General features: G+C 34.5%; 2 protein-coding genes, 1 non-coding gene and 1 pseudogene across 5 annotated transcripts in view; 2 read left to right on the plus strand and 2 right to left on the minus strand.

Moving 5' to 3' along the window:
- The window catches only part of ELK3 (ELK3, ETS transcription factor), a 36694-nt gene extending 23084 nt beyond the window's left edge, over positions 1 to 13610 (plus strand). For both annotated transcript variants that reach the window (XM_011365920.2, XM_023533981.1), the window contains 2 exons: positions 5403 to 5525; positions 10993 to 13610. In XM_011365920.2, coding sequence (XP_011364222.1) covers positions 5403 to 5525; positions 10993 to 11091 — 222 coding nt within the window. In that variant the 3' untranslated portion in view covers positions 11092 to 13610. The remainder of the gene's footprint in view (positions 1 to 5402; positions 5526 to 10992) is intronic.
- A 3129-nt stretch (positions 13611 to 16739) lies between these two features.
- CDK17 (cyclin dependent kinase 17) lies at positions 16740 to 96909 on the minus strand. 2 transcript variants are annotated; one of them, XM_011365922.2, is made up of 17 exons: positions 96307 to 96909; positions 55315 to 55461; positions 47733 to 47897; positions 43994 to 44127; positions 42089 to 42214; positions 33802 to 33858; positions 32657 to 32771; positions 31829 to 31923; positions 31388 to 31450; positions 29086 to 29209; positions 26255 to 26375; positions 23811 to 23908; positions 23207 to 23312; positions 21127 to 21169; positions 20032 to 20122; positions 18976 to 19053; positions 16740 to 18448 (listed from the first exon to the last, which is right to left on the minus strand). In XM_011365922.2, exons 2-17 carry the CDS (start codon positions 55430 to 55432, stop codon positions 18411 to 18413), a joined length of 1572 nt encoding a protein of 523 aa, XP_011364224.1. In that variant the 5' UTR covers positions 55433 to 55461; positions 96307 to 96909; the 3' UTR covers positions 16740 to 18410. The 2 variants fall into 2 exon arrangements, with proteins under 2 accessions (XP_011364224.1, XP_023389748.1); XM_023533980.1 differs by lacking the exon at positions 96307 to 96909 and having other exon boundaries at positions 16740 to 18801.
- LOC111743576 lies at positions 84542 to 84660 on the plus strand (annotated as a pseudogene).
- Positions 86003 to 86105, minus strand: LOC111743565. Its single transcript, XR_002781783.1, has one exon. It is a non-coding gene; the product is annotated as a U6 spliceosomal RNA (small nuclear RNA).
- Positions 96910 to 121149: the final 24240 nt, after the last annotated feature.

The raw sequence follows: 121149 nt of genomic DNA on the forward strand, positions 1-121149 counted from the left end.
AGATTCCTCATGGAGACAGCAGGCACTATGAGGAACTGAAAAATGGGAATACAAAAGCCAGCTGGGTATCAAGGAGTGATATACAGTTGGAGCTCGGCTGCCAAGGTCATATTGGACTGTAGCTAAAAAAGCAAGGATGTTATCTCTGATGGCATGAGCTACAGAAATTGAGACGGGGCAGGAGCCAGGATGTGAAACTCTCCTGGTTCCTAGCCAGGCGCCATGGAAGCCTGAGTGGTGCCAGCTGGAACTTCTGATCCTCTGCATCTTCCGCACCTTGTATCATCTGGGTCTCTTCCTTCCATTTGCCTCTTCCATTGATTCTCTCTCTCATCTGACGATGGAGAAGTGGTTCAGAATCGGAGGCTGGCACATTGCGTTTCCCTTCGCTTAAGCCGAGGCCTCTGTTAATCTTACGTGTGACGTTTAAGATGCTCAGCTCAGATCCGTGCAGGCCCCAGGGCATGGACTCGCCATCAGAGTCTGAGCATGCATGCCCCCGGCTGCTTTATTATTAGCCGCAGCCTTCGATTAGCACTAATTGAGCAGAGACAGCTTGCTGAGGACCGATGCTAAAACCTCCTTCCTGCATTTACTGTTTACTGGTGGATGTAACAACTTGGAGCCAAAATCGTAAGGTGGGAATTTAGAGTGAAACGGATGCGTGTGCTGAGGAGCAGTCAGGGCTCACTGTGTCCTGTCCCACCTCTGGGGTGGTCTCTCATCTCATGGTCCCTTTTGCCATTATCACAGAAGGAAAAAAGTTTGTTTTTCCTTCATCCCACTCTAACACTTCCCCTGCTCAGCCTGTGGGGAAGCAGTTGTCCTCTTAGGAGCGCTTTGCCGTGGAAGATGTCACTGGTAGACAGGTCGTGAGTGACCTGCCACTCCCACTGAAGTTTCCTGCTTCCTCCAGCTCAGGCCGCCTGGGGTGAACAAACCATAGTAGTGCCCCCTACCCCGCCCTACCCTGCCCAGGGGGCCTATCCTGTCGCCATCCTCCCCACTTCTGCCCTTATTTTTTCTCCTGCCACTTACTGTACCTACCCTAGACCCTTGTGGAATTCTCCATTTTGTCCCCCTTCCCTTAAGATCAGCATCCTCAGTGCTACACCAACTACTGGATGATTCCACTTCTCTTTTTAAAGTCCTCCAAACCACGTTTATTTGAATTCAGACAGTTCTAGGAGTTTCCAGGGATTCACTGACACCTTTATTTGTGGATTTTTTTTCACTCCAAAGTGGCATTACCATGAATTCTCTTGGCATCTATGAGAGAGTTAGACATGTTTGTTGCTACAACAAACTGTTAAATGGACCTCCTGATTTTCTCTCCTTCATTTCCAGAAGCCCTAATGACCTATCAGCATCTCAGATCCCCAAATCAAGTAATCTACAAATACTGCTTGTTATGAAGCTCATGTGTATCCTTTCTAGTCAGTTAACTAAAGAATGGCTACTATTTGTTAATTCATTTGGGAAATAATTATAGAACACCTCCCATTTGCTAGGCGCCTGGGGATACAGACATACGCGAGATCGACACACACAGTTCCTGCTCTCATGCGCTACACTTAACTGTCCAGTAGGTAAAGAATAAGGGGCAATATATAATTTAGGGTGGTGTGAAATTACAGAGGACCCTAAGAACTGGTACCAGGGGCCAGTGCTCCTATGAGAATCTAATGCCTGATGATCTGAGGTGGTGATGTTAGCGCTGGGGAGTGGCTGCCCGTACAGATGAGGCTTTGCTTGCCCCTCCAGCTGTGCAGCCCAGTTCCTAACAGGCCACGGCCCGGGGGGTTGGGAACCCCTGATATAGGGAATTTTGGGAGCATCTGATATCAGGTTATAGGGGAACCTAGAATTGCGGCTAAGGAGGTTGTACTTCCCGCGCCCCCCACCCCCCTTTCTGAAAGAACTTCTAGTGAATGTAATGTCTGCAAGTGACTGATTTGGTGGTGGAGCTCAGAATAGATTGGGAGAGAAGCCAGAGGCAGGTGGACTGCTTTAGGTGGCTATTGCCAAATGCCATCTGTCAGATGATGGGGCTTGGATGCATCAGAAAGAGAAATGAAGGGATAAATAAAAGTCAGTTCAAGGAAGTATCCACAGACCTTGCCTAGAGGCTATGGTGAGGGGAAGGCATTTTGCATCACGGTGACTGGGATGCTAGATTGTATCCTTTCTCTGACACTTGATACATACTGTATACTCAGTATTTGTTGAGTGGATAGATAAATGGTAGTACTACTGACAGAAATGGAGGAGTCATAAGAAACACTGGATTTAGAAAGAAGGTGGTAAATTCAAGTTTGAACATGTGGGGCATTCCACGTGGAGATGTCCAACAGGTGAGAGGCAAGGGCATACGTCTAGAGTTACGATCGATCGCTTGAGCTCATCAAGTATTTGGTAGCTGTGTCCTACAGGAGGAATAAAGATAAGCAGGATATCTGAAAGGCGGTATTAGTAGGATAATAAAAATATGCTAATTACCATAATACGAGGCAGAACATGCTAATAAAAAAGGTGATTAAAAAGCGTTATAAGGATTCAGAAGAAAAGAGAATGTCATCTGATTGAGGGGAGAGCAGGAAAGCCTCTGAAGCGGTGGTATTTTGATGGGCAGAGGGAGGCAAGGAGTAGGGAGGAGGAGAAGGAGGTCGGAAGGCATGATCTGGGTGGAGGACTACGAACAGAAGACACTCAGGTGTGGCTTGTCTTGACACCAGCTCACCAGGTTTACCTCAGATGTTTGAGTTTTGTAAGAGATTCACTATTAAGTGGGAGAGCTGAGCAGAGAGGATGAAAATGAGAGCCTGGTAGTTTTTTCCTCTTGGGCCTTCGGGCATCTCCTCCCCGAGCAGCTGATGGGATCAGGAACTCTGCCATTCAGAAGAGCCCAAGGAAGAGGAAGCATGCATTTTGTTTGTGGCTCCTTAAGCTCCAAGTCGTCAGGCTCAGCCCTCCCTGCCTGACTTCGGGAGCTTGTGGAGAAAGGCTCTGAGAGCTCACACTGTACTTGAGATAAGCCAGGGCAGGCTTTATAGGAACTTTCCTTAAAAGAGCAACCAAATAGTTTTTTCTTTAAGGCCACAGGATCTTTAGGGAGATCAGGGATGGAAGGGAGAGGAGTGAATTAAGTCATTTCATAATATTTATTTGCATATATTATAGATGATATTTCAAACATTAAGCATGAGAAAAACAGAAAGCTACTGTTTTCTGAATATACCTTGTATCCTTCAGAAAAACATATGTGCAAACACCTCAAATCCAGACATGGGTATAAATTTTAGACTATGAAAATATAAATGCTATACCTTGTATATTGTTCAAAGAATTAAAAAAGAATACGTATACATTTATGGCCGTGGATGAGAGAAAGACAGCTATGTTTTGTAGTTTAGAAGACTCATTGTCTCTATAGCTTTGAGACCTTTGTTGGTGGGTATATATGAGGAGGCTCTGAACACGTTGGTTATTAAATGTTAATGTGGCTTACTGTGGTTGGAACCCGGCTCCAGAGTAATATGCAAATATTAGTTCTCAGGTCACCTGAGCCTGTGGACTTGAGCCTAACAGGATGGAGAAAAGCCTTGAAGTACCAGCTGATGAAACTGGCTTGGCCGTTACAGAACGTCAAGCACTTTTCTATCTAGTGGTCCCCAGCCTTTCTGGCACCAGGGACCGGCGCTCCTCTGAGAGTCTAACGCCTGATGATCTGAGGTGGAGCTGAGGGTGGTGATGCCAGCACTGGGGAACGGCTGCAAATACAGACGAAGTTTCACTGGCTCACCCACCCACCACTCACTTTCTGCTGTGCGTGTCCCAGTTCCTAAGAGTCTGTGGGCCAGTACCGGTCTGTAGCCCATGGGTTGGGGACTGCTGCTGTGCAGTTGAGATTTTCTCCCATGAATAGGTGAAGTACATTAAGTGTGTCAGGTAGACCTTTAATTAATTTATAACAGTCTTTAACACTTGTTGAGCATGTGCTATGTGCCAGGCACATATTAAGAGCTTTACATAGGTCATCTTATTTAATCTTCCCAACAATCCTGTATGTAGGTATTTTTTCTCCTCACTTTAATGAGCAGGAAACTGAGGCATGGAGCAGATACCTAGCTAAGTAGTGGTTCCGAGGCCGGATCCCTGGTAGAGCCTGTGCTGCACCGGTAAGTCCTGACCATTAAGCCAGATGGCCTGGCACACCGGTGAAATTACCTTGGATTAGAACAAATGGAAAGTTAAAAATTAATCCAAAACATGTTGTTTATCCTACTAACCTCATTCATTCAATATGTAGGAAGTGCTGTGGAACCAAAGACTCAAATAATTTGGTATAAATTCGTTTACCTTTCAGCAGCTTCAGAGCTTGAGAACCTTGGGGTATTTGTCTCCATTCCACTAAGCAGAGCAGACCTTTCAGCTTCGGTTTAAGCCAAATGCTCTCGATAATTAACAAAGCTGCTTAGGCCAATTCTAGGAAAAAATAACACCGTAGCATCCAGCATGATGCAATCTGAAATGCTGGTGCCTCTGCTGTGGTTCTTCTTAAACGACGCACCTACCTACTGACATCACCAAACCACTGAGGGGCTCCTTCTAGTCACCAAAGGTGCAGAACCACCCTGGGCCAGAGAGTTTGCCTCCACCAAGGATAAAAGCCATGCAAGCTTACCAGCTGGGGAGGGTTGTTTCTCCTGCCCTCTAGCTGGCTTACAGGCCAAAACTCCTGCTGAGTGTGTGCAAGCAAATGCAGTCCTTGGCACTCTCCTGGGAAACCCAGCATTTTGGCTTTACACCCAAACTGACAAGAAAGGATTTTTTTTTCTTTCAAACCATTGCCAGGGAGATGAATTCGCATCAGCCCCACATCCGGAGTGAAATCTGGAAAACCCAATTCAGAGCTTTTGAAGAAGCTGCTACAGAGTTATTTTAGTAGCAAATCCTAAAGGGCCATTGATAGGGAAAGTGAAGCTTGGGAGGCCCTTTTAAATATGTGTTTGTAACCCAAGTAGTAGATGTCCACTAAAGAAAACTAAGAAAATATAGGGAAAATAATAATAATAAAGCCCCTTCACGGGGTCCTGTTTTGTTGTACACTAAGTCTCGTTTAAACGGGAGCGGGGAGCAAACTGGAGAAACCATCTGGGAAAAAATGGCCACAAACTGGAGCTTTCCACTAGAATGTTCACGGAAGGCAATTGGTCTATATCTCTCTTCTTTTTAAAATTGCTAATATAATTTCTTGCAGAAATAACAAGAGTCGTCAGGTTTTCCTAAGATGGTGAGGCTTCTTTCTTGGTTCATGGCTGATGCACCTAGCCACACTGCTAATCACTCCTGGAGTCAGGCGACATCTATGTCAAGAACTGTCTATGTGCTTTTTTTCCCAGACACCAAATGGACTGCTTCTGACCCCGAGTCCACTGCTGTCCAGCATACATTTCTGGAGCAGCCTTAGTCCAGTAGCTCCACTGAGTCCTGCCAGGCTGCAAGGGCCAAACACGCTGTTCCAGGTGAGCATTTGGAAAGAAACTTTTAAACACTGAACTTCTAAGGGATGTGTTCCCCAAAAATCCTGCAAAGGTAATAGTGAGTTCTGCCCCACATCCAGTTAAAATGTTAAGTTTCTAAAGGGTGTTTATGTTAATGGGGTTGTAGGCAAAAGGCAGCCTTCAAAGGCAGACAAAATTTTCACTGAAGCAGAAATGGAGTAGTCATGCTAGATTATCATAAATGGAACAATTTGTTCTTGAAATGTTTTGGAATTTTCATTGACTATGAAAACTGGAAATTTACTATGGAAAAGGCAAAACTTAAAAAATTGTACTTTATAAAATATCATTAAAGACTAAAATATTAAATATTACTCAACATTCAGTGATAACACTGAAAATTGAAAATAGTGAAGAGTTTTGCCATACTGTAACAGGAAAGGTATCTGCATAATTTCATGAATCATAATCAAGTTCTTCTTCTTGTTCCATAATAAAAAAGGAGTATCCAGGGCCCTTGGTTAGTAAGCTCCCTGTCCTAGGCGAGCACATTCATTATTCATTCACACACTAGAATCTCGAAGTAGTAGCATTACTTGCTATCATGTGGAAATCACTATTTCCTCTTTGAGACCCAAAGATTGCTATCTGTTTGAATATGTGAGTGTAGAATAGAAAGGATCCTAGGGACAGGAATGAAGCAAAGCTGGATAAAGTGCAAACTCCCTTCTTACCTAATTCTAGCCTCATCGGTCTCCTCCACCCTCCATCCCATACCTGACCGCTCTGTGGCTCTCTCCACGCTAGCTGTAGTTCTTTTGCTCCTGTTGCGTCTAGCCCTTACCACTTTGTATTACGATGGCTTGTTCCATTTGGCAATTTCCCCCACTACACTGTGGGCCCTCAAGAGGCTGGAACTGCGCCTTGATCACTGTGGTGTGCCACCAGCATCTAGCACATTGCCTAGTACATAGATGATGCTCAATAATTATTATTGACTGACTGAATCAGTGCCTAAGAATTTGTCGAGAGATGTCTTAGAAAGTAAGCATTAAAAAGATCGTGCTTTTTTGAGTTGGTCTGTTTGCTTATTGAGGTTAATTTAATATTTATCTCCTCTGTCCAAGGAGCTATATACATGGTTGGATTTAGGGTCTTGTTTTAAGAAAGGCGGAGCTAAGGAGGTTTTGATTGCTATCTTGCTTCTCTGGTTTCCTAGTAGGGTGGAGATAGGCTGTCATGATGTCACTATATCCCTGGAGTCATCAGGTTTCTCTTCCCGGCCTTTCTTCCCATCACAAGAAATTGAGCTACGGTCATGTGCAGCCAACATGTTGATTCTTAGCACTTTAACTCAGGCAGGGAAACAAAAACAGTGAGCAAATGTAGTATTAGGAAAGTTTTAGATCAGCAGTCTTTTGAAGGAGAGCTAAAAGACCTTATTTCCTGAAAGTCTCCAGACTAGAACAGCAGAATTCTAGTCTTCCAGCCCGAGCAGAGCAGAAAGGAGCTGTGTGATATGTACATATGCACAGTCAAGCCCCAATGCAGTGGGGACTGCACTACTACTCTAACCCTAGAATCTAACATAGGGCCTTTGTAGGGTCCAGTCTTCATTCTAACTTAATGGGAATAGTGGTTAAGAGCATGGCTCTTAAATAAGAGTATAAACTACACGCAAATAGGTTTTATAACTCAGTCGAAATGCATAAAATTCTATAAAAAAATTCTATAAAATTCCGAAGTGTCAGAAAAGAAACAAAAACCTAGAATATGCCAATAACCATTAAAGAAACAAATAGTAATTAAAGAGCACCTCACCCTGCAACCAACTCCTGCCAAAAATAAGTTGGGTGGTTTGGTACAGAAAGCACAGTTATCTTTCACAGGGTTTAAAAGCTGGCTTTACTGCTTATTAGCTATGACCTTTAGCCAATTAGAACTTATTTGAATTCTGTTTTCTCTTCTATAAAATGAGGATAACCAAACTTACCTTATAGGCTCTAGATATCAAAGGAAATGACAACCACTGGTAAATTGTAAGGCCTAGACATGCAACAGTTACTGAACTAGCTTGAAAATTACGAAAATATATTTACTTCTACAAATATTTATTGTACTTCTAACATGTACCAAGCTTTGTAGTTTGATATTTAGTGTTGAAGTTTAATATTTACCTCATCTAGACCAAATAGGAATTAAACTAGAAGACAGCCTAGGAGATCATTCTGACACATATCTCAAACAATGAAAATCTAGTTGTGAAAATCATGTATTAAAAGGATGCCTTTAATTATTCTTGTTCATTTGGGAGAACAGCTGCCATATTTCTTTTAGACCTGAAAGTTATCACAGCATATACCTTTATCTTATTTATCATCTTAATTACCAAGAATACAGAAATTAACTTTATTCTTTTTTTCGATTTTCAAAATTCATATTTTATGAATATGCTAAAACACACATCATGACAGTGATACTTCTCTACTTTTTTTCTGGCTTTATTGAAATATAATAATTAGTTGCTCATATTTACATTGTGCAGTTCAATGAGTTTTTTTTTTCAATTATAGTTGGCATACAATAATATACCAGTTTCAGTTGTACAGCACAGTGATCAGAGATCCACATAACTCGCAAAGCGATCAACCCACTAAATCTAGTACCTCTCTTCCCCCTTAAATATCTATTATATTATTAACCATCTTTCCCATGCTACACTCTACATTCTCTGTGACTATTCTGCAACTATCCATTTGTACCTCTTAATCCCTTTGCCCCTTTTCACTGTCCTCTCGACGCTCCTCCCATCTAGTAGCCCTCAAAATATTCTCTGTATCTATGAGTTTTTGTTTTTGTTGTTTATTTTGTTCTTTAGATTCCACATGTATGTGAAATCATGTGGTATCTGTCTATCTTATTTCATTCACCACAAAAACCTCTAGGTCCATCATGGCAGTATCTTTTTTCATCCCCTCCCTTTTAGTTTGTGTGTGTCTTTTAATCTGAGGTGAATATCTTGTAGGCAGCATATGTAGGGGTCTGGTTTTCTTATCCATTCGGCCACTCTATCTTTTGGTTGGAGCACTTAATTCTTGTCTATTTGAGGTACTTGTTGATAGGAATGCAGTTAATACCATTCTTTATTCATGTTTTTGATTCATGATTTTTGTTCTTAAAGAAGTCCCTCCAACATTTCCTGTAACACTGGGTTGGTGCTGATAAATTCCTTTAGTTTTTGTCCGGGAAGCTCTTTATCTGTCCTTCAACTCTAAATGATAGCTTTGCTGGATAAAATATTCTTGGTTGTAGATCATAGGTTTTCATCACATCGAATATTTTGTGGCAAGCCCTTCTGTCCTGCATAGTTTGAGAAATCAGCTGCCAGTCTTATGGGCGCTCCCTTGTAGGTAACTAACTGCTTTTCTCTTGCTGCTTTTAAGATTCTCTTTGTATTTAACCTTTGGCATTTTAATTATGATGTGTCTTGGTGTGGGCCTCTTTGGGTTCCTCTTTCTTGGGACTCTCTGAGCTTCCTGGGGTTTTATGTCTACTTCCATCACCAGGTTAGGGACGTTTTCCATCATTACTTCTTCAAATAGCTCTTCAACGTCTTGTTTTCTTTCTGGTAACCCTGTGACACGGATATTTTTACATTTAATAACGTCCTATAGGCTCCTTAAATTATTATTACAATCTTGGCTTTTTTCTAGCCATTCTGACTGAGTGTTCTTGGCTTTCCCATCCTCTATATAGGTCATTTGATCTTCTTCTTATTCACTCTGTTTATCCCATTTAGTATGTTTTTCATCTCAGATAATATGTTCTTCATTTCTGACTGGTTCCCTTTTATAACTTACAATTCCATTTTTGTTTTTTATCTCTTTGTTAAAGTTCTCACTGAATTCAACTACACTTCACCCAAGTTCACTGAGTATCTTTATAATCAGTGTTTTGAACTGTGCATCTGTTAGATTGCTTGACTCCATTATTCCTGGATCTCTGTTCTTTTCTCTCATATGGTTTCTGCTTGTCTTCCCATTTTGGCTGCCTTTCTGTGACTATTTCTATGTACTAAGCAAAGCTTGTAAGTCTCCCAGTCTTATTAATGCAGCTTTGTGTAGTAGGTGTCCAGTGGCACAGTCCTGGGAGGAGTTCAGCTGCAGGCCAAGTTTAGCTCCAGCCTGTGCCCCTCCAGAGCCACCTCGTAAGATTCAGCAAGTAATCCACAGATGCTGTGCTTATAATTACCTCAAGAAACCACACCAGAAACCGAGGCCAGCTGCCACCAGTGTGTCTTGGCATTGCTCAGCAATGAGCACTGGACTCGCGGAGCATACACCTGCATGTGGCTTGGGTGGGGCCATGAGTTGGGGGAGGCGGGGTTTCAGAAAATCCTTTGGGCCAAGCAACCTCTGTTATCCAGTTTAATGATGTCTCAGATATGGCGGCATTGTCTCCACACTCTGGGAGGGGTCAGGGCTCAACAGAGGAACAGTGGATACCACCAGCACTTCTACCTGGTAGAAAGCCTCACCTCTGGCCCTCACTCTGACAACTCAGTATCCCCCTGTAAGTCCCTGGTGCCCCCTGTGCAGCTGAACCGGCGCTGGTGCCCAGAGCAAGCAGGTCCATCACTGTGAAAGTACACTCGCGGACACAGCCCCTTTAAGAGGCGTCTGCAGTTACCGGCTGCTACTGCCACAGCTTCTGTCCCACTTAGCCACTGCTTGGGACTGGTCAGCCTTGTATCTTCGCCCCCTCTTACCTTCTACTGTTGCAGGTTGATTATTTCTCTCCCTAGTTGTAGTGCTTCTGTTCATCTAGATCCCAGGTGACTTTCCTTGCTGTTTGCTCTGTGTCTGTCACAACTTTGATTTGGTCGCAAGGAGGATAAACAAAACCTCTATCATTTACACCATTTTTTTCCCATCTCTTAACTTTATTCTTTAAGTTTTGTCATGTATGAGTGATCTCTCTATTAAGTTTGATATTATCATTTTACTTAGAGGGAATACTTTCTCAGCCCCCAAAGATATTCTTGCTTTTTAAATCTTTTAAGATAAAAACATCTCATTTTGATGGCCAATTTCAAAATACAGTATTAGAAATTACTGTAAAGGGTCAGCTGCCTGTGGTTTTCAAAATTAATTTCTTTTAATATTCAAAGCAAATCAGCATTCTAAATAGCTTGGAAACTTTTAAAACTAGTATTATATTTTAGTAAGATGTAAAATACATTTTTTTTTTCTCGTAGCCTATGCATAAAAAATCATTAGGGACATTTTCTGGGTTGTATCCTCTGCTGTATGTAATCTTGATTTCAATGTCATCTTTCAATTACTCATTCTGTAAAATAATTTACAACTTACAAATATCACAGGGGTGAAGACAGAACTGATTCACTATGGTCTAAGAATGTAAAGAACTTAAGTTCTTCGCAATGCATTTGCAATAATTATTTTAAAAATCTTTTGTCGCCCTACAGTTTCCAACACTGCTTAATGGCCACATGCCAGTGCCCATCCCCAGTCTGGACAGAGCTGCTTCTCCAGTACTGCTTTCTTCAAACTCTCAGAAGTCCTGATGACATCTGGCCACAATTAAAGACTCAATTAACTGATGAAACAAATATGGGCTAGTACCCATGGGCTAGTTTACCTGTGTCATGAGAAGGACTTTGTGAAACCCTCTGTTAATTTGGTTTGCACTTTTCATAACATGGATGGTCTAGATTTATGTTAGCATTTTTAAAACTTTTTTTATATTCAAGTATATATGAAAATCTGTTTTGCATTAAGTGAATTTGATTGTTTTTGTTTTTATATCCTTTTAGCTCTTAAGTGTTGAACACTGTTGACAGTGAAGAACTTTTCTTAATGGTTTTCAGTGTAACTAATAAGGATGTGAAGCTTTTTTTCTCTTTAATTCTACGTATGCTGAACTGTGCTTATATACACTATAACCAGCTGTGCCTTCCTTTGCATTTAGTTTAATGTAAATGATTTATATATTTTTTAGTATTGAGATGTTTGAAAGACAAAAATTAGTATCAAACAGCTTTCGTAGAATTTCATTATTTTTAACAAATAGGCAATATGAAAGCATATTCATATTCATTTTTTTTGCTTTCAATTATAATTGCCTTAGGATCTCTTTTGAACTGAAATTCAATAAATGTAATGTCCAAGTAATGTTTTTATAAGAAGAAACTAAGCCATATTTAGACAATAAACATTCATAAAAGAAAATGTTCTAAAGTGCATTTTTAAAAAAGTGAACTTTGAAAGGCTAGCCCTCTTAGCTGTTTACAATCTTTTAGATTCCTCCCAAACAACAACCCTGATGGAAAAGCTACGTCAAGTTTACTGAATCCATACCCCTGGAATATTTCCTAGGTTAGCATATACTTATTTCAAAGAAATAGCCCTGGGTTCTCCCCATTTTCTAAAGAGAATTATACTCCTTTGATACATTTCATGTATCATTACGAGTTAAGATGTTCTAAACTGCTAGAACTATAACATTTAAAAAGTCCTATGCTTTGGAAGAGGTTCACAGACTGGTGATAAATACAAACAAGTTTGTAACACCAGGCATCTTCATGTGTACAGGTATAGCCTTGCTTGTGGAAATCGAGATGTTATTACTAAGTTTATGGTGAGAATGAAGGAATTCTGATACAACAAATATAAAACCCCTCAGTAACCTCATCATTGTGGCACTGAACTGATTACATAACAATCTGGAACACTCAGCAGTAGATTCTTTTGTGTAGTGTATTTTAGAGCAGTGATAATAGAAACATTTTCGGTTCCTTCAAAAATCAGCCGGCATCACTCTAAGGTATTGTTCTGTACATTAGGTAGGAAAGTTCTAATGTAGCAGAACTGGAAAATGCCCAGCGCTCCTAATTCAAGGTCAGGTTAATGATCATCTTTAATTATAAGTAACAAACCAATTTAAAATGTGGCTGAATAATTATCTAAATTATGCATTAAATAGCAGGAATTATGAGAAGGGGTAAAAAAAAAAGCTTGTGAAAACATAAACATTCTTGGATTTCTAAAAAATCTAAAATTTTGTTATACTTAGAAATTTTGAGATTTCTGATTGGAACTGAGCATCTCTATGTGTGGGGATATATGCCTTTATCTGGAGAAAAAATCCAAACACTTTAGTATGCATCTCTGAATATAAAGTAATGGGGCTGATTCCAAAATTCACAAGCAGACACTACTGTCACTCCCTCTTGGGCTAAGGATAATTCTGTACTAAAATAGCAGGTCGAGCTGGTATTTACCAAACATAACACTTGAGAGTTAGAAGGGGCCTGGCTTCTGAGAATGTGTCCTACTGCTGTTTCCAGATAAGGACAACTGCAAAGGAGAAGCTGGGAGCTGCCTGAGGCCACGCAGCTCATTGAAGGTAGGACAGTGGTGCTCAGTCCAGTTCTGCTTCCCCATGCTTAATTACTGGTCTAAAACTTTGTGTTTGGTAGAAAAGATGGATAGAGCATTTTAAAAAATTGTTGGCTAAGAGAAGAACTATTGCAAGTACAGGAATGATTGTTAAAGAGTAACTAAACAGGAAGCTAATGTACAAGAATCTTAACCCAAAATATTTTAAAAGTTTAATGCTGATTGATTGGAAATGTTCAAGTGACTATATACCTGATTTTTGTAGTCCATTCCTCCAAATATTATGATTAACACATACTCCAGCAGCTCCATTTACTAGAAATGGAAAAATACCATAATGTTTGATGGACCAAAAAATCCACTGTAACACAAGCAGAGAACTGGAGGTATTGAAATATAACTGTTATAGCTCTGCCTCATTCTACATGTGTGGTGTTTGTTTTTTTAAGAACTATTTTAGTCAGAACATAGTTTCAAAGGACATATTAACTTTTTTCTTCCTTTTTATATGTCTGCTTGATCAGTGTTAAACTGCTATGGCTAAAGTTTTATAGAACTATAACCTAAACATTGGTCTCTTTGTACACATCTTTTCTGACTGCAAATCCTCATTCACTTTCATATATATGTATCATTTTTATTGTTATGTTATTTTTGTTCAATAAATGCTTTGTGATAAAATGTGTGAGGAAGCAAGTAGGTTGGTTTACTTCCACTTACTTGGGATAATCCAAGTTTCACTTTTCCAAAAGAGTCCAAGTTAGAAAATGAGTCTTGTCATCTAGTTTTAAATATGGTATAGCAAAACAAGCTATGCATAAATAATCTGCTTTAAAGAGATATTTAAGGAAACAAATATAATTGGAGGGAAAGGAATGGGTTTAAAAGTGCCCTTGATCTTTTAAGTCTTAAGTTCTATCAATGTTCTGTACTGAGATGGGGAAGGTGAGGAGAGGGGGAAAATTACCATTTATTCTTTTAGTCACAACTAATATCATACTCAATGGTGAAAGACTGAAAGCTTTCCCCTTAACATCAGGAACAAAATAAGGATACCCTCTGTTGCCACTTCTTTTCAACACAGCATTGAAAGTCCTAGCCAGGGCAATTAGGCAAAATAATAAATAAATCAAATTGGAAAAGAAAAAAATAAAACTATATTTATGATATGTCTTATATGTAGAAAACCCTAAAGAGTCCACAAAAAAAAAAAAACTGTTAGAGTTAATAAATTCAGCAAAATTACAGGATGCAAAATCAACACGTAAAAATCACTTTTATTTCTACACACTAGGAAGGAAAATTTTGAAAAAAAATTAAGAAAATAATTCCATCTACAATATCATCAAAAGGAACAAAAAACTTAAGGAATGAATTTAATTAAGGAGGCACTGAACACTGAAAACTATAAAACATTGCTGAAAGAAATTAGATATCCTGTGTTCATGGTTTGTTAAGATCACAATACTATCCAATGCAACCTACAGATTCAGTGTAATACTTATATGGAATTTCAACGGACCTGAATAGCCAAAACAACTCATGAAAGATCAAAGTTAGAGGACTCACACTTCTTGATTTCAAAACTTACACACTACGAGTAATCAAAACATGGTACACGGCAGAAGGACAGAGATGTAGACCAACAAAATAGAATCAAGAGCCCCAAAATAAACCCTCATATCTAAGGTCAATTGATTTTCAACGAGGGTGCCAAGACCTGTGGGAAAGGGCGGTTTTTTCAACACACACTGCTGTGAAAACTAGATATTCACATGCAAAAGAATGAAGTTGGACCCTCACTTTATATCATATATAAAAATTACCTCAAAATGGATCAAGGCCCGCAATGTAATCAGTAAAAGTATTAAAATTTTAAAATAGGAAGATATTCATGACCTTGGAGATTTGAGAATAGTTCCTTAAATGTGCCAACAAGAGCTGAAGCAACAAAAGAAAAAAACAGATACACTGGACTTCATTAAAATTAAAACTTTAGGATATCAAAATGATATCATCAAGAAAGTGAAAGACAACCCACAGACTGGAAGAAATTACATATCATATACCTCGAAAGGGACTATTATATAGAACATATATAAAAAAACTTACAACTCAACAACAAAAAGATATTACAACCCAATTTTAAAATGGGCAAAGAACTTGAATAGACATTTCTCCAAAGCAGATATAGAAATAGCCAATAAGCACATGAAAAGATGTTCAACATCCTTAGTCATTAGGGAAATAAAAATCAAAACCACAACGAGATAACGCTTCACACCTGTTAGAATAAACATAATAATAAAGGAAAACAAGTTCTAGTGATGATGAAGAGAAACTGCAACGCTTATACATTACCACTGTGAATGTAAAATACTGCAGTCGCTATGGAAAACAGTTTAGCGGAATGCACTTAGCATTAATGTCCTGACTAGGCAGAGAGCCAAAGGAGAGAAAGAGCATTAGGGAGATCGTTTTATAAACTATATAAATGTCTAACCAATGTACTGTATACTTGAAACTTATTAAAAAAAAGTTAAACACAGAATTACTAAATGACCCAACAACTCTACTCCTAGGTATTTAAACCCAAAGAATTGAAAACAAGGACTCAAACAGATGCTGTACATCACTGTTCACAGCAGCATTCTTCATAGTAACTAAAAAGTGGAAACAATCCAGTTTCCATCAGCAGATGAATGGATAAACAAAATGCTGTCTGTATATTCATATCACAGAATACTATTCAGCCATAAAAAAAAAATGAAGTTCTAATACATGCTACAACATGGATGAACCTTGAAAACATTACGCTAAGTGAAACAGGCCAGACACAAAAGGACAAATATGATATGATTCCACTTATATAAAGTATCTAGAATAGGCAAATTCAGAGACAAAAGATGTATGTGAAGTTCCCAGGGAGTGGGTGGAATGGGGGGGTTATTTCTAAACGGGTACAGAATTTCTGTTAGGAGTGACGAAAAGTTTTGGAGATCGTGGTAACTGCTGTACAACACTGTGAATCTAATGCCACTGAATCGTATATTTACAATGGGTAAAAATGGCAAATTTTATGTTACATATATTTTACCAAAATTAAAAAAAAAATAGCACACATACACACACATACACACACAACCCCTCATGAATTGTCTTAGGTCCAAAAGATAAATTCTTTTAACATGTTAACAAGTCAACTTCAAACATAAGTTGATAAAGCACCAAATAGAAAGCAGCCAGTTCTCTACACCTGGAATGAACATATTCAGTATGTTAACAACATCACTTGGAATGAAAACAAAAGTCATCCTGTCTTACCTTTATGAACCTTGTCAGTTTAAGATGAATCATAAGTGTTCAAGGTTCAAAATTTCTGAGTTTCAATTCTCTTCATTGCAAAGTTTCCAGGATCTGAATGGTGCTCAAGTATCAAAAAACAAAAACAAAAACAAAAACAAAAACCAGATTCCTTAATAAAAATGAAGAAACATTCCTGGACTTCCTACGAAGAATTTTATATAACTACTGGATATATTTATCTTTTATATATGAGAATCAAACATGAATAACTGTGAAATTTGCAAATCAAATATATAACCCATGAGACAAAAACTACAACATGTTATAATTGAGAGTGCTATCCTATAAAAGTACAGTAGAGATTACTAAATGAATGACCAACACAAATATAAATTAAGTATTACTGGCACAGTGAGACTTATCTTAGGAAATGAGACCCATAAAAGAAAATGATCCCAAAGCTGCACAGCCTTCATCCCCCAGAAAGAACTGACTCAACAAAACCACATTTTAACAACATGAAGATTTTGTTATTATAAATTTCAAAACAAAATGGAGGAATTTCCACTTAATATTTATAATCTTCAAAGTAATACATGTCTGTCAGTTAGAAATAACAGCAGTTTGTTAGGCTACAGAGTTTAACATAAAACTAATTTACAAGTGTGAAAAGCAGTAGTGGTCCAATATTCACCATTACACATGAATCTGTTTCTTCCAGAAATTTTTAAAAAATTAAAATTTCAGTATCATGAAATATTAAAATAACACCCCAAACATGCCACGATCACTATTCACAAATAAAGTTAAAATGAAATATACAAAAATTCACTTAATACTGTTAAATAACAATAAGCTACAAGATTTCCTGAACAGAAATGGTAGGACCCCTGAATGTTTTACAGTGAATGACAGGAAAAAAATTAAGTTATGACTATTTTCATGATATATAAGTCAAGAATTTACATGACCATCTCAAAATATACCAATTAAGATTTGTAGTTTGTAAGATGCACTAAACAAATAGCCTTAAAAGTTAACACAAATGCTTAAAACACTGTTACCAACACCAAGGTATGTTTATGATGTTCAAAGAGATGCATAATTAAAACTGTAATTTTTACTATATCTGGTAAACACAATGCTTTAAAACAATCCTCTAAGTTCTCACTTCTTTCATTTGTATTTCTCATGGCTCATTTCAAAGACAGCTTTCAGCTGATTCCAAGTGAATGTTATTGACACACAGCCCCCAAATGAAATGAATTGTTCCTCAATGACACAGCATCTTTTCTAAGAAAATAACTGTATTTAAAAAACAATAACAAAAACAAGACCTCCCATGTTTGATTGGACTTGTACAGTTTTAACTAAATTAAAGCACAATGTAAAATAACTAAGTGTATTAGTATACGAATATCCAATAATATGCAGTAAATATCTCTAAAATGAGGAAAGGTAAAAATAAATAATTTTGGTGCTTTAATTTACTAGTCTCTAATGTGAGATCCCCAAAATGTCAGGTAATTCACTTGCTTGAATCAACTTCTGAATCACATGCTTTCCTAAACATAATGTGCTTATCAATTTTTTAGCTACTCTATTCGCCAATGTTCAATAAAAAATTATATAGATTATAGAGCACGAACTTAGAGTGTTCAAGGTGGCTCACTGTTAAGCAAAGCTAAATTTACATTCCAGGAAACACTGCAGTTTAATTTTAAAAACATACAAACAAAAAATGCAGCAGTAAAACAATTCATGAGGAGAAACAGATGCATTCACATATAATAAAGCCACTGCAACTTCTTCAGGCATTCAACTGTTGTGTTAAATAAACAGACAGTAGTTATTTAGCAGCAATGATTCCGCAATAAATAATGCACTGTGTTTCTCAGTTCTGCACAAAAATTGCAGCTACAGTTACATCAATAGCTGTAACCTACTGGCTCTAATGGCAGAGAAGACCTTAAAATCAACTGTACAAAAAAATTGTCACACTGTGACAACAAATATAAAAAAACAATCTGTAGGTCTGAAATAAAAAGACTCCACTGTGAAGAGGACAGTGTAGACAAACGGAGATTCCAAGTCCACCAAAAGAAATATTTGCCTTCAGATCTGAGTCCTTGATTGGTAAGAAAGGCTGGGGGCTGGGCTTGAAACCATGTTATCAGACTTAAAAGAGCATGCTCTGTCTTCTGTTCTTCCCATGTCCTAAAATATAAAGTCATTTTATGAGGCAGTTCAAGGTTCAGTTTTATCCCACATACAGTATTTGTTGACTCTAGGAAGCTAATGTTCCCACCAGCAAAAGCTAATATTCCATGGTAGGAGTGATCAGCACTGTCTTAAATGCCCCTTTTGTTGATAGGGTCAGTCTACAGCTTCTATGCTTCGAAGTGATGAACCTGATGACTAGGGAAGCACAAGATGTGTCTTCTGCCTCAGGTACCAGGGATGGCGTGTGCAGTGATCAAGCCAGGCCACTTGTAAAAGGTCTTTGTGTCATCTGCAGTTTTCAGGATCCCTGACTTGACTGAGTCAGATTTCTCTGAAGAATTACTGAGCTGCCCACATCATACAGAAAAGTGAGTACGTGCAATGTTAAACATACACAGTTGTGGAATGCACTGTACATTGGTTTTTACATCAATAATTTTACTGATCAATTTATAAACCAAAAACTTGGTTCCACACAAAACTTCATGATCGACACGTGAAATGGTTTATGACAAACACACCTGTCTCTGGATAAGACGAATTTCGAAAACCCGGGTCCTTTTGCAACTGAATCTCTTTCAAACTGAATATTGATACACCTAAAATGCACAGACAAAAATTATCAGGTCTAATATTATTAAAACAAATATAATCCAAATATAGATGGAAGTTTAAAAATATATATTGATTCAATATGAAACATTTATACACTTACAAGGTTATAGCCCTGCTGACATATATTCCCCTTTGTCCCAATATTTTAAGAAAACCAAACAAAATAATCTCACTTCAGAACCCCTCCCCATCCAAATTCTGCTTTAATCATGCTTCGAGTATGTGTTTCTCTGAGCAGAATATACATTGTCTATTTCTAGGACTTACTGGAGTTGGGAGACCTAATCAAAATGTATTACTTGGTTTTTATCCTCTCTGTCCTTTTTCTTCCTCCTTGTGATGCATGAAAATATCAGGCATGAAGATATCAGGTCCTCAAACTATCTTCAGATTTTTAGAGAAGAATAAGGAATAAGTTTCTACATAACTGTCTAGCTCAAACTATACAACTCGATATTAATAATGAAAAGTAAATATCATCTTAAAAAAACACCTGTACTTCATTGTTCTCATTTCCAATCTCTGCCACCATCTTTATATCCTGAAAAGGAAATCTACTTTCTTAAGAAAACAAACATGTTTTGGTTGTATTTCATTGTTCTTTGCCTGAAATCCACTTTTAACAATTCTGAAATCAAAGCTATCCAGATTGGGATTAATGACAATGTCTATCATTATATGGCATCCTCCAACTTAAAGTCCAATAAGATTAATGACCCATGCCTAACTGCTAATGATTTCTTACAGAGCAGTGCCAATGTGCTCGTGTTTAAAGAAATAAATTAAACATAGGCAAACAAGACATACACCTCCCTTCAAAGAATTCAGATATAATTACAAGGCTAGAATTTTAGGCTTAAAAACCAATAGCAATCTCTTCCTAAACCCCTAATTTATTCCAGTTTCCAGCCCTAAACAAATGAAAATAAAGAAAGGGGAGAACGCTTTAGAATTTCTCTTACTTTCAGGTAAAGCATGTATCCTTGGTCCTAGACTTCGAAAGTACACATGTTTCATGGCTTCTTCTGCTGAAACCCTTTTCTTAGATTCATACTGTGGAAAAACAAAGAACTGCTTTATTAACTTTTTCTCTAAATACTGTAAAATACCGTAAATACTGGGGAGTTAGTACTACTTTTATTTTGCTTAATAAAATGACTATTTTTTAAAGAATCAATTGGGAGGTACTCTAGATACGCTAATATTTGAGCTGCTATTGAGATTATGCAGTAATGATTATATCTCAGTTCCAAATTTCCAAGATAAAGTTGGATCTTAAAAATTTAGATTTTTCTGTATTTTCTAAAGTGATGAAAAATTAAAATATCTGACCTTTAGTGTTACTTTTCTTCATGAACACCAATGGATCATTGGAAAATATACCCAATACCTTTATGACAGACATTATTAAATTATCTATTCAATACCCATTTCTCTTTTTTCTTTGATGAAATAAGCTAGACGAATTTAAGGTGTCCCTGCTTCCAACATCATGAATCACGACTGCTCTAAGTTTGGGAAAATTATGACAATTATGACAATCTTGCTTCTCAATTCCTAGCCTCTCTTACAATTAATATTCTGGTTTACAAGACTTAGGAAAAAGCCTTGCAGGGGTTTCTGGAAAAGACTGCTTTCCAGATACAAGAAGGCTAATGTAGCGGACACAACCCTTATCCTCTATTTCTTCCTGTTTGAATAAAGATATGAATGGTATTTGGAGGTGCAACAGCCTGTATGGCAGTAGTATAAGGAAAAGAAAGAACGTAAGAGAACACGGACTGCAGAGAGCATGGCCTTGACATAGTTGATCTATGCAAGAAGCTGATTACCTCCAAATGTTCTAGGTTACAATGAAAACCCACCAGACACATTAAGAGAAACTGTTTTTTGTTGTTTTTTTTTACGTAAGCATATGCCTTTAAGCATGCTAGACGCTACAGTAATCTTATCATAAAAAAATTTTTGAAGGAGGTATTACTGATCCCATTTTACAGATGAAGAAACTGAGGCTTAGAAAATTAACCCATTTAACAATTACAAAAGATGTAACTTACCTGAAGAAATTTTGTTATCAACTCAATTCCTTCAGAGTCTAACCTAAAAACAAGAAGACACAAATGGTAATTTATTCTCTTTTATTTTAGCTAATAGTAACTTTTCAAATAAAACTATTTCCAACTGTTTTAATCTGTGAGATTCAAGTTCTCTAAATTAGCCTATCTTGGTGCTTTCAGAGACTCAAATCTATTTTATCCTTATAAGACTTATCTTGCCACTTGTTTAAGAAGAAATCATAAATAACTAGGCTTCAATTCGAATTTTCAATATTCAAGAATAAATCAGATGATTAAAAACTATAGAATTTTTTAAAAATCACCATTCTGTCTCAAAACAAAGTAAGCTCTATTTATTGGGAAAGTTTAAGTAAACTGCATCAATTTTCATAGTGCTCCATTTAAGGCAAGAGTACAAAAGCATCATTTTCCTATTATACAAGTGAAAACAAGGAGACAAATGACCCGAAAATGTATCACTGTGGTTAAGATAAACAGATGAGTCCATTCAACATCTTTATATCCTGAAAAGGAAATCTGACCTTTTTTACAGGGTAGTGTGTTGAGAACGGGGTACTAGAAGGTATAAAGTTCAATTTAAATATGCTTTAATAACTTCATAAAACTTATTTAAAAAGAGCTACAAAATCAATGATATAGTCGACAAAGATAGATAATTATAGTGATGAAATTAATATATCAGGGAGTAGAGGGCTTAGGGATTATCTTAATGGGATAATCTCCTGATCAGCAATCACGAGTACTATTTTGCTGCCTTTCACTGGCAAAAACACAATTACGAATAAAGATTATATTCCCAGCCGAGTGCTCTTAGTGGGTACTGTGGGTACTTTGGATGCTGTGGACTATACATTCTCCAGACTCTTTCAATCCTTTGTAGTTTGCCATTCTGACAAATATCCAGAGCTCCTTGGATATTTGGATGCTGTGGACTATACATTCTCCAGACTCTTTCAATCCTTTGTAGTTTGCCATTCTGACAAATATCCAGAGCTCCTTTTGTAGCTAGGTGCTAAGGTTATGGAGAATCTGCTTTAAAGAAGAGCTTCGACCTTGTATACACCTGACATTACAATGGCAAGCAATATATAAACGACAAAAACAGAATTTATGCTGCTTGGGAAAGATACGTACACTCAAAAAGTCCAGCACATATTATTCTTCTCAAGCAAGTCTACTTAGAATGTTATTAGCTGCTATGGTAACAATATTAACATCAATTCACATAAATACTTTAAAAATATTTTTGGTGTCAGAACTGTATTGTTATTCTTCCATAGCTGCAGAATAAATGAAACTACAGTGAGTGTGTTATGTTGTAAGCAACGTGAATGGCTTTTGAGTAAAACAGACATTGGCCTTATTTGGTATCTTGGTGTCTTTTTTTACTTTTTTTAAGATAGAAAAATAAAGTCAAAGAGGTAAGTTATTATCTATGTTATTTACTAAAATGTACTATATTCTATAAGTCAAATTTTAATGGGAGTCTTAGATGAATCTGGGGGTAGGTCTGAGAAGAAATTTTAATTGAATGGTCAACATTTAGGACATGAGGGGTCAGAGTTTACATTTTCAAATACAAATTATGACTGAACTTTGACTAAAATACTGTTGGGTCAACATTTGTTAGAGTCAAAATTTTACTTATAACACTTTCTTAGTTTTTTTTTAAGTAAATATGCTCAGGTTTTTTAAAGTAAATATGGAAAAATTGCATCATGATCTTCGTGGTACTGAATAAGGTGTTAATTAACATCTTTCTGGAAAAGAAAACAATCTACATAAACTCTACAATTCTAATACATATGTTCTATATTCATGTCGTATACAGCTAAATTCTATGATTTACATACTTGGGTAATTTTTGGTCCCTGAATTATAAAATTATAAAATCTGATACAAGGAAGAATTCAATTAAATGAGATACTAAAATATTTAAGAACTGTATATGTGTATTACATATTTTGTCCTGAATCCTTACTGTGGCCAATGCTTCATGAGACTGAAAAGAATCATGTGGGTTTTCCCGGCTTTTACTTAGATGAAAAAAAAAAAATACCTGGGTGCATGGTTAATTAGAGGCTGAGGTTTATATTTTGGAAAGTTGTAGTTCTTGAACTCATCATTTGAAGAAACACCTGGCCAAGTTTCCTGAGATGGAGTTCCTAATTAAAAAAGATTACATATATATAAAAATATGTAAAAATGTAAATATATGCAAATATATAAGTAGGCAGAACTAAGAAAATAATTTAAAGAACAATTTATATTTAATAGATAATGTGACTTTCAACTAAAACCGAAATGACAGAAATAGAAAACATATATGAACTTTTTTTTGGACTATGCAATGATGCCATAAAAATGATGATGCCTAATTGACACCTAAGCTAGAAATATTTCCTAATAAAATGCTAAAGGTCAATTTTCAATAATATTTCTCTTCTCTCTCCTTCTATAAAATCTTTATGGCAAAGGTGAAATTCAGTAAGTGAAAAGTTACCTAGAAGAATCTCTCTTTATCATAATTATGTTAATTATAGTTCTTATAATATTTATATTAGTCTCTGTATCAAATTTTTAAATATATTTTTTTAAAGATAGTCTTATCTAGCTAGTCAATCGCAGGAAACAAATCACTGGGAAAAGATTTCTTCTGTTACCTAGCAGTCGGAAAATTAAGTGCAGTTCATCTTCCACAGTTGATCCTGGAAATAGAGGTCTTCCAGAAGCCATTTCAAAGAAAATGCAACCAACACCCCTTTAAAATATATCATAAAAAATGATAAGTAATTCATTTACATATTATGACACACAAGAATCTTTTCCTTAAGATCACCTCTCTGGAGAATTTTGTCCTAGCATTTATTCTACTTGTCTCAATTTCAAAATTGCTAACCCACTTAAAATCCCACTTAAAATGTCCAGCTCTCCTCTGATCCTTGAAGAATAACACTAATAATAGCTGATAGTGATTTAATGCTTATGGTGTGTTCGGTAGTGGATAGTAAGGATAGGGAGAGGCAAACGATTCAAGATGTTTTTATGTAAGAAGCAGAGACAGAACACAGTGCAGGATGGAGAGTGTGTGAGTGTATTTGTATATGAGAAGGAAGAAAAATGGATGGAGGCTCAGCGAATGGATACTGTCTTCTTAGTATCTGTGTGAATACACATAAGTTTAAGACAGTCCTTCCAGTAAAGAACTCACAATCTAACAATTGTATATGAAATTTAATTTTATATATTAAAATGTTATATGGAATGAAAATGATGGAGCCACGATGGAAAACAGTATGGTAGTTTCTCAAAAAAACTGAAAACAGAATTACCAGATTATCTAGCAATTCCACTCCTAAGTATATACCCAAGCCTCAAAGAGGTATTTGTACATCCGTGTCCAAAGCAGCATTATTCACAATAGCCGAAAGGTGGAAACAACACAATGGATGAATGGATAAATAAAATGTAGCATACATATACAATGAATATTCAGCCTTGAAAGTGATGAAAATTCTGATACACGAAAAAGTCAAATATCTACAACATGGGTGAACTTGAAGACATTTAGGATAAGTGAAATATGCCAGTCACAGGAGGACAAATATTGTATGATTCCACTGATATGAGGTACTTAGAAAAGTCAAATTCATAGAAAAAGAAAGTGGAATGGTGGTTGCAGGGGCTGGAGGGAGGAGGATGTGGGGAGTTGTTTAATAGGTACATAACAGTTTCAGTTTTGCAAGATGAAAAAGTTCTGGAGATGGATGGTGGTGTGGGATATACAACAATATGAATGTACTTAATCCCAGAGAACTGTACACTTAAAAATGGATTAAAATGAATTGTTATGTAAATTTTACAGTTTAGAAAGTAAGTTTTTAAAAAGAAAAAATGTTATGCAGAACAAAATTAAATATAATTGTTCATTCCAAGACAACAGAAGGAAGTATATGACATCACTACATGAAGATTATACGCAATTAAATGCAACCGCAGTTCAGAGGAAAGAATTGCCACCAGAGGCTAGGTTATATTCAGGAAGGATTTATGAAAATCTGTGTTTTGAAAGTTCCTAGGTACAGGCCCCAGTTAGAGAAAGAGTAGGCATTTCAGATGGGTAGACTGGTATGTACATAGGAGAAAAGGTAGAAAAGCCCAGGTTATTTTTTTCTTTTTACTATTACAGTTGACATTCAATATTATTTTATATTAGTTTCCAGTGTACAACATAGTGGTTAGACATTTATATAATTTATGAAGTGATCCCCCCATCTGGCACAATACATAGCTATTACAATATTATTGACAGTATTCCTATGCTGTACTTTACATACCCCCTTGACTATTTTATAACGTTTAATTTGTACTTCTTAATCCCTTTATACCTGTCTTACCAAACCCCCCAACTCCCCTCCCATCTGGCAACCATCAGTTTCTTCTTTGTACCTATGAGCCCAGGTTATTTTGAGATTTAGTGAGTAGCCTATTTGGCTGAAAAGGAACAACTGTGTAGAAAAATAGTCTGAAGTAAGTTGAAAAAGGTAGTTTAGAGACATTGTATGGAGATCATTAAGTATCAGATTGAAGAATTGTACCTCATGCTACAGGTAATGAAGGGGGAAGGAGCAAAAGTGTTGAGTGAAGGAGTGTCACGATCAAAGTGATATGTGAGGAAGATGGCTATGATATTTTATTATTTTTAGATCGACTTAAAGCTAACAGATTTTGGTGAATATTAAATAATAAAAACAATTTTGTTTTAAATTATGTACCAGACCCTCTTCTAAGTGCTTTAGATTAGCTCATTTGGTTTTAACATTATCCACAGAACAGCCATTTAAAATAATTATTATTACTATTCCCATTTCCTTAAATGAGGAAACTAAGACACAGGCTTGTACTTTGAATAAAGTTATTATACAGTTATAAGTGGTAGAACTGGTATGTAAACCTAGGTGACCTTACATGCCAGAACTTAGTCACTGCTTATATTGTGGCTCTTTAGAATAGTATCTCCTTAAAAGTCAAATATCTATCAATATGCCCTTTTAATGGCTATATTCTTTCAAAATTACAAATGGCAATAACATCTGCATATATTTACCACATGTCAATCTGTGTTGAGTACTCTGAGGAACCGAGAAGCACATCAGGTGGCCGATACCACAATGTGACAACTTCATTTGAGTAGGTCTTTGTGGGAACTGACTTGGCTCTGGCTAGTCCTTCAGAGGGAAAAGAAAACAAGAAATAGCTACAATGAATTTCTCAGCCCATATCCTCACCATGACTCCAGTCACAAGGATGCCTGAGGTAGCTACTCTGTAGCTTCTTGAATCTTAAAAAAATTATTTTTGAATTTTTTAAAAGTATACATAGTCTTGGGTCAACAAACCCTTATATAAACTAAATAACAGTAATTTCACAATCAGAGATTATGTTTACTTTATGAGTGTGACTGTTCCTAGTACAGTGTCTCGGTTAATCTAAACTTTAGATTTTTCTTGCCAAAATTATTTCCTAGCAGAACTTAAGTTAATGCAAAAGAAGCCAATGATATTGAGCTGAACAATTTTACTTCTTACAGCCGTAGGTTTCTGTTGCCTTTTAACTTTCCAGTTTTTATTTACTATATCAATTTTTATCAAAAAGATGAAGCCATTGGTCCAAGATTCTCTTTTTTTCTGTCTCTGAAATCTATTTTTTTAATAATTAAAAAAATGTTTTCAATTACAGTTGACATACAATATTATATCAGTTTCAGGTATACAACACAGTGGTTAGACACTTACCTAACCTACAAGTGATTATCTGATAAGTCTAGTACCCATCTGATACCATACATAGTTATTTGATCCTGGTGAGTTTGACAATTTCCTTGTAGAAGTCTATTTAGAGAAATTTTCCTTAGAATAAATTACATTGCTGTTCTGTACTTATTTAAAATTTTAAGTAATATGTATAATTTTAAAATAAGATGGACCTTACTGGCTTTAGATATTATTGTTGTAAATGATGTAAAACACATGCCATTCCTTTGCCAATTTAATATGGAATTTACTGATTATCTAGAAATAAAGGTGTGAGTTCACAACATTATCTCTTGGGCCACTGGCATGAAAGAGTTGTTTTTACTACCTCTAAGCCTTAAAATACTGAAGAAGCAATTTTAAAAACTACCTGAAGAAATATAAATTTATTTTAACATATAGTTTATTTCAAACAACAAGGCATGACTCATTTTTGGGGCTATGATTTCTGCTATGTATAACTTTATATAGCTTATTAAAATTATACTTAAAAATATCATAAAAGGATAATTCAATACTCTGTTAAACTAGATAAAGTTATTCAAATGAAACTAGAAATTAAAATAACAGTATCACTCGTACTACTTTTGTTTAGTATAATGGCTAAAGGATACAACTGGAGCAATGTTGACACTATTTTATTTAATTTCAAGTTTTACTCTACCATCCCAACTTGGTAAAATAACAAATTATTTTCCTACCAACTCTGGTAATTTGCAAGATGAAGAGATTTTTCTGATCTCTCTTCCTGATATCAATAGTGGGTTATATGGGAGCAAAGACAGGGCCACAAGTTCACTTATTCTAAACCAAGGATGGCATCAAAACAATTGCCAGTTATAGTGTCCTCAGTACTTTACTCTCCTACTCCTGAGAGAATTATGAAGCAGAATGCTTGTGCAAACAAGCTCATGGTTCACAATTAGAATTTCAGTATTGGCAGGAAATGAAATAATCTCTTCCAAACCATACTAATTAAATGTGATGTGACATTATTATATAAGCCATTTTCTATTACTGATGAAAATGTCTAAATTGTACTTCCTAGACCCGAATTTCATCGATTACAGGAAAAAGAGTAGAATTTTCATAGAGATCAAGAACAATTTACAATAAAATACTCAAAGTTACCTGACCCTCCCTTACTTGCAATCATAAGTATATTTACTACTATTCAACCAATAAAAAAAATAACTAAAAGCAACAGAGACAAAGTTGTTTGTACTAGCTCATGGAACAATGAGAATTTCTTGTTGGCCTATAAGAAGATAAGATTTGCTTGGCTTGCAAGCATAATTTTAAGCATTTACGGCATTCCCCTGCGACCCCCAAAGTAACTTTTGGTGGCCCTTGCCATTCTCTTTTTGAATTTTTAATAGTCAAGCAGGGTTTCTCTGTCTTTGCCATTCATTTTGGGATTAAGAAATAAGGACGGTAAATGCAGCTTGACGAGAGAGAGGGAGAGATAGAAAGAGAGAGAGAGAGGGAAAGAGAGGGACAGGGAGAGGGAGAGAATAACAATTATAAAGAAAATAACAGCATAAACTATGCCCAAGAAACTGTACAATTTATATAATCATATGCAAATAACTTGTAATTTCTTGTTTAAACACGTGTGACCTAGCAACCTACCTTCCAAACAAATGATAAAGTATTAAATAAGTAAAAATACATGAATTTCCAGAACAAGTTCACCACTTAATAACAGTGAAGTTTTAAGCCATTACTAAAAGAACACAATGACTACTAAGTATTTTGGTGTCACTGCCTTGATTTATACACTAAGGCACCAGAAGTTTTCCCCCTTATTGTTTTTGGATCATCAGTGCAAGTATTAACAACACAGTGAAAAAGGCAAATAACATTTAGTATAATTCTGATAGTATATTATACCTTTGGAGACCTCCTGAAAGTATCTTAGGGGTTTATGGATTATACCTGAGAACGGTGCCTTTTAGCATTTACTAACATATCTCACCCACCAAAGTTTTGTCAAATATCTTATTTCATGCGCTGTACAGAAAATTTCCACACCCGCATAAAAGCAATTACACAGTGTCAACGGTTTTTCTTTTAAACTTAACGACCCAGAACTATTTATAAATATCTCTCATACATTCCATACCAAAATCTGCTAGCTTTAATTCTCCTTTTTCATTAATGAGGAGGTTCTGTGGTTTCAAGTCTCGGTGCAACACTTTTCTTCTGTGGCAATATGCCAAACCACGTAGAATTTGGTATAAAAACAGCTACAGAAACAAATAAATAGAAGTCAGTCTTATAGGTAATGAGGTATACTTTGGTATAAGCATAGGTTATGATAAACAGAAAAGCCACTGGCCTAGAATAGTAAAAAAAAAAAAAAAAAAAAAAAAAAAGGAACCACATAGGTATAAAGCCCTTTCCTTGTATAATTGTTTCCTATTTGAAACATCTACCTATTTTTTTTAATGAAAATAAAATGAAATAAAACTTTGTCTTAGTAGCAATAGTTCACTTGTTATAGAAAATGACTTAAAATAAACATATCCTCATAAACTTACAGGTTTATCAACAAGGCTTACAGTTTGATTATTAAATTCTGGCAAAACAACCAACTAACCTCAACCCCCAACACTCCCTCCAAAAAAATAAAAATAAAAAACCTGATCTGGGATAGTGTCTTTAAGGTATAAAAATTGGTGGTTTTATGAAAATGCTGAGATGTCGAATGGAATGGGGCTGCATAGCTCCAGCAAATTATGTGATATAAAAATAACCCAAACCAGCTTCTATCATCCACCTCCTGGGTACTTTACTTTCAGCACCTCCTACTCAGCCTTCAAAATCTGCTATGATTCAAAAAAGGGAATTAGCACTGTAGAGCTCTGAATGACTTTGAAAGAAGCAATTCCTGTAAGGCTAATGGCAGACTTTTTGTTGATTTTGTTGAAAAAGGGGATGTGCAAAACAGAAGGTTTTTGGTTCTCTAGAGTTAGCAAAAAAAGCCTCAAATACAGAGGACTGAAGAATGTATCTGTGGTTTACATGTAGATGAAAAACAGAGCATCAGAACATTGAGAATACGCCAAGGCAGCAGGTGAACAGGCCTAAAGAAATTCTAAGCAGCAATTTCTACACTATACATTTATGTGTTTTAAAAACTTTAAAATTATTATTTCCATGTATTCCTGTTACTTTTTGTTTAGAAAAATACAAGTACAGAGTTAAATTTGCTATTTAAACAAATAACACTTTACACCTTAACCAACCAAATAGACCTAACTTAAAATATATAAACTTCTCAAATTTTTGTCAAATTATGATAAACTTATTTTTTTCCAAGTTATTGCTAATATTAAAGCAGGAAAAACAAAATAAAAACCACAAACAGAAATACACGCAATGAGATTCACAACTTGTAAAACAAAATGTAAAATATGATGAAAACAATTCTCATAGAATATATATGTAAATTCACTTAAAGTCCTATTCTAAAATTCTTAGCAATGTGTTATCCATGTGTTTTGAAATGTCTTTTAGTAAAAGAAATTGGTTCTCCTTTATGTCCGCCAAAATTACTAGTTTTTAAAAAAATCTAAGGTTAAAGTTACTACCTACAGAATTCGAACTGTCTCAAACACACAGCTGGGACAGCCTATTTCCAGAATAGTTTCTCACAAACTGTTGACTAAGTTTGGATAAATAAATCTTTGCTAAATTTGGAGTATAGCACTTAAGTCAAAGAAATCTACTATAAGAATACAATTGTATCAAATGTTTTTACTTGATTTTACTTTTATCTTACTTTTGGGTTTCATCTGGTACTGATTATTATGCCAAACTTTTCTGGCATTATATGCATCTTTAGATATACAGATAAGAAAATGTGACAATTACCTTACTTTTCTTCCTGACAATACAGACTGGTATCTCCAGCCTAGTATTCATAATACTTGTATAATTCCTGGCCTTACTCATTATATTAGTAACTTGAAAACTAGTTGGTGTTTTATAACTAAATACTATTTTAAATATGTTAGGGGAGTTTGCCATTTAAAGAAGGTCTTTTGCAGAATGCACTAATTATTTCTATTTGTTTTAAACATTTAGATTTTGATGTAATAGGCTTGTTGGTTTTTTTACGGCAAATTACACCTGTAAATGTATTCTATGTCTAAGAGATTCTGTGTTATAATCAGTGTGACAGGAAACATCGAGAGTATTTTTTAAGGTTTTTAAAATAAAGCAGGTTCTATAGAAAGGTCTGATCCTTAGACCTGTGGTGAGTAAACAGAAGTTCTGAGTAAATTTGTTCAGAGGACAATGACCTATTTAAAATGCCAAACAGAAAATTCTGAAGCAGAACAGTTACGAGGATGGTATATTTCATTAAGGTAGTTTGTCTCTGCTTTAGACAAAATTTAAAATGACACATTAAAACATACCTTTACGTTGTGCATACTCATAATGTTTCCACAATCATCCATGTACTGTTTTAGGTCTTTATCCTGAAAAAATACAGCACTTTACTATGTAATACAGTTTTCAGAGGGCATGGCTGATTTACTTAAATACTATTAATAAATACTATTAATTTTTAAAAATAAGGTATTTAATTAAATTAGGTGTGGTACATTCAATAGCTTTCCTCTAAAAGCTATTTGAAACAATAATTTACCAAGGGGATTTGTTGTAGAAATTTTAACAGAATCAAATTTTTTTCTTTTCATTTATGTTTCCTCTAAAAGGAAAGCTATTGAATGCATCTAATTTAATTAAATACCAACAACTAAGCAATAATGTCCCTGGGGCTGTTAAAAAAAATCCAATGTGTTAATTGTTTTATTAAAGCAAAAATAAATACTAAATTTTTATTAAATGCTTACCAGATACTCAAAGACCAGAGTCAAAGATTTATCTGTGTGAACGATGTCATGTAAGGTAACTATATTTGCATGTTTTAGATCCTTTAATAGTGAAACTGCAAAACAGAAAAGAAAGTCAATTATTTGGTCTGTGGTAGCCAGTCTTTATAAAAACCCGAAATTGACTGAGTTTAAGACTCTCTTAAGTTTGAAACAATAATTTACCAAGGGGATTTGTTGTAGAAATTTTAACAGAATCAAATTTTTTTCTTTTCATTTATGTTTCTGGGTTTGATATTTTTAATACTTAAAATTGTCCCCAATAGTATAATATCCTCCATATTATCTTTTTTTTCTCCTCAAATGTTAATGTATTGAGACTTCTAGGATTAATTTAGATATGAAGTGCAAGGTACCTTTTTTCCTCTAAATTGCTCATCAGTTGCCTCAAACCATTTTCTGGATTATCTATCGTTTTTTAAAAAATTGATATCAAGATAGAAATATATTTACATTCTGTATATACTAATTCACACTTAGCTTTTCCCATGTGCCACTATATTACATTTCTCAATGTCACATATTTGTCTATGACAATGATTTTTAATGACTTCATAGTTTTTCACTGTAAGCTATACAATAATATAATTAACTAACTTCTTTCTGTTGAATATTTTGGTTTTGGAAATTAGCTTTTTTAGGGCCTAAATTTATCTTCCAGTCATCTATTATTTCTATACCTGAGCTCTTTTTACTTACAAATAAATGAACTCTTATCATGCAGCTTGGTTTTAAAATGTTCTACATCAATTTCATAATACATTTTATTCACAAAAGATCAAATTATACCTTCTCTAATAGCTGTGCAGGGTGCACCTTCTTCGTGTTCCAACCGGATCTCTTTTAATGCCACCAAATTCTCTGTCAATTTACTTCTTCCTTTATATACTGTTGCATATGTACCCTATATATTTTTGAAAGACACAACAAAAGTATCATGAGAGTCTATCTATACCACCTACACAATAAAGAGCCCTAACTAAATTTCTAATTTCTAAGCATATGTTAAATTCCACCTTGCAAGGAAAACACGATAGTCTGGTTTTCTTTTCTTATACCTAAGAGGACTTTCAGTTCCATAAGCACAGCTTCCATACTTATAACCCTACAGAGTGCCTCAAAAGTATGAAAATATAGGAGAATATTTAATTTACTTTCTGTACTTTGTATCAGATAAACAACTAGATCAACAGCTTTAGAATCAAAGGTACTTTACCTGCAATGGTATGTGGAAATTGAGAAAACTAACTAAACATAGTAACTGAAAATTGAAATTGTAACTAACATTGTTAAACTATAAAAATGTTACTAGTTTTCGGACTTTTCAGTTTTTAAACATTAACTCTCCTTTAAATATATATATTCAGGAGATATCATCCATCTTTGCCAGGATAGCCCTCAAACTCTCTTAAGGAGTCCCTACTAACTAATTCTTTTTTCTGTTGCATCTCTCATTCTGGGAGGGAGATCATTTCAAAATCAGTCAGTAGTAGCAGCAAGTTCAAGAAAACCAAGGTCTAATTAACCAAGAATTTCCTTCTGTGACGTTATCTTTAACTTAAAGAGAGTATTTTGATTTTTCACAGGTTTGAACTCATATAATTTCCAGTATGATAGTACAGACAGCAGACTGCCAGGAGGCTAACAAATAGACACCTATTTTCTTACCAAGAAAGCTCAATATTCTGTGATTCAATAAAGACTATAAAGCTATAAAAAAATAATCATTTCCTCTCAAATTGATGGGATAATTTCAAGGACTTAAAGTTTTTTCCTTCTAACATTCTGTTACCTTTTCAGAACAAGATATAAACTTTCAGACAATAGTGCTTACATTTTTTTTTCCAGGTTAGCAAAAACTGTAGACTAATAGAGAAGTTTAGATGATGAACAAGAAAAAAAAATCTTACATTTTTAAATAAGTATTTACTTACCTCTCCAAGCTTTTCCAATTTGATGTAGGTTTCCATTTTCCCAAACCCAATTTCTGACTGAAAGCAAACAATTATAAATTTAATATTCTTAAAATTTCAATTAATCTCTTCCTCAATTTCTAAAACCTTCCTGCTATAAAGCGTATCTTGGAATAGAAAAAATTGATTATAATTAAATTGTTGAACATCTGTCAAGTTTTAACATATACCTACTGTTGGAACATTCAAAGGTTCAAAAACATCAAAGTTCATAATTAAAATTGTCAACCTACCTTTTATCTAATCCATATAAATTAGTTAACACTCTGCTATTAAAAAAATTGTTTTATTTTAAAACACTGAGATTTTAAGATGCCAAAAGCATTTTAATACTGAAGAATTTTATAAAAGATAACATGTTTTTTCTTTTTAACAAAACTACAAAATAAATTATTTTCCCACAAATTTTCTTTAACTAATCTCTGAGTTCTCTAAGAATGCATGCCTTCAAGCAACAACAAAATACTATTTGCTTCAGGTTTTCCAACCAAAATATAACAAAAAAGTCAACTGCAAATCATAACTCTATTATGGACTAGGAAATGGCTGACACAGAAGAAGCAATCAATTTAGGCCCAAATCTGTACCTCCCCACCAAAGAAAACTTTAAAAGTGGAGTTCTCAAAACCATTGCTTTTGAACCTTGAACTTGGTTGCCTATTTTGTATGGCGTCAATAAGTGAAGTAAATGGAATGCACCCAAATATGTAATGAAAACTAATATTTAAAAACTAAAAACGAAAAAAAACCTAACAGAAGATATAGGAAAACAGAAAAAATAAAGATGGAAATTTAGGGATTGAGAGAGCAAAAACAGAAAAAAGTTAACAAGCAGAAGAGGAAAATAAGAATTTTTCTAAAATTACTTTCTAGTACCCTTTTGTAGATAGTGGAAAAGGCAATAGTAACGTAAAACAAGATTTGCTTCTCACTTAGAGTGGTGATAATACCCTTAAATAAATAGCTAGTGAAGGGAAATAATGTTCTTTTATATATAACCAGAGCTCTCAAACATGTATCAGTTATGCTGGATCATTAAATAGTGTGTTTTAATCAAATTCTGGAGGTTCAAATATACAATTTTTTCGGGAGGTGTTGAATAAAATTTGACATTTTGACTTAATACCACTCACCACACTCTGAATAGGAAAACCTGCCCAAAGTTGAATGGCCAAAAGTAGCAGAGACCTCTCAAAGGACCTGTTTTTGTCCTTTCGTTACAATGATATATATCATGTTAGAAAGTCATGAGGAAAATTGTACATCTGACAGTACTTAAATCAATTTTGGTAAACTAATAAAAACTTTGGTCACAGGTCATATTATTCAATGACTGAAAAACTGCTTCTTTATGCACTCTTTAAGACTTTTTTCTATATACGGTGTTTCAAAAGTTTTCATTAAAAAAAATGAAGTTTTGGAACCATCATACACCATATATCCACCATGTACTGTCTTGTACACAACTCAAGAAACTAAGACTTTGTTTTCTATTATCAATAACAATGCAGAAAAAAGTAAAACTACAATAGACAACACTTTCCAAAAATAAATGGAGTTTTAACTTTAATACATGAAATATGGCAAACAGCCCACCACCTAATACATAAAAGCCTGATTCTGAATAATCTTTTAGTTAAATGATTTTTATAGTCCATTTACACATGATCTTAAATAACTTACTAAAAAAAAGGGCTAACTGCCAAGATTACACAAACTACGACAGAATATGTTTATTTTCCTACATGTATCTCTGGAATTTAGGTGCTCAAATTCACAAATATGGAACTATTTCATTTTCACTATAAATTTTAAGTGTTGTGTTATATATTTTATGAAGGAAAAAAACTATATTGAGAATGGAAACTAGTATGAACATAACAATGAATGTTTTTTAAAAAAATAAAAATGCCATCAAGTATAACAATGAGAAGCACAAAGAAACATATGACTGCAAGCTAGAAACCTTTTCTGATCAGGAATTGGAATGTTATCTTATTCATTCTTTGACCTTAAGTGAATAAACTCTAGCACTCCCTTAAAACATCAAATACACTTTGGTCCAATGGTGGCTATGACAAAAACACTGAGGTCTGCTTTAAAGAATATGTAAGTAGACCACAAATTCAAGACTCTAAAGGTAAAAATGTTATAGATTTTACTGTTATTCTATAAAGTATATAAGGAATAAACTGTAAGATATGCATCAAAAATGACCATTACAAAAAGTCACCTTTCAGAGAATGAAATTTAATGAGTTCATTAAAATATGCTGAGCTTTTCCTGTAAGCTGGCTAAGGGGACCTCTGAAAATTGTTTGCTATTCATTTGGTCCAGAAAATCATGCAAATTGAGAGGTTCAAATCTTTATGTTCACTTTAAGAACACTCGTGAAACTACCCAGGCCATTGAGGGTATGCTTATCAGAAAAACCACAATGTGTCCAAAGGATGTCACTTTACAGAAGAAACGTGTGCCATTCCGTTGTTACAATGGTGGAGTTGGTAGGTGTGCCCAGGCCAAAGAGTGGCGCTGGAGGCAGGGTCTGTGGCCCAAAAAGAGTAGTGAATTTTCGCTGCATGTGATTAAAAATGCAGAAAGTAACACTGAACTTAAGTAAGGGTTTAGATGTGGATTCTCTGGTCATTGAGCACATCCAGATGAACAAAGCTCCCGAGATGTGGCACAGGACTTACAGAGCTCGTGGATGATTAACCCCTACCTCAGCTCTCCCTGCCACACTGAGATGATCCTCACTGACAAAGAGCAGATTGTTCCTAAATCGGAAGAGGCTGCATGGGAGAAAAAGATATCCCAGAAGAAACTGAAGAAACAAAAACTGATGGCCTGGTAGTAAATGCTAACGAAAGTTTAAAAAAAAAAAAAGCTAATTAAAATAAAATATGCTGAATCTATTTTTAAAAAAGGAAATAATTACTGTACTGTAATTATGAAGTTAAATTTAATAAATGATCTATAGAATAAACAGCATAACTGAATTCCACCCAGGTAGGTAGGCAGAGAATTCAGACAAAAGGTAGTTTTACTAGTAAATTGTCAGAAACTAATTCAAAGAGTAAAACCATAACTACTTCACCACCCATTTTAATAATTTTTAACCTTACTGATTTAATAATTACATCCAAATATTAGTGAATCTTTAAATGGAAGTTTTAGAAAATTTGGCTCATTTTTATCTGATGAACATGACAAGATTAACAATAGATATAATGACTAGCTTGTTGCTATGCTCTCCTATAGAAATTATTCAGAGGACAGAGTACAAAGCTTATTTATTCAACATCTGACCAAGGACAGTGCTAGGTACTAGGGATACAGTATAGAAGACAGATATGATTCCTGCTTTCATGAGTTGACAATCTAGATTGAATTCCACCTTAGATTATTTCAGAATAGTTTAAAAGTTTCATAAAAACAGAAATAACTAAAGGAATAAAATGCTAAGCTTTATATTTTAACATAATATAAACACCCCTTTAATTCTGCATTCTAAACAAATGAAGATAATTTTTTCTGATACTTCACTAATCTAAGAGGATACTTGACAACTTTTTGGCAGTCCCTAGCAAATTCCTGTTCAGATGGCTCTTATAGCATAAGTACATTAAAAAAATCCAAAATAAATTATGATTTAAAATAGCCTTCCTGTAATTCAGTGTAACTTATAAATGATACTGAACATCATGGGAGATTTCTTGATTACTTTGGCCCTGGCATCATAATCATTGTATGACAGCTGTAATGATGTATTAACATGCTGGCAGTGCAATTCTAACTGAGTTTCAAAACATGTAAAGTATGTGCAAAAGTTCTAAAAATGCCATTCTAAAAGTGAATGCGTATATAAGAAATGCTCAGGACAAAAGGAGATTTTTTTCAAACACCCATTTACCTCATGTGAGAATTACTGAGTTACTGTTATTGACAGAAATATGTTCTTAAGATATGTGGGGAGCAGAAAAGAGACTGAGAACCTCTCTTCTACTTGCTTATTTTGCCTTAGAAAAACTGCTGTGATGTACCATCATGATGATATTAGTTTAATCCTGTAAATAATATACCAAAGGTAAATTAATCTGTAGGCAGACTTTGAACCTCACTTCCACACCTACAAATAACCATGACAAAGTTATTTGAATAAATATATTATTATTTCTGAAAAGAGATCAGGACTTGATACCCTGTTTTCTCACCTAATTTTAGAAACAGGAAGGACCACATATGCTCTATACCAGTAAAGCCATGAATAAGGAATCCAATACTCATTGTTTAGGAGGAAGCAGATTCTTAAAATGTGTATAACCTGTAATTTCCATATAATGAGATAAGTTTTCATATATATGGGTTTTCAGTTTGAAATTGTACTTAACAATCTCACAAAACTTCTACTGGCTTTGCCATCATTATAATTGCAACAATGCTCGAAAGAATCTTGACTAACTGCATATGGGCTTTCCTTCTAGTTTGTGTATAAATATATTAAGAGAATATTCCACTTCTTATCAACTATCATGAACATAAATAGCACTTCACCAATTCAATCAATAACCAATACCTTTAACATGAGATATGATGACTAAATGTAATATGGTTTCCTAGTGGGATCCTGGGACAAGAAAGAACCTTAGTGAAAAACTAGGGACATTTGAATGAAGTGTGGAGTTAATAGTACTAATTTTGGTTCCTTAGTTGTGACAAATGTGCTCAAGTAATGTAAAATGTTAATAATAGGGGTAACTGGGTATGTGGTATATGGGAACTCTCTATAGTATCTTTAAATTTTTCTGTAAATCTAAAACTATTATAAAATTAAAGGTTTATTTAAATAAAAAGTCAATGGGAAGGATTCGGTTGAGAGAGGAAGACTGAATATACATAAGTATATTTGAGGGATAACAAATACTCTAAGCATCCTGAGGAGATGGGATAGGAAAAAGGATGATTCCTCAGAAGGAAAGAATAGAATGAGTACAGGCATAGGTAGATAAGCACATTTGTTATTCAGGAAATAAGGGAGTTCTGGTTAGTGCCTTATCTCTCCCTTATCATGTAGCAGAAGAGATTATCTGCTTAGAGTGTGAGGGGAAGAGTTAACCAGAAAAAGACAGTAGGGTAGCCAACAATACTGAGGGTCCATTTGAAGGTTGACAATCATAAAGTTATAGAAGAACCAGTTAGCCCTATTGTATGTCTTTCTCTACCAAAAATGAATTCTGTGACTTGTTTCTTAATTCCTACGCAAAGGATTTACGTTATTTTTACTACTCTTACTATACGACACTATTGAAAATAATGAAAACATAAAATTTTTTGCTTTTAGAAAGACAACTAAAATTTCATATTTTGAAAAACTATTTTTCAGACAAAATGTATATTATCTATAGAAACATAAGCCCTAACACATGTAAAGAATATTTTTCTTTTCCCATCTCCTTTCTATCCACTTCCTAACCAGCCCCTTCATACATAAACCTAGGGTATTGAAGAATAATATTCTAATATATTTCAAAAGAAACCCTGATGAATAATGAAAGGGATGCATTGACAGAAACCAAAACACAGCTGGTATGATTAATCTGAAATCTATAAGCCATTTCCAATCAAAAAACAAGGTAGGTAGCTAGGAACACCCAACCACAATAAAAACTTCAGTCACTTAGCATTCATTAGAGGGCACTGTTTAATTTCATGTAGACTGAAAAATATAGTTCTTACATGATAGCTTTAAGAATTACATGGTAATAATTAAATCATATGTTTAGTCCCAATCTGGACATTTAATAACTCCAAAATTTATCCTAAGTACCAATTTTTGATAAAAAGTGACAGCCAAAGGACACTTTTAACCAGTAATCAAATGACAAAGTTATTTGAATAAAAATGTCTTAGGCAGTGATGCAAAACCATGATGATGAGAAACCTATACCAAAATCAAATTGGCATTACACTTTTACCTTTCTGTATATAGGTGAATGTCAAATAACAATGTCCTCATATTGTATAGAGCATAAAGTAATTTTATTCTTTAGAATATATAACCCAAACCGGAAATTTTTGGTGGATAAAAACATTCCATGATATAATATATAAAAAGGAGATGTAGCAACTGCTAGCAACCCAGGAATCCTCATCGATTGTTCTTTCCTCAGATGCAAAGTCCAATTGGGTACCAGGTCCTGCCTGTCTTATCTCTACATGGTCCGTAGGATCCGTGTCCTACTTTCCATTTTCACATGACTGTACATCATCCCTCATTTTGAATAAATTCCTATTCATCTCCTTGTCTCTAGTCTCTCTTTCTACTTCATCATTTACACTTTTCCTAAAGCTATTGTTTAAAACAAAAATGTAATGTCAGTCTTTGTTTAAATAAATACATTTTAGGTCTTTCTATTACATGAAATAAAGTCCAGACTCCTTGGCCTGATATTTCAGGCTTTTTGGTCTGGATCCATCCTATCCTTTCAAACCCTACTACTCTTTAATATTATTCCACATTTACCATTCATATCAGTTACAATGACAACTACATTCATACCTTTGGGTTTTAATCCTGAAGTTTCCTCCGCTTAGAACTCTTCTACCTATTATCAACCTGACAAAGTCCTACCCATCTTCTAGAGCCTGTGATGTGCAAAGACATTTTACTTGCTATGTCTTTTGTTATCTCACAATACTCTATATGTACCTCTGCTATAGGACTATAACCATCCATATGAGACCCTCACATACACAATCACCTGAATTTATGTCAAGGTGATACTGCAACAGGGAAAGCTGCCCTGCCCTTTCAAAAAACAGTGCTGGGTTGATTATTACATGCTAGAAGATATCTGCAAGACATATAACTGACAGGTGTTTAGACAGAATGTATAAAGAATTCCCATAAATCAGCAAGAAAAAGGCAGAAAATCCAACAGAAAAGAGACAGTAGACCTGAGCCCTGAGCAGTTATTTCATAAAAGAGTCTATCTTAATGGCCAATAAACATAAATAAACATTTTTTAAAAAGTGTTCAACTTAGTCATTGGGAAAATGCAAAATAAAACCACAGTGAGATAACGCCAGAAAAGTTAAAAAGATTTTTTTAAAGGTACAATATCAACAATTGGCAAGTAGAGCAACTAGAACTATCATGTACTGGTAATGAAATGTGAATTGGTACAACCACTTTAGAAACTGTTTTGACATTATCTAGGAAAGCTGAACATATGCATATAATCTTATCCAACAATTCCAGTCCTAGGTATGCACCCAATAGAAATGCCTACATACATTAACCAAAACACATGTATAGAAATGGTGACAGAATATATAAATCTATCTGCTAATAGCCAAAAACTAAAAACAACCCAAATAAATGTCCATAAACAGAAGACTAGATAAAGTATAGTATACTTATACATGAAACACCATGTAATAAGAACAAATGAACTATAACTACATGAAACAACCTAGATAAAACATAAGCATAACATTGAGTAAAGAAGCCAACCACAAAAAGAATATATATTGTACATTTCTAAACATATTAGGATGCAGGTTGTATAATATATATAAAAACTTGAATACACATTATTATATATTTCTATTAAATGTATTTTAATAATTTATATATTCATAATTATAGAATTTTAAAAGTTTAAATAAAATCATCAGAAATAGAATATCTAAAGCATTTTAAAATTAAGAATATGCATGTAAATGAGAATTTTAAAAAGTCTTTTCAGATATTAAAACATACTATAAACATAATCAAAACAGTGGAAAACATATAGGTAAAACTAATCTTTGGCATTAGAAGGCAGAGATAACGGCTAAGTAAACAGAGAGGTGGCAGGAGAGAGTTTCTGGATTTCTGGAATTTTCTTTTATTGATCTAGGTACTAATTATATAGGTTTGTTAACTTCAAAACTTCACTGAGCTGTACAATTATGGATTATGTACTTTTCTGTATATCTAATATATATTCATATATATTAATATGTCTAGTACATATTCTGTACATCTACCATATAGCAATAAAACTTACCCAAAATAAAATAGAACACAGCTTAAATCTTATTCTAACATGCATCTTTAAACGTTTAAGAATGGGAAACAATAAAACCTAGAAGTAAATGTAATAAAATTTAGCTATTTAAAAATTAAATATAAAATGCTCACACCCAGAAAAATCAAACAAAGTGCATCTGATGGCATAGGCAAAGGAGACTAAAAACTTACTAAGGAAGCTCTACGAGACCTTCGGCTCATTGGTTGATCAAATGGTGGACTGTTTATCTGCAACTTTTCAAGATATCCGTCAGGTATTCTGATATCCGCAGGTAGCGATAACCGCTTATTTAAATCCTTAAAAAAAAAAATTTTTATAGATAACTACAAACAGAAAATATAAGGGCATTTGACTTTTGGATTCATGGGCTCCAATATATTTTTTCTTAGTGATAATGCAAACATGCTGACCTCTAAGCAAAGTAGACAACACAGGTTATTTCTGAACTCCTTTCATTGGTAAATTAGACACGGAATTTACCTTGACATGTCATATAGTAGGAATAAGCAAAACTACCACAAAATGTGATTTGCTTAAATTAACTAACCAAGGAGATATCATATGATTTTGTATGCAACACAGTAAGACAACTGAAATATTTTATTATTGCTAAGTCAATGGAAAGAAGTAAGTAAAAGGCATTTCCATTTCATTTAATTATAGAATTAGAACTGAAAGAAACCTGAAAGGAAATCTTGCTTAAATTATCAAACCAAGAAACAAATTCTATAAAAATCCCTTTTATAATATTAACTAAATCATGAAATAAAATTGAGAAGTATAGGAATTGTATAAACGGTTGAGAGATATATGACTTAAGTACAGAAATTATACCATGTTTTCAAATGGTAAGATTAAATAATGAAAAGATAATTGTTCTCCCGTATTAGTTTTATATTTTACATAACCCCAAACAAATCACAATAAGATTATTCTTGGAATGAAACATTTAAAATTTATCTAGAAGAATAAACAAATATACAAAAATATTCTAAAGCAAATTAGAGTGTGTGTAGGGGGCTGCTGAGAAAGAAGCCTTTCTGGATACTAAAATATAAAATAAAAGGAATATAATCAAGACTGTGTAACCTTTGGGGAAAGAAATAAATATAGCTCAATGGAAGAATGAGAAAGTCTAGATATAGATCTTAACAATAAAACTTTTAATCATATAATAAAGAAAATCATATATATGATAAAGAAAAACAGGAGTATTATTTTTACTGTTATTGTGATGTAAGTTTTACAGTGATATGAACAGATATCAAGTTGATCTTAAAAGATGAAAATGTTATTTAATCATTTAGGAAACATTGTTTTCCTTAACTGATTCAGAGGTAATCTTTTATCAGTGAAAATGTAATCAACCAATGGAACACATATCCTAATCATCATTATCTCAACTCAACAGCACTGGAAGAAGTTAACAACACTCTTATTTTAAAACATGCTCAATTTTTTTTGAGAAAACTATTTTAATCTATAGTATATACTGAAATAATAACATTCATAATCAACTTCTGTCCTCAAGGTTATAAATAACATTGACAAAGAAAAAGAAATAGGTCTTCATTCTCTCATATGGAGAAATAACTTGTGTGTACTACAGAGATTAGTTATAATGAACCACAAAGGAAGTGATACCCATGTTTATAACGTAAAGCAAAAAAAGAAATCTGGTGTTTTATGCATATGTTTTGAAATTTGAAATACTTATAAAATATAAAGCATATATTGAATCTCAAAAATATAATTAAAATCATATTTTCTAAAAAGACTTTGCTAATATCATCCTGCTTTCCAGAATTTTTGAAAATTTGTGTTTCCCTTACAGAGAACCTACATAGTGTTTTGCAAAATGTTAAATATAATTAACATATACTTGCCTTGAGGTAATAATTAGAAAAAGGAAATATTCACAAAGCTACTTTACATTAATGCAAAGAAACAATTTTCTTACAAGTTTCATTTGCCTTCATGAAAATTTTCAATAGGCATTTAGTCTGATATATACATGGTGTATCATACACATGCACACATACACATAGGGACATTTATAGTTTTTAAATGGTTACCTCCATTGAGATCCGTCTATGTATACGATTTCTAAGGCAAACACCTGTGGGTGATTGGACTTCATCAGATGATGTCCCAGAAGCTTGGTCACTCTCACCATCTGATCCCATTTTTAGATTTTCATGAACGATATCTGCATCAAAAATTAAAACATTTTATGAGAAATATATTATATTCTGTCACGTAATTTAATAACACTACAGATAAGATGTAGACAGCCAACGCATAAAAAAATTGGAACACAAAAAGTTCTGTACATTCTGGGTAGCAGAGGTGTGCAGTTAATAGATCAAAACATAAGTCATATGTCTTAAAACAGTAGTAAGAAATCTTTTTATATTCTCAATCATAAAAAAACTAAAAAAATAAACATTCAAGTTATTATCAAGATTGAATAATAAAATTATAGACTGGAAATAACAACAAGGATTAGTCAGTTCTTTCATTTTCCAGCTCTGGGAACTGAGACCTTGAAAGATTAAATGACTTTCAAAGGTCACACAGCTTAGAAGTAGAACTAAAACAAAAACCTGGTCATTTGCCTTCAATTAGTTTAGTATTCTTTCCATTAAATAATGTACCATTGGATCTACAGCCAAATGAGCTAGTTCTTTGAATATTTTTAAAAAACTTTAAAAACTGCTAATGTAGATACCTTTTCCCCCAGTGTTAAAATTAAAACAATAATAATTCAAAAATTATTCACTGAATCTGCTGGGGGCAAAAACATATTTAAAATACAATACAAGGTAGACTACGGTATTTTTTAAAAATAGGGATAAAAGTTAAATGGAAGTAGAGGGGAGGGAGATTAATTCCATCTGGGAATATGAAAAACAAACTTGTACACCTGCTTGTATATCTGCATTTGTCAATCATCCTCTAATTTATCTAGCAAGAGTAGCCCACTAGAAACAAATGCCAGATCTCAAACATATCTTTTGTCACTAGTCCTCTTTATACAATTATTCATTCTCCAAAAAGCATCATATTGTTTCATGTTGCAGTGCTTTAACATACTTTTTGTCTTATCCGTAAGAGATGTCTTTCCCCTACTTTATCAAACCTATTCTTCAAACCTATGCTCATGTGTCATCACTCAGTAAAGTGTTTTCTATTCTCAGACACAGATGATTACTGTGCCCACACCTACTGTACCTACTGCACTGAAGAGCATTTTTTGGTTCACATGATTTTATACTAAGTTTTGAGATCTTTGGGGATAGAATTTGGCTTATTCACTTTTGCATTCCCAGAACTTAACAAAGTCCTTGGTATTTAGTGCTCAACGAATATTCCAATGAATTGAATATTAACTAAAACTGAAGGAACAGACTAGATAAATGGGACTCCCCTACCCAAATGAAATGTGATATGCAATAATATATAAAACAAAAAATAGTATTTAAAACTATAAATTTGAACTTTCATAAACGTTTGCTTATAAAAATATGAGAACTGTTTAACAAAAATTAAACTCAAGGATCTCATCAAATCGGTCTTAGAATTCATACATTTCTATATTTTGTCTTATGTTGTTGAGAAAATTCTTATTTGCATTGATAAAGAGTTGCAAATGGCAATGGTTTTTAATAGATCAAAATATAATTTGAGAATATACTTCCAGTACAGAAATTTCTGGAGAAATTTTAAACTGATTATCCGAACAAAAAATTAACTTGGAAGTAAAAGTCGATGGATCAGAGACTGATTCCTGACCTGATACTGAACATCAAAGGCCAACTATTCTTTTCTGTCACACCTTTAAAGTGTGACAAAATCTAAAAATCTTTCTTTCTCAAGGAAATGCTGAATAAAAGATAATAATACTTTAAAATGTATAGCTGGGTTTGTAAGAATGTATGCATAATACCTAAGAAGCAAAGACAGGGAATTGAAAATCCAAAGCTGTTATGCATAAATAAATTGACTGTCACTTTCTTGAGAGGGGCTGCTGATCTCTGTTAAGAAAGTGCTTGGGTTTAGACGCCACTCTAGGATAAAAGATGAGTTGCAAGCGAGAGCTTCCTACAAAAAGGCACAAGACTCGCAAAGTGCTACATCCTGAGTAAAGGGCAGACTTAAAAAACGAATCTACTCTACTGCACCAGGACTACGAAATAGCACATTAACCTCAGACTATAAATAAATACTTGTGTACCCTCTGACTTAACCAAGAAAGTGCCCATGTCAAACAAACAAGTGCAGTTCCGACATGAATATCAGTTGGTATTTTCATTTCCATTAATAAGACAAAAGCGAAACAATGAAGGCTTATGTCAAAACTTCACTCTGTCACTGTGCTGAATCAAGTAATAGTTTTTGAGTATTAGAAGAATATTTACTTCTCAAATTGCTCAATTTTTGTGTTATATTAATTCACAATGTGACAGCTACAGACAAAATGCACTTTTAAATTTAATCTGCATTACTAACATTTTCGACATCGCTCTTTAGACCTAGGGTCAGCAAACATGACCTGTGTTTGTATGACTCCTGAACTAAAGGTGGTTTTTGGATTTTTAAAGTGTCACTTTAAAAAAAAAGAATATGCAACAGAGACCATAAGTGGCCCACCTGAAAAATTTACTATCTAGCCCTTTACAGAAAAAGTCTGTCAACTCCTGGTCTACACAACTACTAAAATAATAAATCAAGCCCTAATCTAAAGTGTTTTCCAATTTGTGTGGGGTAAATACTTCATGTCAACTTCAAACTACCAACACAACATCATTTAATATGCAGTTGGAAAGAAATGTGTACATTACATAATATTTTGACTATACAGATACAATAGAAATAAATAACCCCCAAAGCTCTGGTAATAATAAAGTATAATAAAATAATCAGAAAATAATTACGTTTAAGTATTCATTACCTTTGTTTTTAATTTAGCTTAATTGTAATTTTATATAAATTTTAATAATGGCTATGTTCAACCACCAACTTGCAAAATTCCTGAAAATTTAACAATTAAAACTCATGAACCAGTGTGAGCCAACTCCAACACACCATTCTGTAGAGTTACCCCCATAGGGATAAAGGCTACATACATTTCCCATAGATAAAATCCCACTGTAGATAAACTCATATTCCCCAAATTAACAAAACACATGAAGAAATAATCTACCATAGCAAGTGTAAACAGATAAAGCAAGTGGCAGAGTAAAACCCTTGGAAACTTCAGTAAATATAATTATGTTATAAGACTATAAAACAATTATGCTTAAAAAGTTATTTTAAAATCAAAACATAACAAATAAAACACCATCAAAAAAAGACCAGAGAAATACACAGAACTCTGCAGACATATATTTTCCCTGGATATTAAAATGGCATAGTGACATAACAACTTGGGTGATATTCATATTTAGTAACTATTGTACTGGGCCATCATATGGTGATAATCTGGAGTTACTAGGGTAGGACCCTAAATTAAGCACCATCTCAAGCTGCCATATCTTGAAACCTTGCATCCACCTCTTAAGGGTTTTGTGTTCTTCCTGGTCAACTGGTTTTTAAAGGTTACCCCTTTTGTAGTGTCAGCACTACTACCTCTCTAGAACCTTACATCTTTCTACTCTCTCTTATTCTCAACTTGATTTTTATCTTACAGGACAAATCAGATAATAAAAACTAGCCGACTTCCATACACCTAAAAACCTGGCAGCTATATATATGACCTATATACACTCAGAAAGTTGGGGGAAAAAAAAAAAAGACAAATAATTAAATTACCTAATCTGCTTCCATTTCTGGGCATCGGCATGAAGGAGCCAAGGCTTCCTCCAATAACACTATGTGGTCTCCGCAATGGGGGCTTCTTGAAGGACCCTGTGTACTGGTGGAGGAAGGAATGCATACTGTGAGAAGTTGGAGGCCTGCCATTCTTCACAATAGGCTCTGTGATTCACGGTATCCAAAAAGCATCCATTAACAGTCCAAGATCCAGGATCACATGAGAAGAATAAAGAAAGCAAAACAGAAAACAAAACAAAAGATTATAATAGAGACCATTACATTTAACCTCATTTCTTAACCTCATATCTATACAAAGTACTATAATTAAAATAATTTCTATGAAAAAATATTTATAGAAAATACTTTAATATTTGAAATTGGTCTAGTAACTTATTATCCATCTTATATAATCAAAACTGGTTAGCAATCACAAAACTAACAGCCCATAGATTTTTGATTCATTTGCTTATTTTAATATATCTCAAGATTGTTTCCATAGTCCTACATCTACTGACTGCCTCATACATGCCTTATGATTAGGCATGCTGTAGAATATAAAAAATATGGTCCTGGCTGAAAGGGACTTATATCCCTATTTGCTTGACATTCAAAAAGGTATGTCAGTTAGTAAATGAAACAGAAGTACTTAAGTATAGATCAATGCAGAGGTTCTGAAATTTATTACCCAAAATTTGAGATTTTTAATATCGTTTTTTAAATCACAGACCTAAAACCAAGCAGAAATTATTTAAAAATATAACAGGCTAGAACACATAAGAAAAATTTTCTTTCTAGGTTATCATATTCCATATCTGGACTCATAATAAAATATATAAGTATTCTGCCTATAGACATTTGTTTTAGCTGCTCTATAAAGCTATCCTAAGGAATATAGGTTTATAGTCCTGGACAATATAGCTAAAAAATATGGAGATCATAAGTACCTTAAATTATTCAGGGGATATCTGTTCTGTGCCTACTATTTGACAAGCACTACTACAGGCCTTGGGCGTCAGGAGGTGAACAAAACAAACAAGGCTCTACTCTTTGAGACTATAAAATTGAATGGAGGGAAAGACAGATAAGAAACTAATAAAAAAATATATATATCAGATGACAGGCAATATGTAAAAATTTAAAGATATATGATAGAAAACAAATGAGTAGCTTTTTGACACTGGCTATTGAGTAAAGTTCTCTCTGCAGAGGTATTTTTAACAGAGATATGAATACAAGAGCCAGTCATGAGAAGATGAGGGAGTGGTGGGTTATAAGATATTCCAGAGAGAAAAGCTACTGCAAAAGCTAACACATGGCAGAGTTTGTCTTGTTAAAGCAGTGGTCCTCAAACCTTAGCATGTTTCAGAAACACCTTTCAAGATTAAAACATAGATTGCTAGGCCCCACCCCTAGACTTCCTGATTTAGCAAGTCTGGCACAGAATCCAAATATTTGCATCTCTGACAGATCTAAGGTGATGCTGATGTTGCTGGGTACAGAGATCACACATCGAGAACCACAGTTTTAGAGGTACAGAAAGAAGGCAAGTGTAGCTGCAGTACATAATTTGGGGGGGAAGGTGTTATTGAGGTCAGAGATATAAGCAGGTTTGTACATTATCATAAAAGTTTGAATTTTATTCTGGGGCTGGAAGCAATTATGGCAGCTTTGAAGTATGTAGTAACATGATCTGACTCATATCTTAAAAATATCACTCTGAGAAGTAAGGGACAGTGGGAGGTAGGGATGACTATAAAGGGGTAGCATGAGGGATCTCTGTGACAATGGAATAGCTCTTTATTCTGATTACAGCAGTAGTTACACAAATCTACACATGTGATAAAATGACAGAACTATACTCACGCTTTATTCCAATGTTAATTTCCTGGGATTGACAATATTCTATAGCTACGGAAGACATAATCAAAGGGGGGAACTAAGAGGCGCAAGGTACCTCTCTGTACTATCTTTACAACTTCTTTTGAATCTATAATTATCATAAATAAAAAAAATTTTAAACATCACTCTGGTTGCTGTTGGAGAACAGATGATAGAGAATCAATGGAAGGAAAACAGAAGAAGACTATTACAGTACCCTAAGCAATTAAAAATGGTGGCCTGGACGAAAATGCTCTGAGAGAAGCAGGCAGATATAGGATACATTGCAAAAGCAGAGCCAAGAGGCCAGCAGACATGGCTGCAAAATTACTTTCACACATACTCTCCCACCCATATTAAAAACATCTATCCAAAGAATATTTTTAACTCCAGCAGACTGTTGAAAATATATAAAATATGATGTGTGAAAGGACAATTGGAATCACATATCAAATATATAAATGGCTATCATTAATAGTGAGTCTTAAAAGTTATTTCCATAGTAAATATACAGCAAGCTGGAATGGCAGAAGGGAGAAGGGGAAAACGGAAAGGTAAAGGAGAGAAAAGAATTAAGGATAATTCCTGGATTTTGAGCTTTAAATTGTTTAGGTTAACTGAGGAAAACGAGTAGAAGCAAATTTGGGAGAAAGAAAATCAAGAATTCTGGTTTGGTTATATTATGTTTGAGATTTCTACTAAACACTTATATGCAGAAGCCAAATAGGCATTTAAAATAGAATCTAGTGATCCAGATAGAAATCCTGACCAGAGATACAGATTTAGGTGTAGTCAGCATATACATAGTAGCTGAAATCACAGGTGTAGATGAGGTCACCAAAGGAGAGTATATAGAGAAGAGAATGGGGAGCATGAGAAAATCATAAAACGTTCTAACATTTCAAGATGTGACAGCAATTATCTAGAAAGTCCAATAAGATAATACTGTATTTTAAAAAATAATGGAAACTTTTAAGACATTATGTGAAATGAAATAAATCAGACACAAAAGGGCAAGTATTGTATGATTCCACTTACATTCACAGACAGGAAGTAGAATAGTGGTTACTAGGGGCTGAGGGGAGAGGATAATGAGTTATTGTTTACTGGGTACAGAGTTTCAGTTTGGAATGACGAAGAAGTTCTGGAGCTGGACAGTGGTGATGGTGGCACAACAATGCGAAAGTACTTAATGCCACTAAAATTGTATACTTCAAAATGGTTGCAATAATAAGTTATAGGTTATGTTTATTTTACAATATATTTTTTTAAAGTAATGGAAATCTATATGAAAAACTGTAGTAAATCTTATTCAATGAAGTAATTAGGTCCAACTAAGGATTTCCAATGATTTTTAACACAGAAGCATGGCAATCATGATTCCACTGAGAAATTTATCTGGCATCGTATTTATCTGGATCTTCTAATTCAGTGAACTACTATCATCAGGAACATGTGATTTTTTAGCCCACCCCATAGCCTTACTCATTTCTGGTTCCCAATCCTGCTCTTTTAAACACTATTATTAACTTGATCCTATACCAGACTCAACATACATCCAATGAAGTCTGTGCTTTCAACCACATCCTCTCATGGACCTTGCACTATTGGTAGGAGTTAGTACTACTTAACAATCCCCTGTGTGTCATCCACTACTGTTAAAAACTAACTGTGAATGCTATTACCTATCAGACCAGCAAGAGAAGGAAAAAACCTGGAAGAAAAAAGGCTGCTAATATCCATAAAACTAGTCTTGTTGACTCCAAATAACATGGTAAACTGACCTCATGCAGAGATGGAGGAATAAGGACAAACAACTGGAATATCTGGAAAGAGAGACCATTTCAATCTCTACCTTTTGGGGTTACTTCAGATCCTAAATAATTGTGAAGTGACATTTTGTTACATTTGTTTTATTATACCTCCTGAGAACATGAAGATGAAGTTGATTTTCTTGGGTGAAGAATTTTAGTTGTGTCAAAAGAAGTAACTTTTGTTGGAGCTGCATTGGAAGCCCCAAATACTATATGTATTACAAAACATTATTTTTACCTTTCTATAAGTAAAACTGAGATCTGTATCTCATATTTTAAGTTGTCACCTATCCTTCCTCATCAAATTCAATAATTTCAATACACCTTCTCATTACAAAAAAAAATTAAGTTCAAGGCTATTAAGAGACAAGATCCTGAAATATCATAACTTTCTGTGATGTCTAAAATAGTATTAAGACTTCTATCAAGAAAATCAAGATCTCTGAGGAAAAAGTATTTCTCAGATATGCTAAGTTTTATTGAGATGAAATTCACAGAGCATAACACTAAGCATTTTAAAGTGCACAACTCAGTGGCATTTGGTACATTTACAGTGTTGTGCAACCATCACTTTTATCTAGTTCCAAAATATTTTCATCACTACCAGAGAAGACCCTATACCCATTAAGCAGTCACTATCCATTCCTTCCTCTACTGAGTCTTTGAAAATCACTAATCTGATTTCTGTCATTATAGATTTACCTACTCTGGATTTTCACATTAATGGAATCACAGAATATGTGACCTTTTGGGTCTGGCTCCTTTCAGTTTTCAAGGTTCATTCACATTGTAGCATGTATCAGTACTTCACTCCTCTTTGTGGCTGAATAATCCATTATAGGAATATGTCACATTTTGTTTATATATTCATCTGTTGATGGACATTTGGGTTGTTTCCACCTTTTGGCCAATGTGAATAGCTCTGCTATGAATATAAACATTTATGTACAAAATTTTGTTTGAATACTTTTTTCAATTCTTTTGGGTATATGTCTTGGAATGGAATTGCTGGGTCATATGGTAATTTTATTATTTTCAACTTTTGAGAAATAATATAAATTAATTTTGACAGTTTTTTAAAAAAGTTAAATATTTAATGTCTTCTCAGTTACTAAAAAGATCTGATGTGCTCAGCATTTTTTTCCTTGAAGATACTTTAAAAACAAAATTTCTTACATTTTAATTAAAAATTTTTATAATTCATACAAAAATTTCATTTCATATTTAGGAAAACCTATATTGAGTTAAGGCCAATATGCTTAAATTAACCAAGCTTGCAAACTGTCAACTTATTTTTAACATACTAAGTATAAATTTGAGATTCCTCTTTCCCTGGGTTCAATCTACCTATCAATGTACAAAACACAGTAGACAGGCAATTTAATGTGAATTGTAATTATATTATACATTTATGACTGAGGTAAAGCCTTCAAAATATGACTCAATTATCAAAATGAGAAAGACAGTACATCAAATTCTATTTGGATGGAGGTACAGTATCTATGAGTGAGAGTATATATGCACATGTAACCAAATGCATCATACACATTATAGTTTTTTCAAGATGTTTAGAGTATTATCCCCATATGCATTAACTTCCCCATTCAACTGGTCCTAGAATATGCATGAGTCACTTGCCTATGTAAAACCCAAGGGTAACAAGATTGTGCTCATGAACGTGACTGAACAAGCCACAGCAGATCAAAAATTGGTTCAAAAGCAATTTACTTAGGGAAATTATATAGTATATTCTTTCTCCTCCCTAAGCTAGCATTGCCACTATATGACTGTTAGACAGATCTCTTGCTTCACAAACTGGTTATATCATCTGTGAAATCATTTGAAAAGTATAATCTACCACTTCTCATTCATTAAACCATGTTCAGATGTGGACTGTGCGTGTCACCTACCTTAGGGAGCTTTTCATGCTCTAAGACAAACTCCATTAAGAAAGAATATGTTAGAACCAGCTATCAGGCACTGATAGATGACCTAAAAGGTATAGTATCTTTGTCAAACCTGGAACTTATGTGCTATTACACGTAGGGAATCAGCCATAGCAGATTATAATTCAGAGAGCCTATGCTGCCAGCAATCTCCTCAACTCAAGAAGAATCAATGTCTAGTATGACATCATTTTTTAGTATTATTTCAAGTAACTCAGGTTAAGAGAAAGCCCAAAAGAGTTCCTATTTTCCTTCTTTACTACCTGTTAGAGTTACTTTATAATAAAAGAATTAAATAAATTACTTTATAATAAAAGAAAGTTTCAATAAAGTAAAACAATATGTGCTACTTGAAAAAATATTTTTCAACATTTCACCATTAGTTATAAATTAAGCAAGTTTTAAGAGTCAACACTAAAATATTCTGCAAAATATCCAATTAATCTAAAATATTAATTAGCTCTCCAAAAAGTATATACATTTTCTTTGACTCACATTCTTTCTTTTAAAAGGAGAGGTTTATCTTGCTGTCAAATACCCATTAGGAATGTAGCCCAGAAACCACACATCAAAATATATACTATGCTTATTTTACTCTTGAACATCATTGACAAATAGCTAGCAAGGCTCTTCAACCAAAGAACGAACACACTGTGTTTAATTAATACCAAGAATTCAAAGGGGAGGGGTCTGAAAGAGAATGAAGAATTATGCTCTTGGCAAGAAGAATAAAAGATATGATAAAATCATCTTTGAGATTTGACCCGAATGCAAAAGTTTCTCTCCTACATATAAATTATATTCAAATTATTTTAAAGTTTCTAAAGAAATCATCCATGTCTCCTCTTCTACATTACAAAAAGCCATATAACCTTGATAATAACCTTTCTGAGGAAAAGAGATAAACTAAATCTTGGGTAGAGTAAATTATTTACCCAGTCATACAACTAATAAGTGTTTAAGTATGTTAGTGTATCTAAATTCCAACCCATGAGTTTTAACTTAAAAGTCCAGAGCCCTTTCCACTATCCCACTGTCTCTCACAACAAGGGCATTTGCATTCAGCTGGACAGGGTAGGGGTATTCATGCATTCACCCACTGCCACAAATCCCTAACAGAAGAATTTCAGGCACAGACAAGGAAGGCTTGCCAAAGAATCTATACATCATGACACACTGGCAGCCATTCCTGTAAGCTTCTTTCTGGTTATTATTATGACATCCCTAGGGCTATTTCAGTTTTGAATATATAGTCTTATTCCATAAATTTCATCAGGATTTTGTATTTTGATCCATTCAATTTAACAAGCTCTTTTTATTTTACACCATCTGCGTGCTACTTCACATTGTAAAAAGTACTGTCAAATGTGTGAAACATTATATGCTTATCTTCTATAAGTGCTCTCAATACTATGAGATTTTGCAGTAAATATGAAATAAGAAAATAGTAAGATTCACTCATGTGAGAAAACTTGTCCTCTATATGGATTGTCAACATGCATATATATGATGTCATAAAACTGTGGTGAAGCCTCAAAAAGGAATTTCACAAATTTACTATGCACTTTTAAGCTGTATTAACTTACAAGTTATAAGAATAACACAACATTTAAATGTTAATTTTAAACAGTTACTTAACAACTAAGATAATTCTATACAAAGTATTCTTATTTAAGAGCCAGTGAAAATGGATAAATGGGATAAGAGAATTCATCAGGGTTAGAGACTACCGTATAGCAATACTGTTGAGTAAGAGTGGAACATTCCAGTAAGCAAGCAAGTTGTGTAGTCTTATGTTTCCTAAGAACGAACGACCCAGATGGAGAAATAAACAAAAGGAAGTTATTAGCACTAATCAGGAAAGTAAATTCACATTCTATTTATACTGTAATCAAAAGTAGGAAGCAACTTTTCTCCTTTCCCCATCTCCCAAATATTTACCATTATCTTTGCTGCTATTTTCTTCAATAGTCATTTGTTCAGCCAGTTCAGACAATGATTCATCAATAGTCTGGCTTCCTCGAAGCGTGAGGGATAGCCTTCTCTTAAATTTTTTCATCCTATCGATTGACTGTGACTTGAAAAATCCTGAAAGAACAGAACAGGATGAACACAAAATTAAAGGAATGAATACTTTACAGCTCAAGACAAATATTGTTCAGGGTTTACTAAGAATGTTCAAAACGGAAATATAATGAGGAATTCCCATTTCTGCCAAACATCACAAAATTCAACCCCCAAAAGATCCACTCACTCTGATTAATGCTAAGACAAGCAGGAATTTTATAACCTAAAGATTGATATGTTGGCATCAAAATTAAATTTAGAAAAGTAGGAAATTTTCCTAAAATGTGTTTTAAAAACCAATACAGTGAAAATATCAATACTATTTTGGTGTGTAGGCTCTATCATTATAAATAACCAATCGTTACATTGGAACCAGTGATATCTTTAGATATAACTGAGGGGATAGGAGAGGTAAAGAGGGTAGGGAAGAGAATAACGAATGATGTTTGACAATTTATTAAATAGGAATTTTATTTCTTAAGTTCTTATTTAGCCAATATATTGGATTTTTGTTTTGTTTTTCCCTTGGCCAGTTATCAGGAGTCTCTTCCTATTATAAAAATGCCAAGCTTTAGAAGGAAGAAATGAAAGCCAAATTAACTGGTATCAAATGCCTACTCCATACTAGACACTTTCATATCTCTTAATTCATTTAGCCTTCCTAACTCTGAAGATTAGACTACATATTCCATTTTCACAAATAAGCAAACAGGCTCAAAGATGTTCCCTGACTGAAGTCAAACAAACAAATTATAGAACTAAGATTTAAAACTAGGATTTACCTTTTTACCTTTCCCTCCACATTTTAATATCTCCAAAATCAGGACGTATCTCACAATTAATGAGATGTTGAAATATAATTGACAACCTTCTTTTATTTTAGTGGTACATACACCAATGGTATAATTCATAGTGGAGTCTTAGATATGATCAAATAAGGTATCTGCTACCAAAACAAATCCTCAATAATTTACCTATAACTTCTTTTCTAATTTACTATTTCTTACTTGTGATGAGCTAGTTTACCAGATTACCAAGCATACTATAACCATTAGCCCAACTAAGAGTCAGGGCCTTGTAACTCCTCTATGTTGAAATACATATTTTACCATATAGTTATGGATATCTATTTTGAATCTGTAAGTATTTTGCTTATTTTCTCATTCTAAGACTATTCTAAGCATCTGAGTGCTATGAACAAGTGAACTCTCCATAAGATATAGTTATGAATATTTTTTGTTTGCTCAAAGCCCGGGGGAAGGGTATCAAGTACAAATTTATAAGTGATGATAATATATTTACCAGCTCCATACTACATACTTATTTAAAAAACAAGATTACTATAACATAAATATAAAAACCACATACACATTAAAATAGCAAAATTTGTAACTACAGTCTAATAAGGACCCTTTCATCTACACGCTTAAAAACGAGAGCTATACTTTAGTGAGATATTTAAAAGCTCCTATCTCTTAACTTCGTTTGACCGTAACACCAAAAAAACAAACTGATGTTGCTGAATATTTTCTAATTTATCTTACAGTTGACTAATCCTCTTTTTAGCTACATTCGATCTGCAGTTAACCCTATCTATTGTGTTCTTAATTTCAGTTACTATATTTTTCAGTTCTAAAATTTCTATTTGATTCCAGTTCTCATGAAATTCTCCATTTTGTCATCTATTTTCATGAATAGGTCAGATACAGTATTTTAAACTGCTATCTGTAATCTGGAGTCTGCATAACCTATGGATAATCTACATAACTTGTTTTTATTGTTGATTTTTCTGTTAGGCTTTAGTATACCTAGTATTTTATTGAAAGCTATACATTGTATGAGAATGACTGCATAAAAAACATGGAAAAATACAGAGGTTCTGGATGAAGTTACCTTCTTCTAGAGAGGATTTACTTTTTACTGGCAAACAGAATAGGAACAGAGCACCTCAATCCAATCAGGGACTGAGCTAGCTTGAGACTTGATTTCAGATACTGTAAAGACTGGTCTACGTGTGGTTTGTTTCCACTCTTATGGTGTGGCCCTTCAAAGAATTTCAACTGCAAAAGTAGGAACAGAACAACAAGAAAATCAAACTATTGAAAGCTACACTCAACTTCTTGCTCTTCTCTTACACACTGCTCAGCTTTTATATCCTTATCCAAAATAGCCTACAAGTTGGAAAATGTCTCAAGAGGAAACCAAGCGCAGAATATGCCTACCTCCCTTCTCTTCTGAATCTTGACTCCTCAAGTCTTGACTGACTCAGAAACTGCACAATGCCTCCAAACTAATTTTTTTCACTAGCTTTCCAAGTAGTTCTCGGCAGAAGCCTCAGTCAGATACAAGTTGTTCCATCATAGGCGGAAATGGAGGTTTAGATAAGAATTGGAATATATGTATTTCGCTAAGCAAAGTGAATTTATAGAAGGCAGTCAGTCAACTGTAAGAGTTTATTCCAACTAAGAAACCTGTAACTGCAGCATTGTCCTAAATGCTAGGCTCTTTACTTCTCAGAGTCTGCCTTTATATAGATCTACCTTGACAGTAATCCATGCCATTTGTTTAAACATATTAGATATTTAAAGGGAACTGAGCTGTTTCCAATTTCATCTACCCTTTTGTTTCTGTAAGAATTCATACTAGACCCTTCCTTTGTAAGGCTCCAGAATTACTCTGTGCAGTAAAGAGATAACTCTTTAAGTTTGGAGGCTCAAACTCTGCACATTCCAAAGGACTAGCCAGGACCGCCTCCTGGGAGATAATCTCTGAGCTCTTGGAATATCCTGCCCTGATACCTCTCTATAGACCTGAGATCTTAGGCTACACCAGATGATTTGTTAACAACGTAACATAAGGTAAATGCCCGTTTTTGTATGCCTGGGGTTTTGGGCCACAGTGGGTCAGTCTGACCTTTGGGAAAAGGAAAGATAAGAGAAGCTGAGAAAGACTAGCTAAAAGCAATCATGTGGGTACTTCTATGCCTTTGTACTAACTCCCAATAAAAACCCTGGACACCGAGACTCAAGTAAGCCTCCCTGGTTGACACTTTACATACACTGTCATATAAGGTGGCTGGAAAAATGAAGCATTGTCCATGCAACTACACTAGAAGAGGATAACTGAAAACTCGCACATGGTTTTTCTTGCATTCCATCCTATACAACCTGTCCCCCTGCTGATTTTATCTCATCTTTTCACTATAATAAATTATAACCGTGAGTTTAACAGCTTTCCTCTAATCTGTATCCTTCTAGCAAATCATCAAGCCTAATGGTGGTCTTGGGAAACCCCAACAACTCTCCTTCAAGAAAATAATTAATTCACATAATAAAGTAACTCCATTTTGACCACTTCAAAAGTGGTCAGACCAAACTGCTTTGTGCTATAAATGCAAAATACACACTGGGCTTTAAAAACTTAGTATTTTAAAAGAATGTAAAAATAATTCATTGTTATATGGATAAAACGATTAAAAAACATTCTAGATACATTTAAGTAAAATCTATTATTAAATTAATTTCACTTTTTATATGCCTGCAAAATATTTTAAAATTAAATATAAAGAATTTGCAGTGTATTTCTATTGGACAATGCTGGTATAGAGCATCAAGTAGATCTCAGTGGTTTTAAGTGAGTATGAAAAAAGATCACATAAGTCTTAAACTTTTCTTCATACAACATTTGAACAGTACATTATAAGACATTCTATGCAATTATAACTCAAAACAGCATGCACTGTACTTATTGTGCATCAAGAGTGAAGAAAATTCTCGTCTATAAAATAGCAAACTACATGCATTTTCTATTGTCAGGAACAAGAAAGACATTTCTAACTCATATTACCTAGAAAGAAAAAAGCACTTCATTATAGAGCTAGGCTTTATCACAAAATTTTTAAATAAAACTATACCTTCAAAAAGGTTCTATATTTATCTTTCATGGCAGAATTGTAAACTCTTAAGTCATAATGATCAGTAAATAGATGTTAAAGAGTTTCATTGTCACAGCTTAGATTATTAAAGAAAAAATATCCCCAAATCAAACAGATTTCTTAACATTTCTATTTATATTTAAGTAGAATTATGCATGTCTACTTCCCTCATTAGCTGAGGATATAAACATATATGCTACAATAAAAACTTTTTGAGAAGTAAAAATTACTATTTACTATAGATTTAATGTAAATTAATCTTTACCGTATTGTAATAAAGCAGTACTAAATTTCTGATTTATTAAAATCAAAATCCTCAAGAATTTGATTGAAATATTTTATCTAGTTTAGCAAAAACTTTTATTTGCGATTGTTAAAATCTCTATACTATCATTTTCATAAACATTAAGATAGATTAATAATGCTGACAATATAATTTATGGATGCCAAATTTTTACTTTTATATTTAATTCATGCCAATGAAAAAGCTATTTTCACTTTAAAGTTAAACATACTGTAATTTAAAATAAGCCCTAAACAAAACTCCATAATTGTTGTTTTAATATTTTAAAGACTAAACTACATAGTAAATTATTATAAATGCTCAAATTTCAGCATAAATGTCACTCTTCAGAGGTCTCTTTCCTGATCCTGACCCTCTCTCTAGTCCTTTATCTTTTTTAACTCACACAACTTATATATACATATTTCATACATACTCATTCAAATATATATCTATGTATAATGCAAAACTTATGGTTTTCTAGTTGTCAAAAAACCTCCAGTTTTCTTTTTTCTTTTTTGTAGCTAGATCAAATTTAAAAAGGAAAAAGGGCAATAAATGATACTGAAAAGACAGCATAAAACTCTCCACATACATACATACGTATATATATACACACACGCACATACATATATATAGCTGAAAATGTTCAAAATCAGTTCCTAACCACAAATGCTTAAAAGAAAGTCATCTGGAGCTAAACTTGATCTGGAACTATCATACTGTACAATTAAGAAAATTTTTCATTTTTTTTTTTTTAAAATCCTGAAAATGTAACTATTCTATTTACTTACAGAATATAGATAATCATTCTGGAATGTCAACTGAGTTTGGCCCTAGGAATGTGAAGCACACACATACATATGCACACTTTTTCTTTTTTAAAGACAACAGCTGTAAAGCTGTAAACACTCGCAAACCAGATCCTCTACTATGAGTATTTACCTGTATAAATGGTGTCATATTGTGGCCCTTTTGGTACTTCCAATTTCTTATTTGGTACTTCCAATAAGAAATTTACCTTATAATTCGAAATTTTCTAATATTAGAATTTATTAGAGTATGTTTTTGAAATAGTCATAAAACAATTTCTTGTGTATAGCTGAAGTTGAAGAAAAAGCTAAAGATTGTTTTTTAAATGCCTAAATGACTTTTCTTCAGATGAAGAAGCAAACTTTACATGTATAACAAACTGAGTATTTTAAAGTGTAGATTAAAATCCACTACTGAAATGGTAGACTAGTACTTTTCCACTTAACAGTGCTGTTGTCAATCTTTTCGAAATACCAAGTAGAGCAATATGATATCACTATAAATATAGTTTTATTTCTTTATAACATTTTCTGCAGTGATAATGGCTTTAAATTAAATCTATTCTAAATGAAGTAAATTCATTAAGTGACCTGTAAGCAAATTTTTTATTATTTTTCCCACAAAATTAAATGACAAATATCTAACAATGCTCTTTAGGACACTTAAGCCACCCACACTTAATGAGGAATAACTATCATAAACAAATAATTTTCTTCACTAGAGACAAATTTCTTATTTGCATAAAACAGTTATTGTGCAAAATACTGACAGAACACTGAATTAAAATTTCAATCATGATTATAGGTATTTTTCCCCCCAAACACTTAAATATCTTAATCTTTTGTATTGATATCTAAGGGTGACTATTTTCCTTTGATAGTATAAATACTAAAACACACAAACCAGAAAAAAGAAACCTACCAAGGATTTTCCTCTTTTCATAAAAACCACATTAGAAAGATAATATAAGGCTATTATGACACTTGAGAAGGAAAATGTCATAGTAGAAAGCTACTGGGGTTGGTTCCTTCACCAAAAACAACCAGTAAACTGGAAAAAACGACCAGAATCAACTATCTCGGAACTCTGGAACCTGATGGCCACTTACAAACAACCAGGGGAGTGCTTGCTGAAGGTGAGAGGCCATTGATTTTGATAGGAGAACCACACGTACAAACCATTCAACAGTGCCCATTACTCAACTCTGTCCCAGCAATGGAGACAGCAACCTGCATTCTTAAGAGCAGCTGGCTGGTGCCGGGGCACACAGTGGGGAACACTGACATCAAAAAATTGGGAATAAGGGTTGCACATTTTAGTCAGTCTGGCAGATCTCTTGTGAGAATGGGACAGATGGAGACACTAGCCTTCCTTTAGGCTCTTTCGGACTATAGGGGTTTCCTGTGACAGCATCTATTGGGAGATATAGTGATAATAATGTTTTTTTGTTGTTGAGTCAGATATTTTTAAAAATATGTCAGGTCACGAGCTGACTACAAAAATAATGGAATATAAACTTCAGTGACCATACACAACCAGAAATACATATCTGCAAAAATAGTCTGGGAAAATCACAGATGGATGGCAATAGCCCTCAATCACCGTGAAACACCAATGGATTAGGAAAATCTGGTTTCCAGAGTTACCACATGACATCCAGGTCTCAAAAAAAATTACAAGGCACACAAATAAACAGGAAAGCATGGCCATTCACATGAAAAAAAGCATGACGGAAACCAATCCTGAAGAAGCTCAGAATATGAAATTAGTAGTCAAAGAGGTCAAATCAAGTGTCCTAAATATGCTGAAAGAACTAAAGAAAACCAAGAATAAAAAACTAAAGAAAATCAGGATAACAATGTGTGAAAAAAAAATGAGAATAGCAATAAAGAGACAAATTATAGAAAGAAACCAAACAGAAATTTCAGAACTAAAAAAGTGCAATAACTAAATGAAAAATTCACTAGATGATTCAACTAGATATTTAAGTAGGAAAAAAAAATCAGTGAACCTGAAAATATTAAAGTCAAAATTATCTAATCTGAGGAACAGAAAAAAAAATACAGAAAAATGAACACTGCTTGACAAACCTGTAGGACATCATCAAATGAACACACAATAGACACCATAGGAGTCTCAGAAAAGGAGACAAAAACTTTTTTTAAGAAATAATGGCTGACAAGAGCCAAATCTGATGAAAAACATGAATATACACATCTAAGAATCTCAACAAACTCCAAAAAGAATAAACTCAAAAGAGACTCATGCCAAGACACATTATATTCAAAGTGGCAAAACCCAAAGACCAAGAAAGAATCTTGAAAGCAGCAAGAGAGAAATGACTTGACACATACAAGAGACCTTCAATAATATTAACAGCTCGATGTCTCACTAGAAACCACAAAGATCAACAACACTGGGAATGATGTATTTAAAGCCTGAAAAGAGATGGGAAAAAAAAATCTGTTAACCAGGAATTCTATATGCAGCAAAAGAATGAAGGAGAAATTAAGACATTTCCAGATGAACAAAAGCCGATGAGGTTAATTACTGGTAGACTCGTCCTACAAGAAATTCTAAAGGGACAGCCTCAAGCTAAAATGAAAAGACATTAGACAGCAACTCAAAGCTGTAAGAAGAAATAACAGCAGTAGAGTTATGAAAAACAATATCATTGTACTTTTGGTTTGTAACTTCTTTTTTCTCCATCCTACACTATTTAAAGAGCAAATGCACACACATTAAAAATGATAAATTTATGTCAATGGTGTATAAAAAGATCATCTGTGACAATAACAATACAAGGAGAGAAGAATAAAGATAAATAGGATCAGGTGTTAGTATACTATTGAACTAAGTTGGTATTATTCAAAGTAGTTGTTAAGTTGAAGATGTTAATTGTAATTCCCAAGTAACCATTAAAATTAAATTAAAAATATTACAAAAAAGGAAAAAAGAAGGGAATCAGAATGGTATATTACAAAAAATATCAACTAAGTACAAAAAAGAGATAATAATGGAGGAACTGCAGAATAAGAAACAAATAAGACACAAAGAAAACAAGAGCTAAATGGAAAAAGCAAGCCCTTCCTTGGCAGTAATTACTTTAAATGTAAATGCGTTAAACTTCAATTAAAAGGCAGAGACTGACAAAACACAGTTTAAAAATGTTTTATCTATATGCTGTGTACAAAAGATTTTTTTAGATACAAAGACACAAAGAGATTGAAAAGTAAAAGGATAAAAGTATTCCATGCAAATAAAAAAAGAACTGGAATTACTATACTTTTGTAAGACCAAACAGACTAAAATAGTCCAAAAAAAGGTTACAGGAGACAAGAACAGTATATATTAATAAAAGAACAAGATATAACAATTATCATATAAATACCTAATTACAGAGCCTGAAAATATATTAATTAAAAACTAATAGAATTGAAAGGAGAAATATATAGTTCTACAATGATAACCGGAGACTTCAATACTCTGTTTTCAACACTGGATATAAGAACCAAACTGAAGACCAATAAAGAAACAGAGGACTTAAACAACACTATATACCTAGTGCCTAGTGCATTAGACAAAGCTCAGTAATCAAACATTATGGTACTTGCGTAAGGATAGACATATAAACCAATGGAATAGAACTAAGACCCCAAAAAGAAACCTTCATATCTATGGTCAACTGATTTTTGACAACAGTACCAAGACCATTTAATGGGGAAAAGATAATCTTTTTGACAAATGATGCTGGAAAAATTATGTATGTTCACATGAAAAAGAATAAAGTTGGACCCTTATCTTATGCCAAATACAAGAATTAACTCAAAAATAGATCCAAGTCCTAAATGTAAGAGCTAAAAATATAAAATACTTAGAACAGAACATGGAGGAAATACTTATGATGTATGTCAGATCTGTCAAAGATTTTTTAAATATGGCACCAAAAGTACAAATTAAGACTTCATTAAAATAAAAAACCTTTGGACATCTAGGGACAGTATCAAGAGAGTGAAAATATAATCCACAGAATGGGAGAAAATATTTGCAAATCATGTATCCAATAAGGGTTTAATGTCCAAAATATATAAAGAACTCATCAACAACAAAAAACTATTAAAAAATAAGTAATAGACCTGATTAGACATTGCAACAAAGAGGATACACAAATGGCCAATAAGAGCATGAAAAGATGCTTAACATAATTACTCATTAGAGAAACGCAAATCAAAACCACAATGATATACCACTTCACACCTACTAGAATGGCTATCATCCAAAAACAAAAAACAAAAACAAAAACAAAAAAACCCACCCAGAAAATAATAAGTGTTCATGAGGATGTGCACAAATTAAACACTGGTGCATTGCTGGTGGAAATTTAAAATATGCAGCTATTGTGGAAAACTGTCTAGGGGTTCTTCAAAAAGTTAAACATAGAATAACCATATGATCCTGCAATTCCACTCCTAAGGATATATACGCAAAAGAAATGAAAACAGACTAAAGCAGATATTTTCACACCAATGTTAACAATATCATTAATCATAATAGTATCAACAGAAAATGGATAAACAAAACTATTCTGCTGTAAAAAGGAAAAAAGTTCTGGATGAATCCTGAAAACATTATGATAAAGTAAAATTAGTCAGACACAAAAAAAGACAAATATTGTATGATTCTGCTCATATGAAAAATCTAGAATAGGCAAATTCATAGAGACAGAAAGCAGAACAGGTTACTGGGAGTAGGAAGAAGAGAGTAATGAGGAACTGTCGTCTAATGGGTACTGAGTTTTTGTTTAAGATGATGCAAAAGTTCTGGAAATAGTGGTGATTACACAACATTCTGAATGTATTTAATGTCATTAAATTTAATGCCACTAATGACACTTAAAATTTTTAAAATGGTAAATTTTGCTATATAATATTTACCACGATAAAAAAATTTTAATTATTTTGCCAGCAGACATTTATATCAGTTTTTCACTAAGCCTAAACACAGCTAATACCTTATTTTAGTAGAACTTCATTGAAAAAAACTGGCTATATAATTTTCGATGTGTACAGTCAACCTATACCAATTATTTTAGACACAGCCGAGTAAAATATTAGGACTACTGCTTATGATTCAAGATGTAGAAATCCCAAAATACTGTTTCTCCCATCTCAACAATAAGAATAAGCCAGATAGACTATAAAATCACCGTTTTTTAAACTCAGAGAGCTGAGATGCAAAGAAACATAAATGAACTTAATTCTAGAAGGAACAAGCAAGCCCTTTCCAGGAATGAACACATGGCTGGAGTCATGGTAAAAGGAGCGGTAAACTTACTATAGAAGGGAAAACTAGCCCAACTTTTAACCTACTTTTAAGGGGTACATGGGGGCTGGCAAGACAAATTAAAATCCTGAGCAGCCTCATTCACAAAGCAAATCTGCACTTTCTCAAAAGGAGTCTTGTATTGGAGCTGCACTGGGAGGAGTGAGGAAGTAGGGCTGCAAAATGCTGGGAAAAGGGCCTTCAACAAGTGCAAGGCCAAACCCACTACAGGAAAGAGTCACGGTACTAGGTGAATGCTTTCTTCAGAGGTGAGAAAAGCCAGGGGTGAGTTTAAAGAGAAAAGAAAATGTACCAGCTGCTCAAAATCCCAGCAGCTGGGCTGTGAAACAGAGACAGATCTCTTACAGTTTTACTAACCACTGACTGAGCTACAAAGCATGAAGAGATTTCCTGAGTCCTACAGGTGCTAAGATCTCAAACCCTAATAAAGGGAAAGTCCTGATTCTGCACTCAAAACATTCGATACCAGTAGTGAACTAAATATAATTAAAGCTATAACAAAGTCCTGACCCACATTAGACTGTTTTTCTATCAAGTATATTTCAGCTTTTCCCCCTCAACTATGTCATGGAGATCCATTTATGTAAATGAATGCAGTTATACAGCATCCTTTTAAATGGATGTTTGCTATTCCATTGTATGGCCGTACCATATAGCAGAAATGTTTTATGCTGTTTCAGTGTATAGAATATTAAGAAAGACATGTATTCAAGGGTAAGATTTAAGAAAATTAATACATTTCAATGTTTCATCAAAAAATTTAAGTGAAACTTTCTTTCCCCGTAAATGCAGGTAGGGGAAGAATGCTACTGCTATGATTTAAAATAATGAGTCCGTAATTTTATACACCAGTGCTATGCATCATCGAGCAAATGTCAACACAGTAAAAAAAAAAAAAAAAAAGAGCAAATAATACTTTAGTATCATGAAAATTACATTTTGACCTTGCAGGCTGCATGAAAGGGTTTCAGGATCACAATCAGCACTAAGATCTGAAAGGTTAGTTTCATAAACTTAATTCTAATTAAACTATTTAGCAAACCGAACATTAATAATTCAATAAGGTTAATATGGTCAGCTATTAATAATAGAAATATAAGCATATAATCAAGATTACCAATTGCTGAGCACAAGAAGAATAAGTTTAGTGGGAAAAAGTGAATTTAGGATTGAGCCTACTGGAACAAATTTTAATGAACCTGGAACTCAGAAAAATGTCAAAGTTTAAAGTGTGGATTTGAGAGTTACATTTATAAAGCTAACTGAAGCCGGGAAGAACATGTGTTAGTAAGAGAGAAGGTCAGAAACATGAGGAATGTCTAAAATTAATAAGTAAATAAAGGAGAAGTCATCAAAGCAGTTCCCAAAAGAACGGATAAACAAATCGTGACAAATGAAGGGATGTTAGAGACGATCTGGGCCAACCAATTCATTCTATGTTTAAGGAAAAAGAGTTTGAAGGGGTTCAAAAAATAAAATGATTGGCCAAGTTTCTGAAAGTGAGAGTCAAGTCTTAAACTTCTACCTTAGGGATTCCAATTCAGTTTTCCTTCATTTCCAGAGTTAGGCAGCAACTCTTTCCTCTTCTAACTACAGAAGAACTAAAGTCTAGCATCAGGGCCAGATCAAGGAAAAAACAACACATGTTATCGCCACGCCCCCAAGCCCTGCTCCTTTTGCAGTCTTTACTACCCCAGTAAATGGTAACTCTAGTCTATCACCCACTCACTCTGATTCTCTTCCCTTTTTTCGCACCCTACAATCACACCCCATTGAACACCAAAATCTATGGGCTCCTCTTTAAATTACTTCCAGAGTTTGACTGCTTCTTAACACCTGAACTGCTGAAATCCTGATCCAAGCCACATCATCTCTTTGCCTAGAATATTTAGAGCATCCTAAATGGTCTTCCTTCTGGGTTCTACTCAAACATCACTTCCATGGCCACTCTACATAAAACAGTGACAACTCCATACCCAGGTTACACTCTATCCTCCTTCCTGTTTTAATTTCCTCCCCAGCCTTACTGCTTGACATTCTAAATGTTGGTTTATTGTGGATTCCCTCCACCAGAATTTAATCTCCTTGAGAGCAGGGACTTAATGTTTTGTTCACTGTTATTATATTTAGTACGATCCAACTTTTAGTACAAAACCTGGCACTCAATAAGCACTCAAATACTTGAAGAAGGAAGGAAGAAAGGAAGGAAAATAATAGAGATCAGTCCACTTTTAAATGTAAGCTTATGTAAAGTTTAATTTGATTGGCTGAATTTATTAGAGGTTGTAAAGATCAAGATATCCTACAGGTACATAAAATGACAAGCCTACTCATTATTTCCTGGATTCAATAACAGTTTAGACAAAACCTAAACCAGTCGCCAACAAGCTTCTGAAAGGCTTATTAATGTATATATCTCAATACATGCACTGGTATAAACAACCTTCTGGCTTTCAGAAGATAATATTTTTCTGCTAAAAGTTATTTTAACTATTTTCTTTAAACATGTATTTCTGAATATTGTCTGTTGGGCTGTAAGATAAAATTTAAAATATTAAAATTTGATTTAAAAATCAAAATGTAGATACTTTCATCATGAATAATCACTAATTGATTTCCAGATGATAAATCCCCACAGAAAGGGCATTTGTTTGAAACAGCTGTTCAGTTTCAGTGAATTCAGAATGTCATCTATTAGAAATGTCATCTGATGCTTTTGATAATAATGGTCTTACTCAGAGCAGAACCAAGAAAACAATTGTAATCACTTGAGATAGTTGCTCATTTTGAAACACAAATGGTAATATACGAAAAGGAAAAGGCCCATTGAAACAGCAGCAAAGATTAGGAAGGAAAATGGTAACCCCAAAATTGAAGACTTCATTAATTTTTAGCTTTGTAAATGGAACAAATTCTCTTTTAATGTAATTATTTATTCCAGCTAAGTTTATTTTACCAAATTCTCTGATTTTAAAAAAATAATAATAAAAAAAGCTTTAAATTGTAAAGCCAGGAAAGAAAAACAACTGTTTCTAAACACCTACCCTGCCAATTATCTCCTATAGTTAAAGAATCAATCATCATCTCTAGTGACTAGTGAAACATTAGTTATCTAAAAATTTTAATTCCTTCAATGAAATTTTTTAAAAAAGGACAATTCAAATTATTCTATATATCTCAGCTAAGTGATACAAGCTCCTAATCCTGCATTTGCATGTAAGTACTATATTTCAAAGCAGAACTACAGGAAGGTTACAGTAGACTATTAATTATTCTGGGCTTCAAATTACTTGAAAACTAAAATTTTTAAACAATAAAAGCAGCGCTGGGAGTTTATAGATTTGTTTAGTACCTGACTTATGTTCTTTCTAGAGCATTCGACCTTATTTTACTTGGTCAAGAGTGAACTTGATAATGATAATATTAAGATAAGAGCTTCATATTCTTCTTGAGGAAGGTAGTTTATATGAAATGTTTCCCAAGCTTTAGAACGAGGGGAGGCGGGGAGGCATTCCACCAATTATCATAAGGTAATAATGCTTTATTTTTAAAATTTGAAAATAGTGGAATGGAAACTAATGAAAAGAAAACAAAACTGACCTAGGCATTTTTCAATTGCAAGGTCAGAAAAATTAACTACATTTATACCCCTGATTCATATAAAGACCAGACACTCAGAAGCCATTCTTAAGTCATTCTTTGCTTTTTTTCACTCTCTCAACTGCCATATCCAATTGGATTATCAAGTCCGATCATGGTGCTTTCACATCCCTTACATTTCTTAATCCCATCCTCTTCTAGCTCTACTGCTAGGCCTTAGTTTCAGCTATGATCTAAATCACTTCAATACGCCTCGTAATAAACAAGCCTGGTTCTTTCAGAAGATTAATAAAATAGACAAACCTCTGGCAATACTGGTCAAAAAAGAAAATAACATAAATGAACACTCTTTTTATAACAATGGTGGAAATAAATTAGGTACTATCTTATAGAGTTAAACACTGCATACTCTAGGATCCTGCAATTCTTATTCTAAGTACATATTTAACAGAAACTTTTAGCACATATTTACCCAAAGATATGAACAGATACACTCATAGCAACATAGCATAATACTGGAAACAACTCAAATGTCTACAGACAGGAAAATGGATAAATTATGGTAATTTTGCAGAACGGACAATTATACAATGGTAAAAAAGAATGAACTACAACCACGTGCAACAAGAATGAATATCAGTAAAATGATACTTAACCAAAAAACAAGTACAGAAGCCCACATTTAGTATACTTTTACAAAAATAAAAACATATCATTTAGGTAAACATATAAATGATAAAACATTTATGAAATGCAAAAGACTGAAATACAAAGTTCAGGAAGATAGCTACCACAGGGAGAGGTAAGAAGAACACATAGGAAGATGTACTGGCAATGTTTGAGAAATTGGATCACAGATATTAATTACTTTACTGATGTTTAAATACTTACACACTAGATAAGCAGATCATGCACAAACCAGAGAAGATAATGTGTTGAGCCAAGAGCTATATATATAGTAACAAAATTCTGTGCAAATTAGTAAAAAATGTCAATAAGTTTAGGGGGGAAAAAACTGTAGAAATGAAGAGAGACATAATTAAAGATTATGAGTGAATTAAGAAACTTAAGAGAGTAAGTGAAACCTCTTAATAATAAAAAGACACAGAGCTAGAGTCAAAAGGGCTGATTTTCCCCTCCCCTCTCCTCCTCTTCCCCCACTGCCCCGTCCTGCCATTAAGTAGCTATATAATTTCTGGCTAGTCATTTAACGGAGCTAAGTTTCTAAAACTGACTATAATCAGATGGATTTAACTTCTGAAACAAATGGCCTCTATTTAATGTTTTCAGGTATGAAATCTGGTCTCTCTTGGGAGATGTATCATTCTGTTCTTGGCTTCTCTTCTTTTCCTGGCCTGCTAACATTACCTATTGCTTGCCATTACACTATTTTGCCCACAAATAAGGCACAGAATTAATCATTCCAATAGATTCTCTTCATAGTTTATACTAATTATTACAACCACGTAGGCTGAACCACGTAGATGAACATTGCCAGTACATCTTCCTATGTGTTCTTCTTACCTCTCCCTGTGGAAGAATTGTTTTTATCTGACATGCGCTTGTTCAATAAATACTATTCCTACAAAAAAGCCATATTGATTGACACTAATTGTATAAGTTGGATTCGGTAGGTCGTGCTACAGTAACAAACACCAACAAATCCTGGTGGCTTAACATAACTAAGATTTTATTCTTCCATGCTATATATATATCCACTGAGGGTTGACTGGGGCTCTGCGTCAAGTCTTCAAGGACCTAGGCTAAAGTAGAAGCTACAATATGAAAGGGATAAAGAGTGTAGCAAAGCATCTACTAATTCTTAAAGCTTCCATCTAGGAGTACTGGAACATTACTTTTACTCACACTTCATTGGTTAAATCGAGTCATGTGGCCGTGACTGCTTTTAACTGGAATTCCTACCATATTCCCAAGAGGAGAGGCAGAATACATGAGCATAATTTTCACAATTTCACAATGGTGTAGCATTTGAAGATAAATATCAAATGAAATGTTAACATATTATGATATATTTAAAATTCAAGATTAAAAAGAATCAATCAACAGAATTAAATTTTAAAAGATTTAACAACATAAAAACCCAAACAGCAAATAAAGGTCAAATGCAAACAAAATCCCCATCAATATTCTGAAAGATTTAAAAAAATAATCTATATCCACAGTAAGTATAAAAAATTTTCAAGGAAATATGTATTTTTCCTTAAAATTCAGCATTGTAGAAGACATTTAAATTATCCATACTTAGTTGAATAGATCTTCCACTACTACGGATATAAAGTAAGAATAGAAAGCTGTCCCTTAAACTCTAATTTTTTAAAATAGTAACTATAAAATTGTTTGATTTACACTGAAGGGAAGGTAGCTTGCACTGTAGGGTATTATGATAGGAATGACATGGGTACTTATAAGGTGTACTATGGTGGAAGAAAGGGTCTGGAATTGTGATAGATGTAGGGTCAGAGTGACCACATTAAATAATGAAAAAGGAAGGATATTGCAATCAACATAACTAGAAGACTTAGAAACCCTCTGGTTGGCCCTGTATCTAGCATATACTTAGTAATAATGATGAAAGTGAAAGAGAAGCTTGAAGACTTAATTAAAAGTGAGACATTACAGGCAGAGGCCCAATAACCTGAGAGGCAATCATATGGACAGATTTGGATTCTTCCCTGGAACACAGTCATAGAAGAGTTGGTGAAGATGTGTTGGTGAGAATGAGGCATATTCAATTTACAAACTGAAATGAACAACTGAACTGGAAAAGCCCAATCTAGCTTCAGGTGTGACTTTTGGAAGAGTATCATATAATCTCTGATGCCACATTAACATTGGTTTAAACATGTCAGTATCTAAGGAGTTCAGGCCAAAAATTATCAAATAAAATCTTTTCCTTTATCAGATAATTTTTATGACTTCTGCCCTTTAAAACCAGTCTCAGGTTATTTCACCTATGCTGCATTTATAGCAATGGTCTAGGAAGATTTCAATAGGAAAAAAATAAGTAGAGGAGGGGAAGAATTATTTTTCTATTCTACAAAGAACAGTAGGTTAAGACTATTGCTCTTTTTAGTACAAAGGAAAACTAGAAAGATCCTATTTTGAATTCACCTGTATAAAGTAAAAAGAAAGTCAAGAGGTCACAATCTTTAGATGTGGCTATATGTTCCCATTCAATTTTGTGGTTAGAAGTTAGGAAGTGCCTGGAATTGTTCCCTCTTTCAAAGGTAGGAAATGAGAGGTTATCCTGAGGTCAGGATCTTCTGATGTGGCTCTTGATTTAAATTGTGTTAACTTGCTCTGCTCCAGGATGAAAGCAATTATGACCAGATCAATGTGCTCTGCAGCTGGTTAGTCAGCTGCTCCAGAATAGGCAGCCAGGAAAAAGCTTTGGGGCCCTCTCTGGGAATTGTGCCTCCTAAGATTGGTGTTCAGGCCAATCTTATAATTCTTAAAAGGTATTATCAGCTCCCTAAGAAATAAAATAAACAAATAGGAAATATCCCCTTTTAATTTTCCAAGGAAGCTATAATTATTGAAGTGTTTCACATTCTAGTCTAATATTCTCTAGAAAATAAAATATTTTGACCCACCAAACCACCATTTGACCCCTGTATATGAATAACCGTTATACTGGCTCAAGAGTCTGCCTTAGAAGCATCAGCTGACTGCTTGGAAGAGGAAATTTAAAAGAAATCCACTCTTTTTTAAAAGAAAAGGAGCAAACAAGGCTAGAAATGATCATTAAGAGGGTCCCAAAACCTAGGCAACTTACAAAGTCTTCTTAAAGGAAATGGCTTGAATACAAAATTTTATGACTGCTGCTACAAGGAGTACTACAACATCCATGCTAAAGTTTAAAAAAAATACATCAGTCTTACTACTAACTTTTAAAAGTTAGAATTAAAGAAAAATGTCTGATAGATGGTACATTCAATAAAAGTAAGAACTGGTGAATCAACTAACTCAGTACCAGTCCACTAAACAAGACCATGATTCAGGGAATCACAAAATGGAAAAAAAAAAAAAAAATTACACCTATGTACCCTTAAGCATTCTAACTTAAAACATTTAAATGTGCTTACTAATCTTTTGCTGTGAGGCAAAGGCCATGGGAGGAGTTCCTTACATAAAAACAGGTGTCAACACACTCTACAATTTCTCATGGATTTCTTTAAAAGTTAAAAGAAAAGTTGAAAACACCTGTAAAGCACTGAATGCCAAACTCTTCTAGATTTGTATGGCCTTTCCAGGCTTTTAGTTGTCTTCCTTACAACTAACTCAAGATTTTTTTTAGCCACCAGCCTTTATTGAGTCTTTCCAAAGTTTTTACAGAAATAATTCTTCTTATGCATTGACATTTTATTGGTTTAGGTAATATTTGTTTAAATTATGTAATTACAATAACAAATAAAGCTTGTATACAACAACTGGTAGGAAAAAAAATGTAAGGTCAAACTAAAGAAAAGCCGACTAGCTGTCAGTTAGTATTAAACATGCTGTGGCTATCAATCAATAGTCTTAGAGAGAGAATGAAGGTCACAAATTAATCACAACTTCATTATATCTTCACCTGCCTTCTTAAATTCTATATACAGAGGTCTCTGCAAACACGCAACTATCTATGTCTTCCAAAATATTTTAAACCAAATGTAACAGATTTCATAACTACAGTATAGGTGGATGATTTGAATTTTCCCTTCTACATGGAGTACTGATGAACTATAATAAAATTCCTATATGCAATTTTAACTAATATTCTTAAACTGGAAAACAGTTAAACAAGGAAGGAAAGAAGGAAGGAAGGAAGGAGGGAGGGAGGGAGGGAGGGAGGGAAGGAAGGAAATTTCGAGCCAAACTCAGGATTATAGTTAAACAAAAATATTTTTACACAATCTTCATATCAGCCAATCTCTGACTATAGTGATTTCTTTTTAAAAAATAAGGATAAATTCCATTATGAGAAAGCATTTCTTTACTTCATTCTTACAACAAATACTGTTTGAAATATGTGGTCTCAGCTAAGACTTATTTAAATAGAAATTAAAAATAAATATTTATTACATGATTTGATCTGATGCTAGAAAATCAATTTCTGTTTTTATCATACTTTGGGGAAAGGTTTATAGTAAGCTCCTAGGCACTTAAGTACATATTCATTTATATCACAGCTTTCATAACAAAAGGCTGAAAATTTGATTATAATGCAAGTATTAGGTGTGCAAACAATTAATAGCAAAGAACACCTAATGGCACTCACCAAGGCTATCCACAATTCAGTAGTAAGATACAGTAAAAATGGGCATAAATTCATTATTACTGAATCTCAGAATGCATTTACTCTAACTTTACTCACATACTGAAGGGGATGGGAAACCATTACAGTGAGTAAGTTCAATTTAATAGATTTTTTTTAAAGTGCCTAGAACATTCAAATGCTTCTCAAGGAGTCCAAATAGCCCACCCCCTTTGTGGTACTAACTGCTTCCAAAAAATATAAATTATTTTACCGAAGAGGAAACAAGACCTTTTTTTTTTGACATACAAATTTGATTTTTTTAATCTGGAAATTAAAAATGGCAGCATAAGTCTCTTGTTTTAAGCATATTGTTATAATTAAGCTTTTCCTGGAGCCCTAATGTGTATTTACCTTCTATGTACACATTTCACTAGCATTACTATTTCTCTGATATCCTCAGCAACACAAAAGGACAAAGGTTTCTATTCTTTTTTTTCTTTCTGTAAGCAAAAAGGATTAAATTTAATGATTTTCATTTATTGTTCAAAAGAGTCTTACTTCTCTACCCTAGAGTGCAATATTTATGGCTTACTATGTAAAGTCTGACACTGATTTTGACCCAATATTTAATTTACCAAAGACAACTTGAGATTCAAATAAATCAGTCTCAACATTAAAATATGAGCAATCTTCTGTTTGTAAAGTTAACCAGGCAATTCACAAGTTTATGTCTGTATACACTGGCAACCGCATCCTTCAAAAATGATTAGAAATATACAGACAATGACTAGGACCTACTGATATCAACAGACAATTTTTCTCTCAATAAGTGAGATTTAAGTTTAGGTACTTTCCCACCCATTAGTTTCTCTAGCAACATCATGTAAGAAGGCCAGATCTGTAATAAACTCAAGGGGGAAAAAAGTACCTCAAATAATGATTTATGTGAATTTAGGTAAAACGTATTTTAACTGCTAAAAGATCTGGCCTTTTATCAATTTTCTCCTCTTGTGCAAGCCAAAGTAATGAAATGTGCTTTAAATAACAATAACAAGGAAATGGAAAAAAGACAAAAGTAATCTTTCACATTATATAACTTTTCAGCAACCATTTTAAAATATAAGATCCGTGAGACTATTAGAAGTTAATATTATCAAGGAAATGATGTCTTTTCCCTTTTTACGTAATAGGAAAAGTAGTTAATAGTATTATATGCCAATCAGTTCTAGTACTTTACTTACATTAACCCTTTTAACCATCACAATAATCCTATATTGTTATTAAAATTATTCCCATTTTATATCTATAAACAAAGTCACTGAAGAGTTAAAAACTCACTCAAGGTTTCTAATAGTAAACAGAGGAGCCAGTTGGAACCCAAGTAGTTCAAGACCCTACCTAGTCCATGCTCTTAACTGCTACAACCCAGAACGGGGCTTACACATAGCTTCACTCAAATAGGAATTGGCCGAGTGCTTAGTAGTTTTTCTTTCTTCTTCTAAAAATCAGTGGTTGAAAAATAAGGCACAAATAATAAGCCTTCTTCCTTTCTTTATTCTACTTCGCTACTGAGACAGAATTGGGTACTCCATACACTACAATCGGTTCTCATACAAACCCTTTATATAGCATCTTCCTGTTTGTTTCTAATTAGCTTAAGCACAAGATTGTGAACACTTCTGGGGAAAAAAAGGATGTTTTGCTGTTTGTTTTTTAAAATCCCATTTCCTTGTGAAGAACCTAGCTCTAAAGAAGACCTAAGTAAGTGCTGGACAGAAGGAAATAAAGGGGGGTAATTTAAAAAAAAACCAAAAAGTCACTCTCTAGAGTAACTTATAAACTAGAGAGACCCAAATCTTATTGAGTTTAGGACATTTTGCAAATTTAATCAAGTAGTCGAAAATATATGCAACAAAACTGGAACATATCTCAGGTAGTGTTTTTTGCTAACCTCTATTAACAGTAAGATTTTATTAGCAACTATATATAATTTTAATTATCTTATTTGACTCCCAGGAAGGCCTTAAGAGTTGGTATCACTTTGCCATTTCACAAATGAAGAAACAGACTCAAAAATGTTAACAAATTTGCCTGAGATCATATAGCTATCAAGCCTTGCCATTTCTAATTGGTGGTGTCTAAGTGAGGAAAAAAAAAGAAAAAAAAAGAAAAAAAAAAGAAAGGAGGGAAGGGAACAACAGAAGAATCTACTACAGCTCCAAGGCTGTTCACAGTAGAACATACCCAGGAGTAGATTCGAAAATGGAATTCAGTGAGTTACTACAGCTTAATAGAAATAGCCCCTAAGAATACCCAAATGAAAGAGGAAGATCAAGTGCAGGATTAGGATCCAATTTCATTTTGCTCTAAAGCAGAGGTTCACCAGTGTGGGGAGGGGGGTCCTGAGGTCAAAACTATTTTTATAATAATACTAAGAAGTTATTTGCCTTTTTTACTTTTCTTTCATGTACCTACAGTGGAGTTTTCCAGAGACTACACTGCACAGAATACTACAATAGACTGGAATGAAAAAGTAGATTTGAGAATCCAGCTGTCTTTTAATTAAGCTAAACTTTACAGAAATTTGCAAATATGTAAAACAATGCCACTCATCTCACCGTATTTTTTGAAAATACTTGTAGTTATTTTTCATTTTAAAATTAACAAATTTAATTTTTAAGTAAAGAAATGTTTAAGACTATAAAGAGGTCCTCAGGCCAAAAAAGGCTGAAAAGCCACTACTCTAAAGCCATTCTCAAGCAATCTGCAAATCTAAAATCTGGTCCTCCAAATTGATTTACTCACTAGGATTAAGTGGCCTATATAAACGAAAAGCTCCTGAATTTACTATACTATACACTCCTTAGAGACAGAAACATTTTTTAAATCTTTGTGTCCCTCCCTAACTCCATCACATCACTCACGTCCAAAAATAATTTGTTATATCAAGCCAAATTATTTCTCATTGTATATTTCTAAATTAACACTACACTTCACCTCTAAATTACATAAAACATTCTACAGTACCACATCACCTCAAAATGAACTAAACAGGAATGTCAACCTACAAAATTGAGAAGATCAGACATCACCACATGGTGACACATGATGACTCTACTGCTGTAAAGATATTCTGTAAGGCTCAGTTAATCATTCACTCTTTTGACTTTCTCCTAACTGCAACAGTAAGAAATGTGGAAAGCATTTTAGGAACCTTATTTTAACAGGAAGAATTAAGTAGACAATATACATTTGTATATTTTAAAGGCCACATTCTTATAGCTACTATAAGAATGAAACTTCAATTTCCTTAAAAAATAGTAATCTAATCTGTATCATATGACACATTACCACCAAATAAAGGATTATGTATGGTCTTTTATGTGTTTTCAAAGTACAAATCTCACAAAATCTCCTTCTAAATATTCATGTAGGTTTCATTGAGAATGTCCTTAGCATACTTGGAACAATGTAAATATGGATTTTCTCTTCATGTTTAAAAAGAGAAAGTATGTAGACAACTTTCTAGCCTTTCACTCTAATAGACATCTGAAATGGACAACTGAATGTGCTATTTTGTCATTCTATAATGTTTGTCACAATAATTGTTTATCACATAAAAAAACAAGCTAACACTTTTTCAAAGCTTTCATAAATACAAATTTTATTGGATAGCGGCCAACTTTCCTAGCCAACAGTGTAAGACTCTTGGCAACATGTTAAAAATGCCAACACTCTTCAACTTTTTGATAAAGTTTTTATTTGGGGAAGGGAAGGGCTGTTTAAGGGGGAAAAATTACTTATAAAGTGGTCAGTTAGTTTTGAAGATATTGGAAATACCCCCACAAAAACGGTTCTTCCTAGGACTGAATCATTTACCACTTGACCTCAAAAATTTTAAACTATCACCACTGTCAGAAAAGCCTTCTTGTGATTTTGGAGGGAAAAAAAAACCTTAATCCTCTACCACATTACTTGCCAAATGGAAAATTAGAAACTGTTCACATACCAATCCTAACAGGGAAGGGGCATAACAATGAACCAATTAACAAGTACACTTAATTTACTTTTATAAGATCTTTAGTAGAGGCCAGGGTATAAGAGTCTATCAAAAGATTAAGAAAAAAATTTGTATCTGACTAAACTCAACTTTGTTTTTTTCCAATTTTTCAATTTTACTTCTAGGATTTTCTGTTCTACTAATTTTACTTATTTAGGAAACCTTGGCATATTAGAAAAAGGAAAATTAAAATACTAAATTAGATTAACACAAAATGAAAAAAAAAGGTCAAATGTGCATATCCACTACAAATGATAGACTTTAAAAAAAAGTTCAAAGAAAGGTTTCGTATGAAGAGAAAAATATTTAAAAATAATAATACACAAATTAACCAGAATTCTGACAAACAAGATACTATTCTGTGACCTGAATAGCTTCCTTATGTGGGATTAAATGGACTGTAGTTAAACCAAGATTGAGTAACATGGGCCTAGATTCGCTTCTTTGTTTCACTGTTGCTTACTACCTGCTCAGTGTTGATCCTCAAAAGCTGAGAGGTAATGTACTCTTACACTTAATTAATACCTGTGGTGAAATGTTAACTACATACAACTTTGGGACTGGTTGATAAAGGATTCACAGCACATAGGGTGTCCACCTGGTGTAGCAGAAATTGACAGAAAGCCTAACACAGGTTCAAATCCTGATTCCTTCATATAAGCATTGGGAGAGTGAGAGAAGTATGACATTGAGAAAGCCAACTTTGGTTTCCTCTTTAAAGAAGGGAAATAACTACCTCAAAAGGATGTGAGATCTAGATTAAAATGTACGTATTGTGCCTAGCACATCACATAGTAGGCATTCAACAATACATGTACTGTACATAAAATTGCAGGATACACACCACTGACCTCCTCAATCACAGTAAAAATGAGAGATTAAATAACTTTTATGGGGTAATGTGGGAGTAAGTTGGTAAAATTATTTCTAAGAAAATATTAATTTCAAACCACTACTCTGCAAACAGAATTTCCTACTATGTAATTCTTATGTGAAGAATGTTTTGACAGACTGAATAGTTCTGTGGAAAGCCTATGTTTCCATATTTTGTACATGCACACAAGAACTGCTGAGTGAAAATTTATCACTGAAGCCAGTAGGTCTTTCTCCACCTAGACATAGACGGCCTTTGTGCTCTGACCCAACTACTTTTCAGCCTCATCTCCAGAGATTACGTATGTCCTGGTTTTCTTCCAACCTCTTTAGATATTCCTTTGCAGATTTATTCAAACGCACACACACAAAACTTGAAAATGTATTTATAAAAAAATCTAATTCTTAGGTCCATCTACACAGATAATACATTCTCTTGGTGTGAGTGAGTTTGACAATAAATTTTTTCCCCTGAGGAATGAGGCTTAACTTTGACAATTAAGAGTCTGGATACTCAAGTAAGAAACTAGATACAGAAGTCTGTAGCTCAGAAAGGAGATAGAAAAGGATCAGAAATAGAAATTTAGGAGTTACTGCTTAGATTGAATACATGCACCTAGATGAGTTTGCCTAGGGAGGAAGCATAGAGTGAGAAGAAAAATACTTGGGCCTTAAGAGTTCTGGTGCTCAACAGCTATACTGGGTGGGTGGGTGTCCCTCTCTGTCTCTGTCTCTGTCTCTCTCATTCCTCAGGGGAAAAATTCAATGTCAAACCCCTCACATCAAGAGAATGTGTTGTCTTTGTAGATGGGCCTAAGAATTAGATTTTTTATAAATAATTTTCAAGTTTATTATGATTCTGAATGGGCACAAGAACTGAAACCATCTGCACCCAGAGTTTACAATCTACATTAACATCACCATTCAGATGTCTTCAACAACATGACTTTACTATTCCAGGAAACTCTTGCCCAGGCCGATAAGAGTTGCAAATAACTTCATTGTTCATTTCAGGAACTTCCCCAAAACCCCATATAAACCAACATCAGACTATTCAACTTTTCAATAAATAGCAGCAAATGATTGTGCACTTTCCAATACTCTGAAAATCTCTCCTCAAAACCCTTGCCAAACCTAAACTATTATATCATGATCATGATTAATTCTAATCAGCTCCTGCACTGAAATACCTGCCTTAAAGACTCCAAATCCTCAATAAATGTCCCAATTTTGCTCTCCCTTTCCACTTTGCTATTCTTTTCACCCATACACATACACACATTCTTCACCCAGCAGATCCTACCAACTCTGGAAAGGTGGTACTCTCTTTTACTACCATGAGCAATAAACTCACTAAGTTATTTTTGGTAGTATTTTCCAGGAGCTAATATTCCATACTACTAGTTCCCCAAATGTGTTAAAATTCAATTCAGCAACACTAATTTTATCACAAGTAGGATAAGGAAAATATCGATACCTTTATAAAAGGTTATAAGAAATAAGAAATCATCACCCCACATTAGGCAGCACCTGCTGACACTACTGGTTTCAGTTTCTTCAGGAGTTAAAACAGCTAATTGGCCCACTAATTAAAATTCTAAATAATACCAAGCAAAGAGCTTACTAATATCAGAAGGGTCATTAAACCAGTAAGGAGTTCTAAAGAAGACAGGAGATAAATTACAGACAGGTTTACAATCTAAGCGGGAAACCTGGAGAAGGAAAAAAAATGAATATATAAATAACCTACAACACTAATAATCAATAGAAAAAAAAATACTGCTAAATATATTCTAATTGAATAGTGAAAAAAAAAATTAAAGGAATTTTCATTACTGTGAAATTATTTTTAAACCATAATTTGGAATTAAGACACAATGAAATGCTGAATACATTTTCCAGAAAGTTGAGATTTCTTATCCACCACGAATAAATACATAAACATTTCTTTTCCCACAAATCATTTAAAGCACCCATAAAGCCACAGGCCTGCTTACACCAGAGGAATTTGAAAGAAAAGGTTAAACATTTAAAATGCCTCAATGATTGGGAAGGAGGATTCAAATTTTTAAGATTTAACTGTAAAAAAGGAAACCACAAGTACTGGAAGAAAATATAAAAGAATTCCTTTATAACCTTGGAGTGGTGAAGACTTTTCTAACTATATTTCAAAATACAGAAATGTAAAAGAATATATTATACCACCATATAAAAAGTAATATTTCTGCATAAAAAATAATCTAAATATATATTATAATATATATGACATAAATATTATAATATATACATATTACAAAGGGCCTATGAAGAACTTCTGAAACCAAGAAGAAAATGACCAACAATCTAATAGAAAAATAAACAAAGAACATGAGAGTTCACAGAAGGTGGGGAATAAAAGTACAAATGCCCATTAAATATATGAAAAAATACTTAACGTCATTCATAATGAGAGAAATAACAATAGTCTGAGTTATACCAGTTCTCATCTATCAAAGTGGAAGAATTCCAAAAGTCAGACAACACATTCAGCTGGTCAGGCTATAGGAAAACAAGCTTCTCACATTCAGGTTGCAATACAAAACAGCAATTTGGCTATATCTACAGACTTACAGAAGCATCTATCTTTTTTAAATAAATGTTTTATTTTATAATAGTTTTAGATTTACAGAAAAATTGCAAAGAGAGTACAGTTACCCTATACCACACTCCTAGTTGCTGCTATTAAGTATGGTATATTAGTATGATATGTTTGTCACAATCAATGAACCAAAACTGATTATAATAAACTAAAGTCCATTCTTTAGATTACTTTAGTTTTTACCTAATGCTCTTTTTCTCTTCCAGAATCCCATCCAGTATACCACGTTATAGTATAATTGTGTCTTCTTAGTCTCGTCTTAACTATCAGTTTCTCAGACTTCCTGTTTCAGATGACCTTGATGCTTTGGAGTACTGTTTACGATTTTGTAGAATATCCCTCAATTGGGATTTGTCTAATGTTCTTCTCATTATTAGACTAGAGTTATGGTTTCTTGGGAAGAAGACTGTACAGGTGACGTGACATTCTTATCACTTCATACTATCAACATGATTTATAACTATTAAAGTTAACTCTTAGACTGCTCAGGCTGCTATAATGGAATACCTTAGACTGGATAGCTTATGAACAACAGAAATTTATTCCTGGCAGTTCCAAAGGCTGGGAAGTCTAAGATGAAGGCCCCTGCAGATTCCATGTCTGGTGAGAGCCCACTTCCTAATTTGAAGACTGCTATCTTTTTTCACTGAGTCCTCACATGGCAGAAGGGAGGAGAGAGCTCTCTGGGGTCTCTTATAAGGACACCAATCCCATTCATGAGGGCTCACCCTCATGTAGAAGCACCTCCCAAAGGTTCCACCTCTAAATACTATCAGACTGGGGATTAGGTTTCAAATTTTGGAGGGAAATAAACATTTGTTCTATAGGGTCAATAATACATATTTATGTTTATAGTATTTTGAATATATTTACAGTCTTTCTAATGTATATAAAAAGTATATCAAATAGTATAATATTTATGGCAGTAAACGTTGGTTAGATGGCTAATGTAGTATTTGTCAGGTTTCTCTTATGTCAAATTACCCTTTCCCTATTTTTCCTCTCCTTAAAAGGAGAGTTATGTCACACCTCCTTGAAAGCTGCATATCTACATAAATTATTTGGAATTATTCTGCACAGAAGATTTGTCTATTCTCCCCATTTATTTATATCAGTATGGATTCATGGATATTATATTCAAATTATAATCCAACACTATTTTATTTTGTTGCTCAAATTATTCTAGTATGAGCCATTGGAAGCTCTTTCAGTTGTCTCCTCTGTCCCTTTTATATACCTCAGTCTGTTTTTTGAGTACTTCCTTACTTTCCAGCATTATAAGATGCTCCAGGTTCACCTTATACATTACTTCCTGTCCCAGTCCTGGACTCAGCCATTTCTTCAAGAAGCCCCAGTTCCTTTTATGGGATAATGGTATTAGAAACTAAGATCTGGGCACTAGGTGTGCTCACTGCTACTTGGAGTGTCATTTCTTCAAGGCCCTCTCGGCTGTCAAAGCAAGGAAATATGTGTGTAAAGAAACACTTACAGATTGACCTAAAGACCTTTATTCTTAGAATATAAATCACCCACTTCATGCAAGTACAAAATGTTATATGCATGTTACTCATTTGACAATGTTTAATAGCAAAAGGTAGGAAATAACCCAAGTGCCCACACAGGACTGAGTGACTAAACTATCTTGTATCCATGGAAGTACTTTTCAGCTATTAAAAATAAAGGAAGATATTTATCTAGATTTGGAAAAATCTCCAAAATAAAATATACATTTATTTGTTTATATCTGCAAAGAAAACACTGAAAGAATACAGAGAAGAAATGTCTGCCTATAAAAAGTATGGGAAGAAAAACAGGAAGGAGAGAGCAAAGGAGAAAATGAGACTTTTCTGTGCATCTCTCTCCACGTACTTCTGAGTTTTTAATCATATTACCTACTCAAAAATTAAATTAAATTTTTCTTTTTTTAAATTTTCTTTCCCCTCTTTAGTTCCCACCCCTCTCCACTCCTGACCTACAGATATTGCCATCTCCCCTTAAGAACTGGATCTCTGAAGGCGGGGCATCTCCTCCCATGCGCTCATGGCGCCCCCATGGCCTGGCACATCCCCTTAAGTTTAATTTTTAAAAAGAATTTAAAATGCCTACAAAAGTGGAAAGATTTGAAAGGTTCAAATTAAGAAAGGGGGGAGATAATCATTCTGAAGAGTAAATATTATGAGACAAGATAACACTAACTTAATAATTTTATGCATCAAAAATTCTTTGCAATCTTTAGTAAAACGAAAGTACTTTAAGTCAAACTTAGTTAACTTTAAAGTACTAAAATGCACTATAGAGTCTACGGCCATGCCACCCTGAACAAGCCGGATCCCATCTGATCTCGGAAGCTAGGCAGGGTCGGGCCTGGTTAGTACTTGGATGGGAGAGCACCTAGGAATCCCAGGTGCTGTAGACGTAAAAAATAAAAAATAAAAAGTAAGGGATTGTAAGCTGATAAGGTCCTTGCAATCTATGAGGTCAACCAAGGGTTGCCTCACTTAAAAAAATATTTAAAAAAAAGAGCTAGAAAAAAAATAAAATGCGCTATAGCTGCTAAAATTAGCCTATTTCTAAAACCTGTATAATAACTGAATTACTATTAAATTGATAGTGTTGTATGACCACCTGCATTATTTGCAGAGGCACAATATTTCTATTCTTGATTGGTATGATAACATTCACAGTTAAATAAAAAGATCTATTATTTCTATTTGCTATAATTTTACTAGTTTTAACTCTTATTTCCTCCAACAAAATGGTAAAAGTAATTTCTAATATATGAAAACATGCCCTTGTTGGAAGATAATGGCAGAAGGTTTGCAACTTTTCCAAGTGCTACTAAGAGACAGTAAAATAAGTTTCATGTCTCTGAGGTGAATCAAACCATTTTTTTTTTTAGCATTCCCAATGTAGGAAAGCAATCCTTTGAGGCCACTTCTGAAACAATCAACATATTACAAAAGGCTGCCCATTCGACACTCAATAACACATTTGTAGCTGTTCATAAAACTCTTCCAATGGCTTCACTGTATAAAAGATATTACGCCTTAAAATGTTCAAAAACTCAATTTCATAGGTGAATAAAATCCAAACTCCTTACTGGTATACCTTTCATTTTGATCTCATTTCCTACCACTACCACCACAAGCAACCTCTATTACTCTATTTCTACTACAGAGAAATATTTAATAGGCTGGTGGAGAATAAAAATCATTTTAAAGAATATAAATCTTTTTTCATACATCCTTTCTACATATTTCTCTCCTATCCTCGGAAGTGTTTCTCTTCTTCATTCCTCTTGTTTTAAAGGTAATTATCTTTAGCATCACCTCCTCTGAGAAATCTACCTGACTAAATGTCACTCCTTCCTTCTCTTCAGGACAACTATTAAGTCCACTTTTGGTGATGAATGAATACAAAAATGGATAAAACCTATCATAAGTTCCCTAATTTTTACATGGTACAACCCGAACAACGAGTAAATATAAGTTTACCCTGATTCCTGATTCAACTCTTAGAGATGTGCTGACATATCTAAAGTTGAACTTTTACAGTAAAGAGACCAGTTTTGAAGAAAAAAAAAAAAGACATCTATTTCTACCTTCCTGTATGCTTGTCATTTGCAAAAGAATAAAAACACATACTATCAAAATTATGGAGAGAAAAAAATTGAGTGTCTTGCCATACTAGATACTAAGGTATATTATAAAGTAGTGATAATTAAAATAAGCTAGAGCTAATATAATAAATGGATCACCAAAACAAATTCTCTCTTCATGAATTTGTGTGTTATCCATGTACAGAGGTCATGCTAATCTTTGTATTACAATTTTTTTGTATATGTGCTGCCAAAGCAAGCACAGATTATCTCAAATTAATATATATAGCCTATATATATATCAATTTGACATCAAATGAAAACATCGTGAAATAATAAAAACAAGAAGTTGTCAGGTTCAAAGAATGATAACAGTCTCCTCAGCAATTTGAGGGAAAAATACAGAGAAAGAAAAAAAAAAAAATCCCAGCAAAGAAATTCAAATACAAGCAACGACATCTTTCGACAAATTATCAAAAGCAAATGCCTTAAATACTAGTATCACTAAAAACAGATGTGGCACATTACTAGTGGCACTGGTACAAAAGACTTTACCAGAAAAGGTTCATAGGCTTTGATCTGGGAATTCCACTTCTGTAGATCTACTCTAAAGAAATGTAAAATGATGGTAGGAAGCATGGTATGTCAGATGCTAGAGTTTGTCGCAGCAAAATTTAAAGTAGCGTAAAGTGAAAAGTAATAAATAATTATCAACCGCTATGAAATGGTTAACTTTTTTTGATAGTTTGATGCAACCAATGAAAATGATAACCATAAGAATTATTTGGTACCATAAAAATAAAAACTTTTTACATTATAAAAAATATTAAATTCTATATATGAAAAAAAGACAAAAGGAATATTTAAAGATAATAACCATTGCTAGGGAATTTAGATTATGGTCTGTTTTCTACATTATCATATTCTTATATTTTAAAATAATTTTTAAAACATAATAATTGAGACTATACAGATAGAAAACAGTAAGATACTGGTAATAAACTATTAAGGTAATTAAATGAGAAGGCCATTAAAGTGAAGTTGTTCTAACTTGGTAACCTTCATAAGCAAACCAAAACCCTAAGCCAATGCACTTGAATCTGAGAAAATAAAACTTAAGAACAACCAATCACAAACAGCTAATTAAATTTTCCCAAATAAGGCAACTGCTTAAGCTATAGCCAATCAAATAATTTCCTTGCTTTGCTTCCACATCTTCTCTATAAACAACCCCCACCCCCACCCTGGCTCCTATTGGTGAACCACTCTTAACAATCTTTGGTTTGGCAATGACTGACTGAAATTGATGTATGCTCAAATAAACTTGAAATTTCTAATGTGCTTCAGTTTATCTTTCAACAAAACAAACTAAAAAAGCAGGACCAAAGCATTCACTAAAGGGATAAAAAATAAATAATTGGAACAGAAGACTTTTATATATAAACTTAAGAAAACTCCCCAAAACATAACAAAACAAAAAATTCAAAATTGAATAAAATGGGAGACAAAATAAGATGGAATGATGGAAAGTTTTCATTATTTACTTTTACTTTAAATTTAATTTATATGAGTGGTTCCTCCCCTTAACAGTATGCTTAGAACTACTGGTATACCTTTCATTTTGATCTCCATGGAGTAGTTCTAAAACCCAAGAATTGCCTAATTAAAATCTCAGAGATTCCAGTTCAGTTGTTCTGGGACAGAGCTTGAGATTTTAGATACACACACTTACACACACACTCACACACATCTACCTTTTTTTTTTTTTAATCACCAAGAGTACTTCTGAAGTTCAGGTTAAGGCCACTGACTAGAAGAATATAAGATAAAAAACGAAAATATAAGATAATGAGTAGTAAGCATTCAAGCAAATTTTATAACAAAAGATGAAATGAGAAACCAGTCTCTTCTTTTAGTGAATGTTATATGGACTATTATTCTGACTTCAGAAAACCTGAGTCATATACAAAAGTATTAAACAAGGAAAGCAAATACAGTCTCAACCGTTAAGATGTCAAACAAGTGGTACAACACAGATCTGAAGAAGGGGAACAGACAGGACAAACACAAGAAAAATTTGGTTGGCCCTATGTTGAAAAGCATATCAATGTGCTCATTAGGAAGATTATGATAGCTTTGTTTCTAATTGGTTATTAGAAGAAACAATGAATATCCAACATCATTTAGTCCACTAGTCTATACTATCCCTCTCCCTCCTTTATACCTAAAAGATGAAACATACAACCATCCATTAATAACACTAACTCACTAAAATGTTGACACTCAGATTCCATGAGAATGGGAAGCATATTAGAAAATCTAGGAAGTATGTATAGTTTTAAAGGCCAGAGAGATGATTTTAATTCAATTGTCCCCGTGAATCACTTATTTAGACATTCATCAACCTGAAGGAATCAATCAGCTTAACAATTTTAGTACCATTACCAACAGTTCTTCCCTTTACATTAAAGAGTACAAACAAAAATAATTGCTTACTCTGAGTGCTAAGTTCAAGGTACTCAGCAAAGTGCTTTATACATATCATTTCATTTAATTCCCACTTCATCTATTCTAGCATTTCAAAATTTTATAGAAGAAACTGACTCTGAAGAGTTTAATTAGCTCAAGAGCACATGGTTCTCATTTGTTACAGAAGTGGTCTTTATGGGGGGAAAATAAAAGTAACCAATCCTAAACTTTATACAATAGAAATGAGAGTTGCATATTTTTTTTGAAATCAATTGTACCTAAAAAGAAAAAAAAAAATGTCAACCATTTCTTCTTGGGGAAAAAAGGGATCAGGAGAAAATAGAAATGTAAATAATATTTGGAGAAGGTGGAAGGGCAAAAATCCATGCTCATGAATAAAAATTACTGCAACATGCAATGCTGACTCCACTGTTCCTGAAGTGGTAAAATGTGGGTAAATAAAATATAATCTTGAAAATTTAACTAATATAAATATTTTTTTATGTTTTAATACCATATAAGTCGAGAAATATGAAAAAAGCACCAAATTTCACAAATTATAAAAATTCATTTTTAAATGTCACATCTCAAATAAGATGTTATCAAGGCATATCTGATTTCTAAAATAAACCTAGTTCTTGTGATACACATACTATAACAGAGGTATAATTTAAAACTCAATTAAGAAACCTCAATAAAATGTCTTTAATTTTAAAAGGAAGCCATATAAAACAGTTTTTATTTAATTTCAGTAATCCCAATGAAAACAAAGCTCCTGGTCAACTGTATACATAAACTATCAAGGTAAGAGGAATGCGCTGTTTCACCCATTTGAGTGTAATTCTGTACTTCAGTAAATGCATTTAAGCCTAGTACAATAGAGCTAAAGAGATGGATTTCATTAAGGATAAAATTTTATCACTTAAACCAAATTTGACTCTTGATATTGACTAATGTTTTGAGATCTCTGAAAGTAGTGTTTTATTTACACATAGATTTGTAATTTTATATTTCCAATTTATCTAAACTATAAAGTTAGTATAATTCACATGTAATTAAAATGGAGCAATAATGCCAAGTTAATCACCCCTCCAAGTTGGCCTACAAACTGCTTCCAGATTACTCTCACACAAATACTGCCTATAAATAGCTCCAATACTCAAAACTTTTGATGGTTCGTTATTATCTATTGTATTAAAATTAACTCTTAGCTTTTTCTAGGTCATGACTAATCTGATCCTAATTTACTAATCCAGTGTTGTTTCTCGTAATCTCATCAATTCGTACACTCAATTAAACAATAAAAAAATTGAGAGGAATACCAAAATTTATAAAGTATGGTCCCTCTGAAGCACAAGCCAGCCAAGATGGAAGAGATTTGTAAATAATTATAATGCAATGTATTCAGTACTATAGTAGATATAAATACGATAGCAGAATCACCGTAACTCTGCCAGAATGGATCAAAGAAGACTTCAGAGGAAATGACATTTCCTCAAAAATGAGAATTTCTCTCCAAGTGTCACAGCACTCTAATATCAACACAACAGTTTCCTCATCTTTGTATACTAGCACTGACCGTAGTGCAAGTGCAGAACAGGCAGGGTACTTCAGACATGGATGAATGGATGGATATCCGGAAGGAATGAAGGGAGAGAAGGAAGGTGGGAGGGAGACAGGGTTGACAGAGGGATAAAAAGACAGACACATATATAAAGAAAGGATGAATAATTTTTAGATTAAAATGGGGGCAAAATTGGTAGTAGTAATTAGAATAATTAGATGGAATGCCTCAGATGAGGCATTCCAAAACTCTAATATATGAAAATGACAACAGGAAAAGATAAACCTAAAAGACATTTAGAAAATAAAATTAACAAGATTTGGTGTAACTGACTGGACTAAGGGGAGGGGAATACAGTAGAAAAACATAAGAAACTGCAAAATGTTTCAGCGTAAGTGACTAGGCTGGTGGTGGTTCATTCCCTGTGACTGGAAATGGAGCTAGGAATAATGAAAGAGTTCAGCTCAGGTACGGAAGCGCTAAGAAGCAACATCTGGGAAGTAGCTAGAGAGGAACTCAGAAAAAGGTCTGGATTAGAAATAAAGATGAGATCATTAGCATTTAGGTGATAGGAACAAAGCACAAAATATGAATGAGACTGTCCAAGGAACATGTAAGACATAAGAAGAGAGCCCAGCACAGAATATTACAGACAACCAATATTGCTATTATTTCACTGTTACAATATCTCATTAGATTATATTTTTATAATATGTACGATGGCTAACACAATGCCGAGGACACGACGAATGCTTTAAAACTACTTACTTACATCCCTGAATTAACTGGAAAATCAAATTCATTAAGTAAAATAAAGCCGTAAAGGATCATTTCTTAAAAATAATTCAATAAAGGGCTAATGTCTGCTTAAGAAATCCAAAATTTACTTCAAAAGCCAATGAAAAGCTCTCTTCCCACCAGAAAAAGCAGTACAACTTAGAAATTAAAATATTAAAATATGTAATTGTTATACTTCAAAAAAGTCTATTTTAAAATATACATACTAACTAATTTAAAGAATAATGCTTTAAATTTGGAGTGTTAAAAAGAGCCTCAATGTTGTTACCTAATAATTTTCCACAAATATTATCAATTTTACCAATGTTTATGTTATTTAACATTTACATTAATAACAAATATTAACCATCAGTAAGAATAGCAGTATTACATATATCATTTAAAAACAAAATGAGTTAACCTAGAATATAGTGAAAGAAAAATTATTCTTGGGTTCTTTTTCCATTTTTTACAAATACGCATACAAAATTTAGACTATTCTTGAGAGCATTTAGACTAACGAGAACGTAAACAGAAACAAGAATGTACTAGTAAAAAGTTGACAAACTTTTTAAAATTTTTACAGCAACAAAAAAACAAGTCTTTCATTGTTTTTCACTTTAATGGACTTCTATCAAGTCAAGTCAATAAAATTTCCTGTTCTTTAAATATGAACAGGAGATAAAATATATATCAACAATACTAATTTGCAATTTTCATATCATAAGGGTCGGTCTTCAATATAAAAAGTTACAACCAAAAATTTACCTTCTGGTCTGATATTTCCATTTTTCAGTAGTATGTAGCCACATATAAATAAAAACACCAGATCAAAATTTACACTTTACTTGGTTAAAATAAGCAATACCAAAACCAAAAACCAACAGGCAATTACACCAGTGTATATATAGATATAGTCTATATCTATATATACTATATATATACACATACATATGTATATATATATATATATAGTATATATAGATATAAAACTTATCTACTTTAAGCAAAATTTTCAACCAATACTGAAACAACCTACAGAGCATGCATGTGGGCTGTCTTCCCTTTTATGGCATATGCTCAAATAAAGCAAACTAATTTTAACACATGAAAAATCAAAATAAATAAGCAAACAAATAAGTAAAAATGAAAGTAAATATACTTGTATCACAAGGCCAAGTATATATACATATGTATATTTTTTGCTCTTCGGCACCCATATTCATTTTACTTTATGCCTAAAGAACTCTAATTGATAAATCCATGATTAAAAATAAATTTACAAGTATTTTAAACCTTCTTAGCATCTTAATTTTAATTCAGCTATAAATGTCCTCCCTAATACATTTTGTATTTTTTATGAAATAAAACTAATTCAATGAAATTTGAATCTAATTTTGACGAACTTTTTAATTTACCACTTTTTAGACACTCAACACTGACTTTTTAACATCACAAACCCATGGAGACAGTGTAACGTAGTGGTTTGAATGCCTAAATAGCAATTTTCACCCTAGAGGTAGGACCCTGGAGATAATTACTTAACCTAAGGCCTCTGTTTCCTCATTTGAAAAACAGGCACAATATCTACAGGATAGACTTATTGTGAAGATTTAACAAGTCAACACTTGGCATATACCTAGCAAAATAGGTATTAAGTTTAATTTCTTCCACATAGTTTTTATCAAAATATATTATAACAAGAAGCCTTAGAGAAGCAAGATAATTTTCTCTCATCCCAATATACCATGGATCTGTAAATCTACCATCTCGAATACAGTATTCAACACTTCTCTGGTGGTCTAGTGGCTAGAATTCAGCGCTCTCTCCCTCATATACAGTATTCAGTATCATATGTTACTGCAGAACATATTTATAGTAGCACCCCACCTATTAGATTTACTGGTAGATGTCTACTGATTTTCCAATTTGGCCAACAGAGAGAGGAAAACATTCTAGGAAAGGTAAGCTACACTTAGATGTATTCAGAACATTTTTCTGGCCTTTGGCAATTCCTCTTTCCAATTTTGCAAATATCAAAGTAATTACCAAGTAAAAAGCCTGGTAACAAAATAAATGACAAAGAATCCACTAAGGACAGTAAGAATTCTTGACTTAATATTGTAAATGTTTCATAGAATTTTTTTAAAAAAAAACTAGTTTAATAGGTCCTCTTCCCACCAGTTCAAAGAAATTACCAACATTATAGGTTGAAGGCTAGAAGCTATACTAGGTTTTTCTATTGTAGGCAGTTTTTACCTCACAAAAACTAAGAAAAGCTCATTTTTAAATGTCATAACCTATTTTTTATCTTCATTTAAAATGCAAAATGCCATAATCAGTTTATAAAATGCCCTTTAAATAACTCTTTCCTACGTAAAAATGTAAGCAAAAATGTCATTCGAAATTCAGAGATCATAAAATTATTCTTCCTTCACATAGGAAAGGAGGCAAATTTTTAAATCAATAAAATACTCTAAAGAATATGTTTATAAGCTGGATTTGACATATAGTTTTTTACAACACAACAATAAATTCATTAAGTAATTATCCACCGTGGAAGTACAAAAGCTATATGAAAGAATGCCATGACATGATGCTGTAATTTTTGCACACTAGAGAACAGTAATAACGATTCAAAATGTAATGCCTTATAAATATTCAGCACTGCTTGACAATAACGAGGAAAATACAAAGGCAAAAATTTTGTGTTCACAGATTTTTTTTTAATATTAAGGGACATCACCATCTTCACTACTGAGTATCTATCTCAGGTGCCATAATAGCTTCCATTGTTCACAATGAAATATCTGCAGTTTTTTAGTTCTATTTCACTAGTAAAAGGAAAGGAGGTAAATATTGCTGAGGGGAAAAAAAACAAAAACCTTGCCAAAATAAAGTATTTTATAGGCTATCTCTTTCCACTGTAATTGTAGGAGTGAACCAATATTGAAAACTAAAGATCAACATATACATTAAAATCTGCTTGGTTAACACAGCTATTCTGTGCTACAGAGAAAATAAAATTTAATTTTTCTATTTTTCATAAAATCAATGATTTATTAGAATGAGATTACTGGAATACAAAGCTACCATACATTGAATCAATTCTTCCAACTTCATCTTTCCATACTACCAGCTCTCTTTTCCCGCTGGTAACCAGAGTACATTTGGCAAGCTGCACTATTTCAAATACCTAACACTAAAAGTTACTTTTTTGGGCCTGAATCTAAAGCTGAGAATTACACATTTTATAGAAGCTTCTTTTAGTAATAGGCAAATTAGGATATTAACAAGACTTTAATTCTTCATATATTTTTTCTGATTATAAAAGTAATGTGAAAATTTGAGAAATAAAGAATATATATTTTTATTCGCCCATAATTCACACCACCCAGAAATCTTTGTTAACTTTTTGGTAGATTTCCTTCCAGTGAGAATTAAATTTTGCTTATCTAATTAGACACTAATAAATATGCAGAAAAAAGTCAAGGTATCTTCAATACGGTCTTTTGATAAATGTTATAAAAACATCAATTATTAATATGACCTGTTAATTTCACAAAGACATTCAAAATATGTTAAGTGGTAAGGGGGGAGAGGAGGAATAAGGTAGGAAGTCTCAGAATTTAGAGATTGGTTCCTAAAGGGAAATCTCTTTGACAGTTTTTACAGTGTCCACATTTTAATGGTAGCAAGCAACAAAGTATGACTGTTCTTACACAACAATATCAACAGTAACATCCCAATATCAAATAGGCTTTACTTTTATTTTCTTCCATTCGTATTTCAATGTTTGTATATTCACTGTAAAAAAATGACATATTTGCATAGTACTTCTAAAATAGCTAAAATTCAAAGGCTCGGCTATTTTCTTTGAAGTCCACCATGTAAATTGTTAGTGTTTCTGGCCTATGAGATAGTTTACCAGATAAAAGGAGAGCACTTTTTATATTCCAATATTCTCTGTTATAACACAAAACCAGGAATATTCCTTAATACTGCCACTTTTTTTCTTTTGTTCCAACTGTTTATGGAACACTGTTAGAATTACAGACGTTAGAATTACAAAGACTAAAATAATTTCAACCAAACAACATCCTAACATTTAATAAGCTAGTGAGTCTCATAAAAGAACAAAATCAATGACATTACGACTAGCTAATTTTTTTCTTAAAATTTGGTTAAACCTCTAGCTTCAAGGGAGGATTTCCTCTACTCAAGGCATTAATCTCTTAAGATCCCATTCATTTTCTTCTGCCCAATGGTTAACAAAATAAGTCTAAAATATAGTAATTCAGATTTGTTACTCTGATCTTACACAAGCGCCTCTTCAAAGAAATCCTTCAAGAAATAGGCAAAGTTTAAGGAAAGAATTGTCTGTCTTTAAGTCAAGCACTTCCTGATAAGTGACAGGAGGTCTAGCTGCTAGGAATACACACTTTGCTGACCCTAGAAATGGACAAAACTCCAAACAAAATTGGTCACTTTTGTATCTAGAAAATTAATATGGCTAACTAAAGAAGGTGATAAGCCACGATCAACGACGTGTCTTTGGTTGACATATTAACGTAAAGGACGAGAGCCACAGATTTCAGCTAAATGGTTTTGCCCTTTTTGAAGAAGAAAAGCTAATTGTTAATGGCCACGTGACATTACAAGATCCCAGAAAGGAAGGGGTGGGAGGAAGAGAGAAGAGTTCAAGGCAGTTCAGGGTCAGAACAAGCTCAGGCATCCTGTCATTAGCAAACGTTCTCCAAGCTGAAGACAAAATACTGCTTACCCGAAAAGGAGTGGGTGAAAAGTAGGGGAAGAACTAGGGGAAAACCACAGGAGAGCCAATGTGGCAGCGAGGTGATGAGAGGGAGGCAATCTGGAGCTATCCAGCTGAGTTGGGGAGCAAAAGCATTGGGCACAAAAACGCTGAGAAAAGCGACGGCGACGGAGACAATACTTGGCAGCCCCCCATTTCCCCCCTCCCCCTCGGTTCCTTGGGTTTCCCACATTCCCTCCACCTCTGCTGTTGACCAACACCCGGGTGTGACCCGCCAGCGGGAGGTTGCCCTGATCTTTGTCTCGGCCCACGCCCCACGCGAGGGCTGCTCCTCCCCCTCCTGCTCGGCGCTCCCCACCCGCGCACACCCCCGGCGTCTCCAAGGAGCTAGAAGCGCCGCGGTCGCCGCCCCCTTGCCCACCTCCCACGGACCTTTCCCCTCCGAGCTTCGCTGCCCGCGCCTGCAGTTCCACCCCCGCTGAGAGACCTTTGTGTCTCGGGGGACTTTCAGCCTCTTCCCCTTCCTCGGCCCCGAGGGAGACCGGCCTTTCCCCGGAGACCAAAACGGCAGCGAGCACCGGAGGCGGCGGCGGCGGCGGCGGCTGGAGGCGCCTCCCGCGAAGGAGCCCGACGGACGCCCACACCCCATCCCATCCCCGGAAATGCCCCGATGCCCTGAGGTCCTTGCTGAACCCGAGGGGCGACAGGCACACGCTTAGCCCCCGGCGCCGCGTATCCCTCTCTGAACTTCCCGGCCGGGCCCGAGCCTCCAGCGCTCCAGCCCGCTGCCCGCCCCGACCCTCCATCCCGAACACCCTCCCCGCCTGGGGCTGGCCGGGCGGCAGGGAAAGCCTCGCGCCCACGCCTGCCGCCAACTCACCAGCAAGTGCGGGGGCCGCGTCCCGCGGCGAGGCGAGGCGCGGGGGGTAAAGCGGCTCCGCCGACGCCCGCGGCGACCGGATGCAAGTCCGGGTCCCAGCAGCTGGCAGACCCGAGGCGCCTCCGAGGCACAGGCCTCCGCCGCCGCAGCCGCCTTCCGGCTCTCGCCGAGGGTCCGGAGCCTCCGGGAGGGGCCGCGGGTCCCTCACGCGTTGCCAAGACCCCCGGTCAACATGGCTCCCGGGCCGCCGAGCCGCGCGGGCGGCCCACTAATCCCCTCGGAGGAGCCGGGGCGGGAGAGAGGCGCCGACGCCCGGCTGAGGCGGCCCCGCCGAACGCGGGCTCCTTCTCCGGCGCCGGACCGTGAGGAGCTGCGGAGACCACTGGCGGCCGCTTTCGCTCGCTGCGTGTGCGTCGCTTTCTCACTCGGCGGCTGCAGACTGACGCCTCCGCCTGTTCCCCGGAGGAGAGCGAGCGAGCGAGCGAGCGAGCGAGCGAGCGAGAAAAAAGACTTATTGAAACGATCCAACCAGCAGCGGCGGCGAAAAGCAACCGGCCACCGGAGCTTTCCCCACCCCCGCCTGAGCTGCTCGCTGGGGGCAGCGCGACCCCTGCCGGCGGCGGCGGAGGGGGCGGGGCCGGCGGGCCAGGGGCGGGGCCTGGAGGGCGGGGTATCCCCGGGAAACCCCCGGCCCGGAGGAGAGGGCCTGGGTCCATCGTGCCTGCTTTCACAAGCGGTGGGAGGTGGGTGGGAGGCGTGAGAAGACCCAGCAAGAGTGAGAAGCTTAGGCACTGTCTGTCACAGCGACTTGGGAAGAAATTATTTGAATAATTCAGCCCCTTCATCTGCGTCCCACCCACCCCCAGCAAAACAAAACTCTTACTTAAATTGTCCTAGTAGTTATGTAATTAAGATACCAATGCCACAGTTCACTGGTTTTCTAGAGGGTTGATGTCAAAGGACCCACTCTTGAGTATGTTGATTGCTGCAACTTTTCTCCTTTATTACGTGTGGATGGTGGGTACCAGTGCAGCCGTCATTCCTGAATGCAGCACTTATTCATTTAAACTACAAATTTCTTTATATTCTTGGCAATATACCGGGTGCTCAAAGGACTGAGAGTCTAGCTGGGATGAAAGTTACTCAATAAACAATTATAAAACTCTGAACTTTATGAGAAGGGAAATAAGGGTGCTATGAGAACAGAGAGGAAATACTGTTACAGTTGCACAGGTTTTGCTTTCTTGAAGGAGGAGGGCTGCAAAGAGGTTGGCCCAGTTTCTGTAAATGTTTTTACTTTCTTCTTTTCCAGAGGCTAAAAGCTGTTCAGGGATGAACAGACGAGTGAAAGTGAAGACAAACTGAAGTAATACTGACCCACTTTTTTCCACTAATAAGAATAAAAACATAAAGTAAAAACAAACATAAACGTCCAGAGGGAGATAATGAGAAGACTGAAAAGAAGAGAATGGGGACCGGATGTAGACAACCTAAACAGAAAAAAAATTTTTTTTAACCACATAAAAGGCCTGGTGAAGTGAGATATAAATATTTTTCCATTTTAATACCAGGAAATAGACATAATAAATTTTTAATGCAACTTCAAATCACATTATGTTCTAAAGACATGACAATTATATCCTTGGATTCCTGGATGAATCCTTTCCCCCTAAAATTATGCTTGTTGACTTCTTTCTCTTATTTTGTTGGATAAAGTTAAATGTATCTATTGTAACGTCCAACAATCATACAGTTCAGTCAGACTTCTCCAATGCCTCTAAAGTTACCAGGATCCACAAATTAGCAACATTTGTGCTCTGCACATATTTAACACTTGCTTGTCATACAGAACGCAAATATATAACACAAGCTTTCTTTTCGAACAAATGTGTGTTTTTTAAAAAAGCACTGTCAATAATGCTTTTTAGATTTGTCCAAGTCAAAGAACTTTATAATATAGCAAGAACAAGCATCCTTTTCAGAGGCCTTTTAAAGAGAGAGAAAAATCGATATCTATATAAGGTCTACTTGTATGTCAAATATTTTTTACATACTTGCTTTTAAAAAAATTGTATGCTTTTTTTAGTCCCTTAGTAAATTGTTAAAAATCATAATAAAAGTGAGTCTACAAAATGGCATTCTAAGTTTCATATCAATATTCCCCTTTCATACCATTAGATTAGAATTATTTCATTAGAGATTAAGATTGTTCTAATTGCCTCATCTAAAGCTGCTCAAGAGCCCCTTTTCCTCTTGCTATATCTTTTATTGCTATAATAAAGATTTTATAATTAGAACTGAGATGATTACTTTATTGATCTATTCTTTTCATCAAAAAATATTTACTGACTGTGCATGGTGTGCCAAGCACTATTCTAGGCACTGAAGATACAGAAAAATGAACACGACAGATGAAGTATTGCCTTCCTGGAACTGTTTTCCAGTGGAAGAAACAGGCAATAAACATATAAATCACTTAAAGAATTAATAAGATAACGTAGAATCATGAAAAATATAATAAAATGGAACGATAATGGATAAGAAATTGGAGGTGGGGAGAAGCAGGGGTATTTTAGGTGGTGAGGTCAGGAAAGTCCTGATGATCAGCAGAGGCTAGAAGCTATGGGTTCTTTCTTTTTATCTCTCAGTAGATTATTTGATCAATAAAAGATCACATGAAAATAGAGAATGTGGTACATACATACAATGGAATATTTTTCAGCCATTAAAAAGAAGAAAGTGGTACAACAACATGGATGAACCTCAAGAACATTATGCTAAGTAAAGTAAGCCAGTCACAGAAGTCAACAAATACTGTATGATTCCATTTATGTGAAGTATCCCAAATAGTCTAACTCAGAAACAGAAAGTAGAAGGGTGATTATCAGGGGCTGTAGGTTGGGAAAAATGGGAAATTGCTGTTTAGGTATAAGGTTTCAGTTACACAAGATAAATAAGTCCTAGAGATCTGCTGTATAGCACTGTGCCAATAGTTATCGATACTGTACTGTACACTTAAAAATTTGTTAAGAGGGTAGATCTCATCTGTTCTTATCACAATAAAGGAAAAGAAAACAGAAAAAAATTTCATACAATTAAAATAATAGGTGAGTTTATTTACTTTTCTAAATTGATTTAAAATTATATATCATATTTTGACATGTTAGTTGACCTTTTCCCTAGGTTGTAATATGAACTTTTTTTTAACCTCGTAAAATAAAGTTAAATTATAAAATTACTTAGAGCATTTCTCAAATTGTGGTTACTAGAGATTGCCTAGCGCTTGGTGTGGAAGAAGAGCTGAGAAAGAATTCCACTTGGGAAATGCCCTGTACTTTATCTCCCTTTTGGAGATAATGCACATTTACATATTAAAAGCTCTGAGAAGTTCTGAAATTAATAGTTTTTATAATACAAAAATATATTTTTATATAAATATAATGAAGTTTTTATGCACTTTTTTTCCGGTTGAACCAGTGTATCCCAAAACATTTGGACCGTTGAATAGCTTTATCACAGGATGTATATGAAAATATTTAGGGAAACATGTGTGCTGATGAGCGCAATTTGGGAAACTGTCCTCTTGAAACATTAGGCATTTACTATTCAGCCTTGGGAATGGGGGCTCTTGAAGGGGTGAATTTGAAGGTCATTGAACTTTGGACAGAGAGAGTGGAAGGGAACGGAAACAAAAAGTCCTTGCTGTGACTCACTTTGAGAGTGACATAATTTAGGAAACAAAAGTGAAACATATCCAGATAAGACACGGGAAAGAGACAAGGCGGTTTTCAGTTCTCTATATCAGTGGTTCTCAGAAGATAGTCCCTGAACCAGCAGCAGCAATATCACCTGAAAATTTCTTAGAAATGAAAATTCTCAGGCCCCACCCTATACCAACTGGATCAGAAACTCTGGGATGGAGCCTAGCAAACTGTTTTAACGAGTCCTTTAGAATTTTGTTGCACAATAAAGTTTGAGAACCACTGCCCTTTACAACATCAAAACATAACTTTACCTATTTACAAAATAATTTTCCATATGTCTGAATTGCTGAACCATTTCCAATTGTTAATACTTGCAAAAAAAATTTCTCAAAGAAATTAGTTAACTTACCAAACAGAGAAAAAACGTTCGTCTAGCTCTATCCCTTATTTTGTTAGGCCAAATCATATAATAAATCTTCTTCTTTTTTCTTTTTTTTTTTTTTGCAACAAGAGTGAAGCAAGTTAAGCTAAGGGCAGAAATTAACTATCCTCCCCCTATGTCAAAATAGAAAATAAAACAATTTTATATTTTGCAAAAATGAAACTACGGGCATACCTCTGAAATACCGTGGATTTGGTTCCAGACCTAATAAAGTGAGCACAGCAATAAGTGAGTTGTAATCTTTGTACTGGCAGAGGGTCTTGCCTTCCATTTGTAAAAAATAACGCCTGTGGAGTGCAATAAAGTAAAGCGCAATAAAACAACATATGCCTGTATAGATAAGAAAAGAGTGTTGTCAAAGGACTTTTTTAAACCACCTTTAAAAACAAAACAGGTAGTCTCACCCTAACATTTATTTTTTATAAATATTTTGTACCATTCCAACATTTGCAAAACGGCTTTATACCATTGCATAATGATATGGTTGTAGCCCATTATTTTAAAGTTTAACTATAGAGATTTTACATAGCCAGACCTACTTAAAATCATTATCAGAATATCTACAAAGACATGTAAGATACATATTTGAGAAGGGAAACTTCTTCCCTCTCTACAGTTAAAATTTCAGATTTGTAGTACTGGATTTAACTGCCAAGGCTTGACAACATCCAAAATATTTGGTACAGTCCAGGGAGCATTATAAGAAGCTTTCTGGAAAGTGATGTCCTGTGTCCTTACAAGGGAAATGAATTCAGGAACTAATTCAGTCTTGGCAGTTAAAAGATATAATTCAAACATTTCATTTTAAAATGAAGTTTTTCTCTAGTTGACAAAGTGCTTAAGGAGTGCTAGTCTTCTGGCTTCTAGGAAGTTTCTGCACAAGACTTTATGAAGAGACTAAGAAGGGATTAAATCATTTTTCTTTCTTTTTTAAATTTTGTGATATTAACTGCTCTTAACTAGATTGATGTTCTGTCTGCTGAAAAGAAGCAGAGGTGGACTCTTAAATAAAATACATTGAAAGCTTATTTGAGCTTCCTGAAAAATAAAGCACAACATGATGCCACTCTTAAGATTTAACAAATTCCTCCTTTTTCAAAAAAACAATATTGAAAAGAAGGAGGTAGGGCAGTAAAGGTTTTCCCCTCTCGAACGTCTTAAGAAGGAAGATAAGTCAATTAGTCATTTTCCCAGGGGCTTCTCAAAATGATCATTGGTCTTTTTCGTCCTCTTAAAGAATGAAGAAAGGGAGAGAGTAGCAGTGACCTTCTGGTTTTGTCATCTTTGAAATCAGGCCCAGTGATTTGTTTTTAGGCAAGTTTATCAGACTCATTCGTAAAGGTAATCCTTCTAGTATTTAGCTGTTAGTTCAGAAAGGCAAGTTTTTCAGTAAACTAACTTTGCCTTGCCCATGCCAACATTACCCAGATCATTTTAGAGTTGATATGACCTGTGAAGAAGAGACTAGAGCAAATATTTGGTATTTAACATTGGAAAAAGAGAAAAATAAAAAATGAGGAAGAGGTAAAGACAAGAAAGGTAAAAAGCAGCAGCAGAGGAAAAGGAGAAGAATTAAGTCTGATAAATGTAATTTTATTTCGGCAATAAGGAAGTCAAATGTTAATAGTATTAAATGTCAGATAATAAGAAGGAAGTGTAAAAATACACAAAGCTAAGCAGGTCAGGCTTCTAGCCCTGAAGCAGTATTGCATAGCAACTACGCTTTGCAATCAGTTGCATTGGATGGTATTTCTAGCTTTGCCACTGTGAGATTTGGGTAGGTTACTTAACTAAGAGTTTCCCAATATGTAAAATTAAAATAACAACATACCTGCCAGGTAGTGAGGAATAAATGAGATAACGAATGTAAAGCAACTGTCTCACAGCTTTTTCTCTTGTAAGTGACATGAACAGCAACTTAAATAATTTATACAAAAAGGGGCTTTGTTGTTTACATAACTTCAAAGAGCAGGGATAACGCAGGCTTCAGAGACATCTTATCCAACAACCCACACTATGTCATCAGGACTTGGGTTCTTTCCTTCTTTTGGTTCTGCCTTTGACAGTTTTGGCTCCTCTACCCAAAGATGGCTGCAATATTTCTAGCTCTACATTTTATTGTTCAAGTCTTGCAGAAAAGAGGAAGTAACATTCCTAATAGCACAAACATTCGTTCTAATTAGCCCAGCCCGAATCAATGAACTGTCACTGTGGCCAAGGCAATTGAGTGATTGAATGGCCACATACGCTCTACCCTTAAAGCCAGGGTGGAGTTTGCTGGATCACATGTGTCTACTATACCTGGGTAAATGCCAAGTGTATAACCAGAAATTAAAGATCAGAGAAAGTAATTTTGATAAGGAGGGCAGGGTGAACCAAGAAGAAAAGCAAATGAATGAATAAACGCATAAACAAATTGTGGTATATTCATACTCAGCATGGGATACTACTCAGCAATAAAAAGGAATGAATTACTGATGTATCCAATATCATAGATGAATTCAAAAGTAATTAAACTGAGCAAAGGAGTCAGATCAAGAAAAGAGTACACACACTATATTCCATTTTTGTAAAATTATAGGAAATGTAAACTGATCTATAGTGGCAAAAGGCACTAAATAATACTGGAGAGAGAGAGAGAATGTGATCCAAAATACTATCCTGTCTAATGGCATTCAAAACTATCATCAGACCTGTCTGTACAAGTCTGAATTTTCCAACAGTGTTATAAATGTAGGCTTTCTGCAAGTATATCTGTATAGAGGTCACACCACTTAACCTGCAGGTAGTTTATAGCCTCAGGGCCAAAGAAGAGGTTAATAAAAGCTACAAATAAGATTATATTTTTCTTGACGGATTTCTCTCCACCGTGAAAAAAGAGTATGACAGTGGGCAATAGTGAGTGAGCCATGCCTGAAGCCTACTTTACCCTATATAAAATATTGACCTGGTAAATCTAGAACATCCTTTTAAAATAGATTGCAGGAGTCAATAAATGTTGGCTCCCTTATCCCTTCACCTCCTCAATGCGAAAATAATCCAAAAAGTTAGAAATATTCATTTCATGTTTACTGAATATAAGTATTTTCTGTTTCTATACTCCTGAAATGTAGATTATCTATGCAATTAAAAGTGCTTTCCTTCTAGGTAGGGAGAAGCTTGCCGTTGGGCCAGACGTCCTGTTTTCTTGGGCACCCTGAAAGTCAAAGCCATTAGGTAGACCGCAGTGAGAAACGCTTTCCAAAGCTCATGACAATCATCTATCCTCAAATTCTAGTTTGATTGGAAAGCGTCAGAAGCGCTAAATATTTCAGTATTACCTCTCATACACCTAGAAATACAAAGACATTTTACAAAGGCTACTTTTGTTGTTTAAAAGATAATTTTATTGCAACAATAAAAATGTTAGTAACAGCCTATTGAAAAAATATTTCATATGTTTAGATAATTCAAATCATTTAAAGTAAACCACTTGTTAAAGTCGTAGGTACCTCTCTGTGTGCATTCATGTTTCATTCTTTCACTAATTTCTATCCGTTGTTAGGCACAATGGAGTTCAATATTCCAGCCCTCTTTTATTTTGCGTAAATGTTCACAAAAAGTGATGTAATAGAGTCTATAAAATTCTAAGTAAAATAAACTTAGATTTGAATCTTAGCTCCACTGTTTGTTGTAAGACAATGAGAATGACTAATCTTCCAGAGCTTTACTTTCTTTTAGTGGAATATGTTGCCAAAGCGAGCCCTGAGCTTCACTTTTTTCACGTGTAAAATGGACACATCTCCTCCAGCCTTTTATGAGGATTCAATGAGACACCAAATATAAAAGTGCCTCACAATATTTGGCACTTAACAGCCAATGAATAAATGCTAGTGTTCTTCCTTCCACTCCAGTACACCATGACTATAAAAGTCATGGAAAAATACTTTGATGATAATGCATCTAGGAAGGCAGAGATCTAAGTTTATAATGCTCAAGAGAAATAATCTGTCTTCAAGGAGAGGATTTACAACATTTAGAGAAAAGGAATGGAGAAAAATAAACATTTTGCTGGAAGATTAGCAGCCCCATTTAGAAAACAATTAGATGGTTATATTCTAGTGTATTTCATTATAAGAATTATTTAACATTCAAAATACGAAGGGTCCATAGTAGCTATTACGAATAAAACACATGTACTTTGTGATCTGTAAAGCATTTCCTGTAAGAGGAACAAAACGCATGAGCACGAATTCTTATTTACCTAATTTCTATACCTTATATTTACAAGTACAACTATAAACCTCAATTTATTTGATCAGAGATAAGCAGTTTTAGGAGTGCGAGCAAGAAGTCTTCCAGCTCTTATATTTACTTTTCAACTATTATTACATTCAAGTATTCTTTCAACCAAAATGTGTTTGGTATATATAATGTACCAGACATTGTAAAGAATAGAAAGAGACAAGCAATATCTTTGTCCTCAAAGGGCTCAGTGTCTCTCAGAGGAGAAGAAGGCCTAGCCATAACTCAGAAAGAACTAAAGACATAAAATAGAAGTTTAAATATGCTGCTTAGGAGAAGAGGAGGACTTCTAGCTGGGAGAAGTGGAAGAAGTAGGAAATCAAGGCAGGTTACACTGCTTACGTAAGACAAGTCAACAAGTACTTATTGGTGACTAATTAGGAGTCTAACATTGAGTGCACTAGAGAATGCTGAAGCAGCTTAAGTGGTAATCCCTAGCCACATGGAATATGTTTGGCAGAATTTGCAAGGTAGGCAGGCGATCTCTACTCCTTCTATAATTTTTTATATATATTTACTTCAAATGCCAATTGTTTATTAATAGTAATTCCATTATTAACAGTACTCCAGTCTTTAAAATCAGTGACTCTATTATGTATAGAGAAAAAAGGCAGATATCTCTCTTTATGTGAGTGATTTGATAAACAGATAATTTAAAAAAAAGAAAAAAAGGAAATCAGACATTTTGCAGTAGCCTCTAGTCCTTTGCCAAACTGTGGGTGGGCCATTCCATTCTTTATGAATCTTGGCTGCCTGACAATATTTTAAAAACTAAATTCTAAATTAGTTATTTGGTTATTGCCTAGACTCTTGTTTTTAAAGAATTAATGACGGAGTAATGACTATAGAGTCACATGAAATTTGGGTCTAGTGTTTATGCATGGCAAGATTAAGATGAGTACTAAAGTTTCGTTAGAAAAGTTAAACATTTTATTTCACAATAGAGATATGCTATAAATTATTAACAAATTATTTTTAAATAATCTTCAGAAATAAATTTATTTTTTCATATATTATAAGCCCATTAAATGTAAAATGACTTATTTCTTTTCCTAGAATCAAGTTTCCTCACTTTCTAAGTTTAGCATCTAAATTTTTTGATTTCTTCACCTAAGAAACATTGTCCTTTTGTACCTGATTCATGCTTTCTACTGTCTTACAAATTGATGTCTCAGCGTTTTTTTTTTTGTTGTTGTTTTTTTTTTGCAAGTCACGTACTTCCAACTCAGATTTAGGAACATTTGTATGGCTCATACAAGTGACATACGAGTCAGCAAAACACAACAGGCTCAAATTATACCATAATTGAACCTGAGGAAAGTGATCTGTTTTATTCAAAACAAAGAATAAACTGGAATGAGAAGCAGCTTGAAGACAGGCTTTGAAAAGATGACAGAGGAAAGATGGAAAGAGAAATTATTAGGGTTTTTAAGAATTTCTCTTTTTCTTACAGAATATAAAAATGTTAATTAAATGTTTTCTTCACTCATTACATTTTCTTTTTTGGTAAAAACTCTTTAAAAATTAAATACAACAATATTACAAAAGGTTTAGAAAAGAAATAAAGAAAATTACCCATAACTCTGGAACCCCAACACAGTAACTTTTATCATTTTGGAGTATTTCTTTCCAGCCCTTATTTTTATATTCATATATATTTTCATAGTACACAGGTAATTTTTATCATCTTCTTCACTTATGGTTATCATAAACAGTTGTTCCTGCCATCTTCATGATTACCCTATTTATTGGCTGTCTAACACTCTGTAACCTGTATTTCATGGGCCCTCCCTGCCTCAGAAAAGTATTCCTCAAAGTGTGCCTGGGAGTCACTGCAATGAGAGGGTTCCTCACTTGTGTCCCTCACTAGAAAACTGCCACATGTATTATTTAATTACTCTGCTCTATTGCTGGAAACCATCATGTTTTCAGGAAAGCTGAGTCTGCATAAACTGATGCTGCCTCTGCCACAATTTCCCCTGGCTACTGTTGACTTCCTAGATAGGACTTTTATTTTATTCTCTCAAGTCATCTGCCCTGATTTCACTTACTGCTGCTCCACTCTAAAGGGTTCCTACTTGCAGAGAGGAGAAATTGGACTGGGCGCCACCACAGACTTTTGGGGCTCCAGCGGTAGGCACACATTTTCCCTGACCTATATCTAAACCACATTCATTTTTAGTGGTAAAAGAGATATTGTGTTTAAATGTTGGGTTTGATATGAATTTTTTAAAAAATATTTATTCCAGGTAACATATAATATTGCTAAGAAGTGGCAAAGCCACTTACTATATTCTTAGCAAGTTGCTTAACCTGTTCAATCTCAATTTTTTCATCTATAGAATGGGATGATACTTTCTACTTTGCAGAGTGATTGTAAGGACTAGAGGCATGCTTGTCCAGCTCCCAGTTTTATATTGACATTGTTAGCTAACATTGTTTTTACTAATTGTTCATATATCAGAAACAGACAATGCAAATGGCCTACCCTATCTTCAAAGTGGCAGACTGGAACTATAGACTAAGAATCAAATTTTCAACTCTGTTTTGTAGTTTTGATCAGCAATTTAAGAAAAATTCTTGAACTCAAAATTGTTCTTGTTATCAAAAAGATATTTATTGAATAAAATGTAAAAAATATCTAACTTTTACTGACTTTCACATAACTTAAATGGCTTTAAGTTAGCTTTTCCTTTTTTTTCTTTTTAAAGTGAAAGGTCCATTTCATCATATGGCAACAATATATTCACTACAGAACTCACTAAACTGTAGTGTAAGTTATTTGCTACAGGTTGAATATTTATGTTTCCCTAAAATTCATATGTTAAATCCTACCCCCAATATAATGGTATTAGGAGATGGGACCTCTGGTAAGTGACTAGGTTATGAGAGTGAAGTTAACCTGAATGGGATTAATGCCCTAATATAAGAGACCACAAAGAGCTTTCTCATCCTTTCTGCCTTGTGAGGGCACAGTAAGAAGATGGCTGTCTATGAACCAGGAAGTGGGCTCTCACCAGACACTGAATTTGCAGGTGACTTGATCTTAGACTTCTTAGCCACAAGAACTGTAGGAAATAAATTTATGTGGTTTATAAGCACCCGCCATCTATGGTATTCTGTTAGAGCAGCCTGAACGGACTAAGATAGTGTTATATAGAGAGTTTAGACAATGACAAAGTGACACAGCAGGAAAAGCTATGATCTAGGTTTAAAGAATAGAGACACACCCAGGGGAAGGCCAGTGTTGGTTGCTTAGATGCTTAAATCTGCTAGTGGATTTGAAACCGGGACATCTGTCATTAAAGAAGAAAAACAGGCAGGAACTAGATGGAGTAGGTGGCAGATGGATTTTCCAAGCACTGGCAATCAGTGCAAGTCTAGACAGGTAAGGATTCAAGGTTGGGAAAGTCTGATAGTAACACATTTGCAACAAAAGCTTTCATTTTCACAGAGTTTTTTTTTCTCTCTCTCTCTAAGTATAGCTGGTATACAATATTACATTAGTTATATTAGTTTCAGGTGTGCAATATTCACAGATATTTTTTGATTGGTTGGTTGGTTTTTTTGTTTTGTTTTGTTTTGGTATGGTTTGGTTTGGTTTCAAAGAACTTTCTATGTGACTGTAGGATGTCCCATTGAGGATATATAATGGCGACCTAGAATATGGTCTTAGACACAAGCAAGTTGGGCTCAAATTCCAGTACTAACACCTATTAGCTGTGGGACTCTGAGCAATTTTTTCATGTTCCAGAGTCTTTACTTATTCACTGTAAAATAAGGTAGCTGTATTAGATCCATTGTTCTTAACTATTTTTATTTTCTTGTGGAGGGTCATTCACCTCTTTTGATATGATGAAAAAAAGGAATCTTTTTTTTTTTTAAATTGCACATAAATTTCCCTTCAATTTGGGGCACAAACTTTATTTTATTACATTAGAAATTTATTTCCTTTGCATAGAAAAAACTTACAATATTTTTTCTTCTCTCATTCTTGTTTACTCACATAAGTTAAGTAATTTGAAATAAATTCAAAGTGTGCAAATAAAGAATAAAATTAATATTTTTCCACAAAGCTAATTTAAATGAGAAGGCTGCCATTGTTTGACTTGAAGAGAAGAAATTACGAAACAGTCTACATCATAATGTTTGTCATTTGTGCTATTCTATCAATTTTTACTTTGAATTTTGAGAGCAATGAGTGAAAGAAAGCCCCGATCAATAAAGTAGGTTGTGGCAAATGGGTAGGCTTATGTCCAGATACACTGGATTTCTTTAGGACTCTTCAAGCTGATACAGTTGCATCATTTTCTCCATCTTCAGGTCAATGAATTTGGTCATCTTTGCAAAATCTGCATCATCAGTGCTGTATATATAATAGCAAGAAAATGGTTAAAATCCATATTTCAAGTTTATCAAACCATGTCAAGTGAGTATAACTTTTGGAGAAGTTCTGCAGCATTTCCAGGTGTCCATAGATTTTTGCCTTGTGAATAAATTGACAAATATTATCACTCTTGAATAGAGCCAGGAGAATCTCCTCTAGTATGGGCTGAATTCACATTTATCTGTTTCCAACCTCTTTTCCCACAGTGGCAACTGGGCCAAAAGGGCTCCTGGGTTTTCTATGTGCGTGTGTGTGTATTTCAGTTAGCTTCCAAATGGTGCCTACAGGATCTTATGCCGAAAAAAAAAAAGCCCTACCTTATTCACATGATCAAATAAATCAAAACTGCAGATGACTTTTCCCCTATGGAATTATTTTAGGATTGAATACCAATGAATAACTTTATATTCTGCTTCCATTTCTTGACAATAATTTCTTTAAACACCAACGAGTTAAAGCCCTGAGTTTGGAGAAATTGATGGCTTCTGTGGCAATAAGCAAAACTTCTTCAGGACTATTGACAAGGGCTTTGATGTCCATGCAAGATGATGTAGAAAGCTGTGACTCATGGCAGTCTTTCTTCATCAGAGCAGAAAAACCAGATGTGTTACCAAACATCCCATGTGCACCATAGTTCTAAAATTTTATTTGCAATAGGAATTTTTAACTGAAGAAGTAACTCTTTACTATTTCAAGGACTTCAGGCCTTTGAGGTTTCCAAAAGGGGCTTATAAAATAAAATTCTTTAAAATTTTTCAACACATATTTGACAGATAAACATCAGAAAATAATTGGTGCTTTTTTTTGCTGAAAAAAAAAAGTCATAATTGCAAATTCTTCCATGTTCTGATTCAAAATAGCAGATAAAATGTCAGTAAATCCAGAGCAGAGTATGTCATTTGGCAAAGGCACTGGTTCCATATTATTCCATTATTCCAAGCCATAATTTAACTTGACCATTTAAAAGAACAAGTCTTATATGTGGCTTCTTTTGCCTTGCAATGCAATTAGACACCTTCAGACAGGAAGTGTTGAAGCAAATGTAAGCTTTTGGAAAATTCTCGCCTTTCCAAGTTGTCTTCTCAAACAAACAAACAAACATATAACAACAATGAAACTACTTTATTTTCTCAAGTATGTTCAGGGTAGAGAGATATAAAGGTGTTTCTTCAGCCCTTTACCTGTTAGCTGCCATGAGACAGAGTCATGGTGCACAGCAAGCAATCTGGCTTTCACATGTCATAACAACCGAGCAGTGCACATCAAACCAAAGAATGCCATGCTTAGAAGCACTTTTTTTTCTTTCAACTTCAGCTAGATCCAATATAAACAGATATCTGTAAATATAATGTCAGGAATCACTTTAATTTTTAATAGTTGGGGACAAGTAATAACAAATGTTGGAAAGGATGTGGAGAAATAGGAACCCTCTACATAGTGGTGGGCCACTATGGAAAGGGTATGGAAGTTCCTCAAAAAACTAAGAATTGACCTACCATGTGATCCAACAATCCCTCTACTGGGTATTTACCCCAAAGCCTTGAAAACTCATATTCGAAAAGATATATGCACACCAATGTTCATAGCAGCATTATTCACAGTGGCCAGGACACAGAAGCAACCAAAGTGTCCTATGATGATTGGCTAAAGAAGCTGTGGTACATATATACAATGGAATATTACTCAGCCATAAGAAGAGATGAAACACTGCCAGTTGCAGCAACATGGATGGACCTTGAAATAATCATACTAAGCAAAATAAGCCAGACAGGAAAGGTTGAAAATCACATGATATCGCATATGTAGGATATAAACCTAAAAGCAACAAATGAACAGGACAAACAAACAGAGACTCATGGACTTGGACAATGAACTAGTGGTTACCAGAAGGGAGGGAGAAGGCAGGGAGGGGGAAATTAAAAAAATAAAATGTTAAAAAAAATTATGTATATATATTATAAAAAAAAAACTGTCATTTAAAAAAAATTTAATGGTTGGGTTAGGAGGGCAAAATTAAGAGCTGTTGCATCTTTCCAATTTCTGAATTCTCCAGGAGCTATTATATTGTTTTCAGAATATGAATTACATATTAGAATGAAACAGAATATTGGAAAACATAAGACTTGCAGAAGTCAAAAAGATAATATGCCACTTGATACGAGTGTAGATACTACCAGAATAATAGTTGTATTGGCTGTAACTAATTGAACTGTTTTACATATATTATCTCACTTGATTTTCATAATAATCCTGTGAGACAGGTATGATTATTGCCCTCATTTTACAGATGAGGAATTTGAATCTCAGAAAGCATAAGCAACTTGTCCAATGTCACGCAACTAATGGATGAGTCAAAATTCTAGCAAGTCTCCTTGACTCCAAAGCCTGCATGCTTAATTACTACACAAATGTGAAGGAATCAGAGGTGCAAGTGAGAAAATAAGTATAAGCAGAATTTTTAGCCAAAGGGAAAATATACCATATTCATAGCAGGGGAAATTAATTTTAAAGAGAAATGAATAAAAGTATCTTTGGAAAAGGTACCATGTTACAAACAGATGTGGCTCCCTTTGCTCTAAATTTGTGTAACCAAAGAGTCTTCTGACGGGTGACTTAGGCTCCACAGTGAGTAAACACCAGGGATGGAGTCCCAGTTCACAGTCCAGGTTCTTAAAAATTTTCGTTATAAACTAATGAATCTCCTTCATGTAAAATAAGCTCTTGGGAGTTTGAGCAACATGAGACACTTTTTCTGAGACCTAATGATGCCATCTCCTCTGAATTCCTTCTTTTATTCACCCCTGTATCCTCCCAGCCTAGCACAGTGTCTGGCAGTTTAGTGGGCACCCAATTAATGTCAGTTGACTGATAAAATAATGCATGAGGTTTTGAAAGATTCACCAAGTAGACTCTGACACCCAGCAATTTGTTGAAAGAGTGCTATGGGAGAAATAGTTAGACAAAACTGAGCAGTTACTCCCCCCACCCCCATCTCATTAATGACATCGAGTTTAACAATGGGCAGAACCATATTGCAATTCCTGCATGGCAAACTTTTGTTCGGGCAAGTATGTGCCTAAACTGTGCAGTCCTTATTGATGCTGACTCACGTCTTTCAGTTCCTTATGTCTCTTGGGCCTTTTTGCAACCATCTTATGCCATCATTTTCTTATCTTTGGAAAGCATAATTTTTCCGCTGCCTTTGGCCATGCTAAAATGTGTTCGCTCAAATTCTGACCACTTTGATAATATGCTGCAATTAATTTGTGCTTTTTGTATTAATCCCTTCCAAACGAAGGAGAGAACTAAATTTTCTTCTCAGTTGAAAGCAATTCTTTCCCCTTCCTCAAGCCCCCAGTAATATTATCAGATAATATCATTATGTGAATAGCAGATAAGCAAAACATATTATGCTGTAGATGTGCAGATATGTTACTTCCTCCTGAATTATTCTTTAGTGATCCGTTTTTTGACGTTTTACAATTGTATGTTGGCTTGGCAAGGTGACTTCGCAGGTTTTTTTTTCTAGGGAAACACCTGTTCTTCCTGCAAATGAAAAGCTGTGGGCTCTCACTAAATGGGTTTGAATACCCTGGGAGGATTTCCTTTGGTGGCTTTGTTCCTCAAACAGGTTCTCCTACTGAGCTTTCTTGCCTCTGCGGCTCTGGTGAAGGGAAATACATTTTGCTGGCAATTCTTTCAGTTCTCAATATATTAATTGCCCCATTTTCTTACCTAGTGCTGGTGTAAACTCCTGTCACGAGTGAAAAAAAAAAGATAGCCTTGAATACTGCCCTAGCGGATAGCGTTTGCCTTGGGAATAAACTCTAATAATTCCCTTCTCTCCATTAATTATTTTATAAAAATTCAAAAGCAATCTTAGCTGACAGAGAATGCAGTTATTTAAGTGTTACACAATATGAAATTCTCCTGATGAGCTCAACTTGAGTGTCTGAAAAAGCCAGGAACCCATGATCCAATTCTCTATTGGGAACAAATTTTATATTAAAACATGGCAAATATTATCTAAGAAATTTTACTGCAATGCAGCTGGGGACTGTCTCTCTTTGAAATTTGCTGCAGTGTGCTGGGTCACATTTTGAACTTGGAAGTTTGAGGGATTCTTTATCCAAACTCATTTTCTGATAAAAATTAAAATAAAATATCTTACATCTTAAATTTATTGTGTATTAAAACTGCATAAAAAATACTCTATTATTTAAGTCCTACTCATCTGTATCAAAAATTTGAAGGGTTAGAATCCTCTTGGTACTTTTCATTTTGACAACCAAATATAACAATATGTGAGATAGGTCATTAATATCTGCTATATTTTACTTTTTAATTCAATTCAAATAATTTTATGTAAATATACATATGCACATGTAAGCATAGGAACATATCTTTCTTTTTCTCTCTCTTGAAATTAGTTTGATACTTATAATATCCCACATGATAAAATATTAAAATACAGTATATTTTAATATTTAATAAAATCAGATTGCCTGGGTTCAATTCAAGCTCCAGTACTTACTATTTCATGTTATTCTAAGCCTCAGTTTTTTTTTTTTTAATCCGTAAAACTCAGGGTTGTTGTAAAGGTTAAATGAGATAATTCATGTAAAGCACTTTGCACAGTGCCTGGCAAACTGTGATATTAATCATTCAAGAGAAAAGTCAGAATTTCGGAAAAAGAAAAACAAAAACATAACCATGTAGGTAAACATGTCGCTTTATTTGTTCCAATTAAATAGTCAGATTGATCTTTAGTTTTCTAGCTCCCACAACAATAAGGTGAAACAAAATCCATTATGTAAATCTGAATTTCAGAAGGGAAGAAGCAAACTAATTCAGAAATAAAATTTTTGCTAGCGCTGAATTCCAAAAAGAACTCACAAGGGATACATTTTATAATACATTGTATAATGTTTTCAGTAACATTTTACAGCAAATACTGTAATGAATTTAATATGGCTGTTATTATAACCTTTGGTAAAAACCAAAAGTATTCAATTAAAATGTAGCTCAATTAAAAGATTATAAAATGGACTAAGTAAATATGGCCTTGATTTGTTGTCTTAATTCAAAACATACTTAGTGAGCATCTCATTTGTGTAGGGTACTGTCCTAGGGATTGTAGAGGAAAATGTAAATAAATTAGAGTCAATTCTTGCCCCCAAGAATTTACTAATTATAAGGCATGGAAATGAGAACAAAAAAATAATAACAAGGACTATGATCAAGGGAAACTAGTGTAAACCCCAAAGGAAGATATAAAATGCTCTGGAGTTTCAAAAGAAGGAAAGATGAGTTCCTCAAACCCATCAAACTCAGCTCCACCTCATGGTTTTTGCCCATGTTATTTCTTTTGCCTGGAATGATCCCCCTACTCTCTATGTATAACTCCTCCTTTCCCTTCATGGATCAGCTTATATTTTTACCTCCTTATAGAGGCCTTCTCTGCCCACCCATCATAGAGGAGACTCCCCCCTACCATTCTCTCTCTCAGCTCCTTGTTTGTTGTTGTTTTTCTTCATATCATTCATTTATTTGTTAATATACTTGATTTTTATTTGTCTCCCCATGTAAAATATAAGGTCCACGAAGGCAGGACTACGTCTGTCTGTCTTGTCTGCTATATAATCCTTGATATCCAGAAAAAAGTCTGGCACATAGCAAGCATTCAATATGTATTTGTTGAATTAACCAATGAACAGACAAAAGATCACATTTGGTTGATAGAATCAGGGCAGGTTTCATGAGAGGAAGGAAGGGAATCTTTAAAAACTGGATAGGTTGTAGATAAGGATGGGGAGAAGAGAGACGTTCCAAACAGAAAGAAAAGGATAAGCAAATGTTTGGGGCCCAAGAAATGCAAAGCATTTTCTGAGAGCAACAAATACTATATAACTTTGAACTTAAGATGCACACTTCATCCTCCTGCTTCTCCCTTCCATTTTAACATTTCCCGAACGGTATAGTTGGTATGCGTCTTATTATCACTATCTTAGTGTACTATGGTTATATCTTTTTTTCTCTAAAATTTTAATTGATGTGTCATAATCATCAGTTGCATTTTAGAAATAAGAAAATAAAGTAATTCAGTTTTACTGGAACATAGAGTATGTGCAGGGGAGCTGAGAAAGTTCTGTTATAGAAGTTATGCTGTGGGCATATAAGAAGGCCAGAATGGCGAATTTATAGTAGACTTAATTTATTGGTAATGAGAAGGAGTTCCAACTAAAATTGTAATAGTATATTGTCTCCTAAAATAGTTGTACATCTTTTTATAAAGATGTTTCCCGCCCCAACCCAGCCCCCGGGCCTTTTACATTTTAAAATTTAACCTCAAGGCAAAAATTTCTCTGTACAAGGCCCAGGAGAAGATAAATTCTCCCCCACTGGACTATGACCTGTTTAAGAGCAGAGACTATTTCTAGCAGCTATCATACTACCTGGTATGAAGTAGAGGCTTTACCAATATTTATGGAATGTTAAATTAATAAATAACTACTGAAGACATGACAAATGACATTTTGTCATTTTTTATAAGACAAAAAATTATTTAGTGGACAATGACGATGAAGACAATGGTAAGAATTTTTGAAGCCAAATGGAGTTAACGTAGGAAAAAGCTTTGGAAGAGGGAAGTGTTCAGCCACTGTCTGAAAGCAGGGAGAGATACAGGTGGGCAGAGAGGAGGTATAAGTAGTCTACTTGGGAAATAGGACATTTAAGTCTTGCTAAGTTTTATGCAGAAAATGGTGAAAAGTGTGTGGGAGCCAGAGAATACATCAGAGAGAAGGAAATATACCAAGTGAGGGCAGGAAGAGGAGGAAGAGGTGATCCATGAAACCAGAGAGGGCCTGAGTCTGTCATGACTCACTTTTACTGAAAGTCAGTTATAAGCCAGAAAACATGTGTGGATATCGAAGTCATCCAGGACCTCTGTTTCACTTGTCATGGGCAGAATCCACAACACTAAACACAAGGGGTGTTTCAGCCCTCCCCTATACCTAATGTTTCAGCAGCATCTCACTGTTGATTTATTTCCTTTAAAAAAAAAAAGTAGCAAAATACGTATAACAACATTTATCATCTCAACCACCTTAAGCGTACAGCTCAGTGGTATGAAGTACATTCATACTGCTGTGCTACTGCTACCATCATCACGATTCACCAACAGCCTTCTTTATCTTACAAATTAGGAACTATACCCATTAAACCATAACACCCCAGCCCCTCCTCCCCCTAGCCCCTGGCAACTACCATTCTACTATCTGTCTCTACATGTTTGACTACTGCAGATACTTCATAAAATTGAAATCATATGGAATTTGTCCTTTGGCCACTGGCTTATTTAATTTTGCATAGCGTCTTAAAGTTTCATCCATGCTGTAGTATGTGTTAGAATTCTTACTATTTAAGACTGAATAATATTCCATCATATGTATATACACCATGTTTTGTTTATGACCTCACTTTACTTTTTGAGGCCCTCTCTTCCCTTAGTTTCCACAACCATTTTTCTTGGTTTTACCCCTTCCTCCCTGACATCTATTTATCTGCTTCCTTCCAGGCTCACTGTCTGCCACTTGGCCATTTAATGTCAAACTTGGTCCCAGGCCTCCCTCTCCTCTTACTCTCTACTCTTTCATTAAACGATCTCACCCAAGACCATGGCTTCCCTTCCTGTTTGTTTGCCAGTGTTTCCATGTGTGCAGCTTCAGGAAGGCGGGGGGCACATGGAGCAGTGAGGGAGGAAGGAGGACATCTGCCTCACCAATCAGATCGGTACTCAACGCTGATGAACAAAGGGGCAACAGATGTCTCAGCCAAATTGTTCTCACATCTGGATCAGGAGTTTAAGTATGATTTGAAAAGCGAGAGGCCAAATAATGCTTGAGGAAGTTGACTCGTGCTATGATTTCACAGAAAAGAATGAAGCAAGAATAAGCTATTGGGAGATGGGCTGTGGCAGCAGTTCATAAGCTGACTGGTATCCAGGCTGTCCTTAATAAAAGGAATGAATTTAAAGGAAAAATTTGTCTATAAGAAAAAATGTATACAAATTGGTGGTTGAAAATGAAAGAAATGATAAACAGCGAAGTTAATTCCTTCTCTAAGGATTTTGCCTAGAGATGCAACATGCAATCTCCTTTCTGATCATGCTTGACATAAAAAAACAACAACAACAACAAAAACACTCTTCCTGAAGATTAAACAAAAAGGCCCAATTAGACCATTGATATGTTTTCTTACCACTTCTTCTCATTCTTTTTTTACTTTATCCTTTAGGGCTAAAATCTATGTGAAATTCAGAAAAGGATAAAGAAGACAGACTGACAATAATATTCTCAATTGTCTATACTTTCCTCCACTACTTTTCTTGAATATTAATATTTTTTGGTTAATGACCTCCCCTGTACTCTGCTTTCCCCACCCTTCAAAAACAACCGTGTTATATCTTTGTGCAATTATCATTGACAGACTTCTTGAACTTAAAAACCACACAAAAGAAACATATTTTCTTTTGGATCAAACCTTAAAATACAAATGATCAGTGTTACAAGTTATATAGGAAAAACCAATAAACCTTGAGTATTGATAATGGTTGAATTACATGGGTAAGACATAATTTTTGCCCTATAAACATCATATAACAAATATAGACTAACCAATGTAGTTAAGTTGTTTGTTTTACACTTTACCCCTTCTTCTGGTGACAGCACTCCAAGTTTGCTTTGGGACACTATTGGAGACAGTCCAATGACACCATTAACCAAGTACTTTTTCAACAGAACCAAAAGGTGAGTATGACCTAAGCTAGGCAATTAGATGCTTATTCTCAGGAATTTGAATCTTGAGTGGAGTAATGAAAAGACTGAAAAAGATCACTTGCTATGTGGATCATGAAGGCTGCCTTGGTCCTTGTCTTTTGAGCTGGGATTTCCATTCTATGAGCTAAGGCACAGAATAGAAATTTCCTTTTTGACCTACCTTAGCTCATTTTCTTTACTTCCAATCAGCATTTTATCTTGAATGCTTATAAGTGCCAGGCACTATCTTAAAGGCTTTATGTGGATGACAGTCATTTGATCTTCATTATAACTCTGTAATTATTATTCCCCTCTGACAGATGAAGCCTAGCCTTAGAAAAATTAAAATAACTTGTCAAAGTTTATACAGCTAGCAAGAAATGAGACTGAGTTTCAAATGAGGGTAATACGACCTTGGTCTTTGGCATATAATCTCTGGGGAAGAATTTTTTAGGAAAGCTCATTAAGTCAGCCTTTTGGTGATGAAGTGGTAGGAAGGGGCCCCTGAAAGCAAGATGGGAGAAGCTGAGACACGAGGAAATTAACTGTTCTCCATAGCAAAGCCATAGATTTGGGGAGTTATTCTTTGACATTCAGAGAGAGTAGATTTGGGGAACCTAGGACTCAAAGAAGGCTACAGACGTTAGGAGAATGGATGCTCACAGTAGCAGCAGACTGGAATCTTGAGAGAGAGAGAGAGAAGCCAAGTGTTTATTAGGATATTTGCATCACAAATAACAGAAACCCGAACTCGAAAAGGACATAAGTAATAACACTGTTATTCCAAGAAGTCCAGAGGTAAGAATGTTCAAGACTAAATATTTTGGTGGGCCAACAGTAAAGACCAGGTTTTTTCTATCTTTTCTTTTTGCACCCTTTGTTGTATTGTCTTTGCAGAGGAAGAGACTACCTCTTTCTGTGTGTCTCTTTTGGAAGGAGGGAACTTTTCCTAAAAGCAGGCCAGATTTTTTTTCATATCTTATTGGCCAGAATGCATCACATGTACATGCCCAAGTCAATCATTGGTGACTATAATTGTTAAGAAAAGTCAGCATGCAGCTCTCAGAGGTGGGGCTTGAAGAGGGTGGATTCTGGAACAAAATCAAAGTTCTATGCAGAGGAATGACAAATGGAGTGAACATTGCATAGATGAGCAATACAATCTACTACATACAGTAAGAGATTCTTTGAGGGCCATGAAATTTAGGAACAGTAACGATTATGACAGACTCTAGAGCCAGAAAAACTTGGATTTGAATAATGGCTCCCAACTTACTAGCTATATAATAGTGAGTATAAGGATGCTGTGAATATTAAATGAGATAATGCATGTAAAATGCTTGGCACCATATCTGACACATATTAAGGCTCGATAATTGATCATTATTTTGATTGGCGTATAGGACTTTTAAACACTCTCTATTTTAAAAGCAATTATTCTCTATTATTCCCAAATGTTTAATAAAAGTCCATTATGTGGAACAGCCTTGTGTTGTGATGCTTTAATGAATGGAGAAGAGCTGTGTCTCGTGGGGAATAGGAGCGTTAACAGGACTGCAAATGCCGGAGGCAAGATGGGGAGAGAGAATCAAAAACTGAGCTGGGAGTAGAGGTTCGGAACAAAAGGTGAGCGATTTAGTAAACTCGTGTTCTCTTCAGGAGAGCAGAGCTATGTGCAGTAGGAGTTTGACTTATCCTATTTAATGCTAAAGGGAAGGCTGAGGTCTTGGAAACATTGGGGTCACATTTGGGTCACATTTAAAAAGAAGACTAATAGTTCAAGGTGAACATACATACTGAGTGATACAGATACTGACTGCTATTGGAACTCAAAAGAAAGAGAAACTATTGTGAATTATAGTAGTCAAAAAAGGCCTTATGCGACACATGAACCATAGACTGAGCTTTGTAGAATGTTTAAGTTAAGGGAAGACAAGAAAGCATTATAAATAGAGTGAATGATAAGAGCAAAGTCATGGAATCAAGAACATACAAAAGGTACAAAATACCAACTGGTGTTATTGCATTGATCAAAGTATGAAATGATAATGATATGAACAGAAAGCTGGCTACTGAGAAACTAAGTAAGGCTATTGAGGAAATTAAGTTCTGTTTTTCAATTAAAAATATGATTGTGAAATTATAAAGGTGAAGTTAGAGAAAAAAGATTATTTTAAAGATAATTATAACAGATAGAAACTCAAATTAAAAATATCTTAATTACTAAACTTGTTAATGTACTAAAATCTATAGCACAAATGACCATTTCCTGAGGACTACTTTTAATGATGTTAATTATCACCATAAAGTCATAAGACTATACAAACAACAGTTGAATGACATGAAAATGGCTAAGGAAGGTAGACTTTTAAAATAAGACACCATCAAAGAATTTCCAAGTGTAGAAGTTGTATGACTGGTGGATAATCTGGCTACCACGTCCAAGATGGGTTGGAGGGTGGAGAGACCAAAGATTGGAGACCAATCAAGGAATGCGTAAAAGTCTCAGCATGAGGCAACAAGGATCTGGGCTGTTTGCTATCCGGAAAAATAAAGGAGGAGGTGGTTTTTAGAGATGTTAGCCCTGTGCCAATACTTTATGCTGTCAGTCCCACCCCTGTTTCACCGGCCAGAAACACATGGAGGGAGGCCTGCAGGAACTCCCAGACACATTCCCAGTCCTGATCATATTCCCAACCTGTATCTCATACTGCATTCTGATATGCTCTTGGCCCCCACTTACTGCTCCTCCTTCCCCTTTAAACTTCACCCTAACACTACTTCCCGGGTTAGCGATTTGATTTCTACCATTTATAAGATATATTTTCAACTCCAAGGAAGAGACAGCCCAAGACCGTGAGGATATCCGTTGCTTGCTTAACAAGAAGCCAGTCTTGGGGCTGGTTTGGCGATTCAACAATGTCATCCAGAAGGCAGATTCCACCCCGCCTCCTCAGTAAATCAGCAATCCCTTCCCCAGAGATAGTCAGATGGTTGTAATCCCTCTAGGAAACACTCTTCAGACAAAGGCATTTGCTGGAAGCAAGGGAAAGGAGGTAAATGGTTTTCCCCTCAGATTCCTTTATCAGGGAATAAGTTTTCCCACAAGCCCTCAACCAACTCTTCTTTACATCACATGCCCACTCTCAGACCAATCACTAGCAAAGGAGAGTAGGTTCAGCACACTTGGCTTAGACCAGACATCAC

The sequence above is a fragment of the Pteropus vampyrus genome, unplaced genomic scaffold (genome assembly GCF_000151845.1).
Source record: "Pteropus vampyrus isolate Shadow unplaced genomic scaffold, Pvam_2.0 Scaffold116, whole genome shotgun sequence".
Classification (NCBI taxonomy): Eukaryota; Metazoa; Chordata; class Mammalia; order Chiroptera; family Pteropodidae; genus Pteropus; species Pteropus vampyrus.

Coding starts and splice junctions, on each gene's coding strand:
- CDK17 (XM_011365922.2), bottom strand. CDS start 55,432: ATGAAAAAATTTAAGAGAAGGCTATCCCTCACGCTTCGAGGAAGCCAG. Junction 23,909..26,254: donor TCAACACAGATTGACATGTG/GTAAATATATGC, acceptor TATATTTTAAAG/GGGTGTTGGTTGCATTTTCT. Junction 18,449..18,975: donor TTCGTCTTATCCAGAGACAG/GTGTGTTTGTCA, acceptor TTTATATTTTAG/GACATGGGAAGAACAGAAGA.